This window comes from Schistocerca serialis, chromosome 6 (assembly GCF_023864345.2).
Source record: "Schistocerca serialis cubense isolate TAMUIC-IGC-003099 chromosome 6, iqSchSeri2.2, whole genome shotgun sequence".
Taxonomy (NCBI): Eukaryota; Metazoa; Arthropoda; class Insecta; order Orthoptera; family Acrididae; genus Schistocerca; species Schistocerca serialis.
Window position 1 is genome coordinate 717,529,598 of NC_064643.1, and position 144,179 is coordinate 717,673,776.

The following is a 144,179-nucleotide window of genomic DNA, read 5'->3' on the forward strand; positions in this document are numbered from 1 at the left end:
TCTATATGGTAAGTAGCAATCTATCCTTTTCATAATATTGTTGTTATTCCACCTTGTACTTTCCACATTTTTTAAAACATAGTATAAAGTGAGAGAGTGTTTGTATTCTTAGTGCTGTCACGCTGAAAATTCAAATGACAGAAAGCCAAACAACAGTTCTGTAGAGCAGCATCTACAAACTCTGCAAGTAGAATTTCGAATTATCTTCAAATTATAGAGAAATTTATCGTGAAAATAGTTTTTTTTATCAACATGCAATTCTTCAACAATGATCATTTGACACAAAAAGGAACCACTGTATTTGTTCACTGCTTGTTGCTAGATTAATTACTTTTTTAAGTAACATTTCTGTATTTAGATTGTTTAAATTTGTTAAATTAACACTACATGCCATGTGAGGACTTGAACCAAGGCTGTCCTTCATGGGTAATGCTCTTCCAAAATAGCCCCTGAAAATACTTCAGAGACAGATTCAAAGTTTCAATCTGCCCGAAATCCTCGAGTGCACTTTCATAAGCTCAGTTGGAAGAACACTGCCTGCAAAAGACAGGGACACAAGTATATAGCCAGGTGTGTGTTTTCCTTTACTATGGTACTGCAATTCCTGAGCTTATAATTGATAGCGCAGTTTCACTTGCCATGCTGAAGTAAGTTTACGTTCAACAATGTCAGTGGTTTTGCTTTCCATGGGGTTGGAAATTCTTATACATGACAGGTTTCTCCATACACACCTCAGCTGTCCTATTTGTGGCACAAACTAAATGTGTACAATTGCTAATAACACAATGACAGTATATGCTTACACACTGTAGTCTTTTTTAAAATCTATGACTGACCAATACAGCATACAAAAAAAGTTAATTAATAACTAAAACAGAAAAGGCTTTGCTTTACTCAAAAGTTGTGTAAACAATTGACAGTCTCCTTGTAATTGTGTAAGGCGACTACAGGATCAATGAAAATTAAATTCTAAATTCAACTGTAATCATTACTTTACATGTGATGCTGTTATAAGGTATAATGGCTTGAGTCACTGTGACACACAAATTAAGTTCCACTTGTACCTCGTAAATAGAATCTTCTTCTATTGATTTTGTACCTTTTACTGACTTAACACAAGAACACTGTATCCTGAGGCACTCAGTATGTGAACACAATTGATTTTATTATACCTTCCCTAACAGAATCAATGTCAGGTCCTACACAAAAATTAAATAGCACTGAACCACACACAATGCGTCTATCACCTGTCCCCATTGGATACCTTCCCATTTTGTTGAGGACAACCCCAACTCTGTAAATTTTATTCCTCTGAATATACACTGGGCGGTCAAATGTAATCTCAACAAGTGAGGCGTAAGAAACTCGTGAAGTGACATGCGTGTAAGTCAGTCGACTGCCATCAGAATCGAGGAGGTGTGCGTAAATGACCTCTGTGTAAGATTCGTGCAACTGTGGGCCATCATATCGGAATGGTGGCGGTGGTGGACATATCTGTGTAGGAACCTGCCAACAAAATAAAGAATTGTAATTTACAAATTTAGTTTTTCAGTAATTTTGACAATTAAAAGAACTATACACAGTGTGAGTAGAAATAAATCCCAAGTACCTGAACTCCGAGCACACAGATATTTCTGTCGACAGTGAAGGATACTGAGCAGTCCAGATTGCTGGTATTATAGCCATGTGGCTGAGGTGAAATATTTCGTAAGCAATAGTATTTCTGACCTTCTCGGGCTTCTCCTGGAAGCTGAATAATGTGCTTATCTTCACCTGCCGGTCGTTTCCTTGGTACACTGCATGTGGAAAAGCTTTCAGGAAGAGTAACTTTTGTTGCTGTCTTAGAAGATATATTCATTAGAATGGCAAAACTTTCATCTTTAGTTAGAAGGGGTGAAAGTGCTGGGCCTTCTGCAAATTCTGCTGGGGTAAGTGTTAAAAACCGTATTTTTCCAATAGCAGAACCGAGCACACTTCGCATGGATTTGATATCAACACCTGAAAATGGAGGACAATGATAGTTAATCTGATGCACAGCACGAGCCTACTGCATGATACTGTAATTGTTGAGTAGATACAAATACAGATACCAAAAACAAATCTTTATACATAAATGCAGTAAGAAGGATTTTTATGCTTAATCTCATTCCCCTACTTGTCTACACAAATAATAAGAAAATGAAAAGTATAGACATTTAAAGTGACTTCTTTTACATTCAAAACAAACAATTACTATAAACAGCTATTCAGATCTGCCTCCTGTAATTAATTCCCAGACTAGCAAGAAAACAACAAGATTATGTAAAAACATGAGTGCCCAGTAGTAATAAGGAATTTAATTTGAGACATTCTTACCTCGACGAGAGCACTCCGCTGCTGCCCAGCGTTGTACTGCTTCGAACAATTCAAGTTCTGAATTTATAGACAGTTCTTCTTGATCAAGAATTGTCTCTAATGTTGAAACTTCAATGTCTTCAAAACTTCCTTCACGCAGGACAGCTTCTGTTTCAGAGCAAATTATCTGTGGTTGTAAGAGAAATTGTACCAGAATAAAAGCTTCACATCAGTACATATATCACACATATTAATTAGCTTCAGGCATAAGGACTGTTATGTACTTTTTATGACAAGAAAATGGAAACCCCCCCCCCCTCCTACACACACACACACACACACACACACACACACACACACACAATTTACCAAACTTGATCTACAACAACAACAACAACAACAACAAAAAAAAGCACAGTTTGTTTCTTTTCTTTCTTCCGCCTTAAATATGGAACTGTTCTGGAAAATGACATACTTTCCTTTTCATCTAACTCATTAAAGGGTACAAATATGATAATGGAAAGTTTTTAGTGGAATATAAATAATGGAAGGACTAAGGAAGGTAACAACTGTATAACTGAGGTGTCAATAAGCACATAAACAACACTGAAAACATAGCTAAACATAGCTAACCTTTCAGATGATGTCCTTCAAAACTAATTAGTGTTCCTTTCAGTTTAACAACTGTATCAGAGAAGCATAAAAATTATGAAATTCCTGATCAAAGGTATTGATAAGATTGTGTAAAAGCATTTAAAGTTAAAGATGAAATTACAAGAAAGATATTTTTATGAAGCAAATAAATAAATGAATTTATCTCAGTCTGAAAAAGTAAAAAGCTACAAATAATAATAACAGGATATTTGACTGAATGAATCAATGGCAAAAAGAATTAAGTCATTTTTTCTTAATTTTCAGGGGGTAAGAAACTGTTCTGTGGTAAATTACTAGACTGGTGAGGTTCAATAGCATATGAATAGCAGCTATTTTCTTTTAATTGATATTTTACCATGCCAAAGCCAGAAGGAATGACAAAGTGTGAAACTTACATTTTTGTTATGTGGTATGCCACATGTCCACCCATTTTTCAGAGATACTTTTATTTTGTAATAATGAGGCTACCACGAAAATAATACATAATTTTTTGTTTCATGTAATTTCCATATATTCCTTAGGAGTATAAACTTAGTCCAGACTTCATGTTTTACTAACGTATTATTTTTGTCCCATCATGTGTTGGTATGTAGTTCTCAACTGATGATACACATAACAAAGTCTTGATGTAAAGGATTGCATGTTAAGGGAAAATTCTGCATGAAACCAAATGTCAGTTCCAGTTGATACGTTACTTCTGCTGGAATGCTACTCTGCCTATTACACTACAGGGTTTGTATAAAAAGTAATGAGACTGAGCTTGGGAATCAAAATTTATTGTAGATATCACTACAACCACTTAGTACTTGAAGTCAACAACCCACTGCATGCAATATTTCCATGCTTCAAACGCTGAGTCTGGGATGGCCTTCAAAGCCCTCTTTGTGGCGGCTTGGACCTCCTCCAGGGTCCCATGACGGTGTCCTTTCAGGGAAGTTTTCAGTTTGGGGAACAAAACAAAATGTCTCGGGGGGGGCCACATCAGGACTGTACGGGGGCTGGGGATTTATTGGAATCCCTTTCTTGGCCAGCTAGCTTGCCATCATGAAGCAGGTGTGACACGGTGTGTTGTCATGATGCAGCTTCCAGTCATCAGTGATGGCTAGCCTCACGCGATGGACCTGGCTATCAGTCTCTTGAACACTCTGCAATAAAAAGCACTGTTGACAATTTGATCTTCGGCACATACTCGTGATGAACCATGCCCCTGACATCGAAAAATACAATCAGGATGGCTTTCACCTCATGCGAGCCTATTTTGGACGTGGGGGTACTGTTGTGTGGCTGGCTTTCACCTCATGCGAGCCTATTTTGGACGTGGGGGTACTGTTGTGTGGCATTCAGCACTCATGCGCTTGCTTTGTCTCCGGGCTGTACTGAAACACACAGGTTTTGTCTCGGGTGCTAATGCTATCTAAAAATCCCAGATCAGCTTCAAGGCTCTGGAGACTGTCTTGGCAGGTGTCCCCACGTGCTTGCTTTTGAGTGTCTGACAAAATCTTCGGGACGATCTTGGTGCAGATCTTCCTCATTGACAATTCTTAGGTGGTGGTGATGCACACTGTCATTTTATCAAATCCGAGGTCATTTCCTGTCATCCTGACACTCATCCGATGGTTGGTCTTGAATAACACACACACACACACACACACACGGTCGGTGTTTTTGTCAGTTTTGCTGGTTGATGGGAGGCCGGAGTGATCCTCGTCCTCAACGCTGTCCCGGCCCTCTTTAAAGCTCTTCAACCACCTGAAAACCTGGGTTTCTGACAGGCAATCATTGCCATAGTCTTGCCGACACATATCCAAAGTTTCCATACCTAATATTCCTAGTTTCACACAAAACGTGATGGTGTAACGTTGCTCAATTGTTTGCTGCATAACGTTGCTCAATTGTTTGCTGCATGTTGCACCACAACCGACGACTTTGCAATGCATCCACTCAATGCACGATGCTGCCAAGACAAGAACCTGTAGGCGATTGGCACGCCATGCATTCGGGGCCAGGCAACCCTCACCACCAATCCCGCCAGTACAGTCGCATCAGCAAAAAATCAGTCTCATTACTTTTTATACAAACCCTGCATTCTTGACACTATTTAAACTGATGCCTCTTCAGTGGTTTTACAGTTGGGGAATAAGAGCCACAGAAATGCCATTTCTTGTCAAAAATTCATTAATGTATATTTCCATGTAACAGGGAACTTTGTTGAACTTTACAATCCAGGTGTATCCAGTTAACCAATCTTTTTCCCGGGTCTGTCAAAAACTTCCTAATGTAAAGTTTGACTGACAATTTGTACTACAGGAACAAATTTTGTTTGTGGAGGTTCCCCTGACTATCAAATTCGGAATTGTTCATTTTCTTGCACTTGGGATGGGAGAGAGTTTTCAGGGTGCCACTCCTAAGTTTGGTGTTTTGTCTCAGGATCATATGATCTGATTTGTCACCTGTGTTAATGTGACATTAGTTCTGTCTAGCAGAAGATGGTCCAGAAGATAGAGATACATTCTTCAGACTTGCTTTTCTAAGATATGAGATTTTTGGGAATCATCTCTACATGTCCACATCCCATGTTAAAATTTTATAGATGCTAAACACATTCAGATTTTACTTGCTACCAATCAACAGTTTGACCTCATAAAATACTTCGCTCTTTCTACAATGTCAGCTGTTCTTGGTGGACCTGCTGAAAAGAACCTGTGCCCCCTGTACAAGGAATGATGTAAAGGGTGACACACGGGAGACGGACGGTTTTTAATGAAATAATACTCAGCCAACTTTAAAATTAATGAATGTTTATTTACACAAAATCAAAGCTCATTATTTGCCATTTTAGTTAAAGTTATTTGTGAAAAATAATGTCGTCAAGGTGATGTCCATCATTTTGAATGCAAGACTCAAGTCTCTTCTCAAAATCCTCCATCACATGGACTAAAATCTCTGCAGGGATAGCAGTAATTTCTTCAATGATTGCATTCTTCGACTCGTCCAAATTTCGTGGTTTGTGGATATAGGGACAGTTCTTAAGGTACCCCCACAGAAAAAAGTCATATACCGACAAGTCAGGAGACCTGGGAGGCCAAGGAACATTGCCAAAACATGAGATAATCCAGCCAGGAAAGATGCGTCTAAGAACTGTCATTGAAGTGTTTGCGGTGTGCAATGTTGCCCCATCCTGCTGGAACCAAACACATTTTAAAGGGTTTCTTCGTCTTCTTAGTTCTGGTTTCAAGAATGTTTAAAGTTTACAAATGTAACAAGCCGAATTAACAGTAACTGTGGGCCCCATTCTCTTCAAAAAAAATAAGGTCCAATAATCCCAACAGAGCGAAGAGCGCACCACACTGTTACATTTTCTGAGTGTAGAGGATGCTTGGATACGGTGTGGATGCTCTGGAGCCCAGTAACGTAAGTTTTGCTTATTCACGGTCCTGTTTAAATGAAAATGAGCTTCATCACTCATCAATAAAATTTCATTTTCATTCGATCCCAAAATCACTTGCATTCTGTAAGCGAAGTCTTCTCATACAACAAAATCAGTTTCCTTAAGTTGTTGGACAATGAGCATTTTGTAGGGACGGAGTTTTAATTCTTTATGCAAAATTCGTCTAACTGATTCACGATTGATTCGTAACTCACTAGCATAACGTCTAGCTGACCGTCCTGGGGTTCTGACTGCCACTTGCCTTACCCTTTCAACATTTTCTAATGTTGTTACTCTGCGTCTCGGGCCAGGATGCTTCTTATCTGGTATGTTACCATCTGATCTGAAGTTTTCCGCTCATCTGAGGATTGTGTTAAGGCTCGGAACAGCTCTATGTCAACCAACATTAAACCGCGCACGAAACAATCGCTGCGTAGCAATAATAGACTCACCACTTTTCATGAAACTGTCATAGAAAAACACTCGAGGTTGCAAGCCCACTGCTCCATAGTGACTGAGTAAAGGAAATGGTGTCTTGTGTGGATCAGAACTATCCCCACTACGACCACCTCCCGCCCTGCGCCCTCAGTACTATGCAGTTCAAAACTGTCCATCTCCCATGTGTCACCCTGTATGTAAACCCATTGTAACTTTTCATACGTTACAGTTACAGTAGCAGTTTTGCTTAGCTCTGCATAATATCTGATTGCAGCATTGCTCATATTTTTCTAGCCCATATTCATAATGTACTTGATAAATGCAACTTCACTACAGATGCTCGTAACACTTCTGCACTCTGAATGGGAGGCAATAGTATTAACAGTTCATGCACAGTGTTGCTACACTCGTTACTTTAACAAGTGCATCTATCTCGAATTTCCAGCTACCTCTTTTACAAATATCCTCTACAGATTTAACACCTCTTTAAGAATGACATATGTGGAAATTTCTTAAGCTTTTTCTCCTGTTCTTATCATATAGATGAAACTGAAGATGAGAAAATGAAAAATAGAAACTCGTACTTGACATTTATTTATGGGAATTGCTTTAAGAACAGATAAGACATGATCTTTAGTCTAACTGCACATCAAAGTGCTTGATTTCCTTTCCTGCACAATGTGTTTCTTTGAATTGGAAAGATACGATACACTGCACTATATGCACGAATTTTTTTCTTTGTGCACTTACAGGTACTTTGCCAAATATCCACCGTATGTGGAACACAGATTTTTTGTGAAACACCATTAAGACCTAGAAAGGCACATTTACAAAGGGTACTCAAATTCACCATTTTAAATCAAAAATATTAAAATACAATCTGCTTCATAAAATTCTGAACGTCAAAGTCTGCTTTTATTGGAAGCCATTGAGAGTGGTAACAATGATAATTCCTTAGAAATTTATAACCTACCTGTTTTCATTCTCAACTTAATTATATTATTCCACGCAACCAGCATCTGGTTGGTGTTTCAATGAACAGACTATCTGCATAAACAAACTAAAACCAGGATAGAATGGGGTTGATGCAAATGATTATTTAAGGCAATAACTTCCTTCAATGAGTTTATGATAATTATGATTTCTTGTGAATTCATATAGTTTGCTTAACATTGTTTTATTACAAAACATTTTGGATATTATCATCACCAGATCTTGTAATTAAGATCACAGTACCATAAGAACGAGAAGTGTTATATGTGCAATACCAGTTAACAAATGTAAAGAAAAAAAAAATTAGATCTCTTGAAAGAAAATTCAGTGTAAAATACAACATATGGAAACACCGTAGGACATACTCGGCTCAGAAGTTTACAAAAATACAAGTGTTCGTTGAGATTTAAGTCTATTGTGGATTTATTTGCAGTCAACACCAACAACTGTTCCTGAAATAGTATTTCCTATATTGTTATTGTATGGAAGACCATTACTCCACGCTTCCTTAAATAGCATGACTACATGGCTTGTTACCATTACTAGTTCACAAAATGAAATTAGACAATTACGTAATGTCACACAACTGATAGGTTCCACAAAGAGGGGTACATCCACTCATATGGGATAGTGAATAGTCCATTCAAATCCCACCAAGAACTTCCCATTATTATATGAATAGCCAGTGCTATTTTTCGCTGAGAGACATCTTGACACTAGAAATAATTAACTACTTTAACCTCCTCTTGTTTTATACACACACACTATCTCATCCACACGGATGACATCATTTGAGATGATGAATCATGTTGGACAGAGAAAGAGAACTATCAGCCATGGATCACCTGGATTTAGAACTGTGAGAGTATTAACTTGCTGAACTCCCACCATTTATAGAAATATCAAGCATAATACTCTTTTTCTGCTGCATGAGAGCACAACTGATGGGGAACTGTGCCAATGCACTAGACAGTTACTTGTAATTTGAGATAGCTGATGTACAAAATGGACTGTGTTAGTATGGTGGCCTTAGAACACAACTGCAAAATAATCAGTTGTCCTTTTCCCCCACAGGGCACTAAATAAATTTTACTTGTGGTTCTTTAATTAGTACATGAGTTACAGGTGTTCTTGTATTATGCAGTGTTTTTTAAAAATTAAGCTGTATCAGGTAATTAATGAGAGCTTATAGAGTACACTGACACTATTCAAAAGCATTTATCAAGTATTAAGGACTGTCAACTTCAATCCAACATGTGTAACACTTGTATTTCCTATAGAACTGCAAAGTTAAATAATACAAGAGTGAGCTTGAATGTAATTTTTTTTTTAAATATCATTTGAGGTATTAAATATGACATTACTCTGTCAACTTTCCCACTTCACTGACGCAAGTTGTAACCCCTGCCACTAGAGGGCTCTGAACTGTAGGGTGTAACATGGTGATGTGTAATGTAACTGTCAGTGTGTCACAGGCAGTGTGCTGTAATCAAGTTTCTAATCACAGAAAATGTGACTCCAATTGAAGTCCCTGGAAGAATGAAACCTGTATAGAGGGATGACAATGCCAGATCATACACAGGTGCCGTAACCATCTGACACCTTGGGTTCACTGTCACCACTTACCCTCCATACAGTTCCGACTTTGCCCCATATGATTTTTATCTGTTTCCAAAACTTAAAGACCATCTTCATGGATTTAATTCCTGATGAAGCACTGCGAGCAGAGATGAGGTTGTGGCCCCATCAACAACAAACTTTCTACAGTGATGGTATCAACAAAGTGGTCTCTCATCAGGAGAAGTATATTTGTCACCAGGGTGATTTTGTTGTGAAATGTTTTATTTAAAAAGGCTGAAGAGCTTTCACATAAAAAATTTGTAGGTATTACTTTTCAGTAACCCTCGTGTTACTATACCCTCTTATTAGTGCTGTTAAGATTTCCTCAAAAATATACTTTCTTGAGTTGAATCAGTCATTTCAGAAAGGTGACATGTCCATTTCATGCAAAAATGAGTTACATACAGGTCTGTCTCGTCTCAACATAAGGTAGCTGCATCTTGTCAACAGAGAAATGACTTGTTCTTTACTCCTTGTGTGATGAAATTGTGTTCCTTTATTAAGTGTCACATGCCCTGGACAGGAGTGCTGTTCTATAATGAACATTAGTATAGTTCTAGTGGAAGGATTATGAACTACTGATTGTGAATCAACACAGCTGTTTTCTGGAAGAAATTGAAAGGCAGCAAAAACTCCGAGAAGTATAAGTTTTACCTATTACCTCTCAATTTTTAACAACAATGTTGTTTATGTTTATATAATATAGTGATGTCAAATAACATTAAAAATAAATAAAGAATTTATTTAAGTACTCATATAAACAGAATTGCCTGTCCACACACAGACTGCCGGGGCAACGCAGTATCTAATCTTACACATACATTTAGATTTTTGTATTGCTGTTCAACATTCATTTTCATAAGCAAATTATTACAGCTGAATTTCGTATACTAAACAAAATTACATATACTCATATTATTCATTGTTGTATTTTTGTACTACACAAATCTTTCAGTCTGAGAAGAAAAAGCGTTATTACTTTATGTATCCCTGTCACTGTTTCAGTTCTAGCCACAAATTTATGCTTTTGCATTGTTCAAATTTATTTTATGTGGTAAAGTTCAAAGTGTAATGTTACATTTCTTACAAAACGTCAGTGGTTTGCATTTGCAACTAGCAAACTGACGTCTTTGGGAACTATGTGTTGACATAAAAACAGTCATCCTCCTCCCCCCCACCCAACCCACACTCTGCAATTGATAGACACTTTCAGATAGCAGGCAGCAAGCCATCATCGGAACTCCAAGAAATCCTGAGATATTGCTCCATGTACCACATGGTATATGATCCAACTGTTCACAACAGCCACAACAATTATTCTTGTAAAGAGAGCCAAATACCATTTCTTGCCATGTAAAGAAGTGGTATATTTCCCAACAAAGCAGTCATGATGGTCTACTTCTATATTTAAATTTATACTGTTAAGTCTTCACCCCCCCTCCCCCCCCCCCCCCCCCCCCCCAAAATGATCCATGGATCTTGCCAACCACAACGCAGGAGTATCTGTTAGGCCACACAAACATGTGGTTCCTGAAGAGGGACAGCAGCCTGTTCATAGTTGCAGGGACAACAGTCTGTATGATTGGTTGCTGTGCTGAGATGTGAATAGCTGAAAGCACAGGGAAACTATGACCATAATTTTTCCAAACAGCATGCAGCTTTACTGTATGGTTAAATGATGATGGTATTGTCTTGAGTAAAATATTCTGGAGGTAAAATAGACCCCATTCGGATCTGCGGGCGTGGACTACTCAGGAGGACGTCATTATCAGGAGAAAGACAACAGATGTTCTATGGATTGGAGAGTGGAATGTCACATCTGTTAATCAGGCAGGCAGATAGAAAATTTAGGAAGGGAAATAGGTAGGTTAAAGTTATAGTGGGAATTAGTGAAGTGGGAATTAGTGAAGTGGGAATTAGTGAAGTTCGGTGGCAGGAGGAACAAGACTTTTGGTCAGGTGAATGAAGGGTTATAAATACAAAATCAAATAGGGGTAATGCAGGAGTTGGTTTAATAACGAGTACAAAAATAGAAACACACACGAGCTACTACGGACAGCATAGTGAATGCATTATTGTAGCCAAAATAGACACTAAGGCCACGCCTACCATAATAGTAAAAGTTTAGATGCCAATTAGCTCTGCAGATGATGAAGATATTGAAGAAATGTATGATGTGATAAAAGAAATTATTCAGATTGTTAAGGAAGACAAGGGAAAGTAGTACGTGAATAGGGACTGGTGGTAAGGAATGAAAGAGGAGGCCGCCTGGCAAAATTTTGCACAGAGAATAACCTAATCATAGCTAACACTTGGTTTAAGAATCATGAAAGAAGATTGTATATGTGAAAGAAGCCTGGAGACACTGGAAGGTTCAAGAGATTATATAATGGTAAGACAAAGTTTTACGATCCAAGTTTTAAATTGTAAGACATTTCCAGATGTGGACTCTGGCCACAATTTATTGGTTATGAATTGTAGATTGAAACTGCAAACAGGCAGGAATTTAAGGAGATGGGACCTGGATAACCTGAAAGAACCAGACATTGTAGAGTGTTTCAGAGAGAGCATAAGGGAACAATTGACAAGACCAGAGGAAAGAAGTACTGTAGAAGAAGAATGGGTAGGTTTGAGAGATGAAATAGTGAAGGCAGCAGGTAAAAACCACAAGGGTTAATAGAAATCCTTGGGTAACAAGAGATAGTGAATTAAATTGATGAAAGGAGGAAACATAAAAAATGAGATCAGCAGGAAGTGCAAAATGGCTAAGCAGGGATGGCTGGAGGACAAATGCAAGGGTGTAGAGGCATCTATCACTTGGGGTAAGATAGATACTGCCTACAGGAAAATTAATGAGACCTTTGGCGAACCATCACAACGACCGGGAGAGCGGTGTGCTGACCACACGCCCCTCCTATCCGCATCCTCATCTGAGGATGATACGGCGGTCGGATGGTCCCGGTGGGCCACTTGTGGCCTGAAGACGGAGTGCTTTTTTTGGCGTAAAGAGAACCACTTGCATGAATATAAGAGCTCAGATGGAAAACCAGTCCTAAGCAAAGAAGGAAAAGCAGAAAGGTGGAAGGAGTATATAGAGGGTCTATACAAGGGCAACATTATGGAAATGGACTTTGATGAAGGTGAAATGGGAGATATGATACTGCATGAAGAATTTGACAGAGCACTGAAAGATCTAATTTGAAACAAGGCCCCAGGAGTAACCAACATTCCATTAGAACTACTGACAGCCTTGGGAGATCCAGTCCTGACGAACTCTACCATCTGGTGAGCAAGATGTATGAGACATGCGAAATATCCTCGGACTTCAAGAAGAATATAATAATTCCAATCCCAAAGAAAGCAGGTGTTGACAGGTGTGAGAATTATCGAACTATCACCTTAATAAATCATGGTTGCAAAATACTAACATGAATTCTTTACACGAATGGAAAAACTGGGAGAAGCCAAACTTGGGGAAGATCAGTTTGGATTCCATAGAAATGTTGGAACACGCGAGGCAATACTGACCATACGACTTATCTTAGAAGATAGATTAAGGAAAGGCAAACCTACATTTCTAGCATTTGTAGACTTAAAGAAAGCTTTTGATAATGTTGACTGGAATACTCTTTTTCAAATTCTAAAGGTGGCAGGGGTAAAATACAGTTAGCGAAAGGCTATTTACAATTTGTATAGAAACTAGATGGCAGCTATAAGAGTCGAGGGACATGAAAGGGAAGCAGTGGTTGGGAAGGGAGTGAGACAGGGTTGTAGCCTATCCCTGATGTTATTCAATCTGTATATTGAGCAAGCTGTAAAGGAAACAAAAGAAAAATTCGGAGAAGGAATTAAAATCCATGGAGAAGAAATACGAGGGGGAGTTGGAAATTAAGTTTCTCCTGTCAACTGTGGGAAGAGTTGTGTGATATGGGCGAAGGACGACACGGCAGGTGAACGTGCACATGCAAGACACAGATATACCATTGGGTAGAGGTCGACCGCAATCCAGAAGATGGTGCTGTCGCAGTGCCTGTGCAAAACTGGAGGCCAGCCGGTCAGTCTTTTCCGGAGCTATGGAGAGAAGGTGCGTTTTGGAGTCGTGGTCAAAGGCAGAAGTGAGAGCTGTTATCCACTATGAATGGCCACATGGAGTATGAGGCACAGAAATTCATAACCACCTTGTTGAGATGTATGGGCCAAGTGTGATGTCAAGACAAATGGTGTGGAGATGGTGCCAGCTATTCAGTGATGGACGTCAGCAAGTGCAGGACATACCAAGAGCTGGACAGACGCGCACAGCCACTACAGATGCAAATGTCAGGAAGGTGGACGACACGATTAAAGCGAACTGGCGTAACACCATCGATGGAGTAACGGCAGAACCTGGAATTGGACATGAGCGAGCTCACAAGATTATCCACTACATTCTTTGATACAGGAAGGTGTCAGCACGATGGGTGCCCCGCCAACTGACCCCGACACACTTGGAACAATGCATGGTGTTCACCCTGGAACTGCTCGTGCATTACCATGAATCTGGCAATGACATTCTGTTTCGGATTGTGACAGGGAATGAAATGTGGGTCCACCATTACACGCCTGAATCAAAGGCCGCATCCATGGAGTGGAAACATCCGTCATCACCTGTCCAAAAGCACTCTGTCTGCAGGTAAAGTGCTACCCACCGTTTTCTGGGACGCCAAAGGAGTTTTGCTGCTGGACTTTCTGGAGGATGCAACCATCAATGCTGCACAGTACTGTGCCACTCTGTCGCAATTGAAAGAGGTGATTCGGTAAAAGTGGCCTGGCCTTCTCAGATCTGGTGATCGGCTGTTGGATGACAATGCGAGACCGCACACGGCAACGGCAATGCTAAACCATATTGCAACTCTTGGTTGTGAGCGTCTACACCATCCGCCTTACAGTCCGGATCTCGCACCAAGTGACTTCCATCCGTTTCCTGCTTTGAAGAACACTCTCGGCGGAAGGTGCTTTGGCAGCAATGTTGATGTGTCAAACAAGCCGTTCAATGCTTCTTCCATATGCAATGCCATGATTTTTTCCTGGAAGGCTTTTTCAAGCTTATAAAGCAGTATGACGTGTCTCAATGTACTTAGAAATTATGTAGAGAAATAAAGATATGTCTTATCTTTAACATCTTTTTCTCCTTTTTTCCCTTTCACACACAATTCCAACCACAGTCGACAGGGGAAACTTATTTTTCCAACTCCCCCATGTAAAAACTTTGATGTTTGCCAATGACATTGTAATTCTGTCAGATACAGCAAAGGACCTGTAAGAGCACAGTGTCTTGAAAGAAAGATATAAGATGAATATCAACAAAAGCAAAACGAGGATAATGGAATGTACTTGAATTAAATCAGGTGATGCTGAGGGAATTAGGTTAAGAGATGAAACACTTACTTGGGGAGCAAAATAACTGATGACGGTTGAAGTAAAGATGCGCGGAAAGCATTTCTGAGAAAGAGAAATTTGTTAACATCGAGTATAGATTTAGGTGTCAGGAAGTCTTTTCTGAAAGTATTTGTATGGAGTATAGCCACGTATGGAAGTGAAACATGGATGATAAATAGTTTAGACAAGAAGAGAATAGATGCTGAAGATTGTACGGGTAGATCATGTAACTAATGGGGAGGTACTGAGTAAAACAGGGTAGAAGAGGAATTTGTGTCACAACTTGACTAGAAGAAGTGATCAGTTGGTAGGACACATTCTGAGGCATCAAGGGATCACCAATTCAGTACTGGAAGGAAGCGTGGAGGGTAAAAATCGTAGAGGGAGACCAAGAGATGAAGAGGAGGATGTGGGTTGCAGTACTTATTCAGTGATGAAGAGGCTTGCACTGGAGATAGTAGCATGGAGAGCTACATCAAACCAGTCTCTGGACTGAAGACCACAAAAACAACTATTCTTCACAAGCTGTGGCTGTTAAATGTTGGTTTCTGCTTAGCTATTCTATTGCACCTACTTGTGTGAGTGGCTCCACAGAATCAAAATTGGTCCATTTGACAAACAGGATTTCACCACTTGTGTCAAAAGGCAAAGTCGTAAGTGCCACGAGGCAATTTTTCCAGTTTTTTGAAGAGGGCATTTTTAACATCTATTTCCTCCCATTGTGCCTGTTGCCCTAAATCCAAACTTTTGCAGAGGAAGCAAGAGATTTCCACTCATGAAATAGTTGTCAAAGTAAATAGTAAGATCCTGAGAATTTTCAATACTCTCAAGCATATTTAACACTACCCTAGACCCAACAGCAAGGCCAGCAATTTCATTTGTCACTTTTTTGCCACAGCACAAATCAAAATTGAAACAGTAACCATTAGAAGCACACAAAGCACGTAGTTTATAACCAGATCGAATTGGCTTTCCTCGAGTGAACTGTCTTCGCAATCATGTCATCGGTGCTCAAGTTTTCCGAAAATACACCAAACTGCTGGAAGAACTAATTCCATCTTTGTAATTAGTGGCCTAACCTTCAACACTCTATCATGTTTATTGTCTTGAGCTTGATAATTATCACTGAAGTGTATTACAGATTTTATCTTCTGATATCTTTTGCAACATAGTTTTTTCATGATTTCCAGTCCTAAGTCATCATCTTCAGACCAATTATTTGTTTCTAATGGAAGTCTGTGGTACCCTGATAAAATTAGTAAGCCTAGATATAGTTTCAGTTCTTCAGCATCAACATAGAAGTCATACATATTTTTAGAACAACTTGCATATCCCATGGCCTCTCTGATGATATAATCACCTGCATTATTGAAATTCAAGATATATTCACCAACTTCAAATGGTTTTGGTTTCATTTTACTGTAAGTCAGCAGTTGGCTGCAAAGTTTCTTCTGTTTTCTTGAGTTTACTCAATCTTCAGCATCCAGTCCCCAAACACGTATTTCTAGTAGTTTGAAAACAAACTTCCACTGATCCAAAACATCTACAGTACCTGTTGCAGCATCATCTGCCTCATCTTCATTAGTGAACGCACCTCAACTCCGCTACTAGACATGAATGCTATTATTGTGCTGCTTTTATTACAGCTGTGTCAGCAGAAGACAATGTTTTCTCACAGTGATCTAAAAACAGATCGTTTGTCTTTATGTTTGCTCAACAATGGCAGATTATTGTATGAACTTTTTCCTGCAAATAAGAGCCAGCAGATCTAAGAAGTAACTGACAAACAATGGAAGGCCATAAAAAGTAAGTGCAGCAATTGTTGCCTCATTATAAGAATAAGAAAAATCCCATTGCTTGCATGATCACCAATAAAAAAAAAATACAACAATTACTATCAATAATGTAAGTTTATAATATAATAATTGGAATTAAATATGTTACCCCTTTATTAGTGACAAAATAAAAAGCAGTAGAGTCTAAAAATAGAGCACTGGGAAATAATCGGTTAATGTGATTAACAGGAGTTAAAGGAACTGAATATGTTAATAATGCAGGAAAAGTTATACCTTCCAGACAAATGGGAGAATTGCTCAGGCAATGTGACATAACCTAAAATCTGCGTGTTAGTATTTTGCTCCAGTAAAACAGAACTCTTTACGTGATAGGCCTACACATTAACAATTCTATAAAACAGTAGTAATGCTGCCTTTATTAGTACAACAATGAAAATCATTGTGTTTGCAGAAAATAACCAAAGAGCAGCAGACTGGCCTACACCATCATTTCAGTAATTTCCAACACAAGATGAACAAGACATATTTTTAAGTGGATTGATAACAGTTGTGAACATGTAGAGTAGAAGAGTACATCATAATTCTACAGTAAATATATGAAACCCAGCAAGTTACACGTATAATGTTATAATCAACAGCAAGCAAACCCTAGTATGTAAGATAGCTTTTGTTAGCTTATTTGGCATACTGGAGAGGTGGCTTCAGAGTGTACACCTACAGGGAAGGAGCCAACAAGATATGAGAGGTGTCAGCAATAAAAACTGTGCTGCTGTACTACCACAAACTGTAAAAACCGTACATGACCACATGGTCTCACTTCCTGTGTACACTGCCATTATCCATTTAGTAACCATGTTTGCTTAGATGCCAGGCTAAATGTGGAAAAAAAAAAGTTTGGTTTATACAAAGCAGCACTCCCTAATACTACAGCATATTGCAAGTGTTATCTTAATCATTTGAATAAAAACTTTAATGTTACTTTTGGACAACCTCAAATTGGTACTTTTGTGACGTGAGAGCCTCATAGTGAAAACCGGCAGTCACATATTAAATGATGCAGCAAAACTGGTGGGCTGTGCAGAATATACGGTTCACAATCGCAGAGCAAAGAAGACTGCACAGATATAAGTAAACAAGATGATGGAGTATTCCATCTGTGCCTCTATTACATGCAGAATTTGCCCCTCTCAGAAATTCCAGTCCAAGGAGTCTTCTACCTTGCGACAACTGTTGGTGAATGCATTTTGTATAACTAATATCAAAACAAATAAATGCTATTTCTATGTCTACAATGAAGGGATTGCTCGCAAAGGAGCAAATGAAGTATCTTCCTCCAATGATAACTGATAAAATCATCATGTGCCAGCTCAAGTGAAAGTCTCAATTCTCAGATAGGTGTGTGGGACAAAATCAGAATTGTACTATGATATGCTACTGCCTAGCTCTACCAGATAGTAGATGATTTGAGAAAGTCAGGTGCTATTTTCCTTTACGAGGACATTCATATGTCTGTAACAGAAATTTTGGGCTGAACAAATTAATGCTTCAAACAAATGATCGTGTATATACAGTCAAAGAGTATGTAGATTATATAGAGAACAATACTTTTATGTAAAACTTGTTTCTACAGAAGATAATCTTAATTTTTCTGAATACTGGGCGAGATATTATCGAAGCCGCTGGTTTGTCTTTAGAAAGTCAAGGTAAAACTGTACCTAAATCTTAAAGTCTCATTGCAACAACTAAATTTTATGTACTTCGAGTGTTGTAACAATAGAGGAGATCATTTATTGGCATGTCATTATATAGTAGGTTTAACTGAACACACATTTGGCCTTTGGATTCCAGGTGAACATGTAAATTTCTCTTTACAAAAGGCTTATGGAGGACCAGTATCGATTAAGCTCAAGAAAATGCAGGACATTCATCATTTGATAATGCCAACTGTAGACAATAATGCGGACTGAAAAAGACAGTTGAATATTGATTCGAAAGACAGTAGTGTAAAAGACAAGAATTATAGGATACAAAAGGTTAGTTTTTTGCAACAAGAAAAGGACTTGTATATTAATTTCTAAAGTTTATTACAGAAAGCACACATCTCCAGAGATATATGTATGAACCTTCAATAAATTAGTATAATTTTCTTATTCAGCTTGCTCTTCATGCCTTATCTTCTTCCAACTAAGTTAAAATAATTGTTCTTTATCTTCATACACACATCAGATTTTTTTTTTAAATCTCTTGAGAAGTTATGTACGAATGCATACTTTTACAGTGATATCCAGTAATAAAATATTCCTGGATTTCAAGCTGCCCCCACACATTTTCGGCAGAGCCCTCCTCTGCCATTTTCAAGTGGTTGACCATCATGTGAGTGTCACTGCATCACCACCGCCACTGACGTCACTAGTGCGCAGTCCTGTACCACATTTGGCAAGGTTTTGTGGCACGACTGCTGCACCCACTTCAACTGCCCAATCACAGGATCCCAGGCTGTACACAGCTGTAATACACCAACTTCATTGAGGATGCTATCCGATATTTTGATCTCTATTGCTTCATTTATTACACTATCCCAGAAGCATTAGTCTGTTTAATAATATATGTCTTGTCAAATGCAATACAGTGTCTGTTTTCCAGTGCATGCTGTGCTACAGCTGATTTTTTGGGATAGCATAGCAGTAACACCTTTCGTGGCTCTATGTGGCACTGTTCAATAGTGCAGACAGATTGACCAACATAAAACTGCCCACACCCACACAGTATTTTGTATGTTCCACGTGTTCTGAGGCCTACGTCTTTTGTAGTCTTCATTAGTTGCTAGGTCTTTGCTGGGGGCTTGAAGACAGTCTCGATTTTATGTATTTTCATGCTCCAGCTTAACTTCCCTGTTATTGAGCCACAAAACACTAAAAAACACAATCTTCTTTGGAGCTACTCAAATGGTCATCACTTGAAGAGTGCTACTAGAAACCACCTCCCTCAGACAGACAGACCACCCACATTCTTCAGTCTGCCAAAGGTGCATAAGAAGGATACAAGCCTTATAGTGAGCACCAATGGATGGCCGACCTACAGACTTGCAAAACATTTGGCCAGCTTCCTCTTGATGCACAGTGGACATTGTGCACACAATATGAAGAATACAGTGGACTACATTGATGACTTCACTAATCGAATTAAACGTCTACACCTTTGTGAAGGTGATACTGTGCTTAGTTTTGATGTGATCCCCTTTTCACACGTGTCCCTGTCACAGACTCTATGAATTTGCTGTACCGACTGTTTAACAACACCATTGTGGATTTATTTAAACGTTCCCTGACATCATCGTATTTTTTACATAGTGGAGACTATTTCAACCAGATGAACAGCATCGCAATGGGGAGCCCTTTATCTCCAATTGTAGCCACATCTTTATGAAGCATTTTGAGGACACCACTCCTGCAAAGCCTAGTTGTTTCTATTGCTACAGTGATAATATCTTCATCAATGGCATCATGGACATGAAAAGTTGGAAGAGTTCCCGGAACACATCAACAACATCCATGATCACATAAAGTTCATAAAAGAAGTAGAGAAGGTCAGTTCCTTGCCATTTCTGGATGTCCTTGTCCGCCATAAACCCAATGAGCGCCTCAGTTTACCACAAGCCCACCCACACGGATTAGTATCTGCACGCCACCAGCTACCATCACCCAGCACAGAAACAGTCTGTTCCGAGGACCTTGGTACATTGAGCTGAAACCATCTCAGATGCCAAAAACCTGCTGAGGTAACTGAGCCATTTAGATAAAGTTTTCCATAAAAAGTCACAACAACAAACACATTTCACAAATAGTTTCATCTGAGCCGCAAAAACACAAGCCCTCTGAAGAAGAAACAAAAGAAGATACGGTTTTTACCGTTTTGTGGCTCAATAACAGGGAAGATTAGCCGGCACCTGAAAATACATAAAATCGACACTATTTTCATGGCCCCAGCGAAGACCCAGCAACTAATGCAGACTACAAAAGACGATGTAGGCTTCAGATCACGAGGAACACACAAAATACCGTGTGGGTGTGGGCAGTTTTATGTCAGTCAACCCGCCTGCACTATTGAACAGTGCCGCATAGAGCACGAAAGGTGGCTCTGCCTACGCATTCGACAAGACTTTTATTATTAAACAGACCAATGGCTTCTGGGATAGCATAATAAATGAAATAATGGAGATCAAAATATCAGACAACACCCTTAATAAAGATGGTGTATGGGAAGTTGAAGCAGGTGCAGCAGTCATGACAACAAAACATTGCCACATAAGGTTTGGGACTGGGCACCAGTGACATCACAGACAGTGGCGCAGCTACGTAAGCACCAGCGGTACTCACACGACAGTCAATCACTTGGCAATGGCAGAGGAGATCTCTGCTGAAAGCTCGTGGGCTGTTTACCACTTGACGTGGCTTGAAACCCACGAATACTTTATTCCTGAAAAGTTATTTTTTTGAACTTGTGACCTAAACTGACTGATTCAATTACATATCCATCAAGTTCTGATTTTACATGCATATTATACAACAAACTCAAGCCTTTCAAGACAGTACTGTCACACACAACATTCCATTACTTTCACAATGAATTTTTACTCTGAAGCTGAGAGTGCACTGATTAGAAACTTCCTAGCAGATTAAATCATTGTGCCAGATTAGGACTCAAACATGGGACCTTTGCCTTTCAAGGGCAAGTGCTCAACTGACTTGAGCACTTGCCTTTGAAAGGCAAGGGTCCCAGGTTTGAGTCCTAATCTGATAACCTGTCAGGAAGTTTCATTACATTACTACTGATATACCACCAAAAAATCATGTAAGTAGGAAATTAGCATACCCTCAAGCATTTGTCCATGAGAACGGGTTCCTCAAACAGTCTGGCAAACTCGTAGGCCCTGCAAGCATTTTTAGGAAACAGATCTCCCCAAAGATACTTTGTGCATTCTTCTACAACATGTGGTATCATGTATTTTTTGGCTACGTAGCATAGCTCACAAGCTTGGTCAAAAGACTGGAGATTTATCTCGTCTGTATATATGTATCTGAAAACAAAAGCAAGAGAAATTTGTCCAACAGATGATACACTTAGGAACATAACACATATATAATTACGTATTTAAAAAATTTAATGCAAACATTGCTGTAAAAAATGTTAATGTGATCTTCTGGAGATGGACAAAATTGCAGTTATTTCTGCCCCTTCGCTGTCTCAAAGACCAATTTTCTTCAGATCCAAGGGACACCAAACAGTTTCTTATATTTCTCTCCCATACAAACATAGTATACAAAGGTAAACTCTCTCTCCTTCCCTCATGATATTTCTTATGTATGGGCTACCAGAGACAGTGGACATGTAAGTGTAAGTAGCATTTGCATGAATGTGTGTGTGTGTGTGTGTGTGTGTGTGTGTGTGTGTGTGTGTGTGTGTGTGTGAATTTTGTCTAATACAAAAGAGGGCCTTTTCACCAAAGGCTTAACCTGTTAGCAATCGTTTTGCTGTGCCTGACTGCAACTCCTGTTTTGCTGTACCTGACTGCAACTCCACTTCTCCACTATATGGCGAGTAGCAGTCTATCTTTTTGATGGTATTGTCATTATTTTATCCTGGATTTTCCATAGTTTAAATCTTTGAAAAATATATATCCTTTGAAAAACATATGTCAAAGACATCATTCAATTTCGTCTCTTTGCCTCATCACAGAACATGGAGGTCGGAGGATTACCTTTGTTGTAAAGCAGGTAGGCAACAATCTATGGCAGATCTACAATGCAATGTTGGCACAAGCACAACTGTTTTGGAGCACACCATTTAACATAAATTGCTGATCATAGGGTTCTGCAGCACATAAACCCTACATGTTCCCATGTGAACCCACCGATATTTTCAATTGTGACTGCAATGGGCAAAGGATCATGAGAGATGGAGCATGGATCAATGCAAAAATGTCACTTGTCAAATTTCTTGTTTTACTTGGTCAATGGTGCTGTACAGGTATGCTGTTTTTCAGACAAACAGCTGCTTGACACCATGAAAGTTGTGGACTACATCCACATCAAAACTCTGCAAGCCACTATATGGTGCGTGGCAGAGGGTATCCTGTACCACTATTATTCATTTTCCTTCCTGTTCCATTCGCAAGTACAGCGAGGGAAAAATGATTGTCTATATGCCTCCACATGAGCTCTCAATTCTCAAATCTTATGTTTGTGGCCCTTACACAGTGCATGTTGGCGGCAGCAGAATTGTTAAGCAGTTAGCTCCAAATGTTCCCTAAATTTTCTCAATAATGTTTCTCGAAAATAATGTGGCCTTCGCTCCAGGATTCTCGTTTGACTTCCCGAAGCGTCTCATAAAACTAACATGTTGTTCAAACCGCCAGTAATAAATCTAGCAGGTCACTTCTGAATTGCTTGAATGTCTTCCTTCATCCGACTTGGTACAGATCCCAAAGTACTCAAGAATATGTCGCACCCCTATATATGGTCTCCTTTCCAGATGAATCACACTTTTGTTTCATTTTGTTTTGTTTTGTTTTAGGGCACAAAAACAACTAGGATCATACATGCCCATGTTGAAACCACAGAACACGAAGACAAAAAAAGGAGTTAAAAACGACTACACATTAAGCCCAGTCGACGGAAGGAAAGAAAATGTCCTTCACCATATTGGTACAATGGATACAAAGTAAAATGCGGCTGACAGCCCACGCATTATTCGCTAAAATGGCTGATAACTCAGACGGCAAACATAAATGAGAACGTAAGCGGTTAAAGAAAAGGGCATTCCATCAGGAAATGTGAACCAATGAAGGTTGAAGGCAATGAGCACAAAGTGGTGGGGGAACATCACTTAACAATTTTTTTTTTGTCATCAGTCTTCTGACTGGTTTGATGCGGCCCGCCACAAATTCCTCTCCTGTGCTAACCTCTTCATCTCAGAATACCATTTGCAACCTACGTCCTCAATTATTTCCTGAATGTATTCCAATCTCTGTCTTCCTCTGCAGTTTTTGCCCTCTACAGCTCCCTCTAGTACCATGGAAATCATTCTCTCATGTCTTAACAGATGTCCTATCATCCTGTCCCTTCTCCTATCAGTGTTTTCCACATATTCCTTTCTTCTTCGATTCTACATAGAACCTCCTCATCCCTTACCTTATCAGTCCATCTAATTTTCAACATTCGTTTGTAGCACCACATCTCAAATGCTTCGATTCTATTCTGCTCCAGTTCTCCCTCAGTCTATGTTTCACTACCATACAATGCTGTACTCCAGACGTACATTCTCAGAAATTTCTTCCTCAAATTAAGTCCAATATTTGATATTAGTAAACTTCTTTTGGCCAGGAATGCCTTTTTTGATATAGCTAGTCTGCTTTTGATGTTCTCCTTGCTCCATCGGTCATTGGTCATTTTACTGCCTAGGTAGCAGAATTCCTTAACTTCATCTACTTCGTGACCATCAATTCTGATGTTAAGTTTCTTGCTGTTCTCGTTTCTACTACTTCTCATTACCTTCATCTTTCTTCCGTTTACTCTCAATCCATACTGTGAACTCATTAGACAGTTCATTCTGTTCAGCAGATAATGTAATTCTTCTTCCCTTTCACTGAGGACAGAAATGTCATCAGCGAATCGTACCATTGATATCCTTTCACCTTGAATTTTAATTCCACTCCTGAACTTTTCTTTTATTCCCATCATTCCCATCATTGCTTCCTCGATGTACAGATTGAACAGTAGGTGCGAAAGGCTACATCCTTGTCTTACATCCTTTTTAATACAAGCACTTCATTATTGGTCGCCCACTCTTATTATTCTCTCTTGGCTGTTGTACATATAGTGTGTGACCCGTCTCTCCCAATACCTTACCCCCACTTTTTTCAGAATTATGAACATCTTGCACCATTTCACATCGTCGAACGCTTTTTCCAGGTTGAAAAATCCTATGAACGTGTCTTGATTTTTCTTTAGTCTTGCTTCCATTATTAACCGCAACATCAGAATTGCCTCTCTCATGCCTTTACTTTTCCTAAAGCCAAACTGATCATCCTCAATTTCTTTTCCATTCTTCTGTATATTATTCTTGTAAGCAACTTGGATGCATGAGCTATTAATCTGATTGTGCAATAATTCTCGGACTTGTCAGCTCTTTCCGTCTTCATAATTCTGTGGATAATGCTTTTCTGAAAGTCAGATGGTATGTCACCAGGCTCATACATTCTACACAACAATGTGAATAATCATTTTGTTGCCACTTCCCCCAATGATTTTAGAATTGTGATGGAATGTTATCTATCCCTTCTGCCTTATTTGGCCTTAAATCCTCCAAAGCTCTTTTAAATTCTGATTCTAATACTGGATGCCCTCTCTCTTCTAAATCGGCTCCTGTTTCTTCTTCTATAACATCAGACACATCTTTCAATGTATTCTTTCCACCTATCCACTCTCTCCTCTGCATTAAACAGTGGACTTCCTGTTGCACTCTTAATGTTACCACCCTTGCTTTTAATGTCACCTAAGGTTGTTTTGACTTTCCTGTATGCTGAGTCCGTCCATCCGACAATCATTCCTTTTTCGATGTCTTCACATTTTTCCTGCAGCCATTTCGTCTTAGCTTCCCTGCACTTCCTATTTAATTCATTCCCCAGTGACTTGTATTTCTGTATTCCTGAGTTCCCCGGAACATTTTTGTACTTCCTCCTTTCATCAATCAACTGAAGTATTGAAATTTCCTGGCAGATTAAAACTGTATGCCGGACCGAGACTCGAACTCGGGACCTTTGCCTTTCGTGAGCAAGTGCTCTACCAACTGAGCTACCCAAGCACGACTCACGCCCCGTCGTCACAGCTTTACTTCTGCCAGTACCTCGTCTCCTACCTTCCAAACTTAACAGAAGCTCTCCTGCAGGAGAGCACATTCCGCTGCAGAGTGAAAATCTCACTCTGGGACCTGAAGTATGTCTTCCATTACCCATGGTTTCTTCGCAGTTACCTTCTTTGTACCTATGCTTTTCTTCCCGACTTCTGTGACTGCCCTTTTTAGAGAAGTCCATTCCTCTTCAACTGTACTGCCTCCTGAGCTATTTCCTTATTGCTGTATCTATAGCCTTAGAGAACTTCAAGCGTATCTCGTCATTCCTTAGTACTTCCGTATACCACTTTTTTGCGTATTGATTCTCCCTGACTAATGTCTTACACTTCAGCCTACTCTTCATCACAACTATATTGTGATCTAAGTCTATATCTGCTCCTGGGTACGCCTTACAATACATTATCTGATTTCAGAATCTCTGTTTGACCATGATGTAATCTAACTGAAATCTTCCCATACTACCTGGCCTTTTCCAAGTATACCTCCTCCTATTGTGATTCTTGCTATTACTAGCTGAAATTTGTTACAGAACTATATTAGTCTTTCTCCTCTTTCATTCCTTTTCTTCTACTCCTTCTGCCACAACTGCATCCCAGTCCCCCATGACTATTAGATTTTCATCCCCTTTTACTATCCTCATACACTTTCCCTATCTCTTCAGCTTGCGACATCAGCATGTATTCCTGAACTATTGTTGTTGGTGTTGGTTAGCTGTCGATTCTGAAAAGAATGACCCTGTCACTGAACTGTTCACAGAAACACACTCTCTGCCCACCTTCCTATTCATAACGAATCCTACTCCTGTTATACCATTTTCTGCTGCTGTTGATATTACCCTATACTCATCTGACCATAAATCATTGTCTTCTTTCCACTTCACTTCACTGACCCTTACTATACCTGGATTGAGCCTTTGCATTTTCCTTTTCAGATTTTTTAGTTTCCCTACCACGTTCAAGTTTCTGACATTCCACACCCTGACCTGTAGAATGTTATCCTCCTGTTGATTATTCAATCTTTTTCTCATGGTAACCTCCCCCTTGGCAGTCCCCTCCCAGAGATCCGAATGGGGGGACTATTCCGGAATCTTTCACCAATGGAAAGATCATCATGAAACTTCTTCAATTACAGGCCACATGTCCTGTGGATACACGTTACGTGTCTTTAATGGGATGGTTTCCATTGCCTTCTGCATCCTCGTGCTGTTGATCACTGCTGATTCTTTCGCCTTTAGGGCAGTTTCCCACCCCTGCAACAAGAGAGTGCCCTGAACCTCTGTCCGCTTCTCCGCCCTATTTGACAAGGCCATTGGCAGAATGAGGGTGACTTCTTATGCCGGAAGTCTTCGCCCGCCAATGCTCATTATTAATGAAAATTTAAGCAATGGTGGGATTCGAACCCGGGAGCAAAGACGTTTCGATTATGAATCAAAAATGCTACCCCTAGACCACAGGTAAGCACTAACAAATGGTGATGGCTAAAAAGACAGTGCCCAATATGCAACCTACCTACAATGATATCCTCACAGCGAGAGGGCTGAGAAGAGGTCATCCAAGCTGCTGTGAGAGGCTTAATCCCCCAGACCTTTCCCCATGAATCCCATGAAGGGCGGACCAGTGGTGATGCCAAAGTGACACCACCTACTGACAGACAGCAACACAGAGATCATCGGGGGCAATGGAAGAACTAGCGGGTCGAGATACAATGCCTCTAGCCTTGGCAGTAGCGTCAGCGTCCTTGTTTCCCATCAGACTGATGTGACCAGGAACTCACCTAAACATCACAATGGCTCCATCAAGAGTCAGCAAGTGACAGCTTTCCTGGACCCATTGCACTAAGGGATGGACGGTGTACAGCACACAGTGGCTCTGAAGGGCACTGAGAGAGTTGAAGCAGATGATGCAATTGAAAAGTCTGTGTCACTGGATCTTCTGCTTCGCCTGATACAGTGTGGAGAGCTCTGCTGTAAATATTGAGCAGTGTTCTGGAAGCCAATACTGAAAATTGTCAGTGCCAATCATGAAGGCACTCACTGAGAGCCATCAGTATATAAAAAAACACAATCACGAAATTCCATACGAAGGTCATGAAACTTGTGGCGATAGAGCGAGGCTGGAATAGTGTCCTTTGGAAGCGAATGACGGTCAGTGTGAACATGGGCTGCCGCACGAAGCCGAAGTGGTGAAGTATTCACACCTATCAGGAAAGTGGAAGGTAGTGTGAACTTGAGCTGCCGGAGCAAGATCCGAAAGCGAAAGCCAGGAGATAACACAGAAGAGGGATGTGCCCCACACTGGCTATCTCAGGTGTCATTGAAGAAGGAGGCATAAGATGGGTGGTCAGGTCGGTTGGCTGGTTTAAAAGAGGGGGGGGAAGGGTCCAAACTATGAGGTCATCGGTCCCTTGTTCCTAATGAAACAAGGCCACAAGTGAGAGAATAAGCCAGATGAGATATATAACACAAAACGGAAAGAAAGGAAAAGCCACAGGAACGAAGGAAAGGCAACGAACACTAAAAGGAACAAAAGAGGACAAGAAAACAACAGAGAGATGCTAGAAACAGAAGCGAGTAAAACAAGAAAGCAGATTACAGTGGCAGGCTGACCACGAGAATAAAAAGGAAAAGCCAGCCACCCAGCAACACATTAAAACTTCCACCCTAAAAGCACTAGGGTGGATGACACAGAGGGACAAAGGACGTGCGCTAAAATTTACATCAAATGATAAAACCCACTCTCACAAATAAAACGTAAAACTATATCAGCCAATGAGGCGTTGTCAGATAAAGTTAGCCCAAGATTTCATCGCTGGGCAGTCCAAGTGGGACAGTGCACCAGAATATGGGCCACTGTCAACCGGGTGCTGCACTGACACTGAGGCAGGTCTTCACGGTGCTAGAGCTAAACGTGGATTGCCCAAGCGTGGCCAATGCAGAGCCAGCTGAGAATAACTGATTGCCTGTGAGAGGCCTGCACAGAAGACTTCCACACATCCGCAGTCTCCTTAATGACATGCAGTTTGTTGTGCATACTGTTATGCCATTCCATCTCCCAAAGCCGAAAAACCCTGCGGCGTAAGTCAGAACGCAGGTGAAGTTCAGAGATGCCCAACTCCAGAAGCGGTTTCCGGGTAGCCTGTCGGCAAGTTCGTTGCCTGGGATGCCAACGTGTCCTGGGTCCACACAAATACCACTGAATGACAGCACCAGTCCAGAGCATAGATGGACTCCTGGATGGACGGCACCAAAGGATGGCGACGGTAGCACTAGTCGACAGCTTGTAGGCTGCTCAAGGAGTGAGTACACAGAAGAAACGATTCCTCGGGGCATGAACGGATATACTGAAGTGCACGAGATATGGCCTCCAGCTCTGCAGTGAATACACTGCAGCCATCGGGCAAGGAATGCTGTTCAATATGGCCTCTGTGGACAAAGGTGAAGCCAACATTACCATCAGCCATCGAGCCATTGGCGTAAACCATTTCAGAGCCCTGGAACACTTCAAGAATAGAGTAAGTGACAGCGGAGATCTGCAGGGTTAACGGAATCCTTAGGGCTATGCGAAAGGTGAAGGCGAAGCTTCGGCCTACAGCTAGACCACAGAGGTGTACGTGAATGGACCTCGAGGAGAGATGTTGAAGGGAATGACTCCAGTTCAGGGAATGACTCCTGACCTGGGCTGCCTATGTGGGAGGTGAACCACTGTGGTTGGGAAAAGAAGACAGTAATTAGGATGTTCAGGAGAGCTATGAATGTGTGCAATGTAACTGGTGGGCAGTTGTGCATATCCGATCTTCAATGGAGGGACTCCAGCCTCCACCAGTACACTTATCACCGGACTCGTCCTAAAAGCTCCTGTCACTAGTCGAACTCCGCAATGGTGCAATGGGTTGAACAAGGGCCCTGTATAGCTGCTGCAGCGTGGAGCGATCTGCACCCCAGTTGGTGTTGCTCAGGCACCGAAGGGCACTGAGCTGCTGCCAACATTTCCATTTAAGCTGACAAAGACGAAGAAGCCAAGTCAAACAAGTGCCGAAAATCAGACCTAAGAATCGATATGTCTCCACTACAGTAAGTGGATTGTCATTAAGGTAAAGTGCCCACGACTGTGCCTTGTGGACGCTCAGCAACACCAGTACTGGAGCATCAGTACGGAATGCGGAAGTCTTCTGCATACAGAGAAGTTGAGACAGAGGGCCCGACAGCTGCTGCTATATCATTAATGGCCACTAAAAATAAAGAGACACTCAATACAGACCCCTGCGGGACTCCATTCACCTGGATATGGGTGGAACTACGGGAGGCACCAACTTGGACATAAGGCGGCAACCAGGTGCTGGCATCTGGAAAAGGCTGTTTGGATGGCAGACTCGAGGGCCACAAGATTATCAGTGGTAGAACGACCCTGGCGGAAGCCGCCCTGACATGGAGCCAGTAGGCCACGTGACTCCAGGACCCAACCCAACCGCCGACATACCATACATTCCAACAGCTTGCAAAGAACATTGGTGAGGCTGATCGGCCGATAGCTATCCACATCAAGCGGGTTTTTACCACGTTTGAGCACCAGAACGATGGTGCTCTCCCACCACTGCAATGGAAAGATGTTATCGCACCAGATCCAGTTGAAGGTGATGAGGATATGTCGCTTGTAGTCAGATGACAGATGTTTAATCATCTGGCTGTGGATCCAATCAGGCCCAAGAGCTGTGTCAGGGCAATGTGCAAGGGCACTGAGGAGCTCCCACTCTGTAAATGGGGCGTAATAGGATTCACTGTGGCATGTAGTGAATGACAGGACTTCCCCTTCCATCTGCTGTTTGAGAGTGTGAAAGGCTGGAGGTAATTCTCCGACGCAGAGGCTCAAGCAAAGTGCTCGGCAATCACATTTGCATTGGTAGATAGCACGCCATTTATGGTAACGCCTGGAACACGTGTTGGGGTCTGGAACCCGAAAAGACGTTTTATCTTTTTCCAGACTTGAGAAGGTGACGTACGGCACCCAATGGTCGAGACGTGTCTCTCCCAACACTCCTGCTTCCGCCGTCATTTGAGAAGTTGGCGAACGCAGGCACGAAGCCGTTTAAAGGCTATCAGGTGCTCCAGGGAAGGGTGCCGCTTGTGCCACTGTAGAGCTCACTGACACTCCTTAATTGCTTCAGCGACTTCCAGCGACCACCAAGGGACTGCTTTACGCCAGGGGAACCATGGTTTCTGCTTCAGAAACAACTGTTGTAGTCACCTGCTCAACCATCACATCGATGTTACCACTTGGGGGAGATTCAACGGTGACAGCAGAGGTGAAAGTTTCCCAGTCTGCCTTGTTTAAAGCCCATCTGGACAAGCATCCATGGGCCTGACACTGGAGCAGTGACAGGAAGATGGGGAAGCGGTCACTACACACAGGTCGTCATGTGCTCTCCAGTGGATAGATGGGAGAAGTCCTGGGCTGCAAATTGATAAATCAATGGCCAAGTTAACTACCATGAGCCACACTGAAATGTGTGGCAGCCCCAGTATTTAAGAAGGAGAGGTCAAACTGAGACAGTAAAGTTTTGACATCTCTGCCTCAGCCAGTAAGCACGGTGCCACCCCAAAAGTAGACAGGTTTATGGAGTTGATCAATCCGTGCAGCTAATACATTCAGGAGTGCTGAGGGATTTGAAGGGGCACAGTGTCACTACAGACTGAGTTTAGGACATAAAACCACCACAATTCCACTGGAGGACAACGTCATTGTGAGGATGGGAAGGCATGGAACATTCAATGGGGCAGTTTACACCTCACAGTCACCTGCTACCACCGAATTATTGGCTGAGCACTCTATATCCATTGTGTCTGAGGGTCTGGCGAGTTATACATCCTCAGTGGACGCCAGAATCTCCACCCCATCCTCAGACGCAGAGCTTGTAGGTAGTGGTGTTGTGGGTGCCACCGCAATTTCCTTGGTCTTAGGGGTCTTCTTTTAGGATTTCTCTCGCTGCTCCTTGAGTTTCCCTGGCTGGGAGGACTTCACTGACTCAGTCTCCAGGACTGAGGATGAGCGTGAAGTCCTACAACCAGCTGCTTTTGAGGTCTTCAGCCACTGGCGGGTTTCATCTTTCCCCCTAGCAGAAACCTGGGAACGGAGTGACCCAAGGGACCCCTTCCTAGCAATAAAAGCTGAAGAACACTTACAATTCTCCACCTTAGAAGTGGGGACGGACGTCCCCTGATGTGTATGTGTGTGTGTGTGTGTGGGGGGGGGGGGGGGGGTGTTGCTCCTGAAGTAGGTGGTGCAGGAGCCACAGGGAGGGAAGTGCCCCCACCATCAAGGGGGCAGATGTAGTCTTTTGGCTCTGAGAGGTGACTGGGGTTGACGGAGCTGATGGTGCCAGAACTGTTGTAGCGGCAACATAAGACGACGTCATACGTACACAATGCAGGTGTTTAAATTTTCTCTTAGCCTCAGTGTAGGTCAGTCGGTCCAGGGTCTTGTACTCCATGATTTTTCCTTTCTTTCTGGAGAATCCTGCAGTCTGGCAAGCAAGGTGAACGGTGCTCTCCGCAGTTGACACAGATGGGAGGCGGGGCACATGGAGTACTGGGATGTGATGGGCATCCGCAATCTCAACATTTGACGCTGGAAGTACAGCAGGAGACATATGGCCGAACTTCCAGCACTTAAAGCACCGCATTAGGGAAGGGATATAGGGCTTTACATCACAGCAGTAGACCATCACCTTGACATTCTCGGGCAATGTATCACCCTCGAAGGCCAAGATGAAGGCACCGGTGGCAACCTGATTATCCCTCAGAGCCCGGGTGGACACGCCGGACGAAATGTACACCTCGCCACCCTAAATTGGCGCACAGCTCATCGTCAGACTGCAAAAGAAGGTCCCTGTGAAATATGATACCCTGGACCATATTTAAGCTCTTATTGGGCGTGATGGTTACAAGCAAGTAATGTTTGTGACTGGGCAGAGGATGCTGTTTTGATCAAGACTGACCCAGATCTCATTTTGGACAATCCCTCCACCTCCCCAAACTTGTTCTCAAAATGCTCAACAAAAAAACTGAGGCTTCATCATCATGAAAAATTCCCCATCAGCTCTCAAACATACAAGGTACTGGGGCAGTAAGATCCGCTGCCAACCTTAGCCTGACGTTCCTCCCATGGTGTTGCCAAGGAGGGGAACGATTTGGAGTCGTACTTCTGTGTGTTTAATTGAGCTCGTGAACGCTTAGAGACTACTGGTGTTTCACCGCCAGCAAGAGATGATGGACTACGCTTCATCGTGTTTCATCCGCCCTGATGCCACCCACTCCGACCAGGGGACCTCCCCACGGGCGCCACCCAGCCACAGAAAAGGCCGCCTGGCAGGATGGCCATTGACGGGAGTCCCAATGCCCCAGGGGGATGGGCATCTACCCTTGGCATACATGGGAGTTAATGGAGCAGGCATCAGCAGAGCGATCCCTGTGTGATCAGAGGGCTACAACCAACAGGGTACATGGCGGCCCCACCACAACAGACTGGCTACCGTGGGATATCAAGTGCAAAGAAGTCCATGGTCATCGTTGACGCAGAAAGTGACACTGCATAGTGCATGGTGGAAAACGCACCCAGGAAGGTGTCCTCACATATGGGTGTCCTCACATAAGAGGTGGAGAATGAGTGGGACTGAAATGCAACAATGAGAAAGTGGGCTAAAGATCTCAATGCACGATGGACACACTGCACCATGTAAGGTGCCCTTCCCCAATTGGCTTGCTCTTCGGGAAAATTTTGAAGAACAGAGGTCAAACCCTCCAGTGGACCATCACATAAAGGCCGAAACATGTGAAACTCCTTTTAGTCGCCTCTTACGACAGGCAGGTATACCTCAAGCCTATTCTTACCCCCAGACCTACAGCGGGGGATTGGTGGTCAAGCATGGCAGACACACGGCAAGCGTATCTGCTGAGGAGAAAGTCATGGCAGTATGACAGCGATAGTTTGGCAGCTTCTGCATACAAACTCTCAACCAGGCAAGGTGAAAGATGCCAGTGGCCAAATGGATGCCATGATGGTGGATAGTATTGAGACAGCATAAGAGGGACAGATGTGCAAATGCATAAACTAAACACCCATAGTCCAGTTTCGAACGGACAAGAGACAAGTACAAACAGAGGGGGGTGGGTCAATCTATACCCCAAGGAGTACGATTCAGGACACGTAGGACATTGAGGAACTGCGTACAATGGGCTGCCAGGTAATGCACAAGGGAGAACCAATAGAGTTTCCTAAAGAGCAGGAGCCACCAGGAATTTCATAGTTTCAAAGAACGGAAGAGCAACAGGCCCAAAATATAAAGATGGTGGGGGAAACCAATAGCACCGCCAGAAATTCATACATACAGTTTGATCAGTGGAAAAATGAAAGCCATTGTCACTGCTCCATGAGTAAAGATGATTGAGACATCTCTGAAGATGCCACTCAAGAAGACAAGTCCATGGAGAACTGCAATAGATGGCAAAATCATTAACAGAAAGGGAGCCGCAGATGCTCGGTAGGAGATAGGCCATTATAGGGTTAATGGCAATAGCAAAGAGGATGACGCTCAGGACGGAATGCTGAGGCACACCGTTTTCCTGGATAAAGGCGTCTGACAAGGCAGAACCCATACATACCTTAAAAACTCGGTCTTTTAAAATTCCTGAAGGAAACGGGGCAGGCAGCCACAGAAGCCCCACTTGTAGAGAGTAAGGAGAATACCAGTTCTTGAGCAGGTGTCATAGGCTTTCTCCAGATCGAAAAACACAGCTGCAGACTGGTATTTCCATAGAAAATGATTCATGACATGGGTTTACAAAATGAAGAGATGGTCAACCACAGAACAGCATGCTCAAAACCCACACTGTGCTCTGGTAAGTAAATTGCAAAACTCGAGCCACCATACCAGCAGTTGGGCATGAATCATATGTTCCCTCACCTTGCAAACACATCTGCTGGGAGAAATGGGGCAATAGCTAGAAGGAAAGTGTTTGTCCTTACCAGGCTTAGGTGTGGGCATGACATTGGCATCTTCCCAGCATCTGATAAATGTGTCTTCTACCCATGGAGAGTAAAGTGTTTGCCCGCAAGAGAAAGGTTCTGCAACATCTGAATGTGAACATCGTCCGGCCCTGGAGTGGAGAATTGGGAAGGAGTGAGAGCATGACCTAGCTCCCTCATAGGAGAGGCATCATTGTAGCACTCATGATTATGAGAAGAGGAGGGTATCACCCAAGCCTCCTCCACTTGTTTCCGAAGGAAGAAGGTAGGGGGACAGTGGGTGGAGCTCAAAATCTCTGCAAAATAGTGGTCTAAGGTGTTGGAGATAGCAATAGGGTCCACTATGACATTATCTGCTTCTGTCAGGCCAGAAATTAGGGAATAGACCTTGGCCCCAGACAGCTGTCGGAGGCTGGCCCGCACAACGAAAGAGGGAATGGAACTGTTAAAAGAACTAGTAAAAGAAATCCAACTAGCTTTTTTGCTATCCCAAAGAACACAGTGACACTGTACATGCAACTGTTTATAACAAATGTAGTTTGTCATCATAGGGTGATGGTTGAAAACGCAGAGAGCATGTCTCCGGGTGCAAATTGCATCATGGCACGCCTTAGTCCACCAAGGGACCACAACACAGTGCGGTAAAAAGGAAGTGCAAGGAATGGAACGTTCTGCAGCAGTAAGGATAACATTTAAAAGATATTCTACCTGGTCATCACAACTGGAGTAATGTTGGATGTCAAAGGTCACCAGGGAGGATTAAAGCCTCCAGCCGGCCTTAGAAAGCTGCAACTTTTAAACATGTAGGTGGGATTGGAGTCAGCAAACGGATAGCACATGGGAATGGTCGCTTGAGTACTTGTCAGAGAGAACAGACCCATCCAGAAGTAGGGCAAGCTGAGTAGTGCAGAAGGAGAGGTCCAAATGGGAGTAGGTGTGCACAAGTCTGAAAGGGACGTGGATGCCTCAGAGTTAAGGCAGATGAAGTTAAGTTGATTAAGAAGGTCAACCAAGAGGGCACTTCTCAGACAGGTTCTGGGAGAACCCCTAAGGGGATGGTGCACATTAAAGTAACTGAGCAGCAGAAAGGGGTGAGAGAGTGGTCCAATAAGCTGGAGGAGGTCTTACTTGGTGACACTGAGTGATGGAGGGATGTAAACAGTACAGAGGGGAAAAGGTCAAGAAGTGAGGAAGGAAAATGCAAACTGCAACAGCTTGAAGCTGGGTAGTCAGGGAGATGGGTTGACTATGAGCAGCCTGAATCCCCCATGATATCGAATACTGTCCTCGGAGGAAAGGTCAAGGATAGACGTGCAGCACAGAAAGGAAAAGATGCATCAAAGGCTGAGGCCCCATGGTGGCCAAGCACGAATCCGCCAAAGAGCAGAAAGCCCCTGGAGGGTTGAACCACTCTTTCCTAAAATTCTCCCGATAATCCGAAGTCGACCATTCACCTTCCCTACCACAGTTCTCACATGCTCATTCCATTCCATATTGCTTTGCAACATAATGCCCACAAACGTGACTGTGTCAGGCAGGATGCTCTATCTAAACATTACAGGTTTGTTTTTCCTACTCATCCCCATTGACACACATTTTTCCACATTTAGAGCTAGCTGTCATTCAACACATCAACTAGAAATTTTGTCTAAGTCGTCTTGTATCATCACTCAAGTTCAACACCTTACTGTACACCACAGCACCACCAGCAAACAACTGCAGATTGTTGCCCACCCTGTACACCAAAACATTTACGTATGCAGAGAACAACAGCGGTCCTATAACAGGATGTATACATGGACAAAGAAAAAAAAAATTCCCGGATTTCCCGGTTAAAAATACACTTTATCCCGAGTGAAAATACACTTTTTCCATGTTAAGTGACAGTATACTCTTCCTCGGCACCTGTTCTCCATTTAAATGTCAGATTTACTTTTTTTTTTTGTTTTTACTGGTCTGTTTGTAGTGCATTGTCAAGGTGTATGCATAGTTGTCTTTGATTTTTACCTTTTGGTTGCAACTGATCTGTTGATACTACTAGTCTTTTCCTCCCTCAATACTGTGGAACTTGGATACAGGATTCCTCTTTGTATATAGTGTTGATGAATTCAAAACAATTGTTTCTTTATTGTCTATAATATTGACACTTTTTGCTGTTAATGTTTCTTGTCAGTTGGCTGTGTATCCAATCAAAAACTTAAGTCTCATACATAGATGTATAATATTTGCTGACAACAGCAAACATTAATACTGCTGCTGAATGTGGATGATTCTTTTTCAACTTGGAAGTTAAATTTATCATTACTGGAACTGGTTATGAGCAACAAAATTCAAGAGATCTGGTCTGACATTTATTATTTATGTCAGCAAACTGTTGGGTAGGTGCCATGTGGGGACTGTTCTCAAGGTAGTTATTGCAGCCATAAGAATGCTATATTTATAATTTTCTCAACATGTTGTGGTTTAGGATTGTCTTGTATTATTCTCCCCTTCTTATATTTGCCTTAAACTGTAATTGCTTTTCTCTTCAATGTGCTTTGGATTTTTAGTGGATCTGCTAGACCTTGTTTCTAGCAATTAAAACTTTCCCTAAACGTAGATAAATGTAATATAATGCGCATACATAGGGGCAGAAATCCATTCCAGTACGATTATGCCATAGGTGGTAAATCATTGGAAGCGGTAACGACCGTAAAATACTTAGGAGTTACTATCCGGAGCGATCTGAAGTGGAATGATCACATAAAACAAATAGTGGGAAAAGCAGGCGCCAGGTTGAGATTCATAGGAAGAATTCTAAGAAAATGTGACTCATCGACGAAAGAAGTAGCTTACAAAACACTTGTTCGTCCGATTCTTGAGTATTGCTCATCAGTATGGGACCCTTACCAGGTTGGATTAATAGAAGAGATAGACATGATCCAGCGAAAAGCAGCGCGATTCGTCATGGGGACATTTAGTCAGCGCGAGAGCGTTACGGAGATGCTGAACAAGCTCCAGTGGCGGACACTTCAAGAAAGGCGTTACGCAATACGGAGAGGTTTATTATCGAAATTACGAGAGAGCACATTCCGGGAAGAGATGGGCAACATATTACTACCGCCCACATATATCTCGCGTAATGATCACAACGAAAAGATCCGAGAAATTAGAGCAAATACGGAGACTTACAAGCAGTCGTTCTTCCCACGCACAATTCGTGAATGGAACAGGGAAGGGGGGATCAGATAGTGGTACAATAAGTACCCTCCGCCACACACCGTAAGGTGGCTCGCGGAGTATAGATGTAGATGTAGATGTAGATGTAAAACCACTTTTTCTGTATGTGTAGTGATTCAGTCATTAACATAAATGATACTTACAATGTTAATATAAAAGAGCTTTGGGCGGAATTATCCTAACCATACAGAAATGTTAATTTGAAACTGTGCTGGAAGTAGCCAATGGTACTTTCTTTGGTCTCCTGAATTGTAGTCTTGGTTTTCCTCCTGAAAGAATTCCTATATCAGTCTGTATCTGGAAACTGCAAAGTATTGCATACATCCCCCTAATAGTAGAGTAGCACTCTTTATTCTACACACACACACACACACACACACACACACACACACACTTACACACACACACACAGAGCGAGAGAGAGAGAGAGAGAGAGAGAGAGAGAGAGAGAGAGAGAGAGAGAGAAGTTTGGGTTGAAATGGTCACCAGCTTTATATATAGAGGTATTCTTGAAGCTACGATAGCAAAAGTCTCCTTTATACAGTAACTTAATTGTATTTCCTTTTGTCATTTTTAAGTAAAAAATCAATCTGGGCATATATGAAATTGTGACACACAAGCAAAATCAAACTGCTAAAAGCTTGAATTTTTTTCTGTGTATCATTCATTTCAGAAAAACATTTTGTAGTTACACATTGAATTAAAATACGTACTCAAGCAAAGCTTTGAATGCTTCAGGTTGTACATCCAGTATAGGTATAGGCTCATCCTTCTCCGGCATACCTCCAAAAAACATTGCCTCAAACACAGGACTTGACATGGCAAGAAACAGCTTGTGAACAGAAAACAACTGCAATAAAGAGAAACATTTTGTTTTTGAAAGATTATGTAAAGAAATTGTGTGTGATCATTTTACAAGTAAAATATGCACCAAAATTTCAGGAAAATACTGGAACTGAAAGAAAACTATGTCGATAAGGGCTATTTCTGAAATGTACGAAAACAATTCCTTAGTGTTAATTCACATGATTTATTTCTCACTTTATGTAACAATGCAAAGAACACAATATTTGTTACTTCAAACTGTTACATAAATTATCTCCATCTTCTTCAGCCTTCCTTTTCTGAAACACACAAAACATCTTCCTCCTCCTCCTCCCCCAAAAGAAAGTGATAAAGACTGTCTTTAACATTGATACAATGATATCAATGCACACAGATTCTTGTCCATGGCTTCCTTCACAACATATGCACAATTCCTTGCTGCACAGATCTCTGGTTTCTTAGACCTCTTGACACCTACCCGAAATACCATTATTTCTATCACATAAATCAAGATAATTTTTTTATGGTATGAAACCTAGAACAGTGTCAGAAACAACATTTAACAAATCAAAAACTCACATTCCCTCCCGAAAAATCAGGTTTCCTTTATTGCAAATACCAACATACTTGCTCCCTCACTCCCCAATGTTGTTCTACCTCACTGTACATTCTTGTACAACTAAATTCTTCCTTATTTTTTCCATTACTGTGTACCCTGCCTTTCCCTGTACTTTTTGTCAGATTTTTCCCTAGTAACTCCCGTATCATGTTCTCCATTTAGATGTCAGACGCCTGCCCCCTTCCCCATCACCCAGTTTCAGATGAGCAATGAGCATGCCTTCCCTTACCCCTTTCCCTGATGTAATCTCACCACACATTGTGTGCTTTCCATCTTTCCACCACTCACCACCATCAACACAGTTAATAATTTCTGTCAGAGTGCAGCATATACAATTTTTTAGTGTTTGCTGGTTTATTCGCCATTGAACTTCTACATTATTTTTGACAGGATATGATAGTCAAGTACTTAAATCATGGTTGCTACAACCAGTGCTCCGCCACTAACTTTTCCAAGCACGATTGAGGGATGTAATGTAATATTCCATTAAGCTGATGTCACACTAGAATACACACAGATATTTGTCTTTTCAGCTCTTCTAGAGCCAGCTCCTTACTATCCACAGTCAAATTTGTTACAACATGAACATTAAAAATTATAGAGCTAACTCTGCAACTTCTCATTGTTAAGAAATGTGATAACCTAACCATTTGATCTGCAACAATTTCACAAATCCATGATCCATTTTCTATCAGCTCTTTCTTAACATCAATATAATTATTAACTAATGTGGAGAAAAATGTTGGCAATGAAAAGCAACCCAATGTATATTTCGCTTGAAACAGCATATATTCATGGGTCTGTTAAAGAGTGCACATTTCGACGAACAACAACTTCTTGAGACATTTCTCCTAAAACAAGCCTCATGATAGTCTTGAGAATATAAGCACACATCTGATATCACAACCCAGTGGCACTCAGTCTGCAGACAGCTGGAGGCTCAGATGACTTGCGGAATGGGCCAATAGGCCGACTGATAAATGGAGGTGTGGCATTCTACTCACGGTAAACAGCAACAGTAAACAACACAAGAAAATTCATTCACTATATTTTAGCTGTGTCATTAATTTTGCATCAGTAGGAATAAGCTGTACTGAATGCAGTTAAGTGCACATTGATGGCTACGAAGAGAAATAAAATGGGCCTAGAAATTGCAATGTTGTATTTGTTACTATTGTAGCATTTTCAAAAACTGAAATAAATGGGCATTATTTGTCATATAAAGAACCGTGAAAGATTTTAATCCTGGCAGGTATCAACTAGTAGCCCCTCTTCTTTGCCAGTTACTATGTAGTGCAGGTATAACCAATAATGACAGTATGTAACTCATTTTTTGGGATTGAACAATATTTTTGTGTGTTTGTTGGGCATAAAATAAGTAAATATTGCATTGTGTATTCAATTGGTTTTCTTTGTAGTAATTTTACTTAATTACAGTAAGCACTAACTATCCGAATACTGATCAACTGAATCACTGGTTAACTGAAAGTACTGCAGTTGGAAATTCAAATTTTTATGGAATTTTGTGAGACTGCATTTATTTCCATAGTTGTAAAGTATAATTTTGTACATGGAAATGTTTTGTTGCTGACTGATAATGCCCACACCATCCTTCAGAACTTTCACCTTGAAAAAGAGAATGAAAAATTTAAGTTGTTGTTTGTCTCAAATCATTACTTCAGTCGTAGAACTTTTACAGAAAGATGTTGATATGTGTGGTACTCATTGGGAAGAGCCTGAAAAAACAAATTCAGCAATTGTAAAAGGAAACTGACAAGAATGATGTGCTGTACACAGCAGCAGATTCATGCGTCAAGTATTTCACATAATTATTGATCAAACTTTAAATGCTGTAATAATCTTCTCATTAAGAGGTATAATGTTACGTAAATGGTTTAACACAATGTGACAAGTACGTGTCTCGAGGCAGCATAACTCACTGCGCAGAAATATCCTGATTTTATTCTTCTATTATTTGAAAATGAGAGCTCTTAATTAGCTGCAACACACTTTACACATAATATCAACCCTTTACAAAACATTTTCTCCTTGACACCCTCACATAATGATGAAAACAGAAAAAAGTTTTTTGCTTACTACATTTTTGCTGTTCAGTCAATAAAACTGCCACTTCAGGCATGATGTTTTAATTTATTATTTCTTTACTACTAACATTATTTGCAACACATTTTTCAGACAGTATCCACATTACACTACTGAACATTCCCGCAAAATTGTATAAGTGTACGACACACAGTTCAGGAGTTACGACATTGTAAACATCGAGATGTGTGTAAAACTAGCTTTCGCTTAAAATTACCCAGATTCTACTCATTCAGTATTTGATAAATAGAGTACTTAGTGACTTCCAATAAACTTTAAACATATGAGGGTTGCCCATAACATAATGCAAAATGATGTTTTATCTACACATCCTATTTTTCCATGTAATCTCCATCCCGTTCTATGGCCTTCCTCCCGCGCGAAACAAGGGCGTGTATGCCCTGTCAGTACCAATCCTTGTCCTGGTGGTGGAGCCAGTGCTTCACTGTGTGAATCACCTCCTCATCATCCACAAAATGTCTTTCACAAATAGCATCCTTTAATGGCCCAAACAAGTGGAAGTCTGAGGGGGCTAGGTCAGGGCTGCTGCAATATGTCAGGTATGACAGCCATGGATGGTCTCCCCGGCCACTGCAAATCATGGAGCTCTGCCAAATCACCTTCTGATGGCCACACCCTCCACCCAGCAGCAAACCGTACTTCTGTCAACAGCAGATGCTCCTTAGACTTCGCACAAGTGTTTGTGAATACTCCTCACAGTTTCATTCTCTGCAGTGAGAAATTCAATTACAGCACATTGCTTGTAACATAGATCACCTACGGATGCCATTTTGAAACTGGCCTGCAGCTACGCTATGTGTCAGAAGTGACGGAAACTTGGCACGCCACTAGGGAGACTTCAAATAATACATACATAACGTTTCGCATTCGTAGCATTGTTTTTGGCTGGAAAAAAAAAGTACCACCTTCTGGGCAACCCTCGTAATTTCAAATCTTTTCTAAACTTTTTTCTCTTGCATGCTTAATGTCACATATTTAACACATTTAAGTCATCCAAAAACTAATCAGACGTTTGAAGTTCTTTTACACATGAGAGATCAATTCTTTCAAGATTTAAAGAATTGGGGATTTACTGGTAACACTCAAATGGAGTTAGCTGACATGCATGAAATTTATGGGGAGGCACGATGCAACACGAGAAACAAGACTTCTGTACGTGGGACAATTTCCATGAAGTGGAAATTGTGTGGAGCATCTACGGAATCTATTGTATTACAAATAATATTTCTATTCCATATGGATAGTTCTTTAACTTATTTCAATGCTAAGCAAATTAACTGTTGTGACTTGGCAAGACAGCCAAACCACTATGAGATAGCCAAAAGGTACGCGTTTAAGCTCATGCAGGCTGGCGTGAGGTCTGGAACAGTTAAAGGAGTTGAGTCTAGTAAAAAAAGTACGTAGCTTCTGGAATACTTAACTTTAATCCATAATTGGTGAACATCGGTCTGACGGTACATGCATCACAAGATAAATAGCAAATGATAATGGCGCCTTACTAGGTCGTAGCAAATGACGTAGCTGAAGGCTATGCTAACTATCGTCTCGGCAAATGAGAACGTAATTTGTCAGTGAACCATTGCTAGCAAAGTCGGCTGTACAACTGGGGCGAGTGCTAGGAAATCTCTCTAGACCTGCCGTGTGGTGGCGCTCAGTCTGCAATCACTGATAGTGGCGACAAGCGGGTCCGACGTATACTAGCGGACCGCGGCCGATTTAAAGGCTACCACCTAGCAAGTGTGGTGTCTGGCGGTGACACCACATTAACTGTAAATGTTCTGTTACACACTAGAGTATTACAGTCCTCAACAACCCTATAAACCTACAGTGGCTGCCTTTGCAGCAGAACACAAGCTGAGATCACGCCACCAACACCCGAGTCAGCGGCATGTGCGTGCTGACAACACCGAGTTCCAACATTATGCCTCCACGAAAAACCAAGTGTGCTGTTCACCTGACCAACAAACATGGTGAGGGAATGTCAATGTACCATGGGAACTAGGTCTATGGTTTTGAGAAAGGACATAAGAATCCCGTAATATGAATATTGAGTTCATAGACAATTGTGACTCAGCATTTCAGCTAACATTGAACCTCAGTCATAGTGTGCTATTAAAATTTGTTAAAACTAGGATTGGGAGACCAGCACAAAGTAAGCTACTTGTATGCGATTTGACCACAACATGGGCAAATGTGAAGGGAACTCTATTGGAGAACCACAAGTCAAAACGAATTTTGGTTTACCATGCAGGTCTATTATTGTCTAGTACACAGAATAGGGCTGAAAGTATGGAAGAATAGGCAAGTCACATTGGCACATTGCAGCACCAAGCCCAGGAAGCCATCCGGACAATAATGAGGGTATCAGACATTCTGGCGAGCCAAGCTCCAGTTTGGAAGCTGGCATCGGTATTCACACAGGGAACTGAATACGAAAGGATTAAAAGAGTTTTGAGAGCAAGAGGGGTGGATTAGCCCAAGTGGTGGACCTAGCATTAACAGAAGAAGCCCCAGTGGCCTCTTGTAAGGAAAAGTTTGGCGAACCAAGTCACCCGAGGGATTACTGCTTTAAATGAAAGAGAGGATGCTGTCAGGTAAGGAGCTGCACTTTGGAAAGACACAGCAGGCAAATGGATGCTGTGCAGCTGAGTTGTAGGACAGCAGAGAAACCGACACTCAGTCCACCACTGCCGCGAATTATAGATGAAACACTATGCAGAGGTCATCACTGGGAAAAGGGAAACATACAACCGACTGTGTGTTGCTGATTCAATCTTCAAGGACAAGCTGAGCTAATTGATAAGGCAAGTCTTGTGATATGTTTGCAAAGTACCAGGGCACTAAGCTAAATAGCATAATGCCAATGCTTGGTTACCAAGTATGAGGACTCGGAAACGAAAGAAAGGCTAAATAGCATAATGCCAATGCTTGGTTACCAAGTATGAGGACTCGGAAACGAAAGAAAGGCATGTGTTGGTAGTCGATCTGTGCCGCGAAGTTGTGCTCAGTAGTTTGGCAAGGGCAAGAATGTCTTTGTAAACATAACAAGTGCACAGGGATGTGTGGGAACCAAAAGTTTTATAGTAGATAGTGCTGCTCAGATTAGCATAATAAAGGAGTCAGCAATGTGCAGTACAATGGGCAGTAACACCACTGAAAGAATAAAATTTAAAGGATCGTGAAAGAAACAACAGAGACGTGTCGAGCCCCAATGTTAAAACTGATAATAAATGACAATGTGTGTGTGGAACGCAAGTTTCATATAGTAGGGGACAAGTTAGATGTCCCTTATGAAGGAATCTTAGACAAAGACTTCATTTAGTTTAAGAGTAATCATAAACCAGGGTAGACCTATTAAATCCTACCTAGTCATCAAATATGGGGTGCCTAGGAAACTTGCTTTCTCGGATTGCTAGACAACATTCAAACAAATCTTATTAATGAGTTTTATTACAAAATGGGAAAATACAATACTTAATTTTGACTATTACACAGAAGTGTCGCAAGCAAATTGCGACATGCAAAATAAACAATCTTCTTCAGTGTATGCAATTCCTAAGTCACTGGTCTTGAAGTGTGCAATCTTGATGCTTCTGTTCAACTGAGCCACGACGGTAGGGTGCAGCACCTATGTCCTCTTCACATGAGGCCACTGCTGCCGCTTTGTCATCCTGGAGAGGGGACAGTCAGCGTACAACTGGCTGATGTCTTTTCACAGCCCTCTATGCTTGTCGTTCCCGACTGGCATACTGGCACTTGACTTTACACCATAACAAAACTGGTGCAATTATAAACAGGAGCCAAACTGTTGAATCTTGCAGACCAGGAGAACCACAGTGAGAGGAACATTGTCCCATGGAACAAACATTGGGCAGGTGAGAGAAACAGGCTGCAAGGGCAAATGCAATACAGGAAGCAACAGTCACAAGGAGTGACGATGTGGAATTGGAAATAGATCTTAGAGAGAAGAAGGATCTCTGGAGGAAGGAATCAGAAGAAGCAACAGGGCACCACATCTAAGGGAACCAAGGAACCAAGCTGATGTAAAGGAAAGAGTAACTGTGTGGCTTTACACGAAAAGGACCACAAGAGGAAAAGATTTTAAATTTTATGGTGCATACCACAGATCTGATGAAGGAATAATGGAGAAGCAGCAGTTGCAAACAGATGTGTATTTGTCTGCAGCACTGGTGAGCATGCAGAGGCACTTGCATCACGAGTATTTTGAACACCACACAAGATGTTATACTGAAATGGCAAAATCTGAAGACAGGTGCTGTATCTGCCAAGGGAGAAGTCAAGGAATGTCACATATTTAGTGTGGTTTCAGTGGACCAAGAGAGAAACTACCAGATTAAAGGAGATGGTTCGAATGGACCACTTAAACAAAGAAGAAAGGAATTTTATTACTGAACGATGTATTACACATAATGTATTTCACTTGCCCAGAAATAAGATTAACATACACCGAGACAGTTAAGCATGAAATTAAGTAGGAACCAGAAGCACAAGGAAAAGTGGTAAATATCCAAACGTATCCACTGCCAGAGGTGAAAAAGGAAGCCCTCCAAAATGAGACAGATGCAATGGTAAGGGAAGATACTGTTACAGCCAAGCACAAAAAGGTGGAATTTTCCATTACTGACAACTCCCACGAAGATGGATGGTTCAAATGACAATTGCATTAGCACTGCATTTCCACTACCCCATACTAAAGAGATTTTAGTTAGCCTAGGAAAAGCCAAATACTTCTAGACTACAGATACTGATGAATGAGAATGATACAGAGAAAACAGCCTTCCCTACTCCAGAAAAGCATTATGAGTACAGGAGAGGCTTTTGAGAGGTTCTAATTGCACAACCTAAAATTGCAATTTGACAAGTGTGAGTTCCTGCAGAAGCAAGTAAGTTATATGGGGCACATATTTGTGACAAAAGGAGTAAAGTCTGACCCACAGAAGGAAAGAGTGATAAAAGAATACCCAAGACCCAGTACTACAAAACGGTTGAAGAGATTCTTAGGGATAGTGTCATTTTATCGATGGCAAGTCAAGGACTTCAGCCACACAACATCACATGAATTACTGAAGAAGAGAGCAAACTACGAGTGGTCCACACAGCAGGAAGTAGTTTTCTAAGAAAATCAGTCAGTCCCTCAATCTCACAGTATCCTGATTTTATGGAGCATTTCATAATCGCAACAGATGCCAGCAAGGAAGTGATCAGTGCCCTTGCTGAGTCAACGATACTTAGGACAGGGTTTACTAGTAGCTTACACATCCAGAACATTGTGCCACACCAAGAAAAGGTATTGTACAATTGAGTGAGCACTCTTAGCCAAAGTGTCGACAGTGAAGCATTATCAATCTTGCATGTACGCAAATTATCATATGTACTGATCTCAAACCGTTGAAACAGTTGGCGCATGTAAGTGATCCATTATCAAGATTAATGAAATTCAGAATTAAACTGGCAGAACATGTTTTTGAGGTTATATATGAAAAGGGATCACAAAACATGTGGTTAGTCCGCTTCACATAACTGAGAAAGGGATACATCCTAACGTTTCAGGATGACCACACACAATTTGCCATCACAAAGCCTACAACAAACAGGACACTGACACAATACCACAAGTCTACATACAGAAAATAATCTGCAATTATGGTAAATCATCAGTATTACCAAGCAGCCATGGGACAAATTTCCTAAGTGACATACAAAAGAGAGAGATTCATTTTCTAAACATTGAGGAGATTCAATCTTGTGTATACCACCCACATACAAACAGAGTACTTTGAAGAATGCATCAAATGCTAACAGTATCTACATCATTTAGAGGGAATGAAGCAGGAAAACTGGGATGAACGGGTGTCTTTGTCTACAATACCACACGTTCTTTGATGGCGGTCATCCCATTCAGGCTATTTTTCAGGAGAGTATATACTATACTTGGGATGCTACAGATGGATCCGTTCACTGTACAATACAATTATGGTGATTACGTGACAGAACTAAAGGAGGGGATGTGCCAGATGCATCAGACGGCAAAGAGTTTTAATTAGAAATGCAAGGAAAAGAATGAGTGTTACTATGATTGTACACAAAACCCAAAGAATTTAGGGCAGGAAACAGAGTATTATTACATGATGGAAGTGTTAGAAGTTACCAAGCCCATGGAGAAGGCCTTTTCATGTTGTAAAGATCCGAGGAGCAAATGTAGTGTTCCAATTAACAAATAAGAAGTTCATAACAGTGTACACAACAGTAGCAGATGGATTGTCACACGTATTAGAAGATTCAGTTGCAGTTGTTATGAGTGTGGAGGAGGTCGATGAAAAAGAAGAGACAACCAGCAACTATTGATTAGTGAAGAAGAGAGAATTTTGAAGAAATTTCACAATTCACCCATTAGTGTGGACAGCAAGGAATGAGTTGTACACGAGTGTCTTAAAAGATTTAGATCATAGGAAGGACTAAAGGAAAACATAAAAGAGTACACTTGAAGTTGCGACAATTGTCACAGCAGTCAGCACTATGGCCATCTTCATCTTATTGCGCGTAATTCTGTTCTTCTCGCAACTCTCACAACTTCAAACATAGTCCTTCATTGATGAGGGTTTCTCGGGCCTCCAGCCGGGTCGTAGCATTGATATCTCGCGATGTTTCGGGAAGTGTCATACTACCCATCTTCTGGCGAAGGGTCAAATTTTGCAGAGAGCGGGCTATTTATATGCGTGGTCACCCCCCTCCACTAGACCTCGGGTGGCTGCGGTGGACCAGCGGCGTGCGCGCAGTGGTGGGGATGGCGGGCGCCCCCGGCGGAGGACATTGACGGGCGCACTCCCGACGTATTGCCGCTATCACCGGATTCCATGCTGCGCTGAGTTGGTATCCCTCGTCTCTGTTGACCAGATTCTCGTGAATCCTTATTTCTATGGATTCATTGATAACGCTTTCCCAAAAGCCAGATGCTCGGCACAGTACCTTCGTGTTTTCGAATTTGAAGGTGTGTTCTTCATTGATGCTGTGTTCTGCTATGGCTGATTTTTCTGTGTGGCCTAGTCACACACATCTGATATGTTCTTTGCAGCGTTCAGATATGCAGTGCTGTGTTTGCCCAATGTATTGCTTTCCGCATTCGCATGGTATACTATATACTCCTGGTGTGTTAAGGTTCAGCACGTCTTTGGCAGAACCTAGGAGCTCCCTCGTCTTCGGTGGTGGTCGGAGAATGGTTTTAATCTTGTATTTTCCCAGAAGTCGTGCAATTTTGGCTGAGAGCGGACCCACGTACGGAAGGAAAGAGAGTCGTTTATCTTCTTCTTCTCCTTCATTATTTTGTTCTGGGGTTCTCACTGCTTCCTTCTTCCTTTTAAGCGCCCTGTTAATCTGCGTTTTACTGTAGCCATTTTGTTGGAAGACTTCCCTCAGGTGTTGCTGCTGTGTGTGCGACTAGGCCACACAGAAAAATCACCCATAGCAGAACACAGCACCAATGAAGAACACACCTTCAACTTCGAGAACACGAAGGTACTGTGCTGAGCATTTGGCTTTTGGGAAAGCATTATCAAAGAATCCGTAGAAATAAGGATTCACGAGAATCTGGTCAACAGAGACGAGGGATACCAACTCAGCGCAGCATGGAATCCGGCGATAGCGGCAATACATTGGGAGCGCGCCCGTCAATGTCCTCCGCCGCGGACGCAGACAGAATGCTTACACCGAGAACCGAACGCGGCTGCCGGGGCGCCCGCCATCCCCACCACCACAGGCACGCCGCTGGTCCACCGCAGCCACCCGAGGTCTAGTGGAGGGGGCTGACCGCGCATATAAATAGCCCGCTCTCCGCGAATCTCGACACTTCGCCAGAAGATGGGTAGTATGACACTTCCCGAAATGTCGCGAGATGTCAGCGCTACGACCCGGCTGGAGACCCGAGAAACCTTCATCAATAGTTTACGCCGGGAAAGCCTACAGTCACATATACAACACCTCTACGGGGAGGAAATAGTCTGCAGCTTCAAACGGCTACAGAAAGAACGCACCAGGAAAGAGAACTTCTCAGCACACTGGCTTTCCTATAACGCTGTTGAGACGAGAACATCTTACCATGGTTTGCGGTGATTTGACATCCAGTAAAATCTAAGAAGACCGACCGGATATTACGACGAGCAGGCATGGCGTTAGTAAGGGAGCGCATTCATTTCACTCGGAAGGAACTTGATAGGAACGCGCACACACTCCTCACATGCCAGCTACAACTGGCAGGGACATTACCACCCTACCTGTGGGAATGGGCCGACTGCAGCACATACTCCAACACTGAGGTGCAAAAACGGGGCTCTACATATAAACAACTCCACAAATTCGTCAGATTAGCCAGGACTCAGACGACAAAAAAGGAGATGAATGATATCAGGGCTGTGGTCAATTTGACTGGAAAAGAACTGGACGCTGCCACAATCGCAGTCCTCCAAAAAGGACTGAATTTCGCCCCCTTCCCCAGAACAATCCCGAAACGAGACATTATCAATGGCGTGGAAGTAGTAGTGAAGGGGCTTCCAAAGGAGGAAGCAGAGGAAGTAAGACGGAAAACCTGTAGAATAATCGACAGATCTTGATTGCCTAAAAATAACATATCTGCGGAAGAACAAGCAGCTCTCCGGTCCCTTAGAGATGACCCTGATATAACGATCCTACCAGCGGTCAAAGGGAACGCGACAGTGCTGTTAAGTACTGCCGAGTACTGGCAGAAAATGAACCTTCTGCTACAAGACGAGGCCTACAAGAGGCTGAAGAAGGATCCAACCCCGACGATGACTAGAAAGACGATAGCTCTTCTGAAGAAATCGGACTTACCAGAGCAAATGAAGAAGCGACTGTACCCCAGAGCTCCAGCGATACCACGCCTTTATGGACTCCCCAAGATCCATAAGGAAGGGGTACCTCTGAGACCCACTGTGGACTCCATCAACTCTCATAGTTACGAACTTGCTAAATACCTAGCGACACTGCTCAAACCCCTTGTGGGACACTGCAGCCATCATGTGAGAAACTCAGCCGAATTCGTAAAAATACTCAGCGTCATGCGACTACAAAGGGAGGACCTACTCGTGAGCTTCGACGTGACGTCACTTTTCACGAAAGTGCCTCTTCAAGACTCCTTGGCACTTTTAACCCAACATTTTGAACCACAAACAGTCAGCCTCTTCGAACACGCACTAACAACCATGTACTTTCATTGCAACAGGGAATTCTTCGAGCAGATCGACGGTGTGGCGATGGGCTCCCCATTGGCTCCTGCGATTGCAAACCTCTATATGGAACATTTCGAGGAGGTGGCCCTTCTGACTGCCAGACAGAAACCGAAGCACTTCTTCCGCTATGTCGACGACACTTTTGTCGTGTGGGAACATGGCAAACAGGCGCTAGATGAGTTTCTTGAACACCTCAACAGCATCCATCCGAACATCAAATTTACAATGGAAATGGAGGAAAATGGATTCCTCCCCTTCCTTGATATTTTAATTAAGAGGAAGGCAGATGGATCACTAGGCCATGCAGCACATAGGAAGAAGACACACACAGATCTATACCTTCATGCAACAAGCTGCCACCATCCAGCACAAAGACAAATAGTACTGATCACCCTGGTACATAGGACGCGCGCCCCGCTTTCCTTCCGTACGTGGGTCTGCTCTTGGCCAAAATTGCATGACTTCTGGGAAAATACAAGATCAAAACCATTCTCCGACCACCTTCGAAGACGAGGGAGCTCCTAGGTTCTGCCAAAGACGCGCGAACCTTAACACACCAGGAGTATACAGTATACCATGCGAATGCGGAAAGCTATACATTGGGCAAACACAGTGCTGCATATCTAAACGCTGCAAAGAACATATCAGATGTGTGCTACTAGGCCACACAGAAAAATCAGCCATAGCAGAACACAGCATCAATGAAGAACACACCTTCAACTTCAAAAACACGAAGGTACTGTGCTGAGCATCTGGCTTTTGGGAAAGTGTTATCAAAGAATCCATAGAAATAAGGATTCACGAGAATCTGGTCAACAGAGACGAGGGATACCAACTCAGCGCAGCATGGAATCCGGTGATAGCGGCAATACGTTGGGAGTGCGCCCGTCAATGTCCTCTGCTGCGGACGCAGACAGAATGCTTACACCGAGAACCAAGCATGGCCGCCGCGGGCGCCCACCATCCCCACCACCGCGCGCACGCCGCTGGTCCACCGCAGCCACCTGAGGTCTAGTGGAGGGGGGTGATCGCGCATATAAATAGCCCGCTCTCCGTGAATCTCAACACTTCACCAGAAGATGGGTAGTATGACACCTCCCGAAACGTCACGAGATATCAACGCTACGACCCGGCTGGAGACCCGAGAAACCTTTATCAATAGTTTACGCCGGGAAAGCTTACAGTCACATATAGTCTTTCATGTTTTTCTTCATACCTTTCTATGATCTATACCTTTTAAAATGCTCATTTGTGGCTGATACCTTGGTGTCCACTAATGGGTGAATTGAGAAACAGCTTCAAAATAGTTAGTTTCTCTTCTTTACTAATCACTGATAGCTAGTCATGTCAGTCTTCTTCGTCAGTCTTCTTCGTCAGCCTCCTCCACACCCATAATGACTGCAGCTGGGTTTTCCGGTATGTGTGACAGCCCATCTGCTACTGTGTTTTGTGACCCCTTTTAGTATATAATGTCAAAAATCATGTTCTGCCAGTTTATTACACATGATGATGGGTCACTGAACTGACCATTTCTAGGGCTTGTGATCAGTACATACAATTAATTTTTTCCAAACCTGCAAGGTCGGTAGTGCTTCACTGCCCACACTGTGGCTAAGAGCTCTCACTCCATCATACTATATCTTTTCACGGTGTGACTCAATGCTCTGGATATGTAAGCTATTAGCAAATTCTGACCTCAGTCTTCTTAACTCAATAAGGCATTGATCAGTCACTTTACCTACATTTGCCTAACCCTGGCAACAGCAACAAGCAGCAGGAGCAAACAGGAGGGACAGAGCAGTTTATGCACGACTTGGAAAGTAATTTAGGGTGGTAGAGGTTGAGATATTAAATTGGAGAACATGTATTTCTCTCTATATGTTAGTACCCCCCCCCCCCCCCCTCCAACCACAGATGTGATTCTTATATCAAATGCAGCATCCTCAGGAAGTTACAAGAATAGAAGTGTTACAATCATGTGGGCGTGGATTGTGCTCATGATAAAATCTCACAAAAAGTGTACCCCCCACATGAAATTTGCTTCATCATCCAATCCACAGAACTGCAGATGAAGGAGGGAGAAGATTTGATTATGTATCGTACATATTGTGTTTTGAGGAAGTTTTAATTGTATTAATAAAGAAAGCCTATGTACATATATTTATATGTTTAGTACACATCTAAGTTGTAAATTCTACAAGAAAGAATTGCAAATTAATTACCAAGATTTCAGGACAAGATGTAGTGACTAATTCATGATAGGTTTCCAGAAAAATAAAAAAAAGTAATGTGTGTTTGACTGTTAGCAGAAAGCCTTGTAGCTTAAATTGAGACAGACAGTGCCAGTCACTTTGAACAGTTCAGTTTATAGCCATACTGTAGTGTAACCAAATATCAGTTTCTTCATTACTATCCTGTTAGTTAAAGGGTGAATGGTCTTTCAGACCATGATGTGCAAATTTTAACACTAAAAGGCTTTTGTAGTCAAACAAATGCCACATATAATTACAAACTATGTAGGAAAGTTAATCCAACAGCAACAGACAGTTTTTTGAACCTTGTCAAGGAACAAGAGTGGCAGGATGTTTATTGTGCCGATAACATAGATGATAAATATAATGCTTTTCTTAACACATTTCTCATGCTCTTTGAGAGCTGCTTTCCATTAGAACGTTCTAAATGGAGTACTAGCAGTAGTAGGCAGCCTGGGAGGCTGACTAGTGGTATAAGGATATCATGTAGAGCAAAGCAGGAATTATATCAAAATGTTAGAAGTAGTCACAATCAAGCTACAATAGCCCATTATAAACAATATTGTAAGGTGCTTAAAAATCTTATTAGGAAGGAAAAGAGTATGTGGTATGCAAACAGAATAGCTAATTCACATGATAAAATTAAAATCATGTGGTCAGTTCTGAAGGAAGTGTCTGGTCAGCAGCACAAGGTCGACAATATAAAGTCAGTTCTGTTACTGATAAATCAGATATATGTACAGTATTTAACAATCATTTGCTGAGCACTGCTGGTGAATTAAATAAAAATATAGTTTCTGCAGGGAATCATATAACTTTCTTGGCAAATGCCTTTCCGTGACTGATGTTTGAAATACTCATCTGTGATACAGACAAGGGGGAGATTGAGTCAATAATTAAATCACTGAAGACTACGCACTCTCATGGATATGATGGAGTGCCTAGCAGAATATTAAAGTACTGTGCTGCACATGTTACCCTGTATTTAGACATATTTGTAATTTTTCCTTTAGGAATGGTCAGTTTCCTGAATGATTAAAGTACTCAGTAGTAAAGCCGCTTTATAAAAAAGGACAAAGGGATAATGTAGGTAATTTTAGACCTACTTCTGTGCTATCAGTGTTTGCTAAAGTTACTGTTCGCACAACCACAACCTTGCCTCTGACTGTACCACTTCATGACAACCAAAGTGACATCCTCAAAGGCTGTGTACGTAACGATAATTGATCATTTAATATCACACGATTTGCCATCAAATGTACAGTTCGGCTATAGAAGTTGTTTAACAACTGAAAATTCTTCTCGTTGAGGTACTGGATAGGTTAAACAAAAGGTTTCAAATGACAGGCATATTTTTTTATTTAACCAATGTGTTTGATTGTGTTGATCACAAAATATTACTCCAGAAGTTGCACCATTACGGAATTCTGGGGGGGGGGGGGGGGGGGGTGTTAGCTTACAATTGATTCACTGATTCACCTCTTACTTTAGAAACAGACAGCACAATGTCGTTATTCACAATGTTGAGAATGGCTGTGATGTGGGGTCTGAGTGGGGTACAGTCAAGTGGTGGGTGCTCCACGGATCAGTGGTGGTGCCACTCTTGTCCCTTATTTATATAAATGATATGCCCTCTAGTATTACGAGTAACCCTAAAATATTGTTTGCTGATGACACTAACTTGGTGTTAAAGGATGTTGTGTGCAACATTGGCTCGGTTTCAAATAGTGCAGTTCATGACATAACTTCATGGCTCGTAGAAAATAAACTAATACTAAATCTCAGTAAGACTCAGTTTTTACAGTTTCTAACACATATTTCAACAAAACCTGATGTTTTAATTTCATAGAATGGGCATATGATTAGTGAAACTGAACAGTTCAAATTTCTAGGCATTCAGATAGATAGTAAACTCATTCCACAGAACAATACCATTCCTAACGCTAACACAATTCAGTCCTGGGTTCAGCAATTGGAGGAAATTTGCAGTACACTAAGAATAGATACACATGGCTGACATAGATCCATCAGAATGCCAGAAAATATGCAGCAGGTGAGAACAGCAGTTCAACAATCGCCGCAACGTTCTGATCGACAACATGCTGTTGCATTGGGGATTTGAGACTGTAGTTTGAGAAGGATTCTGCAATGGGATTTGAAGTTCCATCCTTTCAGAATAATGAATGCTCATGAATTACGCCCAGCAGACTATGCCAACCGTCAAAATCTGTGTGAGCATATAATTGCTCAGATCCCTCTGAATGCAGCTTTCTTCAGTAGTGACGAGCCACATTTTCATCTTAGTGGGCACTATTGGGCTGAAAAACAACCCCCGAATTATTCATGAAAGACTGCAACATTCTCCTAAAGTGACAGTGTGGTGTGCCATATCACAATTTAGCGTGGTAGGCCCTTACTTTTTTGAGGAAGAAGCAGTGACTGTGACACTGAATTCCACATGTTACATTTCAATGTTCTGCAACCCAGAATGGACAAGATTGTTGAAGAACATGGACTGGGTGGGGTGGGGGGGGGGGGGGGAGGGGGGGCTTGTGGTTCCAGCAGGAAGGAGCTACTGCTCACACAGCTCGAATTTCACTTGATGTTTTGAGACAAATGTTTCCGAGATGCCTCGTCTCTTTCAGGGGTGATGTCAGGTGGCCTGTGCGGTCACAAGATTTGAACATTTGTGGCTGCTCTCTTTGGAAATATCTGAAGAATAAGGTTTTCAAAATCCACCCTCACATCCTACCAAAGTTAAAAGAGCAGTTTATTGACAAAGTGAATGACATACCTCGCAATATGTGTGCAAGAGCTGCTCAAAACTTCAGGGATCATCTACAACAATGTATTGATGCTTACAACCGCCTTCTTGAGGACATTATTTTCAAAACTAAATGAATGTAAAACGGTATATTGTACTAATTTAGAAAATAAAAACCATTTTTTCTCTATACATTCAGTTTTACTTTTTATTGCTCCTTAAAACTGCTTAGTCAGTTCTGCTGCACCCTGTACTCAATGTGATGAGGAAAGATCAGGGAGGCCATCAACAACAACAACTGAGGACAATTTGGAAGTTGTTGAGGATATGGTGATCATCACGGATCACTTGGGCAAAATTGCGAATATTTTACATGACCTGTCATGGTTCAGTGTATTCCATCTAACACGACAGGCTAAATTTTCGGACGTGTTTGCAATGTGGGCACCAAAAAAATTGTCAGTGCAGCATAGGCTGCAAAGGATGGACATCTCTCATGCACATTTGGCCCATTATCATCACAAAGAAGATGAATTTTTACAGCAAATCATTATTGTAAACAAAACATGGGTACATCATCATCACGAACTGGCCAAGCAGACTTACTTTACGATTTATGATGATGACGACGACGACGACGATGACGACGACGATGATGATGATGGTTTGAAAATACTCATCATCACTGTAAATTAAGAATTTCAAACGTCAACCATCAGCTGGTAAGATCATGTTAACACTATTCTGGGACATGAAAGGTGCGGTAATCATTCATTTCACCCACAAAGCAAAATTGTGAACAGTCAGAACCACTGTGATGTGTTGCAAACTTAACTGGAACCTGCAATCAGATCCAAACATCACGGAAAACTGTGAAAAGGTGTCATCCTGCAGCAAAATAAAGCTCAGGCACATGCTACCAAATGGATAGCCGAAACAATAATTGCGTTGGGACTCAAACTGTTAGAACACCTGCTGTATAGTCCAGACATGGCTCCAAGAGATTTCCATATGTTTGGACCATTGAAGTAAGCACTCAGGGGAAGGAGATTTTCAACCGATGCTGAAGTCACTGATGCAGTGTAAAACTGGTTACAGGAGCAGCCAAAAAACTTTTTTTCTGACAAAATCAAAAAACTTGTGAAATACTAGACAGAGGGTATTGAACTGCAGGGAGGTGATGTAGAAAAATAATGTATGTTTTAGTTTTATATCATTAGAATAAATATTCCGTTTCTCGAAAGTCCATTTACTTTTTGACTTCCCCTCGTATGTGGCTGGCTACCTGTTTCAATATCACTTTCAATTGTTAAGAATGTAACTTTGTCGTCGTACTCCTTATGTACACTGTTTGCACAGTTGACCATATACGACACGATGCATTCCATTGACTCATCTTCCAGAAATACTAATATTTCATCTGCCATTTCTTTCTCACCGAGCGAAATTCCTTGTGTTCCTTTCTGACTAAATGTCAACTTTGGCAACTGTTGTTGTGAATATAGTCCAATGTTTTCTTTCTTTATTGTCACCACTGATCTGCTTTCTACCAACACCACTAGCACTGTACCACTGTTCTGAGTTACTCATCAACTAAGCTGTCAGACTACATTCTGTAGCCCATCCTGTGCTCACAATTGGATACCTCCAATCCTACCCATGTTTCCATTAACAGCCAATATTGTGGTTGCACGGTAAATAATATGTGGGGTGTCGAATGACGTAAACATCATTGGTGTTTTGCACACAAGAGGTTGCTTGTCAGAATGTGTCCTATCAACCAATCCCTTCTTCTGGTCAGGTTGTGCCACAAATTTCTTTTCTCTCCAATTCTGTTCAGTAGCTCCTCATTACTTTCTGATATACCCATCTAATCGTAAGTATTCTTCTGTAACACCACACTTCACAAGCTTCTGCTCTCTTCATGTCTGAACAGTGTATCATCCATGTTTCACTTTCATACATGGTTACACTCCATACAAATACTTTCAGAAAAGACTTCTCAACACTTAAATCGATATTCAATGCTAACAAAGTTCCCTTCTTCAGAAACACGTCCCTTCCCATTGCCAGTTTACATTTTATGTCCTCTCTACTTTGGCCATCATCAGTTATTTTGCTGCCCAAATAACAAAACTTTAACCAGGTAAGGTAAAATAAAATCTAAAAACATTGTATGCCTTTACTCAAAATCTTCCTGTGTCCTTAGGGTACCAATTTATGAAAAGTAATGCCTCCAAATTTTTCATGTGAAAACTCTTAAAGCTTTTTAAGCAAAACAAATGTCATTAACATTCTACATCTTTATGCTTTACATCTACATATTTGCAGCCACTAGATGGCCCCAAATTGTAGTGTTTAACATGGCTGTGTGTAATGTAACTATCGAATTCAAAGAGTTCATCCACACAGTGAGTACTCTCTCCTTCAGCATGACAATGCCAGACAACATACGAGCACAGTGACATCTGCAACAATCAAACACCTTGGGTTCACTGTCATCAGTTATCCTCCATACAGTCCCAACTTAATCCCATTCGATTTCCAAAACTTAAAGAACACCTCTGAGGATTTCACTTTGATACTAATGAAGCAGTGCAAGCAGAGTTGAGTCTGTCGCTCTGTCAACAAAGTCAAACATTCTACAGTGATGGTATCAACAAATAGGTGTCTCGTTGGGACAAATGGGTTCATGACCAGGGTGACTATGTTGAGAAATAAATAAGTATACATAGAGACTATAGATGTAGAATGTTAATAAAATTAGTTTCATTTAAAAAGTTTTAAGAGTCTTCACATAAAAAATTTGGAGTTCTTAGTTTTTGGCAATTCCTCATGTATGTATTTTACTTTTGCACTTTATATGTCTACAATTAAAGTAAATCAATATGATTACTCATCAACACAAGTACTTGTCCCGCTAGTTGAACTACTTTTCAGCTTGCACGTGTTATCCGACTGCATTGTTAAAACATGTGAAAACATAGGCAATAACCAGCACAAAACATGGATTACCACTTGACAAATATTTGACTATACACCAATTTATTCCACATAATAAGAAGGAGTATTTATGCAGAAGATTTTGGTGTCATCACTGTGACTCAAGCATTGCCCTACCACCCTGATGATTCTCTCTAGCTTGACCTTCAATAAGGTAGGTAATTCAGAATTTCCATTGACCTTTCAAACTTTGTTGTTGTTATCTTCTGTGTGTGACTGGTTTGATGCAGCTCCATCCTGGACAGGCTTCTTTTATCTCTGCATAACTATTCTAACCTACATCTACTGAACATGCTTACTGTATTAAAGCCTTTGTCGCTACACAATTTGTACATCTACCCACCCTCCTCTCCTCTTTCCCTGTACTGCCAAACTGGCTACTTGTTAATGCCTCGGTATATGTCCTATTGACCAATCCCCTTTCGGTCAAACTTCTTTTCACCCCAGTTCATTAGGAACCTCTTCATTAGTTATTTGATCTACTCGTCAAACTTTTGAAAGCTTCTACTCTCTGGGCATCTGAGCTGTTTATCACCCATGTGTCACTTCCTTACAAGGCTACACTTCAGACAAAACTCTCAGAAAGGATTTCTTAAAACTTTCATTTGTATTAATTACACATTTAAATATTTAACTTTTTCAGACATACACTATCATTGGTTTTTGTCAGTCTGTATTTTATATTGTCTCTACCTTCGCCAACGTGATTTAGTTTGCTGTCCAAATAACAAAACTCACTACTACTGGCGTCTTCATTTCCTAATTCAGTTCTCTCACAGCATCACCTGATTCAAACTCACCACATTCCACAACCTTCGTTTTAATTGTGCCCTTGTTCATCTTATAACCTATTTTCAAGACACTATCTACTCTGTTCAACCACTCTTCTATAACAAGCAAATCTTTTAAGTTTTTATATCTTATCTCTGAACTTCAATAACTCCCTTTTCAAAGTTCTGTTTGGTAGCTCAAAATGAACATGAAATAACATGGGAGGACAGGCAACAACCCATCTCAATCCCTTCTTAAACACATTCTCCTTTTCATATCCTTCAAACTCATATAAGAGCAGTACGGTTTCTGTAAATGTTTTAGATAACCTTTTGCTCCCTGTATTTAACACTGCTATCTTTCAAACTTCGAAGAGTGATTCCAGTCAACACTTTCAAAAGCTTCCTCTATATCATAAATGCTATGAGGTTCATTCAAATGAAACCTGGCCAGTGCGTCTACCTTTGCCTTACACTTAAGGTGGCACCACATAACTGCAGGCATGGTGGTGCCATCTATAGGAAAAGTGACTGACGCATGAGCACCATTTGATGTTGCATAGCACCAGAGTCGTTTCACGCCAAAGAGAAGGTGGTCACACAAGTCATCGTCCACTATTGAATATGCAGGCAAGTGAGCAGGAACAATGAGGAGTGATTCAATTTTTTGCGATGGAGGGAGTTTGAGGCCGTGAAATGTATCAACGGATGAAGGCTGTGCACGGTGAGTATAGTCCAAGTCGTTCAAGTGCTGTGGAATGGTGCAAACGATTCCTTGAGGGGCAGGAATCACTGGAAGACGATGCTCGTCCTGGACAGGCTCATCGTGTCATCACAACAGAAATTATTGTGGAATACTATAGTCTTGGACAACCACAGAATCACCATGGATGAGATCCGTCGGTTACTGGGCATTAGCAAGGGCACTGCCCACACCATAATGCTTCAACACTTGACCCTTCGATAAATCTGTGTACAGTGGGTTCCTCACCAACTGACCGCTGAACAGCGCAATACTCGAATGGTGCTATCTTTGGGTCGTCTGCAACATTGTCATGAGCAGGAATAAGGCTTTCTGTCGCATATGGTCACAGGTGACGAAACATAGTGTCACCATTTTGGACCAGAAAGCAAGCAGTGGAAACATGCGACTTCACCACCTGCAAGGAAATAAAAAACCGTGCACACAAATTCTGGAATGGGGAACCATTATCAATGCCTGGTGCTATCAAGCCACTTTACAGAACATCAGGCGAGCCACCAAGTCGAATTGTCGAAGCATGCTGTCCAATGGCATCATCCCCCTGCATGATAATGCCCGCCCACAGACGGCCAATGTGGTGAAGACAACACTGCAGCAGTTTCGGTGGGAAACACTGGAACATCCACCGTACAGACCTGACATTTCACTGTGTGACTTTCATGTGTTTGGACCTCTAAAACAAGCTATTCGCGGACATCGATTTGCAATAAATGACAAAGTGTGTGACTGAGTCCAGGCCAGGATCCAACAGCAGCCTACTAGCTTCTTCAAGGATGGACTCAACCGGCTAGTGTCGCAATGGGATAAATGTGCCAACACTTTTGGCGACTATTCTTGAGTATGTGTATTGTGTATAACTACATTTTTTAGTTAATAAAATCATTACCCTCACTTTACACTAGTGACTGGGTTTCATTTGAATGCCCCTTACATAAATGTATGTTTGCCTTTTCTAATAAACATACAAATAACCATTAGAATGCGGGGGTTCATGACATTAATGAATAACTAAAAAAAAAACTAAATAAATGGTAAGGACACAAGTACAACTGAATACTTACACACAATACAGTTTATGAATGGGGTAGTACTGCCTGTCTTACCTGCTGATGAGGCTCAGTCCCCACAACAAACTGACAATCGCTCCATTGTGCGGTTTCCAGCAAGAACTTGCCCCTCTCACTGACCTTCTGTCGTCTTATCTGCCAGTCACATGTGTTACCAACCTGAAAATATTATTTTTTCTTACTGATAAATAACTGATAATCAAACTGCTATTTGAAAACAAATACTCTCAGAAATTAAATTGTAAGTTTCTGCCTTGAACTGGTTATACAAGGTTTCTAGCTAGTAGCTATTGGTAAAAAACACAAAAATATTGACAACAATTCAATGACTGTAAATACATGTTGGTATTTTTAGACTTATGGGAAACTAAATGCATGCAAAATACAATTTATGAACTTTTCTCTTATACTTCCTCACACATGCCTTACCTGAAATGCAGAAAATGAGCAAACCAACTACCTGTCATATGGGAATTATTACTGTAGTGTACCTTTCATCCACACAGTCTAAACTTGCAGTGGCTTTCTGGAACTACTACATTCAGTTTTGTATGTCAGAGGATATATAGTATATACTGCAGAAGATCTCATTCCCCATCTCCAAATCAACAGTGCACTTTGCCACTGGAGTAGTGCCTGCGTGCCTCAGCGATACAGCCAGATGTAATTTAGGTGCAAAAGACATTGACAAGATATCTACTGAGACGCTAGAAAAACGTCTGGTTCCTGAAGAGGGGCAGCAGCCTTTTCAGTAGTTGCAGGGGCAACAGTCTGCATGATTGACTGACCTGGCCTTGTAACATTAACCAAAATGGCCTTGCTGTGCTGCTACTGTGAATGGCTGAAAGCAAGAGGAAACTACAGCTGTAATTTTTCCCCAAGGCACACCAGCTCTACTGTATGGTTAAATGATGAGGGCATCTTCTAGGGTAAAATATTCTGGAGATAGAAATAATCCCCCATTCGGAACTCCAGGCAGGGACTACTCAGGAGGATGTTGTCATCAGGAGAAACAAAACTACAAAACTGGCATTGTACAGTTCAGAGCATGGAATGTTACATCCCATAATCATGTAGGTAGGTTACAAAATTTTAAAAGGGAAATAGATAGGCTGAAGTTAGATATAGCGGGAATTAGTTAAGTATGATGGTAGCAGGAACAGGACTTCTGGGCAGGTGAATACAGGGTTACAAATACAAGATCACATACGAGTAATGCAGTAGTAGTAGTAGTAGTAGTAGTAGTAGTAGTAAGTTTAATAATGAATAAAAAAGAATAATGCTGGTAAGCTACTATAGACAGCATAGTGAACGCATTATCGTAGCCAAGAATGACACAAAGCCCACTCCCACCACAGTTGTCCAAGTTTATATGACAACTAGTTCTGCAGATGAATAAGATACTGTAGAAATGTATGATCAAATAAAAGAAATTATTCATACAGCCAAAGGAGACGAAAATTTCATTGTGATGGGCAACTAGAATTTGATAGTAGGAAAAGGGAAAGAAGGAAAAATATATGTGAATATGGACTAGGGTAAACGAATGAAAGAGGAAGTCACCTGATAGTATTTTGAGCAGAGCATAATTTAATCATTGCTAACACTTGTTACAGAATCATGAAAGAAGGCAATATATGTGGAAGAGACCAGATTTTAAATTTAAGATATTTCCAGGGGCAGATGTGGACTCTGACCACAATTTATTGGTTATGAAGAGTAAATTAAAACTACAGAAATTGCAAAAAGGTAGGAAATTAAAGAGATTGGATCCAGATAAGTTGAAAGAACCAGAGGTTGTTGAGAGTTTCAGAGGGAGCATTAGGCATTGATTGATTAGAACAGGGGAATACAGTGGAAGGCGAATGGGTAGCTTTAAGAGATGAAATAGTGAAGGCAGCTGAGAATCAAACACTTAAAAGCAACATGGCCTTGTGGAAACCCTTGGGTGACCAAAAGGACAAAATATAAAAATGCAGCAAATGAACCAGACAAAAGGGAACGCAAATGTCTAAAAATGAGGCTGACAGGAAGTGTGATGGAAAACCAGTCCTAAGCAAAGAGGGGAAAGTTGAAAGGTGGAAGGAGTATACAGAGGATCTATACAAGGAAGATGAACTTGCAAGCTATATTATAGGAACAGAAGAGGTCATGGGTGAAGATGAGATACAATACTGTGAGAAGAATTTGACAGAGCACTGAAAGACGTAAGTCGAAACAAGGCCCCAGGAATAGACGACATTCTGTCAGACCTATTAATAGCTTTGGAGAGCCAGCCATGTCAAAACTCTTCCATCTGGTGTGCAAGACATATGAGACAAGCAAAAAACGCCCAGACTTCAAGAAGAATATAATCACTTCAATTCCAAAGAAAGCTGGTGCTGACAGATGTCAGTATTACTGAACTACCAGTTTAATAAGTCATGGCTGCAAAATACTTGCAAGAATTCTTTACAGCAAAATGGAAAAACTGGTGGAACCAGACTGCACGGAATTGGATCCTGGAGAAATGTAGGAACACACAAGGCAATACTGACCCTATAACTTATCTAGGAAATAGGTTACAAAAAGGCAAACCTACGTTTAGATGCAGGTACACATGTAGTTCTCCAACTTTTGTTAACCTGTGTTTATGTGCTATTTTATCTTTCTGTTTTGTGTATTTTACAGACACTCATTTCAATCTGTTTTCGCGCAGGTGCTGAAAACCTTGCTGTTGTGCATCCGTATAATTATCTCCATCCATCCATCATCCATCTATGTTTATAGCATTTGTAGACTTACAGAAAGCTTTTGACAGTACTCTCTTTGCAGTTCTAAAGGTTGCAGGGGTAAAACACAGGGAGCAAAAGGCTGTTTACAACTGTACAGAAACCAGACAGCAGTTATAAGAGTCAAGAAGAATGAAAAGCAAGTAATGATTGAGAAGGGAGTCAGATCGGGTTGTAGTCTACCCCTGATGTTATCCGATCTGTACATTAAGCAAGTAGTAAAGGAAAACAAAGATAAATTTTGAAAAGGAATTAAAGTTCAGGGAGAAGAAATAAAAATGTTTGAGGTTTGCTGATGACATAATAATTCTATTGCATACAGCAAACTATTTGCAAGAGCAGTTGAATGAAATGAACCATGTCTTGATATAATTTGAACATCAACAAAAGCAAAACAAGGATAATGGAATGTCATCGGATTAAATCACTTGAAGCTGAGGTAATTAGATATGAAAATGACACACTTAAAGCAGTAAATGAGTTTTGCTATTTGGGCAGTAAAATAACAAATGATGGCCAATGCAGAGAGGATATAAAATGTAGACTGGAATAGAAAAGAAGTGTTTCTGAACAAGAGAAAATTTTTAGCACCAAATAAAGATTTAAGTGTTAGTTAGTAAGTCTTTTCTGAAAATATTTGTGTGGAGTGTAGCCATGTATGAAAGTGAAACCTGGATGACACACTGTTTAGATAAGAAGAGAGTAGGAGCTTTTGAAACATGCTACAATAGATTGCTTAAGATTAGATGCATAGATCACGTAACTAATGAAGAGGTACTGAATAGAATTGGGGAGAAAAGAAATTTGTGGCACAACCTGACTAGAACGAGGGATCAATTGGCAGAACACATTCTGAGACATCAAGGGATCACCAACTCAGTGTTGGAGGGAAGTGTGGAGGGAAAAGTCTTAAGAGGGAGACAGTAAAGCACATTCAAAGGATGTAAGTTGCGGTAGTTATTCGAAGATGAAGAGGCTTGCACAGTATAAAGTAGCATGGAGAGCTGCATCAAACCAGTCTTCAGACTGAAGATCACCACAACCACAACTGCAGAAGATTGTCCTGTTATACAATACTGTTCTCTTCATAGTTTACCTACAGGCATCGTTGTGCCCAGTTTACTTCTATGTCTGCCTGAGACTCATCTGTTTTTAACTGAAGCAACAGGTTAATATTATTTTTCAAATTCACTACATAACTGTCAACATAAGTTCTGTTCATGCTCCTTCTATTGTTGTTGTTGTTGTGGTCTTCAGTCCTGAGACTGGTTTGATGCAGCTCTCCATGCTACTCTATCCTGTGCAAGCTTCTTCATCTCCCAGTACCTACTGCAACCTACATCCTTCCGAATCTGCTTAGTGTATTGATCTCTTGGTCTCCCTCTGCGATTTTTACCCTCCACGCTGCCCTCCAATGCTAAATTTGTGATCCCTTGATGCCTCAAAACATGTCCTACCAACCGATCCCTTCTTCTAGTCAAGTTGTGCCACAAACTTCTCTTCTCCCCAATCCTATTCAATACCTCCTCATTAGTTATGTGATCTACCCACCTTATCTTCAGCATTCTTCTGTAGCACCACATTTCGAAAGCTTCTATTCTCTTCTTGTCCAAACTGGTTATCGTCCATGTTTCACTTCCATACATGGCTACACTCCATATGAATACATTCAGAAACGACTTCCTGACACTTAAATCTATACTCGATGTTAACAAATTTCTCTTCTTCAGAAACGATTTCCTTGCCATTGCCAGTCTACATTTTATATCCTCTCTACTTCGACCATCATCAGTTATTTTACTCCCTAAATAGCAAAACTCCTTTACTACTTTAAGTGTCTCATTTCCTAATCTAATCCCCTCAGCATCACCCGATTTAATTTGACTACATTCCATTATCCTCGTTTTGCTTTTGTTGATGTTCATCTTATATCCTCCTTTCAAGACACTGTCCATTCCATTCAACTGCTCTTCCAAGTCCTTTGCTGTCTCTGACAGAATTACAATGTCATCGGCGAACCTCAAAGTTTTTACTTCTTCTCCATGAATTTTAATACCTACTCCGAATTTTTCTTTTGTTTCCTTTACTACTTGCTCAATATACAGATTGAATAACATCGGGGAGAGGCTACAACCCTGTCTCACTCCTTTCCCAACAACTGCTTCCCTTTCTTGCCCCTCGACTCTTATAACTGCCATCTGGTTTCTGTACAAATTGTAAATAGCCTTTCGCTCCTTGTATTTTACCCCTGCCACCTTCAGAATTTGAAAGAGAGTATTCCAGCTAACGTTGTCAAAAGCTTGCTCTAAGTCTACAAATGCTAGAAACGTAGGTTTGCCTTTTCTTAATCTTTCTTCTAAGATAAGTCGTAAGGTTAGTATTGCCTCACGTGTTCCAACATTTCTACGGAATCCAAACTGATCTTCCCCGAGGTCCGCTTCTACCAGTTTTTCCATTCGTCTGTAAAGAATTCGCGTTAGTATTTTGCAGCTGTGACTTATTAAACTGATAGTTCGGTAATTTTCACATCTGTCAACACCTGCTTTCTTTGGGATTGGAATTATTATATTCTTCTTGAAGTCTGTGGGTACTTCGCCTGTCTCGTACATCTTGCTCACCAGATGGTAGAGTTTTGTCATGACTGGCTCTCCCAAGGCCATCAGTAGTTCTAATGGAATGTTGTCTACCTTCCACTATCTGCCTATCTCTTCTGCATATCCCACAAAACCACTGATGAGCCTCATGCACTTGTCCTTCTTACGCCATTACAGCATCCAAAAAACTACTGCATGGGAACCCTTCCACAGATCAATTTATGGGGGGTGTCCCAGCATCTTGCAGCTCCAAGTATGCACATTTGTTTTCTCAATTTAATAAGAAAATTAATCAAATTCCCTTAATGCTGAGGTCTGTGGGTTATAAAGAATGGAATACTTTATTGTGAACCCACTCTTTAAGCAATTAAGGTTCAGCCAGCCCATGCCAAGTGGTCTTATTAAAAAAAATCCCACATGATCATCACAGATTTTGCTGAAATTTTGTGTTAACTTTTAAACATGTTCCCAAAGACATTAGTAAAGTTTTACTTTCGCCGACATAATACTTAGACAGATGCAGTCATTTGTTTGACATATCTCCTGCTGCATTTTCTTGAAAGATTCAAAACTAGGTCATCTTGTACAACTTTTTAACTCACTTAAGTGAAATAATAAAATAGGATTTCTTGAACAATTTTCATAAAGATAATTTGAAGCAAAGATGGCCAAAAAAGACACTTAAAAAAATTTGAAGTTTCACTTTTTATCTAGACTTCTTTCTGTAGGGTAATCTCAGGAACACAGTTTCGCTGCGAGACCACATACAAGGTATGATCTTATAGAGAAAATTGAGCATGCATGAGATGCTATTCCGTTACAAACCCCTCAACATAGAAGCTAACCTTACATAAGGAGAAAGAACCATAATCCACCATCTAATAACTGATACCGACCTCATAATACTACTTGCGGACAAAGACTCCAGCACTGTTGTCTTGAACCGCAAAGTATTACCTGGTGGAAGGACTCCACCAGCTGTCAGGTACTTTCACCTACTAACCTTGCCACAGTGACCCCAGTCCAGTAATCCAGCACGATCTCCAGTCACTACACAAATCATCAGGCCTATCCCAGAACCTGTCCCCTGAGTCCATCTCTCTACTCCCCCTACCACTTCCTGCACTCCTACCTTCTACATGCTTTCTAAAGTCAATAAACCTAACCACCTAGGACTCCTCATTGTGGCCTATTACTGTGCCCCCACTGAGAGAATCTCTGCTCTCGTAGACCAACCCCTTCAACCTATTGCCCGGAAACTACCCTCCTATATAAAAGATACCAACCATTTCCTCCACTGACTCTCCACAGTTCCTGTCCCTTTACCACACAGTGCCTTGCTCGTCACTATTGATGTCACCTCACTGTACACTAACATTCCTAATGCCCGTGGCCTTATTGCTATTGAACATTACCTTTCCCAACGACCAACAGATTCCAAACCAACAACTTCCTTCCTAGTCACCATGACCAACTATCTCCTCATCCACAATCACTTCTCCTTTGAAGAAAATACCTACAACAAATTCGAGTTATGGCTATGGGCACATGCATGCCACCATCCTATGCCAACCCATTCATGTGCCATCTAGAGGAATCATTCCTAAAAACCCAGAATCCTAAACCCCTCACCTCGTTCAGAATCACTGATGACATCTTTGCTATCTGGGTTGTAGGTGAGGACACCCTATCCACATTCCTCCACAACCTCAACAAGTGCTCCCCCATTTGCTTCACCTGGTCCTACTCAACACAACAAGCCACCTTCCTAAATGTTGACCTCCACTTCATATATGGCTAAATCAGTACCTCCATCCATATCAAACCAACTAACCACCAGCAATACCTCCACTTCAACAGCTGCCACCACCTCCACTCAACAGCAGCCACCCATTCCATAGCAAGAAGTCCCTTCCGTACAACCTAGCCACCCACTGTCACCACATCTGCATGACGGCAAGTCCCTCTTGAAATATACCGAGGGTCTCCCCCATGCTTTATCTTTCCCGTCTCCCAACACCTCCCAAAGTCCCACTATCCGGCCATAAAGGAACATTCCCCTTTAACTTAGTATCACCCAGGACTGGAGCAACTGAATTAATTTCTCTGCCAAGGATTCAGTCACCTCTTGTCATGCCCTGAAATGAGAATGTCCTGCCCACTATCGTTTCCACTGCTCCCACAGTGGTATTCTGCCGTACACAACATACTCGTCCATCCTTACACAACCCCTGCTCCCATTCCCTTACCTCATGGTTCATACCCCTGTAACAGACCTAGATGCAAGACCTGTCCCATACATCCTCCCACCACCACCTACTCCAGTCCAGTCACTAACATCACCTATCCTATCAAAGGCACGGCTACCTGTGAAACCAATCATGTGATTTACAAGCTAAGCTGCAACCGCTGTGCTGCATTCTATGTAGGCATGACAACCAACAAGCTGTCTGTCTGCATGAATGGCTACCGAAGAAATGTAGCCCAGAAGAAAGTGGACCACCCTGTTGCTGAACACGCTGCCAAACACAATATCCTTCATTTCAATAACTACTTCACAGCCTGTGCATTATGGATCCATCCCATCAACACCAGCTTTTCTTGATTGCACAGGTGTAAACTCTCCCTTCAATACATCCTACGTTCCCCTAACCTTCCTGGCCTCAACCATCATTAGTCATTGTCCTCACCCGTCCAGCCCCTTCAGTATTCCCATTGCAGCACTACACAGCCGTCATTCCACCACCACACCCAGTCTTTTTATTTCTCTCCTTTTCCGCTACTCCCCCCCCCCCCCCCTCCTCCCCTGCTCTCCATCTAACCTGCCGCACTTCACTGTCCGCCCCAGCCTCCTCCTTACCCCCATCCAGTCGGCACTCCCATCATGCAATGGGGCTGCTGCTCACAGTGTGGTTTCAGTTGCCCGAGACTGCATTTTGTGTGTGTGTATGTGGGGGAGGGGGGGGGGCGACATGTGAGCATAATGTGGATGAAGGCCTTAATGGCCGAAAGCTTTAATTGTGAGAGTCTTTTTGTTGTGCCTATCTGCAACTCAGCATCTCTGCTATATGGTGAGTAGCAACTTTCCTTCTCACAATGCTGTTAATGAAATTTATGTTTTTCCTTTATTATCTTACGGTGATCATAAAGTACACCACCTCTCGGTATACAAATAAAGGAAAATGAGTTGATATGAGTATTTTCAGGTTCCGGACCCTTCTTACACAACAGCATCTACTTAAAAACTTTTGTGAGCAAAGTTTAACAACAATTAACAAAATAAGTTTTTTAAATTTTTTCTGGTGGACGCAAATCCCCTCCTCCCTTCCTTGGTAGTACTCATTATGAAAAATAGGTTAGTGTTGCTAGGTTTAACAGAATGTCCATGAATGGGAAATAGCAAATTATTCCAAAGTTACAGTGCCAATTGCAAATGCAGGGAGTAGGTTGTAAACAATCAGGGATAGTAGAATGCACATCCAGCAGGATTACATAAGAAGTGTTGTGAGTTTCAAAGACAATCCTGTCATTTTCATGGACTTCTAAAGGCTTATTTAAATGAAAATAAACAAGAGTGCTTCCATAGAAATTGAAGGGTTTGACTTTGCTGTAGCTATCTGACCAAGTTTTTGAACTGTTATCCTGATACTTCTTTTCTGAGATCGCCGAATGACGCTGCAAGAACGCTGATGCCAATTCAACAAGTACTGTTAGCACTATGTGTTTCCAGTGCACAAGTCAGGTATCAAAAATTCGCAAAGGGCAACATCATGCTGCAGGACAGCAATAAGCAGTGATGGAGTTGTTATTTTTTAACCTTGTTTCACAGGAAGTTACACATCAGAATCATTAATGTCACAATGGCTGGGAAATTGTGATCACAGAACAGACGTGTTTGCAAACTAGTGCAGCTAAAAAGAGGAAAGATAATTTTTGGAACACGAAAGTATCTCCTCTGTATTAGGACCTTTACTTCTTACACAAAGATCCTGAAATTACCAAAGTCTGTTTGCAAAACTGAAGATATATGAACAATGAAGTACACACTGCCTATTTCTTTTTCTATCAAATGGGATGAAGAGCCTGTAATTGTACAATGAATCAACATCACATACCTGTTTTATTTCAAAATGAGTGAACAGAAAGCACTGAAATTGATCTATAAGTTATGGTTTTCAATAACAGAGTTTTCACAAGGTTTGTGTATCAGGACCTACTGTTAACAATGTTACTATGAAGAAGAAACATGAGGGAACCACTAAATCTGATCACTTGTTGGAATATCGCAATAGGCAACGTCTTTAATGCATTTCCAAAGAAAAAAGTCCAGAGGATTTACATCAGGAGACCTAGCACGCCAAGTAACTGTTCCTCCTCGACCAATCCATCTGGCAGGATACCTTCAGTTCAGAACACGGCGTGCATGCAAGGCGTTATGTGCTGGACATCCATTGTGTTGATACCAAATAAGCACTCTGGTTCTCAGCGGCACTTCATCCAGAAGAGGAGGAAGAATTCGTCTGAGGAAGTTAGCATATGCTGTGCCATTCAGACTACCATTGATGTAATAAGGGCCAATAATCCCACACCAGATGTTAACTCTCCATTGATGCTGATGTTCCACCTGCCTAAGCCATTGTAGGTTGTCACTGGACCAATAATGCATTTTCCTTGTTTTTACCTATCCTTTGTTTGAGAAGGAACATTTATTGGTAAAAAAAACATTGGAGAAGAAGTTCAGGTTGGCGAGAATTTGCTGCTCTGTCCACTGACAGAACTGTACACGATTCTAGAAATCATTCCCATGCAATTCTTGATGCAGGTGCACATGGTAAGGATGGAACTGATGACATGTAAGAATATGATGTACACTGGTTTTAGGAATGCTATAATCATGTTCAAGCTGTCATGTGCTCACATGTGGATTCACAGCAACGGAAGCGAGAACAGTAACATCGGCACCTTCACCTTCATCTGTGCGAGTGTTACGATGATTGCATAGTCGTGGGTTGAAACTTCCCGTTTCCTGAAGTGTCACAACAAGAGGCAAAAACATCAGTCGGGAAGATAGGTTCTTGTCAGGATATTGCTCTCTGTACAGTCCTGCTGCCTGTGTAGCATTTCGCCTACCTTCAACAACAATAAAATAAATGTTATGTCGATGCAGTTTGTACGAAGGACAGCCTTTACTGTATGCCTACTCTACACAACAGTATTTACAAGAACTAAACTGCTGTACTAAATGTATCCGTACATAAGAAAACAGTATTGCAATTACTGTTCTGCTAACTTACATTCCACATAGACGAGTACCATATCTACCTTCTCTTCGTTGGTGTACATTCTACTCACACAACTCTCCAACTGACGATGGTTGTGCATTCTACTTATGTTTACATTGTCCTCTGTCAATGTCAACACGTGGATGTGTTCCATTACCCCGAGTACCTGCACTAAGTGCTGGGAGCATCAGTGTTAATGTTGTGTTATGTAATTAATAATGTTGTGTTTCAGTGAATGGTGCACTGTGATACATTTTTGAATAGGTCTTTAGGAGAGGAAATGAATTACTGAATAAAACATACAGGGTGCCATTTAAAAAAGTCATACCGCTATTCACATCTTTGTAAAAGCCAAAGCTACAATGAAGACAATCGTGCTGACTGATGTCCCCCTGACGGCTAAAGAATATTTGTTTGATACATTTTGTAATTTGCATCTGGACAAACAGTTATTTGGTCAAGATAAACAGGACACCATGTATACCTGATAAGTTTAATTATATTATCAAGGCAGTCAGGTGGATGCAATATTTCTTCATTTCCAAAAAGCATTTGTTTCTCTATTATTAACAAAGATGCCATCACCAAATTTGTTGAATGGATTCGCAATTTACTGGTATGTAGGACACAATATTTTACCTACAATAGAGATCACTGGCAGACGCAGAAATAACTTCAGCCATGCCCCAAAGCTGTGTGTTGAGACCCTTGCTATTCATTTTGTATATTAATATCCAGGTAGACAATTATACAATTAAATTCAAACTTCTTTTGCAGATGATGCAGTTATCTACAATGAAATACTATCTGAGAAATGATGGAGAGGTATCCATTTTTACCCTGATAAGAAAGTGCAAAGATGGAATACTTGCTTTACATGTACAGAAATGTACAATATGATACTCCACACAGAAAAGTAATAACCTATGACTACAATATCAATGATCCACAACTGCAATCAGTAAACTCATCTACATCCTTGGGTGCAACAATTTATACAGGGATATGGAATAGAATGATCACTTACACTCGGACACAGGTCGAGTGGTTTATTGGCAGGATACTGGGAAAAAAAATGGTCAATCTACACAGGAGAATGCTAATAACACACTTGTGCATTCCAGCCTAGAATACTTCTCAAGTGTGTGGAATCCATACCAAATAGGATTAACAGTGTGTACTGAATGTATTCAAAGAAGGGCTGTATGAATGGTGAACACCCACAGGGCTGTTGAACTCGTGGCAGAACATACAGAAACACTTAGAAACCTGAAAGGGCAGATGCTTTCAGACAGATGCCTACTGTCCCGCGAAAGACAAAGTTTCTAGAACCGGTAGTTAGCGAGTAATCTAGAAACATGACACTGTCCCTGAAGTATCGCTCCTGTAAGGACTGCAAAGACCAGAGTAGTCTCACTTGAATATACCTCTCATTCAGTAACTGTAATCTCCTTAAAGAACTGATGCCAGTGGCATCTTTTGGCAGGTATTCTGGGATCAAACTTCTTATGGCATAATCAGCTGTAATGTGCAAGATCTATGGGTTTTAATAAAGAAAAAATAAAACTAAAATAAAAAAATAAGGCAGCAGATCCCTTCTCAACAGTGATGGACTTTTTTAACAATGCAAGCAACTCGCCTGAAACTTTGAAGAATGGTGCTAGGGAGTAGTTTATGGATACTTTGGAGGGTTTCTCAATTACTGAATCAGGAAAATAACCTTATTTCATTTTGGACATAGCCTTTTGTACAAAATTCATAATGCGTGCAAGAAGTAGTCAGTAAAACTGTACATGTACTTTGGCTCATGATTTGATTTTCAAATTGCCTTTGGGTCATTCCATATCAAGTGTCCCAGTTTAAAAGACACTCCCAGCTCGACCATCTTCAATTTTGATGAAATTTGTACAGTAAGTACCTGAGGGCCCTACATGAACCTTATGCGAAGTTTCAGGCTCACTTGTAACTTGGTTGAGGTGCTAAAGCCACTTTTGTGAAGACCACTTTCACTGAGACCAAAAAGTCATGAAAAAAATCTTCAAGTTTGACATTCCACTCTTCCCAATGTAAGAGAGCTAGACTCTTTCTTCTGGATATAGTGGTACAATTTTTTGTGCTCCACACGCAAATGATGGACATAGAATTCAGAAAGCAATGCATTTGGCATAATCTGGGTTCAAAGTAGGCAACAAATCATGTCGTGAGAAATTTGTCCCATACTTTAATGAGTCATAAGTAATGGACCTGGTCTTTTGGCAAACTGCCATCTGTCTGGGTGTGTAGTATATCACAAATTTGGGCCTCGCTTGTGTGTTTAATTACTGTGTAATGTGTAACCATAGTGTAAATTTGCTAAAAAACATGAATGTATCAAAATATAACTATGTTCAAAGTCATGTGTCTCAAAATGGACATCTACCACATTGCATTCATTAACACCATTCAACAGAGCACATTTCATTTTATTAGAATTTGGGTAAGGTGCACAAATTGTGTCTTAAATTTGAAATTTTGTTGATTATGTCTCTTCTGAAGAAGAGAAATTTGTTAACATAGAGTATAGATTTAAGTGTCAGGAAGTCTTTTGCAGAAGTGTTTGTATGGAGTGTATCCACGTATGGATGTGAAACATGAAAATAAATAGTTTAGACAAGAAGAGAATACAAGCTTTCGAAATGAGGTGCTACAGAAGAATGCTGAAGATCAGATGGGTAGATCACGTAACTAATAAGGAGGTACTGAATAGAATAGGGGAGAAGGGGAATTTGTGGCACAATTTGACTAGAAGAAGGGATCAGTTATTAGGAAACATTCTGCGGCATCAAGGGCTCACGAATTTAGTAATGGAGAGAAGCATGGAGGGTAAAAATCGTAGAGGGAGACCAAGAGATGAATACACTAAGCAGATTCAGAAGGATGTAGATTGCAGTATTTACTCAGAGATGAAGAAGCTAGCACAGGATAGAGTAGCACGGAGAGCTGCATCAAACCAGTCTCTGGACTGAAGACCACAACAATAACAACATGTCTGTAGTGTTTAAATATTCATTTTGCTGTTTATTTGGTGATTTTAAACCTGTTTGTGACAGGTGCAAGGGATACAAAAGAATATGCAAGGTGCAAAATACATTAAGTTGAAGGTGCAATTGTTAAGAAAATTGCAGAAGTGGGAGGACTTGATCCCAGTGAACTGGTGCAAGCAAGCAAGCAATGCTTGACTTGTTCAGATTACAGTCAGCTGATCCAAGAATTGAAAGACAAATTACATAGGCCTATATCAAATCACAATGAGAAAATTCAAATTTTGACCTTAGTTCCCCAAAGCTAGTCTATCAAGAAGACTATGGAAGAATTTTGTGTTTACGTAAGGCTAGAAAGTTAAAAGCTGAACAGGGAATATTGGCACAGCCCAAGTCGGATTTGTCCAGGAAAAAAAGGACTGTATTATTGTTTGGATTGATGGAGAAAAGGTTCAAAAACAAAAATACTTATTACTGAGCAACTTAAAAGAAATGTTTGTCATGTATCACAATAAAAAGGGACTGGAAACTGGATTTTCCAAGTTTTGTGAATTAAGGTCCAAGTGGTGTGTGACTGTAGGCACAGCTATTTCACATTCAGTTTGTGTCTACACAAAACACCAAAATGTGAAACTAATGTTGGCACATAGCCCATTAAAAGATTACAAAATATTACTGTCTGTAATTTGGAAACAATGATTGCATGCTTCATTGCTGTAAAGTATGTGCAGGAACAGAGGTTCTAAAGGAATATTTGGAAAGTGCTTTTGCAGATATTGACCCAGAGGATACAGTTAAGTTCAAACAATGGACTCACACTGACAGAGATACACTTGAAACCAGAGAAATGACAGATGAAGAATTCATTGAACTATTACTTACAAAACTTTTGGCCCTTTCTACTCACCACTACTTTGCAAAGCATCAGAGCAAACATTTGCAGTTCACCAAATAAGGTCTCAAATCAGGAGGATTGATTATATTAATGGATTTCGCTGAAAATTACTTCTTTATTGTCCAAGACGCGGTTCAAGGATTCCATTGGGAAAATAGTCAAGCTACAATACATCCATTTGACATTTACTACAAAGATAATGAAGAACTACAAAGTGTCAGCTACTGCATAACCAGTGATTGCCTCCAACATGACGCAGTTGCAGTGCATGTGTTTTTAACATACTTGATCATATTCCTGAAGTGCATTTTTAAAGAAATTAAGCATATTCATTATTTTAGTGATGGTTCTGGCACACAGTAAAAATTTTAAGAGCTTCCTAAATCTTTGCCATCATAAAAAATAATTTTGGCATGACTGCAGAATGGAATTTTTTCGGAACTAGCCATGGGAAATCACCATGTTACAGAACTGGGGGCATAGTCAAGCATTTAGCAGCAAGAGCTAGCCTTCAGCGCCCAACTGACAAACAAATCTTAACACCAACTGATATGTTAGATTGCCAAGAAAAATGTGCATTTCACTGAATTTATCTATACTAAAAAAAATTATTGAAGATGCAAAAATTGATCAGGATAAAAGTTTTGAGGGCGGATGTACAGTGTCTGATACAAAAGACCATCACCATTTTGTGCCAAGTGATGAAAAGTGATTCATAGAGAATCAAATGATACATTGTCCATTATAGCAAATGTTAACCAATATGCTAATGTTCAACCGCCATGAACCACGCCATTGGTGGATAGGCTTGCGTGCCTCAGTGATACAGATAGCTGTATCATAGGTGCTACCACAACAGATGGGTATCTGTTGAGAGGCCAGACAAACATTTGGTTCCTAAAGAGGGGCAGCAGGCTTTTCAGTAGTTGCAGTAGCAACAGTCTGGATGATTGACTGATCAGTCCTTGTAACGTTAACCAAAATGGCATAGTGAACACATTATTGTAGCCAAGATAGACACAAAGCCCACACCTACCGCAGTAGAACAAGTTTATATGCTAACTAGCTCTGCAGATGATGAAGAGATTCAAGAAGGTATCAAGAGATCACCAATTCAGTATTGGAGGGCAACGTGGAGGGTAAAAATCGTAGAGGGAGATGAAGAGATGAATACGCTAAGCAGATTCAGAAGAATGTAGGGTGCAGTAGTTACCTGGAGATGAAGAAGGTAGCAGGGGATAGAGTAGCATGGAGAGCTGCATCAAACCAGTCTCTAGACTGAATACCATAACAACATGCAAACGTTGCTACTAAACATTTTGCCACTACTGAACTATAGCCTGGGCAGTAGTAGAAAAAGATACATTGATTAATTTCATGCAAAATTGGCACTTTTTGCAGGCAATACTAGTGTTATAATAAATCTCAACAGAGTGAAAGTAAAAGAAGAGTTGCTTAAATAATATTTCCCAAATAACTATTAAGCGGTTCTCTGAAAATCGAATCTCCCTAAATTTTGGGGGGGAAAAAAAAAAGACAATACATTCAGCTCTGTACACCAAACAGTCATATCAAGAACTGATTTTGCAAATGAACAGTAGTCAGTAAATAGGCTAGAATGCTCAAAATAAAACATGGGATGGACTCAACCATTAGGCTTCGCACTCCATTAATCTGTTACCACAACCATTATTTTGTGCTTTCTGATTTGTTGACTTCGCCAACTCCCATCCTAATTGTCACCTTCCTACCAAACCCAGACCTCAGGCTACACTACAGATCAGTCTGTCACCACAACCAAGTGGTGGTGTTTTTTTCTTTTCTTTTTTTTTTTTTCTCCAACACATGACTTTAACCTTGTACTGGAAGAAGCATATAACTGAGCTGCTCAAACGATTAATTCCACCTACTTCTGCACTTTGTATGAATGCTAGTCTTGGAAACAAACAATTCAACTTCATGACACATTTCCTCTATATGAAAAAATGAGCTTTACTGCCCATTATCAAAGTTGTTGTCAGTTCCACAAAACATCCAAAGATGAGGAAATATTTGTAAAGGTAGGTGAGCAGACAATGAACAGGGTAGATTCCTCAAAATACCTAGGCTTGCATATTGATAGCAAACTGAATTGGTCCAGCCACATCGTGGATCTGTGCAAAAGACTAAGTTCAGCAACATATGCATTGCGCATTGTTTCTTCTTATAGAAATATGGAAACCATGAAGTCAGCATATTATGGTTACTTTCATGCAATTATGGCATTTGGAATTATATTTTGGGGAAATCAGCCACTGGCTAAAAAAGTACTGTGTGTACAAAAAAGAGCCATAAGGATCATGTGTGGAGTCAATCCTAGAGCCACATGCAGGAATCTTTTTAAGAAGCTTGAAATACTTACATCCACTGCGCAATATATATTCTCATTGATGTGCTTCATAAGGAAAGAAAAATCCATCTTTAAGCTGAATAGTGCATATCACAGTCACAATACTAGAAGGAAACATGATATCCACTATGAACAGCCAAATCTAAGTATGGTGCAGAAAGGAGTCCATTTCAGTGGCTGTAAGATTTTTAATGCCCTCCCTTCAAGAATTAAGTGTTTGATAGATGATGATCTCCTGTTCAAAAAAACCTTAAGGCAGTTCCTATTGCAAGGATCATTTTATACATTAGAAGAGTTCCTGAACTACAGTGTTTAACATCTCTTGTATTGTGAAATGCCCAAATTTGTGTTTGTAATACCGAATATTTTTATTGTGAACATATATTTTGCAATATTTATTTCTTTGTAACACTTATTATTTTGTAATCTTTATCTCTCTCTAAAATGTATTTTGTAGTGGGACCTAAGTTACTGTTCACTGTTTTTTGTTTTGTAATCTCTATCTATATCTAAAATGTATTTTTTTGTAGTGGGACCTAAGTTACTGTTTACTGTTTTTGTTTTGTTTTATGTATTACCATAAATTCTGGCCAAAAGCTTGTAAAATTGACACGTTCCATATCCTGTGATACTGTCACAACATGGATCACCGGAACAAGAGATAAATAAATAAATAAATAAATAAAAAAAAAAATGGCTCATAAAGGAGTCCAACAGGACTATGCAGCAACAATATGTTTTGGTTAGTTGTCCAATAATAAAAAAAATGCCACAGGTAGCAAAGCAAGTTTTAAATCTAACCTAAAATCATCTCCCCTGGGCAACTCCTATTCCATGGGGGAATTTCTATCTAAAAGCTGGTAGCCTGAAGTAAAAAACGTTGTTGTTAAGTGCAGTTGCACGAGTCGGGCTCACAAGTAATGTATTCATTAATGTTAAACGCTAATCACGTATACATATCCTGTAAATTGATTCGTCTAGAATCACTTCGACAAATAAAAGAACGATGCTTCCAAATATCTGGAAAGGTTTTTGGTTGAATAAACAACCATGCATTACTTGACGCGGCTGTCTGCTGAGGTTTTCATGACCAAAAGACAACTGTTTTGAAGACTTCACTGATTGGACAATTATCACTCGAAATCCCTAATGAACTCATCTTTAACTTCCTATATTTATTACTTATACAAATAAAAAAGAACAATGAGCCTACCGCTTGAGCAGCTGGCTTATCTTGAATTCCTGCAGACATTACGTTCACTTTTCTTACACCTTCCGGCGTCGGGTTACACTGTAAACACACAATCTGATGTGGTGTTTAATAATATTCACATTACTAAAGTTTATTTGGATATATACTTCCTCGAGGTTTTGAGAGTCTCCCTTCACTTATTAATAGTCGCAAGGCTCGTCGTGTCAAATTAGCATCCTTCCTGAAACAGACGCCTCCTGCACAAATCCATATACACAGCTTCACCGTTCCTGTCTGTATGTAAACTCTTTGTTATGGCATACAGCACACAAAACTTACACTCACTGATTACAACACTAAAACGCTACCTTCCACATACGTCACAGATACCAAACAAAGGGAAACTGTTAATTATTGTAGCACCTGCTATGATGTTTCAGAGATATCTTGATCACTAAACTAAATTTGTATATGTGAATAACGCTGCAATCATTCAGACCACTGAACAACATTAAATGAATAGGACTGTTAATTTGTGACTACAATATGAGTCAATTTTCAGCGTTTATAAATCAAAGGTCAAGACAGATATAATTATTGAAAAAATATTATAATAAGTAGCTATCTAATTGTCGCTGTCGACTTTCTTCACATTTCGATCACGACTAGTTCAATTGCAAATCGATCGACATTTTTGTTGGAGCGGCGCCCGAGTATTGAGCAAACTGATGGTAAATTAATTTTGATAGTATAACCACCGTGAAAGAACTGACAATCAAGGGAAGAAAGAAAAAAGATTAACGTCGCCTCGACGACACGGTCATTAGTGACGCAGTTCAAGTTCGCACAGTAGAAGATGTAGGTGTAGTTGTGGAATTGACTATGTGCTTTTAAAAGGAACCATCCATGCATTTGCCTCATTTATTTATTCTTAATTCATTCATCCTTTGATAGCTGTTTATAGCGATTAGGATACGTCATTGCATATTTGCAGTTACAGGGTAAATTACAACTTGAACACTTACATTACTTTACAGCAGACACAAATAAATGATAAATGAAAACTTACGCAAAACAAAACTTCATTCTTAATTTAATTTACTAGATAAAGGCATCCAATTCCGATTTCTGCTGTTGGTAAAACGTAAAAAAATGGCATATGGCACGACCTTGCATTTGCACTTACTATTATCACAGTATATGTCTTTATCTACGTCTGTACTACCCAAGTCACTGTGAAGTGCATGGTACAGGATGCGTCCCAATGTACCAGTACCGCATGGAGCGCGGGAAGAAGAATGGTTGTTTAAATACTTCTGCGCAAGCTGTAATTAATCTAATCTTGTCCTCGCGATCTCTATGGGACATGTACGTAGGGGGCTGTAGTATATTTCAAGAGTCGTCACTTAAAGGCGGTTCTTGAAACTTTTTAGTAAAACGTTTTAGAAAATTTACAAAAGCAAAGCGAATCAAATGAACGATACAACATTTGACAAAGTGCCTATTGGCTTCTGTCTCGGGTTCTTCGGCCGACGTTCATCTGATGATTTTACTGACGTTTCGCCAGCACGAGTGGCTGGCACTGTCAAAGCTTCACCCTCCACTGCCGGTGGTGGACTGGAGCCGAGCTCGCTGCCGCAGACTATATGTACCTGGCGCGCCAACGTCCGAGGGCTTCTCCGTGGTCATTTCCGGTGCGGTTCTCCTCTTGCTACCTGCGACGGTCGTTCGCTGCAGTACAGGAAGCCAGGATCCGTTTACCTTAAGGCTTTCCTCTTTCTTGTCGAAGCTGTTCGTGTGTTTTTGTATTTCCACAGCTTCTCTGAACAAGCGGGTGTGATAATGCTTTTCTACAGCCAGAACTTCCGTGTCGGCGAATTTTATTACGTGGTCGGTCTCATCCAATGCCACGGCCGATTTCTCCACCTGTCCCAATATGAAATGTCGCTTATGTTCTTTGATCCTGGTGTTGATTGATCGTCCAGCCATTCCGACATTAACTTTTCCGCATGTGCATGGTATACGGTATATTCCCGACATTGCAAGTGGGTCTCTTTTCTCCTTCGCCGATCTAAGACACTCTTTGATCTTCCTTGTCGGTTTAAAAATCGTTTTTACGCCGTGTTTCGCAATATACGGCCGATTCTGTCCGTCACTTTGGGAATGTATGGCAGAAAGGCCGTACCCGACATTTCTTTTTCTGATTCCTTACTTCGTAGAGTTTTTGACTCTGTTACACTTCTAATATAATTTGTGAGTACCCATTGCTCCTCAGAACACTTTCCAGTTGTTGCATTTCGCGTTTGAGGTGCTGCGGCTCACATATTTATTCTTCCTGCTCGCGTTACGAGCGTATTAATCATTTCTCTTTTCTGGCTCGGATGGTGGTTTGATAGTTTGTGCAGGTATCGGTCCGTGTGCGTCGCTTTTCGATACACGCTGTGTCCCACGTTTTCGCCATCCCTTGTGACCAGCAAATCTATAAATGGCAGTTTTATGTCCTTGTGTTAGGATGGAGGCTGTTTTGAGTGTCTTAGGAAGTCACCGAGCTGTTCTTCATAATAGCTCCACACAACAAAAGTATCATCGATGTATCTGGACCACACCTTAGGTTTACAAGTCGCCAAGTCCAGTGCCTGTGCTTCGAAATGTTCCATGAAGAAGTTGACCACCACTGGACTAAGAGGACTACCCATAGCAACCCTTCCAGCTGTTCGTAGAAGTTGCTACTCCACGTGAACTAGCTCGTGGTGAGACAGGCATGGAAGAGCTTTGTGATGTCTTTCGGGAAAATGGAACCGATGTGCTCCAGAGCGTCACTGAGTGGCACTTTCGTAAACAACGAAACAGCATCAAAGCTGACCAGGATATCGTTTGGTGCAAGTTTCAGTTTCTTCAGCTTCTCAATGAAATGTCCTGAGTCTTTTATGTATGTGTCGGTCTTCCCCACGTGCGGCTGGAGCAGAGAGGCCGAGTGCTTTGGCCAGGTTCTACGTCGGTGAGCCAGGAGCGCTAACAATCGGCCTTAGTGGAATGTTGTTCTTATGGATCTTAGGTGAGCCATACTGCCAAGGTGGTAGGACTTATGTGTTGCGCAGGTTTCTCTATATGTCCGCTGGCAGAGAAGACGCCTTGACTAACCGATTCGTATTCCTTGTGATACGCTGCGTCGGATCTGCGCTTAGTTTTCGGTACGTCGTCGAATCTAATAGGTCTCGGATCTGTTGCTCATAATTTTCGGCCTTCATTACGACGGTCGCATTCCCCTTATCGGCAGGCAGTGCCAATATACTCTTGTCGGCGTTGAGATTCTTAATAGCTTGTACCTCTTCTTTCTTCAGGTTGCAAGCTGGTGGTTTTGCTCGGCGCAGTATCCTGGTTGTTTCAGTGCGTATTTCCTCTGCCCTTTCACAATGCAGGGTCCGAATGGCAGCTTAGGTATTGGGAATGATGTCCTCCATAGATATAGTTCTCGGGGTGATAGCGAAATTCCCTCCTTTTTGAAGAACATACACTTCCTCTTCGGTCAAATGTCGTTCAGTGAGGTTGACCACAGTGCGTGACATGTTGGGAATCACCTTGTCGGTCTGCTTCTGGCATCTTTCAAACTTTTTCTTCTGTCGCTCAGTGCAGAGCTCGAGTTCGTTCTGCATGCTCCTGTGTCGTATGTCCAAGGACACTGAAACCACCCCTTTATATTATTTAGAAGTGGTATAACAGTCACTTCGTCCTCGATTTCGATAATGTTACGAACATTCGATATGTCCAGATTATCTTCGTCCGACCATATAGTGCAATCATCTTTTATCAAGTAGAGAACTTCCTTGACACGTCTAGCTGTAATTCTTTGAAGACGAATATTCTTGATGAGCAAAACCTCTTGTTGGCTCTTATGTGTTTGCATATTTTGGTTAGATGCTTTGTATCATGAAAACTTTAGAGGACATGTCCATACGATCGTTTAAATGCGTCGACACTGGGGCAATAGCCGTCGTAGGGAACTTGCTTGAAATGCGATGAAGCTGGAAGATCCAAAGATCGCTGTAATTAACAGTGGAGAAAATTTACGTTCGGAGTAATCACTTTCTACGGATATGACGGGTATATTTTTGACGTGTAGAATTACCCGTACTTAATAAATATCTGGTAATTTCCAAGAATGATTGCCTATCGAAGTCGTGGGGCTTCAAACGATGCATATCGAACGTGCGATCCTAAATTGATCATGCGACTCTGGTTGCGGGCGTTATGAGTGTGTTTACGGTGGTCACTACAGCAACGACAAAAGAAAAGCGTTACAAAAATACTCCCTACAGAGGGCAGTTTTCCTAGAGAGATGATACTCTCCAGTCTTGGCTGAACCCTGTACACCCCTGCCCCAACGCCTTGGTCTGTTTTCGACCCATTGGTGACCAAACCACATCCCCCGTATGGGTTCAAACAGTTTTTCCCATTGCTCCCTACTTCCAATTATTATGTTGTAAGGCTTGTCGAAGCAGTTGGGAGTTATTGTGTAGTCGGCAGGCATTTCCCCAGCTATTTCTATATTTACCTCACTCACTATGTTAGTGTGTGATTCTGGATGTCCGAATGAGACCCAGTTTTTGCCAGTTTTAAGTCAATGTGCCCCAGCTCCTGCCTCCATCTTGACCCAAAGGTGAAGTGGAGGCATATCCAGCATGGCTTCCATTCCAGTGGTTGCTGTGCTGCTAATTCCATCCGTTATGGCTAAGCAGGCCAATCTCTGCACCTTAGCAAGCTCCTTAGCAGCAACCCGCTGTTCTACCTTCTTCTACCACACTACAGCCCCATAGGAAATCCTGGGTCTAAACTCTGTGGTGAATACCCAGTCCATGCCCCTGGGGCTTAGGCCCCAGTTTTTGCCACAAACCCTCCTAGTACTCACTGGAGAACTTTTTGCCTTGGAGCAGATGCTCTTAATGTGAGGAGTCCAAGTTAGCTTCTCATATAAGGTTACCCCTAGATATTTCATTATCCCCTTCACAGGTAGATTTTCATGGAAGAGCTTTAGATTCCAACTTGAGTGTTGAATATGTCTCTTCGTAAATGGCACCACAACAGTCTTCTTTGGATTAACTCTCAGATCCTGTTCAATGCACCATTTTTGCACAGTGTCCAATCCTCCTTGTGCCATATTCCTAACTGTATCAGTGAATTTGCCAAGTATTAATATGACAAGATCATCTGCATATCCTTGGCAGAAGCATTGTCTGGAATTTAGTTACTCAATGAGTTCGTTCACCACTAGATTCCACAATAGAGGAGACAAAACTCCTCCTTGAGGGCAATCTCTAGTGGTGTTAATTACCACCTTTTCATTCATGATGGTAGCCTCTACCTTTCTTCCACTAAGCATGGCCCTGGTCCACCTACATATAGTGGTCTGCTGCCCTTAGCATGGAATCGGAGGTCGTGTTACTGAAGGCCCCGTCGATATCCAGGAAGATGCAGAGGGCTATTTCTTGGAAGTGAAGTGTTTTCCACCTTCCCAAAGAGTTGGTGGAGAGCTGTCTCACATGATTTACCTGGTTGATATGCGTGTTGGTTCGAGTGTAGAGGGGCCCTACTTAGCCTCCTCTCCCCAAAGTATACATTAACCAGTTTTTCCAATGTTTTGAGAATGAAGGAGGACAGACTGATTGGTCTCATATCCTTGGCCTTGGTATGATCAGTTCTCCCTGGCTTTGGAATGAAGACAACCTGCACTGCCCTCCAAGCACTGGGAATGATTCCTACTGCTAGGCTAACCCTGAATAGCCTGCATAGGACTCTTACGAGCTTTCCTCCTGCCTATTGCAGGAGAGCTGGAAAAATTCCATCTGGGCCAGGTGACTTGAACGGTTGGAATGTTCCCACCGCCCATTGGATTTTATTGAATTTCACGCACTCCTTGGCCGATTCCCAGTCCTCTCTTTGAGTGCCTGAGAACCGTTGTCTCTCTGGGGTCACATACTGGTTTGTGTTGTCCGGCAGAGTAAATTGAGGAAAGTGAGTTTTGAGGAGCAATTCGAGCATCTCATGTGCTGCCTTTGTATTTACCCCATCCTTCTTCCTCAACGTACCTCCTGGATTGGTTGGTATTCTAGTGAGAATCTTGTGAAGTCTGGCTTGTGCAGCCGTGCCCTCCACTTACTCACAGAATGCCTTCCAGGATGCTTCCTTTGCTTGTCTGATTGCAAGATTGTAATTGACGGGGGCCTCACGATATTTACTCCATTGTCCTTTCGTCTCGAATTATTAAACAGTCTCTATACCTGTTTTCTTTGCATTTCCAGCTTGTTATTCCACGAAGGAACACTCCTATTTGTGCACTTCCTGGTGATTGTTCAGTTGTCCTGATATGAGGTCACTATGGCAGAGGTAACGGCCTCTGCTATTTCCTTAGGTTCTACTGGATTCCTTATCGAGGTTTTAATTTCCGATAAGCCTAAGTCAAGGTCCTTCCTATATATCTCCCAGTCTGTTTTCCTGGGATTCCTATAGGTCATGGTCTGACTGATTCCCATTCAAAAATGGTTCAAATGGCTCTGAGCACTATGGGACTCAACTGCTGAGGTCATAAGTCCCATAGAACTTAGAACTACTTAAACCTAACTAACCTAAGGACAACACACACATCCATGCCCGAGGCAGGATTCGAACCTGCGACCAAAGCGGTCGCGCGGTTCCAGACTGTAACGCCAGAACCGTTCGGCCACCAGTGGCCGGCGACTGATTCCTGTTTCAACCTTGAATTTTATGTACATGTGGTCTGATGAGGATGTCTCCAACACCACATGCCATTGTCTGACATAGCTACCCATCGTTATGGAACCAAAGATTATGTCTATTACTTCTTCCCTTCTGGTATTCCTGCATGTAGGTTCATTGTCCATATTCAGGACCTCTAAGTTGTTAGCTAAAAGAAATTCAAGAAGGTACTCTACTGTTGGTGTCCTTGCTGCCCCACACTAGGTTGTGGGCATTGGCGTCGCATCCCACCAGCAGTTGATCACCTTGCCCTCTAACAGTCTCCTCACCTCCAGAGGAGGAGGAGAGCTGTCTTCGTAAGGAAGATATGCTGAGGGCAAAATAATTTCCCTTGTGATATCATTGCTGCATTTTAATGGTCACTAAGTCCCTAGAGCAGAAATCCATCATTGGTATGAAAGAAATGCTGTTTCTTACATAGATGCATGTTCTGGAGTTTCTTAGATTCCTAGCATAGATCAGCTTACCTCCAGTGCCACCGAGATCCGATACACCCCCTTTATATGAGTAGGGTCCACTTCCTGTCACCCCAGGTAGCGATTCAGGGCAGAAGAGGCCCCTTTACTGTGCTGCAGAATAATCTCCATCACCTCGAGGCTCTATCTTACTGCCACCTTGAGGTCTTTGAGAACCCTGACTGTGACCTGCGAGAACCCTAAAAACAGTTTCAGGTCCTGCTCCCGCATCGCCTTCGGGGACTTCTCTCTGACCTCCACCACCAGGGTTCGTCCTTCCAGAGCAAACTTCTGGTTAATCACTCTCCAGTCTTCTATCGAGACTTTTGGGTTCTGGGCCCTTATTTTCCCGAACAGAGTCTTAGGAGAGACTTCCTTAAGAATCCTAGGTACCCATAATATATTTGCAGTCTTAAGAAGCTCCACTGCCGTCTTAACCAGCAGCTTCGCGTCTCCCCCGGTGATATCATGGACACCTTGTCCTTGAGCCATTCCAGCGTGTGCGCCCTCTCACAGACAAAAATGAGGGCACCACGATCTAGATAGACTCTCCTGAAGTTGGGTCCTGGGCCAGCGTCCTCCCCCCCCCCCCCCAATCTTTTCAAAGAGGGCCATCTGTACCAGTACCTCCTGCTGCAGAGTGATGGCCACCAGTGGATAACCTTCGTTGATAACTGCCATCCTAAAGACCGAGACTTCAGTACTATAGGTCTTTTCCCCTAATTCTTGCCTTGGGATTTTCTGGACTCGCTTATTCAGGGAGGAGCGAGTCTTTGGGGGCCTCCGTAGCCCTTCAACCTGAGACAGTTTCTTCCTGGGGGTCTTAGGTTCTAGTCCCTTTAATTCCCTCCACTTGTCTTTAGGAAGCCATTCTTTGCCTTCCTTTTTCCTCTGTTCTCTGCGTAGCTTCCTTCTCTGGGCCCCAGACAAGGCTTTGATCTTAATCTGGTCCAGCTTCTCGGTTATAATTCCCACTTCTGGCTCAGTTTTAGACCCTGATTCAGTAGTGTGAATGCGTTCCATCGGTTCTGACCCCGATGTTTGGGTATCTGAGGTCTCAATTCGCCCCTCAGTTTGTTTTTCTTTATTTTATTTTATTGTGTCCATATTGGTCCCACAAGATTTAGGGATCTAGAAGGTCCACACCATGAATACCCCACGTGGTGTAAGGCTAATTACTCAGGGATGTTGCTCGGTATCCGTGAGGCTCCGTTTGTGACACATCTTCCCATGTGCCACATGCCCCTCGACATGGATTGCATCACACGTTGGGTTGGGTCAGGGAATTGGGTAGGACTAGAAGTGGATAGGGAAGATGGGACGTTAGTCTGATCCATTGGCTGAGGCCTTTCTGGCAGTAGGTCCTCTACCTTCGGCGTAGCCCTCAGCTTCCCGCAGATATGCAAGCCTCTCCACCCGCATGGACAGTGCTTCGTCAAAGTGGTGTCCCCCAGAGAGGTCAACAACTTTACTCGGTCCACCAATCAGTACACTGTCGTTCGTCACTATTACATAACACACTTCTCTGTTTGCAAAACCCGAAATAGTCGCATACGGTATTAGCAGATAAGTCAGTTTCCGATGCTGTTGCTTGCAAGGTGTAGTCTCGAATCCAGAAGACAGAACAGCGCTGGTCTGGATGGATAATTTAGAAGAGCCAAACCATGTATTCTTCCTGATACTCTATCGTTTTCTGCATTATCCGCAATAAAATTGTAACGGTATTTCAGCATCAAAACCCTTCTTACGAAGTTTTACACACTTCACACCACCACAGTCTACACAGTTCCTCCTTTCCTCGTCCAGTAGTACTCCGTATTTGCAACAAAAAGTCAAACAATTTTCTACGTTGTATAAGCATAGAAATAGATTTTTCCATGTGAGAAAATCCGCTGAAGAAACGTCAGGAACATCAGACATCCCACTCGCTACCGACATAAATCGTCTGTGTTTCCCTATCAACTCACAAATAATTCACGGAGGTATGTAATTTAGAGCAACTAAGGGAACGACGGAAAACAGATAAAAATGACGATCACAAATAATTGATCATAACGCCTGCCACCAGAGTCGCATGAACGATTTAAGATCGCACGTTCGATATGTATCGTTTGGACCCTGCGACTTCGATAGGCAATCATTCTTGGAAATTACCAAATATTCAAACACGCTCTGAGAATATACTTGAACGGTTTATTACTTGGTGTTACAGAAAAAGGACTGTTACTATATGTAACTTGTAAACTACAAAAACAGTAACCAAGGAACAGAATAAACACAACAACAAAAGCTTTAACTCCAAGGAGTAGGCAACAACGTTATTCACCGCTCCAAGTGGCGGATTAAAACTTGGCGCCAATCATTTGTAGCCGTGCAGTCACTGAATTCGACACACAACTGTATCTATGGATGGCGCGAACGGAACTAAGGTGTGCGGACACAGCAGTAGCGGTCGCTACAGGAGCCCCCTTGGTGAAAGCGGAGCATGGTGCATCTTCTCTGAACCTGTCCAGGAAGTGGACATGTCGTCTAGAGTAGGTGGTGCATGTAGGTTCTGCATCGTCCTGTTGTGGTGGCGGTGCTGGAAGTCGAGGTGTTGCTTCTGTCAGGCGTTGAACTCTTCACCATAAGATAGGTGATGCCTCTTTGAAAATGTAAGCCAGCTTCACTCTGCTAAGTGACGTGGTAGCCTGTTTGCCATTTACTATGATGGTCATCGTGTGTGTGTGTCTCTGCAAAGGACGCAATGGGGTCCAGTATGCTGTGGCTGCAGTGGTGGCTTGAAGGAGTCTGTACGTAACATAAGGTGTGAACAGCATTCGAGATTGTTATGCACAAAAGTTGTTGGACAACCATGCCTGGAGGCCTTTGTGGGTTTGATTTGGCTTACATGTTCCTGTAACTTGCGAAGGAACTCTGGTTGGTCGTTCGTTTCTGACAGTAGGCCTGTACTGACGAACACCCCTGGAAGGCGCAGAGTCTCGCCATAAACCTATTCAGTTGCTGAGGACTCTATAACTGTGGCTTGTAGACCCAGCAGGACTATAGGTAGTGCAGACCTCCATGATGTCCCATGGCATATTAGCTCAGCCTTCAGCGTTCGGTGCCAACGTTCAAGCATGCCATTGCTAGTTGGATGATAACTAGTCGTTTTCTGACGGATGCAGCCACAGAGCTTCCCCAGCTGTGTGTACAAATCTGACTCGAACTGTCGGCCTCTGTCGGTGGTGATATGGAGCGGACAGCCGAATCTCGCCAGCCAGGTTGATGTGAAAGCAGTGGCTAGTGTTTCTGCAGAGATGTTGTCTGTAGGTACTGCTTCAGGCAACCACATACGAGGGCTATCCACAAAGTACATTACGTTTTGGAATTAAAAATAAATAAAGTATTGGAAATTTTTTTTTACTATATACAGATGAAAGCCACACTTAAATACTACATTTCTACATAGTTGCCATTTAAATTAAGGCACTTATCGTAGCGATGGACGAGCTTGGAAATTCCTTCGTCATAAAATTCGGCCGCCTGCGCCTTCAACCACGTGGTTACCTCTTCTTGAAGCTGTGCGTCGTCATCAAAACACTGCATAGCCAACCACTTCTTCATTGCTGGGAATAAGTGGAAGTCGCTCGGTGCCAGGTCGGGACTGTAAGGCGGATGAGGAAACAACTCCCACTTAAAAGATTCGAGAACTTCACGAGAGGCATTTGCCATGTGGGCCCGGGCGTTGTCGTGAATCAGCAGGATCTTTGAGCCCAACTTTCCCCTGTGCTTGTTTTGTATTGCTCTTCTGAGGTTGTGCACAGTTTGGTAATACCTTTGAGAGTTTATTGAAGTGCCTCTTTCCAGGAAATCCACAAAAATCACACCTTTTCTGTCCCAAAAGACAGTCGCCATCACCTTCCTTGCCGACATTGTCTGTATGCATTTCTTGGGTTTTGGGGGGGGGGGGGGGAGAATTTGTGTGCCCCCACTGCATTGACTGCAATTTTGTCTCGCAGTTCATATGCTTAACCCATGTTTCGTCATCAGTAACGATGCGATCGAGTAATGAGTCGCCATCTTTCTCGTAAGCGTCCAAAAACGTTAACGCTGCAGCCATTCGCTGATTTTTGTGAATCTCTGTCAAGATTTTTGGTATCCATCTTGCACAAAACTTGTGGTAACCAAGCTTTTCGGTAATGATTTCGTGCAACAAACTTCGTGAAATTTGTGGAAAACACATAGAGAGTTCCGTTATTGTGAAATTGCGGTTTTCATAGACCGCGGCATCGACTTTTTCGACAAGTTCGGCAGTCACTATGCTGGGTCTTCCACTTCGCTCTTCGTCGTGAACGTTAGTTCGGCCATTTTTAAATTTTATTACCCATTGACGCACTGAACCTTCAGTGATTATATTGTCCCCATACACTTCACAAAGCTGCCGATAGATTTCTATCGGTGTACATGTTTTGCAGTCAGAAACCTTATTACAGCACGCACTTCACACTTCGCGGCATTTTCAATTAACGCTGACATTTCAAACTGTCACAGTAACTCAACGGAGTACAGCACGAACCTCTCACTAGCACAGCAGGATGCCGACTGAGCGGCGTAATGCCATGACACCAAGATGGCCGCGCTAGCCCCGCCCCTAACGGACACAAACGAAAACGTAATGTACTTTGTGGATAGCCCTCGTATATCTGTCAGTCACTGTGAATATGTACCGCTGGCCATCCAATGGAGGAAGCGGTCCTACCACATCAAGATGAACATGGGCGAAACATGAAGAAGTGTCCGGAAACTCTCTTATTGTGGGATGAATGTGGCGAGTGATTTTGCAAAGTTGGCAAGTCATCGTCCATTTGCTGCAGTCTCTTTCTATCCCTGGCCACACAAGCCTTGAGACACTAGCTTGAATGTCGACTGGACTCCTGGGTGGCAAAGATTATGTAAGGACTCGAACAGTGGCCTGTGAGATGCTACGGGAACAAAACGGAGTGATCTTCCGTGTGACACTTCACAGCAAAATTTCATGTTCTCGCCAGGAATGTCAACTTGCTGTAACTTGAGTTTTGCAGTGTCGTCATGCAATATGGTATGTAGTTTGGAATCTTCTTGTTGCGCCCTGGCAAGCGCCATCATGTCCACAGGCTGTGAGGCACTGGCCACACTAGAGAGGTAGTCTGCAAACACATTAGTGATGCCTGATATATGGCGAATGTCCATACTAAACTGGCTAATAGATTCCAATTAGCTGTACTGCAGTAGAGAGCAGGTATTGCTGTTTTTCTTGAATGCATATGTTAAAGGCTTGTGGTTGGTGTATATCACAAACTCTAGCGCCTCAACCTGTGGTCGAAAGTACTTGATTGCTTGATATATGGCTAAAAGTTCCCGGCCATATGTGCTCCATCTTTGTTGTTCAGGTGACAGCTTGTGCGAGAAATAAGCCAGCGGCTGCCAGCCATCGTCCATCCATTGTTGGAGGGTTGCACCAATGGCTAACTGACTGGCATCCACCACTAATGCCAGTGGAGCTTCGAGCTTGGGGTGTGCCAGCAGTGCTGCTTGTGCTAGGCTCTTGTTGGTTACTTCGAAAGTCGCATTCATCTCCCCAGTCCACTGCATAGGAGAATTGCTCTTAACCTCGGGACCAGCCAGTGCAGCATTCAACGGCGCCTGTTGTTCGGCAGTGCATGGTAAATGATGGCAGTAAAAATTGAGCATTCCTAAGTATTTGCGAAGCTCTTTTATTGTAGATGGCTTGGGTGATTGCAATATGACTTCAACCTTCTCAGTGAGTGGTAATGAGCCTGATGAAGATATTCGATGACCCAGGAAATCGACTTGATGTTGGCCAAACACACATTAAGCTGTGTTGAACACCACTCCGTACTTCTCGAAACGCTAAAAAACTTCTCTCAGGTGCTGGCGCTGTTGCTCCTTGAACGATGAATACACTAACACATCGTTTAGATAGGCAAAACAAAAGTTCAACCCACGCAAGACAGAATCGATAAACCTCTGCCAGGTTTGAGCAGCATTACACAGGCCGAAGGTCATAAATTTGCTTTCATACAACACAAATGGCGTAATAAAAGCGGTCTTTGGAAGTCCTCTGTTGCCACAGAAATCTGGGTATAAACTTCTGTGCAGTCTATAACACTGAATACAGTGGCTCCATGCAGTGCATGGCTCTAGTCTTTTAGCAGTAGCGCTGGGTGGCGATCAGGCATGGTCCGTGAGTTGAGTGCTCTGTAATCGCCACACGGGCGCCAGGCTCCTCCCTTTTTGGGTACTAAATGCAGTGCAGATGACCATGGACTACTTGAGAGTCGGGATACCCAGTGGTTGTAAGTCTGGTGACATTGTCTATTAGGCGGTAGGAGCTGACCGTGAGCTAATAAATCGGCACCAGTTGTTGCTTCGGCCACGTCGGCGACAGTAAAGTCCCACGTGAATTGACGTCGGAGTCCCAAATTCAATTCTTCACGCCGCGTTCCGTATGTCGCAATTGCAGAATTATTTATGGCAGATAAGCTAAAAGCAGTGGGTGGCCTGTAACAGTGCAGTGACGCTCTGGGCAGGATACTAAGGTCGGACCCTGTGTCTATTAAATACTTCTGGCCTGATACCCTGTCAGTAATGAATAGGCGCTGGGATGTAGTTGAGCAGTCGGTGGCGCCTGCATCCGACCGCCATTTGCATTTGGGTAGGCGCAGCAGCTAGTACTCTTTCTAGCCTGCTCACCAAATGTTCTGTGGTACCAACAAGTGGTCGGACCAGCATCTGATACAGACTGAGTCGAGGAAAGGCTCCTAGATCGTTTTGCGGCTACGTCCTCTGTAGCGACCAGGACCTCCTTGTGAGAACAGTGTGCCAATGTGTGCACTCAGTGCATCAACTTTGGCGGACAGAGCATCGTAATCTGAACGTGAAAAGGGGAGGGCCGTTGACGCGACGCTACCAGACATTGTCACAACACTACCCTGTTGGTCCGGAGCGATGGCATCTTGGATGCTGTCGGCCAGTTCCGTAACACCGTCCAGGGACATCTCTGACTGCGATGCGACGATTGCCTTTATCTCCGTAGCGTACACAGAAGATTGTCGGACATTGTTCCGATGTCCACCTTGCTGCGGAAGCGATGCAGGCACTGAGACGGTTTTCTGACGCCTGTATCTTCCTGAGTCGGCACTTGTCTGATACGGTCTTCCTGCGATGCTGCAACTCTACGAATAAGCTCAGTCTTTAATCTTTAGTATGCATTCTCGGTCGGTAGTGCCGTAATTATATCTTGAACTTCGGAAGCGTAGCGTTGCTCGAGCTGACTCACTATTAATGCAGACTTAGTCGCACCCACTGTAATTCTGGCATAGCAAAAGCTGGCCTCAACGTGAGCGAACCATAGAACTGGATTATGTGGCCAAAACGATGGGAGGCGAACAGCCAGTTCCGATACTGCAGGCGATTCCATTATGCAATCAATTTCGTCGCCGGACCGGTTTTCTTAGCGCGAATCACGTCGGGGTCACCACTGACGGGTAACTTTTCGTCGTGTAGAGCTACCCTTACTTAATAAATATTCAAACACGCACTGAGAATATACTTGAACGGTTTATTACTTGCCGTTACAGAAAAAACAGCACAGTTGCTATATGTAACTGGTAAACAGCAAAAACAGTAACCAAGGAACAGAACAAAGTTAAAAACGAAAGTTATAACTCCAAGGAGTAGGCAACAACATTATTCAGCGCTCCAAGCGGCGGATTCAAACTTGGCGGTTTACGCCATTCATTAGTAGTCGTGCAGTCGCTGAATTCGCGACACATCTATGGATGGCGCGAACGGAACTAACGTGTGCGGACACAGCAGTCGACGTGTGTAGCGGTCGCTACAGGTACATACCCTTATGGAGTCTGTTGAAGCAAAAGAGGTTGTGGTAAATCCCTCTCGTAATAATCGCCACAGACTAGATCGTCACACACTGCAATACGCGACAGTCTCGCGTTTACCAGTTTGAAAAAAACGATTGTGATTCACTTGTGTGATTTGTGTACCATATAGCATCGTTTTCAATGTCCTAGCCAGAACGATATCCAGTCTGGTATTTGTTGACACAACGTATTCGGTAACCGCAGAGAAGTCGTCAATGATCAGTTGGCTTCAAATATTAGCCACAATGATACCTGCATTCTCAGAGTTCCCTTTTTCTAGCTCCAAGTCAGTAGTTCGATTACTAGAATCAAGATGTGAACCGAAGCTGTCGTGTTTTAACACATCACTAGTCAAGTTCGCTACTAACAGGTGCCCTTTGTCGCTCCGCTCTTTTATAAAGCAATCCTTGCTAGAGCATTTGTAGCAATGTAAATACCATCCAAGCCAAAATCTATAAAATTTTGTACTGCTGAAACTACAACTAACTTGTATCGTCGATTTTCGCCAGAACCACCATCGCAAGTGGAAATAAACACGGGTTTTACAAAATCTCCTAGAGTGCTGAGTAAGTTTTCAAAAATTGGTAATTAAAAATGTCTGTGTACGTCTATGGCATGAGTCTCTGAATTATAGGAGTAATGTTTTCCATAACGAATAGGTGCAAATGAGTGATTCCGAGAAGTCCATATATCCATCAAAATAAAATTTTCAGGAAAAAGGAAAAACTGGATTGCAAAATCGAAGTGTAAAATGTTTTGTTTATATTTAGAATATATTGTAGGATATTTAACATAATGCGATCATAAAACTGTGTGCCAAAACAATACATGACCTACGTTATGTTCGAGCAACTGATGTGGAGATATTGCCTGTTCGAGTGGAATTGTTTTATGAAAAATGTCATTCTACGAATCATTGATACCTTACAGATGTGTCAAGTAAATAAGTGACAAAAAATGTAAGTAACAAAGAATGCAGCACGATGCGTATGTTGGTACGCTTTTTATCTCAAAATCTTGAAACTTTAGAACAGAGCAAAACAGGACAGCTTTAAATCATCAAAAGTCTTCTTCATGCTCATTCACAGCGGTTGTAGGCCATTCACAAAGTTCGTTGTAGAAGTCTAATTTATCGACTGGTATGTAGTGAATCTACACTCCTGGAAATGGAAAAAAGAACACATTGACACCGGTGTGTCAGACCCACCATACTTGCTCCGGACACTGCGAGAGGGCTGTACAAACAATGATCACACACACGGCACAGCGGACACACCAGGAACCGCGGTGTTGGCCGTCGAATGGCGCTAGCTGCGCAGCATTTGTGCACCGCCGACGTCAGTGTCAGCCAGTTTGCCGTGGCATACGGAGCTCCATCGCAGTCTTTAACACTGGTAGCATGCCGCGACAGCGTGGACGTGAACCGTATGTGCAGTTGACGGACTTTGAGCGAGGTCGTATAGTGGGCATGCGGGAGGCCGGGTGGACGTACCGCCGAATTGCTCAACACGTGGGGCGTGAGGTCTCCACAGTACATCGATGTTGTCGCCAGTGGTCGGCGGAAGGTGCACGTGCCCGTCGACCTGGGACCGGACCGCAGCGACGCACGGATGCACGCCAAGACCGTAGGATCCTACGCAGTGCCGTAGGGGACCGCACCGCCACTTCCCAGCAAATTAGGGACACTGTTGCTCCTGGGGTATCGGCGAGGACCATTCGCAACCGTCTCCATGAAGCTGGGCTACGGTCCCGCACACCGTTGGGCCGTCTTCCGCTCACGCCCCAACATCGTGCAGCCCGCCTCCAGTGGTGTCGCGACAGGCGTGAATGGAGGGACGAATGGAGACGTGTCGTCTTCAGCGATGAGAGTCGCTTCTGCCTTGGTGCCAATGATGGTCGTATGCGTGTTTGGCGCCGTGCAGGTAAGCGCCACAATCAGGACTGCATACTACCGAGGCACACAGGGCCAACACCCGGCATCATGGTGTGGGGAGCGATCTCCTACACTGGCCGTACACCACTGGTGATCGTCGAGGGGACACTGAATAGTGCACGGTACATCCAAACCGTCATCGAACCCATCGTTCTACCATTCCTAGACCGGCAAGGGAACTTGCTGTTCCAACAGGACAATGCACGTCCGCATGTATCCCGTGCCACCCAACATGCTCTAGAAGGTGTAAGTCAACTACCCTGGCCAGCAAGATCTCCGGATCTGTCCCCCATTGAGCATGTTTGGGACTGGATGAAGCGTCGTCTCACGCGGTCTGCACGTCCAGCACGAACGCTGGTCCAACTGAGGCGCCAGGTGGAAATGGCATGGCAAGCCGTTCCACAGGACTACATCCAGCATCTCTACGATCGTCTCCATGGGAGAATAACAGCCTGCATTGCTGCGAAAGGTGGATATACACTGTACTAGTGCCGACATTGTGCATGCTCTGTTGCCTGTGTCTATGTGCCTGTGGTTCTGTCAGTGTGATCATGTGATGTATCTGACCCCAGGAATGTGTCAATAAAGTTTCCCCTTCCTGGGACAATGAATTCACGGTGTTCTTATTTCAATTTCCAGGAGTGTATTTCCTATTGTCTGCAATTTTTTTCACATTGATTGGACGTTTTCTTTTGTATGGAGAAATGTTTGGTAGTTCAGGCACGGACCCCATAGGCTTCCCTAATTTGTAAAACTGGATGTTATGAATGTATATATATTATGACTTTTGAACACTATTAAGGTAAATACATTGTTAGTTCTCTATCAAAATCTTTCATTTGCTAACTATGCCTATCAGTAGTTAGTGCCTTCAGTAGTTAGAATCTTTTACTTAGCTGTCAGTATTGGCGCTCGCTGTATTGCAGTAGTTCGAGTAACGACGATTTTTGTGAGGTACGTGATTCATGAAGGGTATAGGTTACTGTTAGTCAGGGCCATTCTTTTGTAGGGATTATTGTGGCCAAGATAGACACGAAGCCCACGCCTACTACAGTAGTACAAGTTTATATGCCAACTAGCTCTGCAGATGACGAAGAAATTGAAGAAATGAATGATGAAATAAAAGAAATTATTCGGATAGTGAAGGGAGAAGAAAATTTAATAGTCATGGGTGGCTGGAATTCGGTAGTAGGAAAAGGGAGAGAAGGAAACGTAGTAGGTGAATATGGATTGGGGGTAAGAAATGAAAGAGGAAGCCGCCTGGTAGAATTTTGCACAGAGCACAATTTAATCATAGCTAACACTTGGTTTAAGAATCATGATAGAAGGTTGTATACATGGAAGAACCCTGGAGATACTAAAAGGTATCAGATAGATTACATAATGGTAAGACAGAGATTTAGGAACCAGGTTTTAAATTGTAAGACATTGCCAGGGGCAAATATGGACTCTGAACACAATCCATTGGTTATGAACTGTAGATTAAAACTGAAGAAACTGCAAAAAGGTGGGAAGTTAAGGAGATGGGATCTGGATAAACTGACTAAACCAGAGGTTGTACAGAGTTTCAGGGAGAGTGTAAGGGAACAAATGGCAGGAATGGGGGAAAGAAATACAGTAGAAGAAGAATGGGTAGCTCTGAGGGATGAAGTAGTGAAGGAAGCAGAGGATCAAGTAGGTAAAAAGACGAGGGCTAGTAGAAATCCTTGGGTAACAGAAGAAATATAGAATTTAATTGATGAAAGGAGAAAATATAAAAATGCAGTAAATGAAGCAGGCAAAAAGGAATACAAACGTCTCAAAAATGAGACCGACAGGAAGCGCAAAATGGCAAAGCAGGAATGGCTAGAGGACAAATGTAAGGATGTAGAGCCGCATATCACTAGGGGTAAGATAGATACTGCCTACAGGAAAATTAAAGAGACCTTTGGCGAAAAGAGAACCACTTGCATGAATATCAAGAGCTCAGATGGAAACCCAGTTCTAAGCAAAGAAGGGAAAGCAGAAAGGTGGAAGGAATATATAGAGGGTCTATACAAGTGCGACGTACTTGAGGACAATATTATGGAAATGGAAGAGGATGTAGATGAAAATGAAATGGGAGATATGATAGTGCGTGTAGAGTTTGACAGAGCACTGAAAGACCTGAGTAGAAACAAGGCCCCAGGAGTAGACAACATTCAATTAGAACTACTGACGGCCTTGGGAGAGCCAGTCCTGACAAAACTCTACCATCTGGTGAGCAAGATGTATGAGACAGGCAAAATACCCTCAGACTTCAAGAAGAATATAATAATTTCAATCCCAAAGAAAGCAGGTGTTGACAGATGTGAAAATTACCGAACTATCAATTTAATAAGTCACAGCTGCAAAATACTAACGCGAATTCTTTACAGACGAAGGGAAAAACTAGTAGAAGCCGACCTAGGGGAACATCAGTTTGGATTCCGTAGAAATATTGGAACACGTGAGGCAATACTGACCCTACGACTTATCCTAGAAGCTAGATTAAGGAAAGGCAAACCTACGTTTCTAGCATTTGTAGACTTAGAGAAAGCTTTTGACAATGTTGACTGAATTACTCTCTTTCAAATTCTGAAGTTGGCAGGGGTCAAATATAGGGAGCGAAAGGCTATTTACAATTTGTATAGAAATCAAATGGCAGTTATAAGAGTCGAGGGACATGAAAGAGAAGTAGTGGTTGGGAAGGGAGTGAGACAGGGGTGTAGCCTCTCCCCAATGTTATTCAATCTGTATGTTGAGCAAGCAGTAAAGGAAACAAAAGAAAAATTCGGAGTAGGTATTAAAATATAATATACGATAAATACTGCAGTACCAAATGCTATAATGAGAACAAACCCTGTCCATTCCTTTTGTGTTATTCCGCTATGTGTTTGCGTACCCTTGTGTATTTGTGTTCTTCCTCTGTCTGTGATTTTTCATAGAATTTTTTGTTCTCTTCTAATACTAAGCTACATTCACTATGATGAGGAATACTGTTATCCTCTAATTTAATTTGCATTAATAATATGTTCTTTACTATGTAAAGATGTTTAGACAATATTTATTCTGTTCTGTTTTTAATGCTCATGTGTGAAGTTAATGTTTCGAAAGATAGTCTCATTTTTTATTTATTTACTTATATAATTATTCCTGTAACATTGATGTATATGTTTATTTCTATTCTTTTGCAAAGCCTGTATTACTACAAATGTTATGTGTATTATTATCTTCTTGAATGATGTTTTCTGTACCTTTATAATTGTAGTCTTATGCCATAAATTCGTAATTGTATAGACACAAGTTCTTCAAATTAAGTGAATAGTAGGGATTCATTTTACCCCACACATTTCTGTTGGTCATATTGTATTAGTAAAGTCTCAGATGCTAAATGACTGTTAGTGCTCTCGCATGTGTTGATAATTCAGAAAGGGACTGGTTAACAGCGTTGCTGGTTATAATGACATTTCAAAAAAATTTTTTGTGAGTGAACAAGTGGTGGTTCATGGACTTGCTATGTTATCCGCAATACTCGTCGATGGTGATTGTGCAGCGGCACAGTCGCAACGGATGGCTGCTGGCCATCTCTACAAGGACTACAGTGAGTGGCCCACCAATACCATTATCTCTACAAGAAATACTGTGGGTCTGCTCTGTGATGACCAACCAACCAATATTCTTCAAAACTTCGACTGATTCTGCTGTGGTTTGCTCTGTTGTGGCCCCTTACCTGTCTGCATGTCAAGAGTTAGCACTGTCTTTCTGTTGGAAGGACAACACTATTTCCATGTGCATTTTCTTATACTGCTCAGACTTTGTGCATAAAACTGCAATTACTACTGTGATGAATGATCAGGACTGTCTTTATGGACTGTAAGGACAATTTTTGCTTTTGACCAACAGTGTATCAAAAAGTGTGTGCATTTGATATATTTGTTGTCGTTAATATAAAAAAATTTAGCAAGTAAGTATTGGCCACTGCCCAAAACAATATGCAAATTTTTTTATGGAGAGCTTGGGGGATATGTAAGTAGGTTGTTTAGGTTTTTATGTTGGTAACGCCACGTAGCACTCTGTATGAAAATTGCTGACTGCACTGTGTGCAGTCTGTGGCTGGTTGGACTCATTGTTGGAATATTCGCTAGTGTAGCGGTGGGCAGTTGGATGTGAACAGTGCATAGTGTTGGGCAGTTGGAGGTGAACCGCCAGCAGTGGTGGATGTGGGGAGAGACATGCCAGAGTTTTGGGAGGTTACTATGAGAGGACGATCTGGACGTGTGTGTGTGTAGGTAAATAAATTGTTTGTTCTCTGTCAAAATATTTCATTTGCTAACTATGCCTATCAGTAGTTAGAATCTTGTATTTCGCTGACAGTATTGGCGCTCGCTGTATTGCAGTAGTTCAAGTAATGAAGATTTTTATGAGGTAAGTGATTCATGAAGGGTATAGGTTATTGTTAGTCAGGGCCATTCTTTTGTAGGGATTATTGAAAGTCAGATTGTGTTGCGCTAAAATATTGTGTGTCAGTTTAGACATGATCAGAATAAGTAAAGATAAAAGTCTCAGTACATTTAGTTTTGCTCAGCTGTTTGAAAATCAAATAATGTAAGAGCTTTTCCAGCACTGTCATTTATTTCATGCAAAGGTTAAGTTTCACAGTACTACACCTACCTGCATTGAGGTTCCATTTGCATGCTGAAATATTTCCACCTTAGCTCACATGTGCTTCCTATGGACTTTTGGCTCTTTTTATTCCTTAACATTTACTCAAACTATGCTTTTTCCTTCTCTTTCAGCCCTCACAATCACTGACACTATCGCTTTCACTGTTTCTAAACATAACCATAACATAATCCTACAAATAAACACTGTCAATTGTTTACGCAAATATGCTCGGCACGCAGCGTTTGCAGTGGTCAACACATGACGTAACAGCTGGCGATTCTGAAAAGACCACATGGCAGGAGACAGGGGCGATTCTAGAAGTCGTTCAAGGGGGGGGGGGGGGGGTGGCTAATGAGGGTGGGAGGGGGTTTGGGGGAATGGAATATGGCTTAACAAAAGAAGAGTTAGGGTCCTCTACCGACAAACTGGTCAAATTTGGTGTTGCTTAAAGTAGTTTTTGGTAACTGTTTTGGAGTTCAGGGCAAAAAATCTGTATTAATAAATAATAAGACGCCTATTTTAAGTTAAATAATATTTATTGGTTTAGGTAGTGAGCTACTTTCCGCTCTTATTCTTTTGTCAAAATGTGTTTGGAATACATTGAAACCTATACTGCTAAATAGTTATAAAAAATGATTGAACCTGTTGGAGTAATATATTCGCTGATTTCTTAAGTCGTTTTATCCAGTGTAATATGATACTTCATGGGGGTGAGGGGGGGGGGGTGGCCACCGCCCCTGGCAGGAGATATGGCTTTTTCCTGTGGAACGTGAAATACATCTCTTAGCATTACCCATATAGGAGTGAGCGGGATACGGCCATTTCAAAAGGAATCTGCATTTCTTCGAGTACTCCCAATTTTGAACTAAAATGGAAATGTGGTGGGGATGGGCATATTGCCTTTTTTGAAATGACTGATTTAAATGTAGGCTCAGAGTGTGTTGCAGCTTCAGGTTTCCTTTCCCCTCCTTTCTTCATTACAATACCTGTATAAACAGAGGGCATAAGTTTGTTTTTCAGCAACCACGAAATCATGAGCCAGTAATTTTACACATCTGTCAAGGCCCATTAATATTCGTGCTTGGGCATTTGTTGCCATAATATCTAATGGCACACGTGCATGTCATCCATAAGTAAAAAGAATACTTGACCAGGAGCCAAAATTGAAGCAAATGATTCAAGGTTTCTTATAGTGGCTGTACAGATTTTACCATATTTATTCTTTACATGAAGCATGGAGTCTTATTTGCACGGTTTAACAGGAATAGTTACCACATGTTTGTTTTTTTCCTTTCTTTGTATTGCCTCGCCTGAAAGTAGTCTTAAATATACCCCTGATCAACTGATAGTATAGTCTTCTTTCCATAGTTTGGTTTGTAACTCGTCCAATGTTTTGCAGCACCTTACAATTTCAGTGTGACGCTGATCATCAGCTGCACCCCCAGAAACTGGAATCTCCTTTATGACTTACAGTAAACCACATTGGTTTTCTTCTACTGTAGGTCGACCAACAGTATTTCGAATTTTAAGAGCTGTTGCTAAGTCACAATTGCCTTCGCAAATTTCTAGAATTTTTTGTTTTTTAGAATCACGACTTTCTTTTGAGTATATTTCTTTCCTATTGAATGTCTTTCCTAAATGCTGTTATTTTTTTGTTGCTTTATCAGTCCCCATGCCAGCATCGCATGCTAGCCAGCAAGCTATTAATCTCAGCTTCTTGTATCACAATTTTATTGCTAGTAGTGTTCTGATTAGTCGTTGTTTTAGTTGCCATTTCAGATAAATGCCTTCCATTTGGTTGCATTTTAATATCTTAAGTGTCTTCTGGTATATCCTGTTTGACTTCTTCCTGCAATTAAAAGTAGGGATGTACAATGTTGGCTATGGCCATTTCACACAATATGTGTACTAAATCAATCTCAAGACTCCAGTTACGCGATAGTGAGAACTGCATTGAAATGCTATAGATTTAGATGTAGACCCTGTACCTTCCGATATTAACTCCAACAGACAGACAAAAAGATGTAGTTGCCAATCTTGTTGAATAATACACTACTGGCCATTAAAATTTCTACACCACGAAGATGACGCGAAATTTAACCGACAGGAAGACGATGGTGTGATATGCAAATGATAAGCTTTTCAGAGCATTCACACAAAGTTGGCGCCGGTGGCGACACCTACAACGTGCTGACATGAGGAAAGTTTCCAACCGATTTCTCATACACAAACAGCAGTTGACTGGCGTTGCCTAGTGAAACGTTGTCGTGATGCCTCGTGTAAGGAGGAGAAACGCGTACCATCACGTTTCCGACTTTGATAAAGGTCGGATTGTAGCCTATCGCGATTGCAGTTTATCGTATCGCGACATTGCTGCTAGCGTTGGTCGAGATCCAATGACTGTTAGCAGAATATGGAATCTGTGGGTTCAGGAGGGTAATACGGAACGCGGTGATGGATCCCAACGGCCTCGTATCACTAGCAGTCGAGATGACAGGCATCTTATCCGCATGGCTGTAACGGGTCGTGCAGCCACGTCTCGAACCCTGAGTCAACAGATGGGGACGTTTGCAAGACAACAACCGTATGCGCGAACAGTTCGACGACGTTTGCAGCAGCATGTACTATCAGCTCGGAGACCGTGGTGCGGTTACCCTTGACGCTGCATCACGGACAGGAGCCCTTGCGATGGTGTACTCAATGACGAACCTGGGTGCACGAGTGGCAAAACGTCATTTTTCCGGATGAATCCAGGTTCTGTTTACAGCATCATGATGGTCGCATCCATGTTTGGTGACATCGCTGTAAACGCACATTGGAAGCGTGTATTCGTCATCGCCATACTGGCGTATCACCCGCCGTGATGGTATGGGGTGCCATTGGTTACATGTCTCGGTCACCTCTTGTTCGCATTGACGGCACTTTGAACAATGGATGTTACATTTCAGATGTGTTACGACCCGTGGCTCTACCCTTCATTCGATCCTTGCCAAACCCTACATTTCAACGGGATAATGCACGACCGCATGTTGCAGGTCTTGTACGGGCTTTTCTGGATACAGAAAATGTTAGAATGCTGCCCTGACCAGTACATTCTCCAGATCTCTAACCAATTGAATACGCCTGGTCAATGGTGGCCAAGCAACTGGAACGTCACAATACACCAGTCAGTACTCTTGATGAACTGTGGTAGCTGCATGGGCAGCTGTACCTGTACACGCCATCTAAGCTGTGTTTGACTCAACGCCAGGCGTATCAAGGCCATAATTACGGCCAGACGTGGTTGTTCTGGGTACTGATTTCTCAGGATCTATGCACCCAAATTGCGTGAAAATGTAATCACATGTCAGTTCTAGTATAGTATATTTGTCCAATGAATGCCCGTATATCATCTGCTTTTCTTCTTGGTGTAACAATTTTAATGGCCAGTAGTGTAAGTAGGTGGTGGTGGTGGTGGTTAGTGTTTAACGTCCCGTCGACAACGAGGTCATTAGAGACGGAGCGCATGCTCGGGTTAGGGAACGATTGGGAAGCAAATCGGCCGTGCCCTTTCAAAGGAACCATCCTGGCATTTGCCTGGGAAATCACGGAAAACCTAAATCAGGATGGCTGGAGACGGGATTGAACCGTCGTCCTCCCGAATGCCAGTGCAGTGTGCTAACCACTGCGCCACCTCGCTCGGTGATGTAAGTAGGGAATAATAACTTGTGGGGACTTTCTCCATCATTACCGCCTCATCCCGGATCTCAGCAGGACTCTGTTTTTACAAGGCGATGGACTACACCCTATATGGGGCGTCTGCCATCCACCACAAATCCTCCTCGTCTACCACTAGACATGGAGACCGCAGCGGATCTTGCATTACAACGTGCAACACTGTGCGACAAACTCCACAGCCTAAGAGAACATCTGCAGAGAGAACGAACGGCTACGCAGCTACTATCATGAACATGGACAGCCGAGATGCAATCTGCACTCGACAACATTAAAGCTCAGCTATCCCACACCATCATACTCGCACTCACTGGATGCTCATCCTAGCATTAGATCATACACGAGCGACCGAGCCATAGGCGCTGTATTACAGCAGAAAGTGCCAGGGATGACACACCCTCTCCGTTTTTTCTCAAGAAAATTGACAGACTCTCAAAGAAAGTGGTCGATCTTTGACCAGAAATTACTGGCCATGTACGAAGCAGTGCGCTACTTCCGTGACGATACTGAAGGGAGATCACTTACTATCAATACATACCATCGACCGTTAACAGACACGATAAAGAATCCGCCTGCCAACGCCACACCACGCAGGTTTAGCCACTTGGACCATACCTCACAGTTCACAACAGGCATTCACCACGTGCGCGGAGCGGACAGGATGGTTGCGGACTACCTGTCCCGCCTAGCGGCTGTGACAACTCAACTGGATTTCGATAATCTCGCGGACGCACAGGCAACAGATATGGAGCTGGAGCGAATCTTGTCAGGCAGCGACACGGGATTACGACTACGACAATGCCCAGTGCCCGGAACCAACAAACTAGTAAGGTGCGACGTGTCAGCGGGGAGGCAACAACCTTCCGGCCCTGCCAACTATCGCCAAACAATATTCGACTTGATCCATAACTTAGCTCACCCCAGAGAGCGTCCCACGTCGAAACTAGTTTCTAAGCGTTACGTGTGGCTGAATAAGAAGAGGGATTGTGCCAATTGGACATGCGCGTGCATTCCTTGCCAGAGGGTGAAGACAGGATGACACAACCAGACGCCATTAGAGAACTTCGCTATAACGAAGGGCCGTTCTTGCCACGCACATATAGATTTAGTGGGGCCACTACCTGAATCTAATGGATTTCGTTATATCCTATTGATCATCGACCGAACGACTCGGTGGGTGGAGACCGCTCCGCTCGGGGACATATCAGCAGAGACAGTGGCAAGATCGTTCGTCGACCTACGGATAGCGAGATTTGGCTGCCCCCAGTTGCTAACAACCGGTCAGGGCAGACAATTCGAATTGACCCTGGTTACGGAACTGTGCCATCTCTGCAGCTGCCACCGATCGCATACCACAGCCTACCATCCAGAGTCAAACGGCCTGGTGAAATGGTGGCACTGCATGCTGAAAACAACACTGGTGTGACAGTGCATCAAGCGAGCGCTGCACAAGCGTACAGTGGACCGTGTAAAGAACTAAGACGAGGCCGCAACATATTCGAAATCATGCTACCTTCCAGAAGATCACAGTGTCTGCATGACATGACGATCGTGATATCTGCCACATGTGAAAACCGACAGGTTGGCAATAGCACAGTGTCACGGTCATTGTACCACTCCACACTGATACCACAGCCAGTTGATACAGCTGCAGTGTTATCTATGCTATCCAGGGCGTCCTACATGTGTCAGCCCCATACCACAACACGGAAAACCAGACACAGGATCTGCCTAAACCCCAGCCACAGGATCACGTACAACCACCGGCGACGACCTAACGATGGCATCTCCTGCACCACCCACTCAGCCAGTACCAACGTCACCAACAGGCAGATTGCTGCGCCGAACAAGACATCTAGATGAGTACGAGCTAGACAGCATCTCCGGAGACATCCTGCACCACACCACAACACAACTTCAGCACTTCATGCCTTTGGGGGGTGGAGGTGGGAAGAGCCCTGTGGGGACACAAGCTCTATGGGCTTCTATCCCCAAGGTGTCGTCGATTAGTGACTGTAGGAGGATACAAGTCGACTTGGACAGGATTTGTGATTTGTGTATAGAATGGCAACTAACTCTAAGTATAGATAAATGTAAATTAATGCAGATGAATAGGAAAAAGAATTCCGTAATGTTTGAATACTCCATTAGTAGTGTAGCGCTTGACACAGTCACGTCGATTAAATATTTGGGCGTAACATTGCAGAGCGATATGAACTGGGACAAGCATGTAATGGCAGTTGTGGGGAAGGCGGATAGACGTCTTCGGTTCATTGGTAGAATTTTGGGAAGATGTGATTCATCTGTAAAGGAGACCGCTTATAAAACACTAATACAACCTATTCTTGAGTACTGCTCGAGCATTTTGGATCCCTATCACGTCGGATTGAGGGAGGATATAAAAGTAATTCAGAGGCGGGCTCCTAGATTTGTTACTGGTAGGTTTGATCATCACGCGAGTGTTACGGAAATGCTTCAGGAACTCGGGTGGGAGTCTCTGGAGGAAAGGAGGCGTTCTTTTCGTGAATCGCTACTGAGGAAATTTAGAGAACCAGCATCTGAGGCTGGCTGCAGTACGATTTTACTGCCGCCAACTTATATTTCGCGGAAAGACCACAAAGATAAGATAAGAGAGATTAGGGCTCATATAGAGGCATATTGGCAGTCATTTTCCTTCGTTCTGTTTGGGAGTGGAACAGGGAGAGAAGATGCTAGTTGATGTACGAGGAACCCTCCGCCACGCACCGTATGGTGGATTGCGGAGTATGTATGTAGATGTAGATATCTCTGGACCTTGGGCAGTGAGTTCTGAGACACGAAGTGTCTAAGTTGTGTATGTGAATCAGTGACAGTCATTACACATCATGAAGATCGTGTTCATTATCCAAATCCTACAAACTGGACGTAACTGACTGGGTCGTTCAGTTTTCCGATTTGGCACAGAACATTTTTGTTATCAGTGGAGTATGTAATATTAAAGTAATAGAAAACTCAAACTTACGTTTACACCCAGAAACTACTTGTTTTGGTGGTTCTGATGACGAAGAAATATTCGAAAAAAATCTTTGCATCGCTGTCATTTTCGTTAGTTTTATTTGCAATTATTTGATTTTCGAATTCGCTTCACCTTCAACATTGTCAGTACTTTTCAAGCTTCACCACAAAGTGTTAACTTTGTCTTTTGTATTTTGATTATTTTTGTCAGCATTAGCTGTACTGTATACTTCATATAGTTTGCGGTAAAGAATGCCGAAATCGCTTTTTTATTCATTTTAAATTTGTTACACAAACAGAATATCATAAAATGGTAGACACGACCATCACTCAGCTAAAGTCAAGTTTCGTGTGAATGAGATAAACTTCAACACAGACCAAGTCAGAGCGGTGGCAGTTTTTGTCATAGCCTCAAAGGCGTTGCTGGCCTTTTAGCGTGTGACACCATACGCACAGCGAGCATGAACAGCGATCACATCGAGCGGCCGCCATGTGCAAACCAAATGTGATACAAACAAATTTAAACCTCAGTAAATAATAATGATAGAATTGGCTTTGTTTTTAAGTTTTTAGTTAGAGTTGAAGTTTAAAGTTGTAACACAAAACAAAACTCTATACATGCACTGTAACGAAGCTCATGATACCCCCGCCTTCCACTTATCACCTACTGTCACATCCTGTTGACCTCCTCCCTCGCACTTTGGGAACGTGTGACGTAATTTATGGATGGCCCCTAAGTCGCGGCAATTTGTCAATTAGCAACTTCAGTTTTTTGTTTTCGTCCGCTTCTTGTTCCTGAACTACGAGGGCATTTCAATAAGTAATGCAACACATTTTTTTTCTCCGCCAATTTTGGTTGAAAAAACCGGAAATTTCTTGTGGAATATTTTCAAACATTCCCGCTTCGTCTCGTATAGTTTCATTGACTTCCGACAGGTGGCAGCGCTGTATGGAGCTGTTAAAATGGCGTCTGTAACGGATGTGCGTTGCAAACAACAGGCAGTGATCGAGTTTCTTTTGGCGGAAAACCAGGGCATCTCAGATATTCATAGGCGCTTGCAGAATGTCTACGGTGATCTGGCAGTGGACAAAAGCACGGTGATTCGTTGGGCAAAGCGTGTGTCATCATCGCCGCAAGGTCAAGCAAGACTGTCTGATCTCCCGCGTGCGGGCCGGCCGTGCACAGCTGTGACTCCTGCAATGGCGGAGCGTGCGAACACACTCGTTCGAGATAATCGACGGATCACCATCAAACAACTCAGTGCTCAACTTGACATCTCTGTTGGTAGTGCTGTCACAATTGTTCACCAGTTGGGATATTCAAAGGTTTGTTCCTGCTGGGTCCCTCGTTGTCTAACCGAACACCATAAAGAGCAAAGGAGAACCATCTGTGCAGAATTGCTTGCTCGTCATGTGGCTGAGGGTGACAATTTCTTGTCAAAGATTGTTACAGGCGATGAAACATGGGTTCATCACTTCTAACCTGAAACGAAACGGCAATCAATAGAGTGGCGCCACACCCACTCCCCTACCAAGAAAAAGTTTAAAGCCATACCCTCAGCCGGTAAAGTCATGGTTACAGTCTTCTGGGACGCTGAAGGGGTTATTCTGTTCGATGTCCTTCCCCATGGTCAAACGATCAACTCTGAAGTGTATTGTGCTACTCTTCAGGAATTGAAGAAACGACTTCAGCGTGTTCGTAGGCACAAAAATCTGAACGAACTTCTCCTTCTTCATGACAACACAAGACCTCACACAAGTCTTCGCACCCGAGAAGAGCTCACAAAACTTCAGTGGACTGTTCTTCCTCATGCACCCTACAGCCCCAATCTCGCACCGTCGGATTTCCATATGTTTGGCCCAATGAAGGACGCAATCCGTGGGAGGCACTACGCGGATGATGAAGAAGTTATTGATGCAGTACGACGTTGGCTCCGACATCGACCAGTGGAATGGTACCGTGCAGGCATACAGGCCCTCATTTCAAGGTGGCGTAAGGCCGTAGCATTGAATGGAGATTATGTTGAAAAATAGTGTTGTGTAGCTAAAAGATTGGGGAATAACCTGGTGTATTTCAATGCTGAATAAAACAACCCCTGTTTCAGAAAAAAAATGTGTTGCATTACTTATTGAGCTGCCCTCGTAAAATTTAATCTGCTTCGATAGGAACTGTGTTGGACAAAGATATGTGAGTAATGTCAAACAAGGAACAATGTGAATACTTGAACAGTGAAGGTGAAGTTCGTGCATTATCCAAATATATCAATAAAATTTATCCCACGTTGTTTTCCCTAAACGGGACGCGATCAGTACTGTCAGTGGTTACTCTGACAAGTGCAGATAAAATGCAGTCAGTGGCTGACAGTTTTAACACTTGTGGCTTTTCATCTGTCAATGTAGTTATTGTTCTGGTAAATTTGTCTAAAGGTGCAGAAAAATTGAGTGTCTGACACAAAAAAATGTGCCATCAGAGCATTACGCTTGTGAGAGAGTTATTGTCATGTAAAGAAGGGAATTTCATCGAGGACTTTCTCATTCGTGAAAAGTATTTGGCAGACAGACAAGATTGTTTGCCTTTCCCAGTCAGTTCAGGAAGAGCTAATGTCCCGTTGAAATTGGTTTATACTGACATCTGCGGACCTATGGAGACACATTCACTTGGAGGAGCGAGACATTTTTTGCTTTTGAAGGATTGGTACTCAGGTTGTAGCAAACTATTCTTTATGAAACGAAAAGGTGAATTTAAAGGTTCAGTCAAAAACTTTTTTGCAAAAGTTGAGAGAGAAACTGATCAAAAAATTAAATTCCTAAGGAGTGCTAATGGAGTGGGGTTGATGAATACTGACTGATTTGGGTAGAGTTTTGAGTGAGAGTGGCATAACCCATTAAAGAAGCACTGTGTACATACCACAGCAAACTGGAAAAGCTGAAAGAGAAATACACACCTTGTTTCAAACAGCTCGTTCAATGATTTCAGGTATGAAGGGTGCAGATTATTTATAACTTCCACGAAGCCAATTGAGGTGCATCGAGATTTAGTTTTCTAGCCAGCAGCAGTATCTGAAAGGAAGAAGAAATCTAATAGAATCAGATACTATATGTTGTGATGAAGAGAACATAGATAAAATTTCAGAATCAGAGGATCAGAAAGCAACAGAAATGAAGATCGAAGCTGTTGAAGAAAACAGAGGTCAGCTTAGAGAAGGACAAGAAATGAGTGAATGCAGAGAGAAACAGAGAAGATTCTTTTGAGGATGCAGAGTAAAATGTAGATGCTGAGGATGAGAGGACTTAGAATCTGAGATCCAGGAGGAATATTTTACACCTGAATTACTTAGAGAATTGTGAGTTAGGCCTGTTGACAGCAGTAAATGATGATGCCCCAGCACCTACACTGAAGCGATGTCTTGCAGTGATGCTGACTATTGGAAAGCTGCTACAGCAAGAAAGCTACAAGTTACGAAGTAAAATAATACATGGGATTATGTATGTAAGCCAAATGATTGATGCAAAATGGGTTTTTAGGCAAAAAAGGGATCAGAAAGGTAATTTTGTTACTTACAAAGCTCGACTTGTAGCTAAAGGTTCTCAAAAAAGATTGTTTTATTCAGAAATATACAGAACAGCAGCAAACGTAACTTAGTGAGACTTTTTATGGTTTTTCTTTTTGTAATGCGAGAATTTTCTCATTTATCAGTTCGATGTATATAGTGTTATTCTCTATCGAGCGATAATTGGAGGCTTAGTTTATAAACTTAGAACGGCTCTGTATGGCTTAAAAGTCTTACCCAGATACTCGAATGTTTCATTCCACAACTGACACAGGATTTGTAACTTGAGTATTGCTTGTGTTTGAACACAAATAATAGCCATAAAACTTACTTAATTGTTCAAATTGGAGATCTGTGACAGCTTCAACTTCTCAGAGTGAAACTGACAGTTTAAAGCTGTGGATTTAGGTCTGATTGGGATCTGCTGGCAAGTGGTGGTACAAGGTGCCCTCCATCATGCACAGTACGGGGGCTTGCAGAGTATCTATGTAGATGTATATGGGAATGAATATTGTATTAAAGTACTCTAAAACTGATCCTATTACATGCTAGGGATAAAAATTGTACCGATCCTGTGATTGGTTGTGTTGACTTTGCTTGGGCTGGTGGCAGAGTAGATAGAAAGTCCACAGGCGCTTATCTTTTCAAAGTTTTGGGTTGTGGTGTTTCATGGACTCTATGAAATAACCCACAATGTCTCTGCCATCAACAGAATCGGAATTTGTAGCCTTAAGTAAAGCAACTGGCGATGCCTGTTGGCTCAGTAATTTGTATTACTGTATAGTCTTTCTGGCAGTCAAAAAGCTGTTGTACTTTATGATGATAATATGCCAGTAATAAGCCTTTGCAAGAACCCACAGGCCCATCATAAACTTAAGCATACAGATGTCAAAATTTTACTTGCTAGGCAGAAAGTTTTTGCTAAGAAAGTTGTGTTAAAACATATTATCAAAAATGAGTGACAGGCTGATGTTCTGATGCAGTCATTAGGCAAAATAAAATTTGAAAAATTTAGTGCATTGATAGGAGTTATTTAAATCTTTGATTTAGTTTTTGTAACGCCAATAATTACCACTGAGGGAGGGTGATGGTTATACAACATTAATGTTGTTTTAAGGCGCCAAAATTGTTTGTTTTTTGTGTTAACTACCGTTTTTCGCACCCTTTTGATTACCTGTTTATCTTCTGGGCGTATTAGTGTCATCCACTATTGAGTTGTACGCTATTAAATATTTAAATAAACTCTGTACAAACAGACTTATTATTGAGCTTCATTTACTCCGTCTGATTACAGATAGGAAGGATTAAAATAGTTGTAAAGTATGGAGTGATTTTTTAGAAAAATCAGGTGCATCAAATCTGTTCAAAATAATGCAGCATGTCTGCACATTTCATGTCAGTAATTCGCACAATGAACGAGTGTTTAATGTAATGAGTGAGCTATGGTTGTATGTAGAAACAGAATGTCTGTTGAACTTGTGAAAGGGAATCTGTGGTTAGCAACCAGTTAACTCTAACTACACATCGTATTTTGAAGTTATAAAATAGTGAAAATCTTACATTTTGACGTGCAAAAGTCTACACTGGATACTCCATTATGCAAGTGGGGATTGCAATGGAGGAAAACATCGAGATTTATCAGAAAATTCTGAAACTGTGACGACTGACGCCATTGTGGTAGAGACCATGCAGGAAGACCTAAATAGGAATACTGAAACTGTTGTAACATAAAGAAAAAGGTAGGCAGAGATGGAATGATGAAGCCAGATAAAAACACGGTAACAAATGCTACTCACAGCTCGGCCCTACAATGAGAACTTTAGTTGGGATAAATTTTCACCAGATGACAAACGACACTGAGATGGACTTTGCTAACGACAAGAGGACAAAGAACACAAGAAGTAGGGAAAAACAGCAAATAGAAATTCAAATGAAGACTCTTGACGAGACAAGGACGGAGATGCCTGGACAACCAACAATAGGTGACAACTAAGAGGAAAACTGGCAGAGGCCATGCAGGGGAGAACACAACTAATTTCAAAATAACGACGAATGTCTAAGAATAGATATAAGAACAAATATATGGGACCATATGTAATGTACGTACATAGACCATAAATATTATCTATGGTCTATCCATCCAAAGTATCGACACAGGCATTGGTAAACTCCACCCAATAGCTTTGGGTAATCACATTTAAACAAAAGTAACGATTATGGAATCTGATACTATGAATGTGTCTGTCATTGGAAAGAACAGTGTAAAAATAAAGGTTGCAAACAGTGAGACAGAAAACCAGTTAAAAAAGGAGAAAGTTTTCAAAGAAAATAATTGCTGATGACACAGGTATAGTAATCACACCCAATAAGCAAGAATCAGCTGAGTAAATTGTAGATGGTGTCTTACAGATAATTATGTACCTGTTCTCTGCAAATGGACTCTCACAAAAGTTTGAGAAAATACAGTTTATACAATTCTGTGCACTAAATGGCATAAAATCATTGATAAATATAAATTATGAACAGAAGTCTGTTGCTAAGGCAGAATATTCAAAATTTCTGGTTGTGTGCATTGGTGAGAAATTGAATTGGAAGAAACGCATCGATGATCTGCTGAAACAGTTAGGTTCAACTACTTATGCTATTAGGGTTATTGCAAATATTGGTGATCAGTATATCAGTAAATTAGCCTACTATGCATATTTTCATTCACTGCTTTTATATGGCATCGTATTTTGGGACAATTCGTCATTAAAAGAGAAAGTACTCATTGCAGAAAAGCGTGTAATCAGAATAATAGTTGGAGCCCACCCAAGATCACCTTGCAGACGTTTATTTAAGGAACTAGAGATGTTCACAGAATCTTCGCAACACATTTATTCACTTACAAAATTTGTTATCCATAACACATTCCAGTTCAAAATGAACAGCGAAGTGCATAGCTTCAACACTAGAAGAAAAGATGATCTTCACTATTCTGGAATAAATCTCACTTTGGCTCAGAAAGAGGTAATTATGCTATTTGCCAAATAGCATTAAAAGTATGACAGATAGCCAAACAAACATTTAAAAGCAAATTAAAAGAATTTCTGCTTAAGAACTCTTTCTACTCAATAGACGAATTTTTAGATCTGAAGTAGTTATTGTAAAAAAAATTAATTATTTTGTATAAAGAAAACTTATGGTAAAGTAACATGTTCCACATCATTATGGAAGGTCGTATTCACGATTAGTTTATGTATTTATGTATGTATGTACTTATGTACTATGTACAGTCATTTTCAGAAAAAAATACTTGTGTAAAAAATATTTATTCCACAAATGCCTTTAAGCCCTTGTGGGGGTAGAGACCTTGGTCTCAACCAGTCCTCTTATAAATCAATCGATAAGCTCCAGGATACGACATTTTCAAAAATATATATGATCCTGTATAAAGTAATTGCCACTTCTTGGTTAACCTTCCTATTTTTGTTGACTTAGGATGTGTTCGTAACAGAACTCTTTGGCCTTCAGTAAACTGTGTAAAAACTTTATTTTCTGACCATAGTTTTTCTTCCCATATTCAGTCCTGTTTTCCAGTGTGATTACTGCTTGCTTAATTTCTTCAAAAATGGTTCAAATGGCTCTGAGGACTATGGGACTTAACTTCTGAAGTCATCAGTCCCCTAGAACTTAGAACTACTTAAACCTAACTAACCTAAGGATATCACACACATCCATGCCCGAGGCATGATTCGAACTTGCGGCCGTACCGGTCGCGCAGTTCCAGGCTGTCACGCCTAGAACCACTTGGCCACCCCGTCCGGCTTAATTTCTTCCTTCAATGTCATTTCCACTGCTGGTATTTTTGGTATGGGTGACTCTCATTCGTCCTTTTGTCTGTTTTAAACATTAATTCATTTGGTGTGAAACCAGTGGAAGAATTTGTGAGATTGTTAATGACCTGCATGAACAGTGTGACATAGTCTAGCCATTTTGTGTGTGTGTGTGTGTGTGTGTGTGTGTGTGTGTGGGTGTTCTTATGAACCGATTAAATTCCTTGAATACTCTTTCTAGAGGCAGTGCCTCGGGGTGGACTCTTGATACTAAGATGTGTTTTATACCCTGTTGTGTAAAAAATAGCTCCTATTTCTGTCCTGTAAAATATGAAACATTATCATTAAGTATTACTCGCAGCTCTCCTATCCTCCTCAAGTAATCTTCTTCGATACTTTTCCCGATGGACATCACTGTTGCACTAAATACAGCGTACGTCTTAACATGTTTTGTAAAAACATCATATAGTGTTACTACGTATCTTACTCCACCCCTGCCTCTTGGATAGGGGTCAGCTACATCTAGAGAAACTAAATCTACACGTTTCTTAGTTAAACTCGGGTTAAGCTCGATATGTTAGGGAGAGTTAAAATATTTTGCCTTCTGACACACTGTGGAGAAACAAGCGCTGTATCATTTAAGAGATACTGAGGCGAGCGAGTGCGCCGAGACTTACTCCAGTTCACAGCTACTAAAGTGCGCGTCATTTATGTTGGCGGCCGAGTTTAGGTTCGTTCTGCGCATCTGACGTCACAAAACACAGTCAGCCAATGAACAGAGAACGACATTGCCAGATCTCGACTGCAGTGCAGAGCACGGACGAGTGTCTCCAGTTTTAGAAACGTTCAGTCATAAATAAAGTAATAGAACAAAAGCAATGTCTTGATAGCAGACTTTCTTTTATAGAAAGTTTGGAAAAAGTGTTATTTATACCAATTGCTTCATATTATATTAATTAATTAAACCAAACGAGCAATAAGACTCCTAATTCAGGCGATAACAAGGAAAGGTGTTCGTATCAATCTCACGAACCGCTTTTTCGCAATAAAGAACAGCGGTAATTGTTTATTTCCTATTGTACTTCGACGAAGCATGAGTAATTCATAGTCATACCAATAGTGTTTGTCAGTATTTTGCTTGACATATTAGAATTCTTATTGAGTCTAATTTCCAGACGAGCTGCGTTAGCATAACAGTTAAAGTGTTGAGCTATTAAGTGAAAGATTTTGAGTTCAAACCTTGTGCGGTGCATAAATTTTTCTCTATTTAAAAACAATATCGAAGTGTCTTACTTCACGAATTTTATTCGTTTGAACGGAGTTTTTTGAAATTTCTAGTGCTTTGTCTCTTCATTAATCCTTTCGCTGCTGCAGACACTTGTTCCCCGCATTCCGCGCTGTGCGCGATTTTGTCATCACTGCACTGCTCGCCTGTGCAGACACATGGTGTTCCCACTGCTTTGACACACTTATCATTCGATTTCACAAAAACTACACTCCTGGAAATGGAAAAAAGAACACATTGACACCGGTGTGTCAGACCCACCATACTTGCTCCGGACACTGCGAGAGGGCTGTACAAGCAATGATCACACGCACGGCACAGCGGACACACCAGGAACCGCGGTGTTGGCCGTCGAATGGCGCTAGCTGCGCAGCATTTGTGCACCGCCGCCGTCAGTGTCAGCCAGTTTGCCATGGCATACAGAGCTCCATTGCAGTCTTTAACACTGGTAGCATGCCGCGACAGAGTGGACGTGAATCGTATGTGCAGTTGACGGACTTTGAGCGAGGGCGTATAGTGGGCATGCGGGAGGCCGGGTGGACGTACCGCCGAATTGCTCAACACGTGGGGCGTGAGGTCTCCACAGTACATCGATGTTGTCGCCAGTGGTCGGCGGAAGGTGCACGTGCCTGTCGACCTGGGACCGGACCGCAGCGACGCACGGATGCACGCCAAGACCGTAGGATCCTACGCAGTGCCGTAGGGGACCGCACCGCCACTTCCCAGCAAATTAGGGACACTGTTGCTCCTGGGGTATCGGCGAGGACCATTCGCAACCGTCTCCATGAAGCTGGGCTACGGTTCCGCACACCGTTAGGCCGTCTTCCGCTCACGCCCCAACATCGTGCAGCCCGCCTCCAGTGGTGTCGCGACAGGCGTGAATGGAGGGACGAATGGAGACGTGTCGTCTTCAGCGATGAGAGTCGCTTCTGCCTTGGTGCCAATGATGGTCGTATGGGTGTTTGGCGCCGTGCAGGTGAGCGCCACAATCAGGACTGCATACGACCGAGGCACACAGGGCCAACACCCGGCATCATGGTGTGGGGAGCGATCTCCTACACTGGCCGTACACCACTGGTGATCGTCGAGGGGACACTGAATAGTGCATGGTACATCCAAACCGTCATCGAACCCATCGTTCTACCATTCCTAGACCGACAAGGGAACTTGCTGTTCCAACAGGACAATGCACGTCCACATGTATCCCGTGCCACCCAACGTGCTCTAGATGGTGTAAGTCAACTACCCTGGCCAGCAAGATCTCCGGATCTGTCCCCCATTGAGCATGTTTGGGACTGGATGAAGCGTCATCTCACGCGGTCTGCACGTCCAGCACGAACGCTGGTCCAACTGAGGCGCCAGGTGGAAATGGCATGGCAAGCCGTTCCACAGGACTACATCCAGCATCTCTACGATCGTCTCCATGGGAGAATAGCAGCCTGCATTGCTGCGAAAGGTGGATATACACTGTACTAGTGCCGACATTGTGCATGCTCTGTTGCCTGTGTCTATGTGCCTGTGGTTCTGTCAGTGTGATCATGTGATGTATCTGACCCCAGGAATGTGTCAATAAAGTTTCCCCTTCCTGGGACAATGAATTCACGGTGTTCTTATTTCAATTTCCAGGAGTGTATTTGGCCCAAAAATTTGATTTTTACACATAATCTTGACTGATACCGTCCCCCCATAAATGACTAAATTTTGTTTCGATGTTGAACGCAGTTATTGTGCAGCATTAAATGTAGTAAACCATTGCACGAAATTCTGAAGAGTTTGCAGAGGTAAAAGTCGATAGCGTATACTTTCCGTATGGTCCGTTTTAGTTGCCACAATGTTGAGAATGAAATGTGGACAAGATACCTAAATTTCATATAAAATTTACTGTATAACAATATCTCATTTAATTTAAGTATCACATAGGTGTCGTATGTAATATTGAGAAATATTCCGTCTTTCGCGACTGTAATAAAAGTTTTATTTATATGAAGTTTAGGTATCCTGTCTACATTTCATTCTCAACATTGCGGCAACTAAAATCGACCATACGGAAAGTATACTCTATGGACTTTTACATCTGCAAACTCTTCAAAATTTCGTGCAATTGTTTACTATATTTAATGCTGCATAATAACTGCATTGAACATCGAAACAAAATTAAGTCATTTATGGGGGGAAGGTATCAGTCAAGAAGATGTGTAAAAATCAAATATTTGGGCTAAATAGTTTTTGTGGAATCGAATGATAAGAGTGTCAAAGCAGTCGGAATACCATGTGTCTGCACAGGCGAGCAGTGCAGTGATGACAAAATCGCACACAGTGCGGAATGCAGGGAGCACGTCTTTGTAGCAGCGAAAGGGTTAATGCGGCCGTGGTGGCTTTACTTCATGAACTGCGCGCTCCCCCCTACACATAAGCTTGCGAACTATGCTATACTATGGCGCTGCTTCTTTTGACGCGTGCGTCGTGTGCAACTGGCAACGCAGCAATCTCCCGCGTCTGGGCGGGCATGCGCGAGCCGCCAAGATAAAAGAATTGAACTATAGCGTCACTTCACCACCAAGCGTCTGTGCGTAGCACCCAAGAAAGGAACTAAAAGTTAAAGTTGCTTTTCCGAACTTTGTCAGCATGAACTTTAGTATATTAATGTGTAAACTGTCATATCTCAGATTGATCAGATGAATACTTTTCCCTACATACGTTTTAAGAAAAATTGAAGTGGCGGTAAATAATAAAGCTAGGAAGCCAAAATTTGATCATACTGTGCAGATGTATGTCAAAATTAACTGATACAAGTATCAATGTGATTAAAGTAATATTTTGGTCAGAATCCACGTTTTTAAGACAAACTGAAGGCGCTAAATACTAGACTTAGAAATATGAAAATCTGTATGATGCTTCAGTTCAACATACGAGGGCAGTTCAATAAGTAATGCAACACTTTTTTTTTCTCGGCCAATTTTGGTTGAAAAAACCGGAAATTTCTTGTGGAATATTTTCAAACATTCCCGCTTCGTCTCATATAGTTTCATTGACTTCCGACAGGTGGCAGCGCTGTACGGAGCTGTTAAAATGGCGTCTGTAACGGATGTGCGTTGCAAACAACGGGCAGTGGTCGAGTTTCTTTTGGCGGAAAACCAGGGCATCTCAGATATTTATAGGCGCTTGCAGAATGTCTACGGTGATCTGGCAGTGGACAAAAGCACGGTGAGTCGTTGGGCAAAGCGTGTGTCATCATCGCCGCAAGGTCAAGCAAGACTGTCTGATCTCCCGCATGCGGGCCGGCCGTGCACAGCTGTGACTCCTGCAATGGCGGAGCGTGCGAACACACTCGTTCGAGATGATCGACGGATCACCATCAAACAACTCAGTGCTCAACTTGACATCTCTGTTGGTAGTGCTGTCACAATTGTTCACCAGTTCGGATATTCAAAGGTTTGTTCCCGCTGGGTCCCTCGTTGTCTAACCAAACACCATAAAGAGCAAAGGAGAACCATCACTGCGGAATTGCTTGCTCGTCATGTGGCTGAGGGTGACAATTTCTTGTCAAAGATTGTTACAGGCGATGAAACATGGGTTCATCACTTCGAACCTGAAACAAAACGGCAATCAATGGAGTGGCACCACACCCACTCCCCTACCAAGAAAAAGTTTAAAGCCATACCCTCAGCCGGTAAAGTCATGGTTACAGTCTTCTGGGACGCTGAAGGGGTTACCCTGTTCGATGTCCTTCCCCATGGTCAAACGATCAACTCTGAAGTGTATTGTGCTACTCTTCAGAAATTGAAGAAACGACTTCAGCGTGTTTGTAGGCACAAAAATCTGAACGAACTTCTCCTTCTTCATGACAACGCAAGACCTCACACAAGTCTTCGCACCTGAGAGGAGCTCACAAAACTTCAGTGGACTGTTCTTCCTCATGCACCCTACAGCCCCAATCTCGCACCGTCGGATTTCCATATGTTTGGCCCAATGAAGGACGTAATCCGTGGGAGGCACTACGCGGATGATGAAGAAGTTATTGATGCAGTACGACGTTGGTTCCGACATCGACCAGTGGAATGGTACCATGCAGGCATACAGGCCCTCATTTCAAGGTGGCGTAAGGCCGTAGCATTGAATGGAGATTACGTTGAAAAATAGTGTTGTGTAGCTAAAAGATTGGGGAATAACCTGGTGTATTTCAATGCTGAATAAAACAACCCCCGTTTCAGAAAAAAAATGTGTTGCATTACTTATTGAACTGCCCTCGTAAAATTAGTAGCTACGTGAACCAATTGAGCCACCTCTAATAGTTTTCGAGTAATTTACAGAAAACTAAATTTGGAACAAAAACCATCCTTATTTGTAGTAGATTAAGTACCTGTTATATTAATGCTAGAAAGTTCTGATTACAGCATGTGTTGAAACTTATTAAATAATATAGCTGTAACAAGTTTCAAGGCCTCGAAGTACATAACAACAGATTAAATGTCTCTTACAGTTGTGGTTGAGAGGTCATGTTCTACTGCCAGTTCCATTCTAAAAATTCTAGATGGCAAAGTTTAAATGCAGGCGAACTAAATTTTTTTCTGAGATTTTAACCAACTTAACTACATTCATGCAAAAATTAAAAATTGATACACTGCAGTCTTATAAAATATTGTGTGTCCAGAAAGCAGCCGTTTAGAGGCTACTACCGGCGGCATAGAGCAGATGAAAGCAATTGTTCCCTTGGCCATCCCCTGTGCCGGTAAATATAAATAAGGCCCGAGAGGCAACACTTCACTTCACACCCAGCTGCCATCCGACCCACGTCAGTCAAACTCTGGAGTGTGTGCTGCCTCGGATGACGTCAGAGACAGGCTGTTACTAAGCGCATATTTTCGGTAATAATAGAAACTGAACTCGCGAGGACTGTATACCATCCTGGATCGTTAAGATTTCACGGAAGTAACTGTTAATGTGCCGCCTGTAATGTAAACAAATCCACATGGCAAGTGCTGACAATTATTTTCCACTTCTGTGGCGAGCAATTATTATGATTATCAGAACTCAGGGTGAAAGACTATTTAATAGGAACTTATTGTAGAGGCCGCCTCTGAACTGCTCATAGTGCTGTTTAGCTTAGAGAGATTTATTGTTACTATTAACAGCATGAATATTACGATGTTGTGCGTGTGAAAATTTATCAAATATATCTATCAATTAGAACTCACAATCTCCATTTATAATCATAGTTCCTGGTACCGCTGAGTGAGTATAGAATACAAACATTTCTTTCAGTGGGATGGACAAGAATATGGACTTGCAGACTGGGAATTATGTTCAGTATGTTCTCCATCGCTTTCTGGCTGAAAAGGTTTCCAGGCTCGTGTAAAAGACGATGAACAATACTCTAATATTTCCTACTGCTTATTATGATATTATTAACCCGACACCCCACAACACCGTACATTTTCGTAGTACCTGAAGAACTCATCGTCTCAAATTTGGAAAGTAGCAGAATTGAGACAAATGGCCAAATACAGAGACAGATGGCGAATTTTCTTGGTTGCCCTTTGCCCCCATAGGGGCCAAAGGAGTCAAACCAATGTTTACCTATCTTCTCCAAACGTTTACTTACCCCATAGTGTCCCAAAACTTCAAGGGTGTAAACTATAAATTCCTCAGGAGGACACATGCACCATTGTTCTGAGTCAGGAGGTTTGCAATGGAATAAAACACCATATTCCCTGTACCACATTTTTACCTGTTCGTTGCCTCCCTATGTTAGTTTTTGTTTCACTTTGCTCCAGCTTAGGTCCTGTTGTTGCATGGTTTTCATTTGTTTACAAAACTTACTGTAGTCAGACTGCGGTATTTTACGTTGCATAAGAAGAGTTCTTATTTCAGAATCCTATTCCAAAAATTCACTAAATCCATCTAGACCTTCAGGTAACCTTGATAGTGCATCAGCAAAGATGTTCTGACTGCCCTTGAGATAAATAAGTTCGAAGGTGAATTGTTGCAAATATAGACACCACCTTGCCAATCTCCTGTGCAGTAATTTGCACGTCAACAAGAATGAAAGGAATTGGTAATCAGAGTATACTTTTGTACTCTTGCCCCATAAAAAATACTCAAATTTTCTGAATGCCCAGACTACTGCAAACTTTCTAATTCTGATACAGAGTATGATCTTTCTGCCTCAGTTAAGGTGCGGCTAGCAAAGCTAATTACCTTGGGGAACTGTCTTATCGTCTTCCCCTCTAATTTGGAACACACATGCTCCCAGACCCTGCGACGAAGTGGCTGTGCACAGACAGAAATCCTTCTCCATATTGGGGTCTCTAAATATATTTTCATTCACTAATGCCTCTTTAATATCACTGAAATCCTCTTAGCACTTGTCATCCCATAGCCATGGTTTGTTTTTGCGTAATAAATTAAGCAGTGTGTCACTGTTCATCAGTTGTTTGGGTATGAACTTACAGGGGAATGACGCTAATCCTAAATAAGCTTTAAGTTGTTTCTTGTTCCTAGGTGCAGGATAATTGCGTACAGCATCGAATTTCTTAGGGTCAGGGAGGATATCTTGTTTGGAGATAAAGTGACGAAGAAATTTTACCTTCTCCCTGCCAAAGTCTGACTTTTTAAAATTGGTTGTCACCCTGTATTCTGAAAAACATTGTAAAACCTTCTCAATCAGCTGAATGTGTTCTGACCAAGTGGGGGTGGCGATTAACAAGTTTCAGCATAGACCGTAGCCTTGCTAAGTAACTGTGGTCCTAATACTTTAGCTAACACTGTGATGAATACACCTGCATTTATATTCAGACCAAATCACAGGATGAAGAATTCAAAGCTTCTGCACTACATACAAAAGCTGTGTACTTTCTACTTTCTGGACGGGGTTGGATTTGCCAGTAGGATGCCATAGGTCCAATAAGGTAAAATACTGCATATTATGGAACTTCAACATTTGTTCATCAAGGTTGTTAGGCCTGATTCGAACTGGTACTAGGACCTTATTAATACCACGAGCATCCAGAACCAATCTCACTGATCTGCCTGGTTTACTTACTGGCAATATGGGGCTACAATAAGGTGAAAAGGAAGGTTAAATGGTTCCCCATTTAATCATTCAATTGATGTCTTCTCGTACTGCCTCTCTTTTTACCCAAGGAATGGGATATGATAAGTCACAAAAAGTTCATGTGGGTAAACATCCATTTTGTAATGATAATCCTTGATAACTCCGGCTTGTTCCTGTTGCTCCTGTTCATTTAAGGTGCACCACTCACTTACCTTTTGCTCCACCATTTCATAGCTTACATCTGATTGTCACATATTCATTATAGTGAGTGTTTACAAATAATACAGTAGGAAATACAAATTGAACTGACTCCCCCTTCTACTTTACCTTCTTGTCTGACTTTTTTATTAAATCATCAGAAAATACCTGTTTCTTTACGTGAAAGTAGCATTCACCACTTCCTATGTCAATTTGCGTCTTGTAACTCCTAAATGTGCCCATCCCAATCAAACAATTTACCATTAATTTTTCAATGCTCAGGCAATTACATTTGACAAGTGTCCTATTTTCAATGGAATATGTGCTTGCAACTTTGATTTGTTTCCAGTGGCCATCTGTATTCTACAACTGTGCACTGGTAATGTGGGAATTTTATCTCTTTTTCTTCAACTCTTGGAAAAATGCAGTTGACATTAAGTTAGTCTTTGCACCTGTGTCTAGAACTAAGTGTACTTCCATGTCAAATATTGTTGTCATTAAAACGTCCTCTACCTGCTCTTCGTACGAGGTTTCCTGAACTTCCTCCTCATGTCATTATAAATCATCTCTCATGTCACCTTGTTCTTCGAATCTCACAAAATATGTCTTTATAAGTGTATTGTCCCCACTTCCTATCTGGTCAGCAGTGTGGGGCCTCATTGCGACCGGTTGGAGTTTTCCCCCAGTGCAGGAGCATTCACCTCGGTGACTGGAGTAATTTCAGTGAGCTGTACAGTGTGCGTTGTGTTATGCCAATTCATGTCGCTGGCTGCGCGTGACCTTCTTCGAGCGAGTTCGTATTGGTAGTTGCAAAATTATAGATCGCTCTATTATGTTGGCGAGAGGTTGGGTGCTGCACAGCGTGCGGAGTTTGATTATGCCGACCGCTTCCACTGCAACGGCTGGCTGTAACTACTTACGGACGATGGATAGCCTTGTACTGCCGGCCCGTAGTTCGCTTGTCCGTTGTATTTCTTCCTGTTGTTCTGATAACCTCGCATAAATCTTCTGTTTTCCCCATTTCCATTCCAATATCCATTCCCTTTTTGTATGTACTGTGTCATATATAGACTCCTGGAAATTGAAATAAGAACACCGTGAATGCATTGTCCCAGGAAGGGGAAACTTTATTGACACATTCCTGGGGTCAGATACATCACATGATCACACTGACAGAACCACAGGCACATAGACACAGGCAACAGAGCATGCACAATGTCGGCACTAGTACAGTGTATATCCACCTTTCGCAGCAATGCAGGCTGCTATTCTCCCATGGAGACGATCGTAGAGATGCTGGATGTAGTCCTGTGGAACGGCTTGCCATGCCATTTCCACCTGGCGCCTCAGTTGGACCAGCGTTCATGCTGGACGTGCAGACCGCGTGAGACGACGCTTCATCCAGTCCCAAACATGCTCAATGGGGGACAGATCCGGAGATCTTGCTGGCCAGGGTAGTTGACTTACACCTTCTAGAGCACGTCGGGTGGCACGGGATACTTCACATCTTAATCTTTCTTGAACGGCTTCCGACTAGTACTTGTCTAAAAAATCACGTTCAAATTGCTCGTAATTGTGACAACGTTCTGCCATTTCAATGGCACCTTGGGTGTAACCAACAACAAATCTTATCTTTTGAGTCTCCATCCAGTTACGCGGAAATACGTTGCGGAACACACTGATACACTACTGGCCATTAAAATTGCTACACCACGAAGATGACGTGCTACAGACGCGAAATTTAACCGACAGGTAGAAGGTGCTGTGATATGCAAATGATTAGCTTTTCAGAGCATTCACACAAGCTTGGCGCCGGTGGCGACACCTACAACGTGCTGAAATGAAGAAAGTTTCCAACCGATTTCTCATACACAGACAGCAGTTGACCGGCGTTGCCTGGTGAAACGTTGTTGTGATGCCTCGTGTAAAGAGGAGAAACGCGTACCATCACGTTTCCGACTTTGATAAAGGTCGGATTGTAGCCTATCGCGATTGCGGGTTATCGTATCGCGACATTGCTGCTCGCGTTGGTCGAGATCCAATGACTGTTAGTAGGACATGGAATCGGTGGTTTCAGGGGGGTAATACGGAACGCCGTACTGGATCCCAACGGCCTCGTATCACTAGCAGTAGAGATGACAGGCATCTTATCCGCATGGCTGTAACGGATCGCCACTTCTCGATCCCTGAGTTAAGATATGGGGAATTTTGCAAGACAACCACCATCTGCACGAGCAGTTCGATGACGTTTGCAGCAGCATGGACTGTCAGCTCGGAGACCATGGTTGCAGTTACCCTCGACGCTGCATCACAGACGGGAGCGCCCGCGATGGTGTACTCAACGACGAACCTGGGTGCACGAATGGCAAAACCTCATTTTTTCGGATGAATCCAAGTTCTGTTTACAGCATCATGATGGTAGTATCCGTGTTTGGCGACATTGCGGTGAACGCATATTCGAAGCGTGTAATCATCATCGCCTTACTGGCGTATCACCCGGCATGATGGTATGGGGTGCCATTGGTTACACGTCTCGGTCACCTCTTGTTCGCACTGACGGCACTTTGAACAGTGGACGTTACATTTCAGATGTGTTACGACCCGTGGCTCTACCCTTCATTCGATCCCTGCCAAACCCTACATTTCAGCAGGATAATGCACGACCGCATGTTGCAGGTCCTGTACGGGCCTTTCTGGATACAGAAGATGTTCGACTGCTGCCCTGGCCAGCACATTCTCCAGATCTCTCACCAATTGAAAACGTCTGGTCAATGGTGGCCGAGCAACTGACTCGTCACAATATGCCAGTCACTACTCTTGAGGAACTGTGGTATCGTGTTGAAGCTGCATGGGCAGCTGTACCTGTATATGCTATCCAAGCTCTGCTTGACTCAATGTCCAGGCGTATCAAGGCCGTTATTACGGCCAGAGATGGTTGTTCTGGGTATTGATTTCTCAGGATCTATGCTCCCAAATTGCGTGAAAATGTAATCACAAGTCAGTTCTAGTATAATATATTTGTCCAATGAATAACCGTTTATCATCTGTATTTCTTCTTGGTGTAGCAATTTTAATGGCCAGTAGTGTAAAAAACGCCGGGTTCATCCGTTTTGCATCTGTCGAATATTTGAGAAACTGCCTATGTCTAATCAACCCTTCATTGGCGAAGATGTATGTTAAACATGCGGTATTATATGATATCGGTGTGTTGTGACAAGTGTTTGGAGAACTATGTGGCAATTGGGCATGTGTTGTAGGCACTGCTGTAGGTAAATTACGAATTTTAAGACCTTCACTTGCGCTTGCTGTTGGGCTTGTGACAAGATGAGGGGAAACTATAATAGGCATCCGTCTTGGGCACAAGTAGTTGAATATTAGCAGCCTCATCTACTTCATTTGATGATACAGTTTCCCTTTTCTTCATGGCCTCTTCTACCGCGTCTACATATGCTCTGCATTCAGATACAACCTTCTGCGCTAATGTGCTACTTTGATCTAAGGTACCTGCTTGTGCTCTTTTGGTGATATCGTCTAAATTTTTCCCTATCTGAGTTCTCTCTCCTTTGGCACATTCAGACTAATTTCAAGCTTTCTACTCTTAATGTTAGCTCGTCAACTGCCAGTGGTAAACCTTCATACTACTAGTGTAGCTTGTTGAGAATAGTAGTCACTTTCTTTATAGTACTACACATTTGGTTTAGAATTGCTCTTAAACTACACACATAAAAAAAATTGCGTCACCCCAGTTCCCAGAACTCTTGAAGATAGACGTTGACTGTGAATATTGTATCACAGACACAGTCCCTTTGACTCTTCACTTTTGACTCTTCAGAGATGTCACTAACCCACCAAAAGATACAAACAACCATGTATGAGCAGCGGCTGTTAGATGGAAGGGGTCCGACAGCCGATCAGTTCCAGTCATTCCACCAGGAAGGAGTTACCTGGCTTGTATTGTCTGTAGTTCAACCATGCCTAGACGGTCAGTACCGCGATTCGATCGCGTCTGCATTGTTACTGTGTGCCACGAAGGGCTCTCGACAAGGGGAGTGTCCAGGTGTCTCAGAGTAAACCAAAGCAATGTTGTTCGGACATGGAGGAAATACAGAGAGACAGGAACTGTCGATGACACGCCTCGCTCAGGCTGTAAAAGGGCTACTACTGCAGTGAATGACCGCTTCCTACGGATTATGCCTCGGAGGAACCCTGAAAGCAACGCCCTCATGTTGAATAATGCTTTTCGTGCAGCCACAGGACGTCGTAATACGACTCAAACTGTGCACAACAGGTTGCATGTTGGGCATCTTCACTCCCGATGTCCATGGCGAGGTCCCTCTTCGCAACCATGACACCATGCAGCACGGTACAGATGGGCCCTACAACATGCCAAATGGACCACTCATGATTGGCATCACAGTCTCTTCACCGACGATGCCTTCGACCAGGCAATCGTTGGAGACATGTTTCGAGTCAACCTGGTCAGACTGAACGCCGTAGACACACTGTCCAGCAAGTGCAGCAAGGTGGAGGTTCCCTGTTGTTTTGGAGTGGCATTATGTGGGGCCGACGTACGCCTCTGGTGGTCATGGAAGGAGCTGTAAAGGCTATACAATGTGTGAATGTCATCCTCAGACTGATAGTGCAACCATATTGGCAGCATATTGGTGAGGCATTCATCTTAATGGACGACAATTTGCGCTCCCATCGTGCACATCTTGTGAATGATTTTCTTCAGGATTACGACATCGCTCGACTGGAGTGGCCAGCATGTTCTCCAGACATAAACCCTATCGAACATGCTTGGGATAGATTGAAAAGGGCTCTTTATGGACGATGTGACCCAACAACCACTCTGAGGGGCCTATGCCAAATCGCCATTGAGGAGTGCGACAATCTGGACCAACAGTGCCTTGATGAACTTGTGGATAGTATGCCACGATGAATACAGGCATGCATCAATGCAAGAGGACGTGCTACTGGGTGTTAGAGGTACCAGTGTGTACAGCAATCTGAACCACTTCTGAATGTCTCGCTGTATGATGGTACAACATGCAATGTGTGGTTTTCATGAGCAATAAAAAGGGCAGAAATGATGTTTATGTTGGTCGCAATTGTAGACGATTAATCGTCAGCAACGCGGTCGGCGTCATCAGATGAATATACTCCTTGCCGATGACTCGACATTACAAGTGATGTTCTCTCCCTTCGTGAGCTGCATTTGTAACATTTGTGTGTGTGTGTGTGTGTGTGTGTGTGGTGTGTGTGTGTGTGTGTCACAATAGTTTTGAGTGACCAAAGTTTTCTGTTTTGCTTATATACTGTGCCTTTGTACTGCTGCAGAAATAGACATCAAACTAGAACCATGTGATACTGATTTTGTTAGTGCATGCCACCAGCTACCAGAGCCAACCCTGAGTCGTTCAGAGATTTGAATAAGAGTAAGCCGATTTAAAGAACGAAATGTCAATTATCAAAATTCAAGCACCTTGTATTACTAACTTGAAAACCGAATTGTCTTCGATGAAAACAAGTTTAGAGACACGCATTAGGGAATCTTAATAAGAGAAAAAAGAAATATACGCTAAAATTACAAAGTTGCAAACTGCAATAAACACGTTAAAGGGGAGTTACATGACAAGGTAGTGAACAGTACGAGCTAGTAAGAAAGGGGGTTGCTGGGCAATTTCGTGAGGTAAACAATGACGTGAAGCAAATGCAAGAATTTACGGAGGATCAATTTAAAACAGTAATGCAACAAATGCAATCGAGTAACTGACTTAACAGAACAGAAGGTACAGAAGAAAATCTAATTGACTGTAAGTACATCACAGTATGTAACACTCTCAGATTGGCAAGGGGAGGAATCCGAAAACATCTGGGACGAGCTCACGAAAACGAAAGAGGAGATAAATGAACAGCAAGTAATGGGCAGTAAAGGACTGTCATGAGAGCAACTGAAGACCGTAATGGGCAGTAGAGGACTGTCATGAGAGCTAATTGAAGACATGCAGTTCGAAAATGGAAGAAGTTTTTCCAAGCAATTTCCAAAGTTCAAACTAGAGGGAGAATTAGACCTGATATATTTTTGAGGCTATTTTCTATATTGGCTTAATACACTACTGGCCATTAAAATTGCTACACCACGAAGATGACGTGCTACAGACGCGAAATTTAACCGACAGGAAGAATATGCTGTGATATGCAAATGATTAGCTTTTCAGAGCATTCACACAAGGTTGGCGCCGGTGGCGACACCTACAACGTGCTGAAATGAGGAAAGTTTCCAACCGATTTCTCGTACACAAACAGCAGTTGACCGGCGTTGCCTGGTGAAACGTTGTTGTGATGCCTCGACTGCTGCCCTGGTCAGCACATTCTCCAGATCTCTCACCAATTGAAAACGTTTGGTCAATGGTGGCCGAGCAACTGGCTTCTCACAATACGCCAGTCACTACTCTTGAGGAACTGTGGTATTGTGTTGAAGCTGCATGGGCAGCTGTACCTGTACACGCCATCCAAGCTCTGTTCGACTCAATGCCCAGGCATATCAAGGCCGTTATTACGGTCAGAGCTGATTGTTCTGGGTACTGGTTTCTCAGTATCTATGCTCCCAAACTGCGTGAAAATGTAATCACATGTCAGTTCTAGTATAATATATTTGTCCAATGAATACCCGTTCATAATCTGCATTTCTTCTTGGTGTAGCTATTTTAATGGCCAGTAGTGTATGTCGCAACTATGCGTATTGTCTCACACATTCTACGCTCTATAAATGTGTTTTATTTACTGGTATGTGGAGAATTGTTAAACAACTCGATAGGAAATAAAGACTTGAGATGTGTGTACTACATTAACATTAACCCAGTTCTTCTTGCTGATAGCCATGGTAGAGGGATTGCAGGAATGCTTAGCTATAAGGAAGATGTAAATATCACCAGCATTGTGAAACCTGGTGCTGGTGCACAGGAAATCTTGGACTACCAAAACAAAAATCGTGTGTTACAAAATCAATGTCTTGTGATACTAGGTGGTGCCAATGATGTGTACAAGAACGAAGTCAAAACTGCAGTTACTGTTCTAAGAGAAACATTAACTAAAATAGACAATCAAAAGGTGATTGTTGTATGTCTACCACATAGGCATGACCTTATGGAATCCTCTATTGTAAACAAAGAGATCCATAAGGCCAACATGGCTTAAAGGCAGATCTGCCAGTCCAATCCAAATGCTTCTTTCCTCAACATAAGTGATTTGGAAAGAAAGCATTTCACAGAACATGGCATGCATCTGAATAAAAAGGGGAAAACATTACTCAGCCAGAGAATTAAATTGTTTCTAGAAAGTGTTAATCACATAAATTAGAGCTGTAATACTACTGCACTGCCATCAGAAGTAAAAGCATGCAAAGAACCATCCACAGCTAAGACAATTGTAGGTCTGCAAAATCCTTATGTACCAGCTTTGACTTGGAGGCTGTCACTACATGCCCAACTGCATCCACAGGAACAACAACAACAGTAGTAGAAATAGAAAACAAACAACAGAAGAAGAGGAAACAACTGCATGCCCACCTTTACTCACAACAACAGCAGCAGCAGCACTAGCACCAGAAGAAGAGGAAACAGCTCAGGTGAAACATGTAGTGTAACAATCAGGCGAAAAATAGTGCCTCCATCCCACCTGAAAGATTTTTTTAAATGTCAGGCACAAAGAGGAGGAAACCACCACGATAAGTAGAACCAAATTTTTAACTGTATTTCACCAAAATATACAGTCCATAAAGAATAAAGTTCAACAACTAGAATTAGAATTGCAAAAACTAGACAGTACCATTGTGTGTATTACTGAACATTGGTGTACGGAAAATGACATTATATATTTTGCATTAACATCTTATGACATGGCCTGTTCCTATAACAGAATTTTCATGAAAGGTGGGGGTCATGTATTTATGTGAAAAAAAGGCATAAAATTTAAAATTAGAAAAGATCTTATAGCATTAAGTGAAGACAAACATTTTTTAACTATCAGTAGTTGAAATAACAGAAAACAGTCGTCAAAAAAAGTAATTGTATTTAGTATATATAGAGCCTCCAGTGGTAATATGGACATTTTTTCTCAAAACTCAATCGAGCTTAGAAAAGGTAACTTGTCCAAAAATGAACATTCTCATATGTCGGGATTTAAACATCAACACAGTGAAATCAGATGATCTTAGTAGTACCTACTTGAACATTCTCTGCAACTATGGCATAACATCACTCGTTAACTGTCCAACTAGAGTGACCAAACAATCTTCCTCAATAATAGCCCATATGGAACAGACATAGAAAGAAAGCACTGCCATTTACTTGTTCAAAATCTAGGCTTATCAGATCATCACTGTCAGATATTAAAAGCAAATATTTGTGTAGAAAAGTCTGCTAAATTGAATGCATGCAGGAGTGTCTTCTCAGAATCAAACCTATCTCATTTCTCATCTCAGTTACAATATGAAGGAAGGGAGGAAGTATATGCAGAAACAAATGTAAACAAAATTTTTAATAAGTTTATGGGAACGGAATCAGTAATCTGGATATAGAAAACTTAATTCCCATATATGTCGGAGCTCGTATATAACAACATCAGAGAAGGAAAGTTGCTACTCACCATATAGGTAAGATGCTGAGTCGTGACAGGCACAACAAAAAGATTCACACAATTATAGCTTTCGGCCATAACACACACACACACACACACACACACACACACACACAAAAATGCAACTTGAGCACATGTCGGCAGTCTCGGAGAACTGAAAGGTGGTTTCATTTCTCTGATACTACAGATGTGTGTGCAAGTTGCGTTTGCATTTGTGCGTGAGTGTGCGTGTGTGTGTATGTGTGTCTACTGCTGACAAAGGCCTTTATGGCCAAAAGCTGTAATTGTGTGAATCTTTCTGTTGTGCCTATCACGACTCAGCATCTCCCCTATATGGTGAGTAGCAACTTTCCTTCTCTGGTACTGTTACATTCCATCCTGGATTTTCCGTAGCTCGTATATATTTACACTTGACACTGCGTCCGTACAGAATGAAGTATAACAAAGACCTGTCTAAAGTAAAGTTAAGATGGAGGCTCGACACAGCACTTAGAGTTAACAGAATTAAGTTTCGTGGTCGATACGAACTATCGACACCACACAGCCCCCTCCCCCCCCTCACACAGTACGGCGTACTACAGATGTCCAAGGGTGAGGGCATGCTGGTGTTGACGTCAGCGGAAATTGTGCGCATAGGCAGGCGCACTACAGGTACTTCCATCTCGAATGAGGTGGGTTGTGCAGGCAGAGCAGCGAGAGGTAGGTCCACTTCATAGTAAGTCAGCCACCGTGGCTGGATGAGACAGCAGCCGGCCCGGGAGTAAGCGGGCAGAGCAGTCGACAGCGTGATGGAGGCATGTGTGGCCCTTAAGTGGATCGAGCCGTTCGTAGAAATGAAAGCACGTAGAGAAGGTCGGTCACATTCATGCGGGAGTGAGAGGTTGTGTGTAATGTTGATGTGTAAGGGACCGTCCGTTGGCAGAACCTCAATATCTGTCAAAAGAATGGGCACTCGGTTGTTGAACATCACTATAGAAACGTCGTTCAGTCAGTGCGGTGGCACGCTGCAGGACAAACTGAGAGTAGGTGTGTGTGTCTCCGACATTGGAGGTGAGGGCGCGGAACCTGAGCAGGGTGAAACAGGGGGCGGGCTCAGGAAACCAGCGAATGGTGGCGAACAGTCTTCGGCAGAAGAGGTGTGTGGTGAGGTTGATGGGAGCACGTCTTCATTCTCGATCAAGGATGGATCGTCTGCAGAGTCTAGCTGCGGCGGTGTGAGAGCATCAGGGTCGACAAAAGCCGGTTTCAGGTGATGCAGAGAAACTGTCTGTGTGTGGTCTTTAATCATGATATCAAAAGTCATGTTCCCCCATCGCAGGATCTTGTAGAGGCCAAGACAAGGAGGTTGAAGAGGCTGCCTAACCGCATCATCACACAACATGACATGGGAGCAGTCGGAGAGTGTGGTGGGAACATAAGTCTCAGCAGTGAGTGACTGATGGGCGGATGCAAATGCGTTTGTTGAAAATGCATGCACATCTCGCTAATGAAATCTGGCGAGGGGGGAAGATCCTTGCTAACCTGGGGAAGAATAAGTTCTCCCAGGAAGACCAGATTCTTGCTGAAAACAGATTTGGATATATTCCCCTGTAGGTCAGGTTTATAGGTCATGTGTAGACCAAGCAGTACCCATGGGAGAGCTTCCGACCAGAGACAATCATGGCATCGAAGGGCCATCTTGAGGGTGCGGTGCCATCTCTCCACCAACCCACTGCTTTGTGGGTGATAGACATCAGTGTGTATTTTTTAATACTGCAGATATTGCAGAAGATAGTGAAAAGGGAGGATTCGAATGGTCGACCCTGATCGGTGGTGATAGTGCTTGGGCACCCGAATCGAACAATCCACGAGACAATGAAAGCCTTGGCTACCGTCTCGGCAGTAATGTTCGGGAGAGGGACAGCCTAGACCCAGTGAGACAAACGGTCAATAGTTGATAAACACTCTAAAGGAGGAAGAGGCCCAATCAGATCAATATGTAAATGATGGAATCATCCAGCGGGAATGTCGAACTTGCCCAGAGGCGGGGAGGTGTGGTTGCTGATCTTGTTGGGCTGGCTAGCGATGCAGCTGCGTGCCCAGGTTTGACAGTCCCATTTGATATTGTTCCAAACAAAACGTTCTGACATGAGATGTGTGGTGGCTCAAACACGTGGGTGGGCAAGGTTATGCAGGGCGACAGAAACCTGTCGGCACAGCCTGGGTGGGAGCAAAGGGCGTAGGGTGCTGGTCGAAGAATCACACCACATATCATCGGAAACACTAGGAAATTCAGCCTTTGTGAAAACAAGTAATGTTTGTGGGTCTCGTAGGAGAGCCTGAGAATCTTCGTCAGAAGCTTGGAGGGAGGCCAGATTGGAAAGATCAACAATGCGGGAAACAGCAGTGATCTGTGAGAAGAAATCCACAGCGATGTTATCTGCACCCTTGATGTAACAGACGTCCGTTGTGAATTGAGAAACCAGGTCAAAGTGGCGGTAACTTCGAGAGGGTGGGTCTTCAGGTGGGTTGCAGAATGCTTCTGCCAGTGGTTTGTGATCAGTGAGGACGAAAAACGAACGTCCCTCGATGTCGGGGTGGAAATGTTTGATTGCCTCGTAAACAGCAAGGAGCTCTCTATTGAATGCAGAATATTTTTTCTGGGCCATAGATAGTTTCTTGGAGAAGAAATGAAGGGGAGAAACTGTGTCACTCTTGTGTTGTTGCAACACTGCCGCCACCGTGTTGTCGCTGGCATCCGTAGTGATGAATTACTCGGCCGAGGGGTCTGGGTGTGCGAGTGTCACAGCGTGAGCTAAAGAAATCTTCAGAGCCTTGAAGGCCTCTAGCATCGGAGCAGTCCAAGAGACGGGTTTGATGCCGCAAGTTTGTTTGCCTGATAGCACGTCCGTCAGGAGTGCCTGAACAGCGGTAGCGTTGAGGAAATGGTGTAGCTCTTTGTAAGTAGCCGGGGGCAGCAGAGATGTGATAGCCTGCACACAAGATTTGGGAGGCTGTATTCCGTCAGTGGAGACGGTGTAACCTAGGAAGGAGACTGATGCCTGGCGCAACTGAAACTTGTCTTTGTTGACATCGACACCGTTGGAGATCAAGATCTAGAGAACCGTAGACAGATGATGTTCGTGTTCCTCTGCTGAGCTGCTGAAAATGAGAATGTCGTCCAGATAAGCAAAGCAAAACTCAAACTGTCACAAGATAGAGTCAATGAAATGTTGCCACGTTTGTGCTGCGTTCTTTAGGCTGAATGGTATGAAGTGGTATTGGAACAAACCGAACGGCATGATAATAACTGTCTTAGGAATCTCTTCCAGCGCCACAGGAATCTGGTGGTAGGCATGTTTACAGTCAATAGCACTGAAAATTGTGGCACCAGATAACATATTAGTGAAGTCATTGATGTTTGGCACTGGGTAATTGTCCATGACAGTACAAGCATTTTAGCATCTGTAATCGCTGCACATTCGAAAAGATCTGTCATGTTTGGGGACGAGGTGGATTGGTGAAGACTAGATGCTGTCTGAAGGTTGCAGAACACCTGCCGCCAAAAGTTCATTAATCTGCTGTCGGGCCGCATGCAACTTGATAGAGTTGAGGTGTCAGACCGTATGCCTAATAGGAGGCCTGGCAGTGGTAAGTATATTGTGTGTCATTCCATCAGTGATGGAAGAAACAGAGAACTGCACACGAGATTGGTTAACGTCCTAGGGCAGAGTCTCCGGGCGAGTAGAGCGTGACGAAGCGCAGCTGTTAGCGCGAGTGGGGAAACATAGCATGAAAGTACATGCCTCTTACTGGAGTGTGGCATGTGCTTGTGTGGAGGGTGTGGGTGCGTGCGCAGCGCCGAGTGAAGGGGAACAGGTGACGACTGTCCACTGTTACCCTTGCACAGGACAACTGGCGTGGGTGAGAGCAGCGCTGGGGTTGCATGTGAGGCTACAGTGGCCGCTGGGTCATGTGGCTGGTGAGAGAGAGAGGGTGAATGTTTATCAACACACACGGTAGCTGTTCGAGAGTTGGGCGTGGTCGCAACATGCACACGACTGTCATTAGCAGTGCTATTTGAAACACATGGCACTGGATGAGGAGAGTGCGACGGGGTTGGAATGTCACATGCAAGTAAAGTTTGTGGACTAACCTGGTGAGAGTTTGAGCAGTCTTGTTTAGGTGGCAGTGCCATGGACTGCAGTTGCAGAAGCGAGGTACAAACCGCGACGAGCTCGAGGGAGCCCATCACAGAGGTCCTGAGCATGATGTTAAAAATAATTACTGGAGATCTCAATGCACAGACTGGAAAAGAAGATCATTACCATCCAACAATAGGAACGCATTGCCTCCATGAATATATAAATGATAATGGACATAGAGTTGTTCAGTTTGCACTATCACATAACACGGATGTAGGTAGGACTATGTTCCCACAGAAAAGGATCCATAATCATGTAGCCCTGATCAGCATACCTTCAACCAAAATGATCATGTAATTATTAACAGCAGGCATTTCTCAAACTTACTAGATGCATCACCTTGTAATTGTGAAACTAAGAGCTTGGAATATCTAATGCAAGAAAAGTGAAAGGAACATCTCAAAGAAAGTATAGGGTATCAAAGCTAAAAAATAGAGAGATTGCTAAAACACACTCTAAGAAGATTACTGAGAACATTGCACTATATACTCCTAGTGTAAGTGATATTCTAGATGAGAAATGGAGTGTTTGCAGGAAAGCAGTCATTAAGGCAGCAGAAGAAGTTATTGGTAAAGAAGGGAAACAATCAAGGAATTCCTGGTTTGATGAAGATTGTAAGAGAGTAAGTCACAAGAAAAACATGGCTCATAGGAAAAATGCTTGATAAGTCGTGTACATGTTTAGCAGTGAGAAATTATCAAGATAAAACAAAAGAAGAGAAGAAACTGCATCAGAAGAAGGAAAGGGAATGGGGAAAAAAGCAGATTGAGGAATTGGAGTCAATTGGAGAAACTAATGATGTCAGAAAATTCTATCAGAAAATTAATAGTAAAAGAACATTTAAGCCACGTATTAATATATGTGAAAGTAAAAATGGGGAATTACTATCAGATGACCAAGAGATATTGGAACATTGGGTACAAAATTTTAGTGACTTTTTGGATGCTCCATTGCCCCCTATGGAAGAGATCCCAATCCACCCAGAAGCAGATGGTGAGGCCATAGATACTTCCCTCTCTCAAGCAGAAGTAGGCAAAGTAATAGCTCGAGTGAAGAACAAAAAATCACAAGGGACTGACAATATAACATCAGAACTATTGAAAGCCAGGGGAGTTGAGCTAAATTACAGGATATAAAAACTTGTGCCATATCTGGGAAAAGAAAGAGTTGCCAGAACAATGGAATGTAGGGATAGTGCATCTGATACACAAGAAAGGAGATATATTTAAATGCGGAAACTACAGTGGCATAACACTCCTAAATATTGCGTATAAAGTATAGTCAAATATCTTGTTTAGTAAACTCTCACCCACAGCATAAAACATTATTGGAAGTTACCAGTGTGGATTCAGACCAGGAAAGTCAACTGCGAACCAGATACTTACTGTCTGGAAAATAGTAGAAAAAAAAACAACGAATTTAATGTTGGTGTGCACCATCTTATCATTGATTTTAAATCTGCAATGACATAATAAATTGGGCTAAACTTTATGAGGCAATGCAGGAATTTTGGGTTTCTGAGAAGTTTGTGAATTTGATAATGAACTGGGCTAAGACAAGGGGATGGGCTTTCCAGGCTACTCTTCAATTTGGCATTCGAAAAAGTGGTGTGTCAATTGGGTATCCAGACAAGAGTACCATCTACTATAAGCCCATACAGTTGTTGGGATGCAGATGATTTGGATCTAATGAGTAGAACAACTGGAGATATACAAAGTGCCTTCTCAGCTCTAAAACTGATGGGCCTGAAAATTAATGAAGGGAAGACCAAGTATATGTATAATGGTACAAATCAACCTTTACAGCCCACAGTAACCCTTTATGGAATGACTTTTCAGCGAGTGGAATTTTTCACTTATTTGGGCGCAAAAATAGAAGCAAATGGCAGCACTTTGACTGAAACTATGGTCCACATAAGTGCTTCAAATTGATTTTGGAATGCTGCGACATATTAATTCCAAGCTTCTATCACAAAAGACTGAGTGCTGACTCTATAAAACACTGATACATCCAGTAATTACATATTGTTCAGAAGCACAGATGGTTATAAAGCAGGGTGAAAGTAGACTGAGATCACACAAAAGAAATATACTGAGGAGAATCTTTGGCCCTGTGTATGAAAATGGTAGTTTGAGAAGGCAACGGATGACGAGCTTCATGAGCGCTATAAGAGGATGATGTGGTAGGGTTCATAAAGTTATGTAGATTGGGATGGGCTGAACATGTAATATGACTCGATGAGGCAGATGCTCCAAGGAAAGCCTGCTGCAATGAACCTGGAGGAAAGAGCAAGAGGATGAACGAGACTGAGATAGAGTGATGAGGTCGGAGAAGATGCTGCCCTAGTTGGTTGCCGTAACTGGAGGTCTACACCTAAGTCCAGAGAGAAATGGTGGAAAATAATCAAGGAGGTCAAGACCCATCCTGGGATGTAGCGCCAATGGAAGAATAAGAAAAGGTTGAATAGCAGGCATTATACCATTACAGTTCATTGTATGGTATTTATTTGTTTACTTGATGAACAGCATGCTTATTTATTTATTTATTTATCTGTTTATTGCTCAAGGAGAAGAATAATATTGAGTTAATATCTGTCCTTGCACAACATAAGCAAATTTCTTCGACCTGGTGCTGCGGGAAATTTAAATATTAAATAGGATATAGACAAATGTGGACAGAGACAGAATTTAAGTTCAGTGCTGAATTAATTCTTTACAGCATGTTCAATCACGTAATCATTTGATTAGAATTTAATACTGAATAAGTAAAATTAAGAGATGTTATCGATGTTTGGTTCTGTCAGCTGTTACTGATTGTGCAGTTGCTGGACTGGTACAACCACACTTAAGCATCAGTTAGCAATATTCTTGTGGGTACTTTTAGGATGATTGCTTAACATGTTTGGATTTACCATGATTAAGTACTGGTAGTAGTATTACGGGTCTGTGGATCACAAAGCAATTACAATAAGATAAAATATCTAACAATTATAAGCCAACCCCTCAATTGCTGGGACCCAACTCTATGTATAAGTTACACTTGTGGAGCATCTCTGGCCAGAGGAAGCAACTCGTAGTCTTATCTCTGACAGTTCATGGTAGCATCTCATTTCACTCTGTGACTTGAATGTGTTATGTAATGTATCCTTGTATGTATCGAGTTCCTATAAAATGAAGTGTGTTGTGTACTCTGTACCAGTGTGTCATCTATCATTCACTATCACTATGTACCAGAGTTCCATGTTGGTAACCCCAGACTTCAATTGAATGCTGAAATAGTACAAATTTGCATTGCAACAACACAGCCATCACACCCCCATTGTGTTCCACCAACCGTGAATTTCGTTGAACTCTTGCACCCCTCACTATCGACAGACACGAACAGTGCTCTGTATGTTGCCCAAGTGATTAAAGTGACAGTGACACTTCTCACATTGTAGCCTTGATGCAAACCGCAGGGGTACAACAATGCAATGCAACTGACAATCAGTTTATTGACTTTGTTACGGACTCTACCCGTGTCTACTCTGCATTCCAACAACATTTTCATGATGCGGACTACTGATCCACGCTGAACATGTCATGGCTGTTATTGCCCAATATGCATGTCATCTCATCCGCACCACACAGTGGGCTGTTCTTCCTCTGGTTTCTGCAGCTTCCAGCATTACCAGCCACCACCCACCCACAGTTCTCCCTGTGCTGGTGGCCTTATTCCAATCACATTACCAAACCAAACAGTCAACTTATTCATGGCTCACACTACTGCCATTCCATACGGGCAACTCATGCCTCTGTTTTGTGATCATTGAAAGCATGTTCAAATCCAATGCCATAATCACAGATGACACGAAGTATATCACTCTACTCAGCCACCTTGGCACCTATGCTGTCATTATCCATGACATCAACATGGAACCACCACCTACGGACAAGTATGGGACTGCCAAAACAATGCTCTTAAGATGCCTCTCCTGGATTCCCAAAGAGCAACTACATAAGGTACTTTACAACAAACATTTACGGTATTGGACCCCTCCAAATTGTGGTGGCATCTTTGCAACAAAATAGATCCATGCATCATGCCCGACGAAGTGCTGTTGATGATCTGGGTTGTCAAGCTCCCATCCTTGGTGCAAATGACTTTACTTGCCACTATTAACCTGTCTTCTGACGCCCACCTGTACCTGGCCAACTGCATTTTCACCATTTCTCGACATAAGCACAGCACCAACATAGCTTGCAACAGTGGTATGGATATGCACACCACACTGCCACATGTGCGACCTCCTGCAGTGAACAACAGTCACTGAGTGCTCCCGGTCCCCCTTGACACTGATGTCACATTGGCCACAGTCCCTGTGTTTACAAAACAAACTTGGCTTCAGCTGTCACTGCCAGAACATTGGCAGCCATGCACACACAGTCTTGCCTCTTTTTGCACCGTGCACACTGCGGTGACATCACATGCGTCTGTTATCAACCTTGTGACTACGCAAACTTGTCTCGCAGCAGGTGCGTGCCTTGACATGCACAAAGTCGCTGCCTGACCACTGGCTTCTGATGTCATTCAAAACAACCATCTGCACATCCTCAACTGCATCAGCAGACTATGTATTCTGATCGACACCAGCACCTCACATACCTTTTTGCCTATGTCTGAAGACTTGTGCCTTTGCTTGACAGTTACTGATGGCTTTCATATCGTTGCTAGGGGTATCCAGACACAGACACTAAACTTCAGAAGCAGAACTCATGGAGGCTCGCTCCACCATCGAGCACCTCCATTCCTTGCCTATCACCTACACTTGTGGACCTGTACCTGTAACCTGACGCCTCAAGTCGCCTGATGCAACCGCCTCTGCCTCACCATTTACCCATGTCAGTGCATCACCTGCTGTTTATTCCATGTCTGCTCCTTCATCACCCGCTGTCATCAGCACCACATTTGTGCTACTGCTCTTCACCCTCACTCCTGTGCCAGAAAATGCCTGTCATACCACTTCTACATGTGCACAGTATGCAGCATCCCAATCAGTGTTCGCACAGAATGGTGTCACCTGGGCCACTCCCATGCCTGCGTGGTATGCTGTAGCCCATGCTGAGCCAGCACCTGCACCCGGCACTGCCTGCCGCATCGTAACTGAACCTCCACAGCCTGTTGACCGCAATGTGCATGTGCAAGCACTGGCCTCACCCGGGCAGACCAGCACTAGTCTGCAGTTGCCATCTGATTCCAATGCCTCCCAGTCTGAGCCAGCACCTGCATGTGAGGCTGCCTGCTGCATCAAATCCAAACCTCCGCAGCTTGCTGACCACATCACGCATGTGCAGACTACCACCATGTTTCGGAAACCCGGCTCCAGCCTTACAACTGACATCCAATGTCATTTCTGCTGACCAGGACATCAACCTCCAAGTGGCCCCTGCTGTCAAACTCTTCACCAGTGGCTACACTCCTCATAATCTTTTTATATTGTCAACCATTAACAATGGCACAATGCACCACATTAATGCCATATCTGGCCCAAAGGTTAGTCAGTGCCCCAGACGTCTACCCCCTTGACCATCTCCACACTGTGAAGGCAGTAGTCGATAAGTTTTTGCAATGTGGCATCATTCGTCCATCAGATAGCAGCTGGGTGTCACCCATCTACCTCATCCCTAAGAAGGATGCCTTGGCCAGGCTTTTCAGAGACTATTGCCCCTTGACTGATCACACAGTCATGGACAATTACCCAGTCCCTAATATCCAAGACTTCACATGCTATCTTGCCTGTGCTAAATGTTTGGTGCAATTGATTGTAAGAAGGCATATCTGCAGAAACCGATGTACGAAGATGATATTCACAAGTCAGCCATAACCACATTTTTTGGATTGTTTGAGTCCCTTTTTATGCCTTATGGACTAAAAAATGCTGTACAGATCTGGCAATGCTTTATAGAGAGCCTGCTTTTCAAATTTTAATTTTGTTACACGTATCTGGACAATAGCCTCATTATTTTCTCCAGACATTGACTCACATTCTGCCCACCTTGAACAAATTCTATGTGCTTTTGAAGCCAATGGTGTAATGATTAACACTGACAAATGTCTACTCCGTAAGGCACAAGTCGCCTTCCTGGGCCACATCGTTAATGGTTCTGGCATCTGCCCAACTCCAGAGTGCAATGAGCTGATTGAAAACCTACTGCCACCATCCGCCTACCACGAACTCTGCTGTTTCCTCAGGATGGTCAATTTCTATTGCCTGCCCTGCAGGAACCGTTAACACAGGCCCTCAAAGACACAGGAAGCTAACATTGACTACCGAGATGCAGTGCACCTTTCAAGCGATCAAGGATGATCTGGTTCAGGTGAGCACCTTAGCTCACTGCAGAAGTTCCCCTATACATCATCACTTATGCTAGTGATTTAGTGATAGGAGCCATCCTTCAGCATGAGATTAACAGCTCCGATCAAGCCTTGTGGTCCTTTCTCCGTAAGCTATCTATTGATGTCACAGCTGCTAATGTAGTTCCTTCAGCAAAGAAGACAAAGTAAAGATTCCAGAATTCGAATCAAGAACAGCTGCTAACATGAGTGACTTAGAAGCAAGTATCCTCGGAGTAGTGAAGCAACTTAAATCACTTAATAAAAGCAAAGCTTGACAAAAGATCTGTACCCAGATACTGGAAAATTGCACAGATCACAACAATATTCAAGAAAGACAATAGAAGTAACTCACTAAAACATGGGCCCATATCATTAACATCAATATGCAGCAGGATTTGGGAACATACACTGTGTTTGAACATTATGAATTACCTCAAAGAGAATGGTCTATTGACACATGGTCAACACGGATTTATGAAACATCATTCTCGCGGAACACAATAGCTCTTTAGTCACACAAAGTGTTGAGTGCTATTGACAGGGGATTTCAAATTGATTCCGTATTTCTAGATTTCCAGAAGGTTTTTGAAAACTACCACAGTAGCAGCTTGTAATCAGATTGTGTATTTATGGAATATTGTCTTAGTTATGTGACTGGATTCGTGATTTTCTGTCAGAGAGGTCACAGTTCATAGTAATTGATGGAAAGTCATCAAGGAAAACCTACATAGGGAGAAATGATCGTCATAATAAAATAAGGGAAATCAGAGCTCACACTGAAAGTGTGCGGTTTGAGAGTAGAATAATAGACAATTATTGTGAAGGTGATTTGATGAACACTCTGCCAGGCTATTAAGTGTGATTTACAGAGTATCCACGTAGATGTAGATGTAACTGTAGGTGGCCAAGGCACAACACACATGGTCGGCTTACATCTGGGAGCTACTGTCCATTTACAAGGCCGTGCAGTATTTTGGAGAAGATATTGAAGTACGTCCCTTGCCATTATACAGACCACCAGCTCCTAGCTGACACCATCCATAGCCCACCCAAGGACAAGTGCATCCACATATTACTGTCACCTCGAATACATTTTGCAGGTCACTATGGACGTCCATCACGTGAAAGGTGCAGACAGCGTAGTCGCTGACTACCTGTCACTCACTGGCACCGTGTCAGACACGATTGACTTTGATAAGCTCATGCAGGC

At 42.3% G+C, this 144,179-nt stretch overlaps 1 protein-coding gene across 3 annotated transcripts; it reads right to left on the bottom strand.

Moving 5' to 3' along the window:
- Positions 1-222: 222 nt before the first annotated feature.
- On the bottom strand, positions 223-79,904 carry LOC126484023 (BTB/POZ domain-containing protein 6-like). 3 transcript variants are annotated; one of them, XM_050107350.1, is made up of 8 exons: positions 79,753-79,904; positions 79,435-79,654; positions 61,307-61,429; positions 38,537-38,673; positions 21,550-21,754; positions 2,356-2,521; positions 1,610-1,998; positions 223-1,506 (listed from the first exon to the last, which is right to left on the bottom strand). In XM_050107350.1, the coding sequence occupies exons 2-8, from the start codon at positions 79,471-79,473 to the stop codon at positions 1,141-1,143; spliced, it is 1,425 nt and encodes a 474-aa protein (XP_049963307.1). In that variant the 5' UTR covers positions 79,474-79,654; positions 79,753-79,904; the 3' UTR covers positions 223-1,140. The 3 variants fall into 3 exon arrangements, with proteins under 3 accessions (XP_049963307.1, XP_049963308.1, XP_049963306.1); XM_050107351.1 differs by having other exon boundaries at positions 79,759-79,897; XM_050107349.1 differs by having other exon boundaries at positions 79,435-79,896.
- Between the last annotated feature and the right edge of the window lie 64,275 nt (positions 79,905-144,179).

What these genes read in the sequence shown, in the direction of transcription:
- LOC126484023 (XM_050107350.1), bottom strand. Translation starts at nt 79,473, where the DNA reads ATGTCTGCAGGAATTCAAGATAAGCCAGCTGCTCAAGCG. An exon ending in TCATGGACAAATGCTTGAGG is followed by an intron (nt 2,522 to 21,549) that starts GTATGCTAATTT and finishes TTACAACCACAG; the next exon opens with ATAATTTGCTCTGAAACAGA. An exon ending in TCTGTGTGCTCGGAGTTCAG is followed by an intron (nt 1,507 to 1,609) that starts GTACTTGGGATT and finishes TTTTGTTGGCAG; the next exon opens with GTTCCTACACAGATATGTCC.